Source organism: Callorhinus ursinus, unplaced genomic scaffold, assembly GCF_003265705.2.
Source record: "Callorhinus ursinus isolate GAN/ISIS: 27379988/994484 unplaced genomic scaffold, GSC_fseal_2.0 scaffold2, whole genome shotgun sequence".
In the NCBI taxonomy this organism is placed as follows: domain Eukaryota; kingdom Metazoa; phylum Chordata; class Mammalia; order Carnivora; family Otariidae; genus Callorhinus; species Callorhinus ursinus.
Genome location: NW_027397064.1, coordinates 13,898,752 through 14,042,930, shown reverse-complemented (window position 1 = coordinate 14,042,930; position 144,179 = coordinate 13,898,752). Strand labels below are relative to the sequence as shown.

At 40.6% G+C, this 144,179-nt stretch overlaps 3 protein-coding genes and 1 long non-coding RNA gene across 18 annotated transcripts in view; 2 read left to right on the top strand and 2 right to left on the bottom strand.

Annotated features, from left to right (window-relative positions):
* LOC141370194 (uncharacterized) overlaps positions 1-11,294 on the bottom strand; it is a 12,031-nt gene extending 737 nt beyond the window's left edge. Inside the window, exons 1-2 of the long non-coding RNA XR_012374039.1 lie at positions 10,991-11,294; positions 10,545-10,582 (exon numbers count right to left, since the gene is read on the bottom strand). This is a non-coding gene — a long non-coding RNA (uncharacterized lncRNA). The remainder of the gene's footprint in view (positions 1-10,544; positions 10,583-10,990) is intronic.
* The window catches only part of SGPP2 (sphingosine-1-phosphate phosphatase 2), a 176,371-nt gene extending 162,432 nt beyond the window's left edge, over positions 1-13,939 (top strand). For all 9 annotated transcript variants that reach the window (XM_073878081.1, XM_073878078.1, XM_073878089.1 and 6 more), the window contains one exon: positions 13,074-13,939. In XM_073878081.1, coding sequence (XP_073734182.1) covers positions 13,074-13,625 — 552 coding nt within the window. In that variant the 3' untranslated portion in view covers positions 13,626-13,939. The remainder of the gene's footprint in view (positions 1-13,073) is intronic.
* Positions 13,940-24,196: 10,257 nt separating this feature from the next.
* On the bottom strand, positions 24,197-92,001 carry FARSB (phenylalanyl-tRNA synthetase subunit beta). 2 transcript variants are annotated; one of them, XM_025890948.2, is made up of 17 exons: positions 91,866-92,001; positions 88,162-88,217; positions 80,944-81,098; positions 79,088-79,157; positions 78,391-78,506; positions 74,002-74,152; positions 73,118-73,226; positions 72,130-72,200; positions 70,633-70,694; positions 69,254-69,305; positions 65,415-65,476; positions 64,725-64,932; positions 64,156-64,236; positions 60,404-60,496; positions 56,054-56,171; positions 44,616-44,768; positions 24,197-24,477 (listed from the first exon to the last, which is right to left on the bottom strand). In XM_025890948.2, the coding sequence occupies exons 1-17, from the start codon at positions 91,921-91,923 to the stop codon at positions 24,326-24,328; spliced, it is 1,767 nt and encodes a 588-aa protein (XP_025746733.1). In that variant the 5' UTR covers positions 91,924-92,001; the 3' UTR covers positions 24,197-24,325. The 2 variants fall into 2 exon arrangements, with proteins under 2 accessions (XP_025746733.1, XP_073734159.1); XM_073878058.1 differs by lacking the exon at positions 88,162-88,217 and having other exon boundaries at positions 91,866-91,935.
* A 14,379-nt stretch (positions 92,002-106,380) lies between these two features.
* Positions 106,381-140,343, top strand: MOGAT1 (monoacylglycerol O-acyltransferase 1). 6 transcript variants are annotated; one of them, XM_025890870.2, is made up of 7 exons: positions 106,390-106,611; positions 116,790-117,019; positions 120,929-121,107; positions 121,649-121,853; positions 125,866-126,040; positions 127,389-127,588; positions 138,564-140,343. In XM_025890870.2, exons 3-7 carry the CDS (start codon positions 120,997-120,999, stop codon positions 138,716-138,718), a joined length of 846 nt encoding a protein of 281 aa, XP_025746655.2. In that variant the 5' UTR covers positions 106,390-106,611; positions 116,790-117,019; positions 120,929-120,996; the 3' UTR covers positions 138,719-140,343. The 6 variants fall into 6 exon arrangements, with proteins under 6 accessions (XP_025746681.1, XP_025746655.2, XP_073734147.1 ...); XM_025890896.2 differs by lacking the exon at positions 116,790-117,019 and having other exon boundaries at positions 106,381-106,611; XM_073878046.1 differs by lacking the exon at positions 116,790-117,019 and having other exon boundaries at positions 120,934-121,107.
* The last annotated feature ends 3,836 nt before the right edge of the window (positions 140,344-144,179 follow it).

Here is a 144,179-nt window from a genome sequence, read left to right as displayed (position 1 = left end):
ATTTCCACTCCTATCGGTGGTATATGAGATTTCCAGTTCCCTGCATCTCTGCCCACCGTCCTAACGTCAGCCATTTTCATTGTAGTAGTGTGAGGGGGTGTGTAATAGTAGTTCATTGTGCCTTTATTTTGATTTCTCTGATGAATAATGACAGCCCCTTTTCATATGTTTATTGGCCATTTATATATCCTCCTTTGTGGGGTGCCTATTTGTCTTTTGACTTTTTTTTTTTTTTTTTTTTTGCTGTGTTGCTCGTCTCTATTGGTGAGTCACTAGTTGGATATATGTACAGTATTGCAAATTTCTTTTCCCATCCTGTGGCTTGCCTTTTTGCTCTATTAGTGGTAATTTTAGGTAAAGAGAAGTTCTTAATTTTAACATAGCCCAATGATCAAACTATGTTTACAACTTTTTGTGTCCTGTTTAAGATACTTTTGCCCATCACATGGTCTTAAAGATATTCTCTTGAGAAGATTTTTATTTTGCTTTTCTTATTTAGATCCAGTCTACTTGGAATTGATTTTTGATCCATCTGTGTTCTGTAGGAATACCCAATATGCTCAGTGCTATTTGTAAGGATTGTCCTTTCTCCATTTACTAAAGCATCAGTTTTGTCATAAATCAAATGACTGTTGACACTCCCCATATATATACACCCTACTCTCTTGTGTCAGTTTGTCTTCATGCCAATACCACCTCCTTCTTTACTGTGGCTTTGTAATAAGTCTTGATGTCAGGTGGTAAAAGTCCTCCAACTTTGGTCAAGTATTGTAACTCTCCTGGTTTTGATCCTCTGTGGGCTTGTTAGAAAATCTTTACAGTTCTTTTAGTGGTTACCCAAGAGATTACAACATGCATCCTTGATTTATGAGAGTCAAATGCAAACTAGCACCTTTACCACTCCCTGGGAGGAGTGAGTCATTAAATGAAATTCAATTCTACATATATTTAAAGCCCACAAGAACTTATTTTTATGGTTTTATAGTGAACGTATATTTAGGTTCGTCCATGTATTTATTCTTTCTTTTGTTCTTCATTCCTTCCTACAGTTCTGTTCGTCCATGTGGCATCTCATTCTTTCTGCTTAAATTGTCTATTTAGTGTTTCTTTTAGCATGTTTATGCGGGTGATGAATTCTCTCAGTTTTTGTTTCTTTTGGAAATGGCTTTGTTTCACTTTGTTTTTTGCAGGATACTTTTGCTAGGTATAGAATTCTTTGTGTCCTTTCCTTCAGTGTCCCTGAACTGGACTCTTGCCATTTCCACTTGCCCACAGTGTGCACTAAGTCAGTGTAACCAGCTTGGTCAGATAACTCCAGATCTCATATCTACCAAGCAAGGATGACTATTTTTAGAGATATGGATAATCCATCAGATTAGGCTTTTTGGAGGACATTTTGCAGAATATATGGATGTCTGAAGTGTACATTCTTAGTCTTCTGGGCTTCTAGCCCAATTCTAGGAGTTTGCTCTAAAGCATATAATTTCACAAGTGTAAAAGTGAAAATAACAGCAAACGTTTTTTTTTTATTTTTTTTAAAGATTTTATTTATTTATTTGACACAGAGAGACACAGCGAGAGAGGGAACACAAGCAGGGGCAGTGGGAGAGGGAGAAGCAGGCTCCCCGCAGAGCAGGGAGCCTGATGCGGGGCTCAGTCCCAAGACCCTGGGATCATGACCTGAGCCGAAGGCAGACGCTTAACAACTGATCCACCTAGGTGCCCCAGCAAACATTTATAAAGTACTTGTGATCTGCTGGGCACCATTCTAAGTGCTTTGCATGCATTAACTACCACATAGGGCAGTTGACTACCTCATAGCAACTCTACAAGAGAGGTGCTATTGTTATTCCAGGCTTACAGAGGAAGCATAGAGAGGTCAAGTAACCTGACCAGGGTTCTATAGCTGGTAAGAGATTGGACTGAGATTGAAAATCAAGCAGTCTGATGTGAGAATTCATGCTTTTAATTACCATTCTGTACTACCCCTCCAGGATGTTATTAATGCATTTAAGAGCAAACAATGTGAATATACTAAATGTCCATCAATCAGATCTAGTTAAGTAAAGTGTAGTATTTCCATAGAGTGGAATGTTCTATAGCCATTAAAGTAATACAGTTCTGTAATCATGAAAAGATGTGGATGACATATTGTCAATGAAAAAAAGCTTTGGAACTCTATGGAACAGCTTATAGAGTATGGTGCCATTAGTTGTGAAATTGTGTGTGTCGGGGTGGTTACAGACAGAGGCCTCGGCAATGCACTTGTAATAGTGAGCCTGACTTGTTTTTGACAAAAAACTATAAAACTATTTTTGTTTAGTGGACAAAGACTGCATCTTCCTCCTCCTCTATCCTCCTATATTTCTTGTTATGTAATAGCCAGTTGAAAATAAATGAACATGATGGCTATTGAATGGATGAATCAATAAATATTTGAGCTCTATTATTATTTACATGAGGATTTCCTACAAGGAAGATTTGAGACTTGACTGTCATGAACAATAACTCCTCTTTGACTGGGTACTTGCATTTCTTAGTATTCCCCTGCACTGTCCTTTTTTTTTTTTTTTTTTTCAGAAACAACACAATATGGATTTTGGCAATTACACAAATATGTGAGTTTCAAAGGGCTTTGAGAATCAATCAAATTGGCAAACCATTGATTAGCAAAATTCCTCTTAGTTGCTGTAATCCTACCTCCCAAACCTGATTGAAAAAGGGAAGCAAGTTCTCAATAGAATTACTATCCATCCATCCTTTCTCTGTGGTGCTGTTTCAAAATGAGAAGTCCACCTCGAAGAGTTGAGTTGGGCTGGAGCATGATGCTTGCAGGAAGCAACAGCAGTGTTTCTCCAGCCACAAAGGGCAAAGGAACTGTTTATCCATTGCAGCCATAAAACTGCCTGAGAATTGGTCTTATTACCCAAGTCTGTCCTGCTGCTGTTCTGACGGACCCAACTGGGGCACAGCGGACAGATAAAGGGGGGTCAAGGAGCTGCCTTGCATCCTGTCCTCTGAAAATCACCATAAGCCCCAGAATTTAATTTTGATCTCGAAACACCACTGAGGTCTGTGTTTATATATGTCTGTGGGAATGTTCCTTAAAACATGCTCACTTGGGAGAGGAAGTAAGTACTTCATGTATCATATTTTTAATGCACACAAGTCTTCCTGTAAGTGCGGCAATTGACTTGATTCTTAAAAAAACAAACAAACAAAAAACCTGGAAACCTCCATAAAATTATTTCATGTGCATAGATTGATGGCACAGGTTGCTTTCCACACCATACCCCAAGCTCTACCCGCGCTTGTGAAAACAAAGGGTCGCCCATGTACCACAATCTTGTGCCTCATTGTATCCTGGCTCTCGCTTGTAATAAAATTGCATGGCTTTGCCGCCTTCTCACTTGGCACACACTTAGTGACAAGGAAGTGAAAATCCTGTAGTTGGGATCGTCCAGCCTCATCATGGACACCGCAGGGCCATATCCGACATCACTAGGACAGTTCTCAAAGCAGGACGGGTATTTTCCCAGTCTCCTAATCTCTAGTTCCTACTGTGATGCAAGGGCTGCCCACTATGCCCTCCAGAAGTTCTGTGTTTGCACAGGGAGCCAGGACTCGAGGGTTCAAGCTAACATTTCCTAAGGTCAGTGACGAAGGGCTGGGACAGATTTTCTTTTCCTCTAAATGGGAGCACCCCTGTTACTAGGCCAACAAAGAATTCTCAGATCTTTCTCTTGTACCTCTTTGTACACAAGAGTTTCTACATCAGAGTATGACCTTGGACTTTCAAAAGCTGTACTACCACTTTCAAGTATGGTACTCCTATAATCCAGAAGTTTTAGTCTTTTGTGTATGTTTCAAAGAAGCCCTCCAGCAGCCATGACCTGCCATATTCACTATGAAAAGCCCGCGTCGGCCTCAGGGGTTTAGCAAGGTGAGATTGTCCCCTGACCAGCAGCCTCAGCATCCCCTGGGAGCTGGTTAGAAATGCAGACTCTCGGGCCCCACCCAGACCCACTGAATCAGAACGTGCCTTTTAAGAAGCCTCCCAGCAGATTCGAAGCAAGATACAATTTGAAAAGGCACCAAAACGGCCTACCTAAAATATCCCAGCAAATATGGGGACAGTGCCAATTAAATTTCAACCTGCATGGACCTGTTCAATTACATTACATTGAACATGACTTTCTTCTGTTCTCTTGTTGCTCAGAGGCCCCTCTGCCCACCCAGATTGGAGAAACATCCCTTAAATGTTTGACAGTGTCTTTTGTGTTTTCTAGCAGATTGCCCTCCCCTATACTTGTCATTCTAACAGGCTGCTTAGCAGTTGTCAAAAATGATGTTCTAACCTGTCTCAAAGCTTGTTTGATCTCCTATCATAATCCCGTTGACCTGCCAAGCCTTGTGATTCATTATGGTTAGAGCTGTGCATATTAATGCAAATTATGGGTGGGGGAATTTTGTCTGCTTTGTGAAGATCTACTGTTCGGACTTGTTAGATTCTGTGAAGCCAAGACAAGCAAGTGATTGTTTCCTAAATCATGCCGCATATGGACTAAAGTTTAGAAATATATACCTAAGTATCTATTTAGCTAATACTGATATTGTAAAAAGCATGCAGTAGTATCTTATACCATCACAGTAAGAAACATAACACCTGCCTTTTTTACTTGTTTAGCAAAGCAGTGCCATTTAAAGAGATATACACAGTAAAACAAGGTAACAGTGGTGGTCCTTATATGGAATATACATATTCAATCATCCAAGATAATTAGTCAAATGAACAAACCTTGAAATAATTATTTACTTGCTAGGGTATCATTTTAAATGGTAAAATCCTAACTCTTGGCCAAACAAAAAATGTGTCAGAGATTTTATTCAACCGATTAATTAATGAAGGAAATAGCCTTCATTAATAGAATAGCCTAGTTAATAGAACTAAATATTTATAGATAATTTAATAAAGAAATATTACCTTGAGACTGCGGGGTTATACAAAATTGGTTACTGTCCTATAGGGCAACAAACTGTAATCAGTTTGGGGTTATCATTTCCACTGGACAGAAATTGTTTGCATCTCTACCAAAGAAAAATCCATCAACTAGCCTGTCACGTTATGAAGTCTGAGACCTCTGTCTAATCAGTAGTAAACAATGAAGAGAGTACTATCCCTTCTATCATCCTTGGGTGGCCTTTTCCCCCATATGACATTGAAATGAGGTATTTTTTGCCTCATGTCCAAGTTTTATGTCATATTTCTTAACACACTTACAGAAAACCATTTTCTGTTACAAAAGTTCAATGTAATTCTTTTTTTTTTTTTTAAGATTTTATTTTATTTATTTGACAGAGAGAGACAGCGAGAGCAGGAACACAAGCAGGGGGAGTGGGAGAGGGAGAAGCAGGCTTCCTGCTGAGCAGGGAGCCCGGTGTGGGACTCGATCCCAGGACCCTGGGATCATGACCCGAGCCGAAGGCAGACGCTTAACCGACTGAGCCACCCAGGCGCCCTCAATGTAATTCTAATGAAGGTTTAAATGTGCTCACTTAGAAAGTGAGCATTTATTTTAAAATTGCAGAAGGTGAAAGGTGGCATACTTTCTTCTACCTCATGTAGTTACTCCTGAGCTTGATGAGTTTTCAAAAAGTCCTTTTCAAAGCTTTCTCTTTATGGCCATAAATTTCCATGCCTAGTGATCCCTAGTCCTAGATTTGTGCTTGGAAATCAGGTGGCTTTAGATGACAGTCGTGGCAAGGAGGGGCATCAGCGACAGAGTGCCCACTCAGAGAGCCACAAATATCAGGAGGTTCGACCGCTTACGTTCACACCATGTGGCAAGGTAAATCTTCCTGCTTTTGCTTGATTCCTGTGAGCGTTGGTGTGTTTCAATAGGAAATTAATATTTTTTGAATTTATGCAGTCGCTCTTTCTCCTCTATACATATGCTAATCAAATAACATGTAGGTTTCTCTCCGTAATCATTCATATTCATATTCATGAACAGCACTGCCTCCCTCTTGCCATTTGGCTTCTTCTGAATCTCATCTGCATTATTCTCAGAAATTGAACTAATTGTGAGCCAGCATGGAAGTGAGTAAGTATTCAGAGTGTGTTAACTAGGAAACATTGATCGATAACTACAAGTTATTTTCTAGAATAATTGTAGGAGTTTAGATTTTTTTTTTTTCCAGTTTGTTTTCACGTCAGGGTCTGCTCGCATTGAGAGCATTCAGGGTGCGTACAAAGAGGTGGGTCTTGGCTTTTCCTCTGCTCCTGGCTGCAGCCTGCTCTGTGAAGGCAGCCAAGGGCAGAGAGGGCCCTTCACATTCTCAGCGGGAGACCTGGCTGAGGGGAAGATGCCAGAATCATAGAGTTCTCGGCATAAATAGTTCCAAGATCTGAATGCATTCTTTCCTAACAATTGAATGAATGGGTTTCTTCTCCCCCCTTCTTTCTAGTTAGCTAACCTTGTGTTGTGTTGGTCTGCTCAATAGCATTCTTCAGTGAAGATGTTTGGAAAGGGAATGTGAATTTGTGGCAGTAAGCTGCGCATGGGATCGGGATGTAGGGTCAGAATTCACAAACACTGGCCCTTCTCAGGGTGGGGGCCTGTGGCTGACATATTGACCAGGAGGAGTGTTTCTGTTTGGCTAAGAATAAAAACACTATTTTATGTGTTTCTACAAGCACTCGCTGAAGTTTGTCCTGATGCTTGGGCTAGCTTGGTTAGCATTCTTTCCTGAACGCTCCAGATTGCCTGTCTTTATTTTTGTTTTCTGTAATGAGACATAATAAAGCTCAAGCTTTTATCTAAGTACTAAGTGTTATAACTGAAAATGGGAATAGGTTCAAAAATCATCGTTCTGCATTTTAACTTTGGAAAATGTTAAGTCTCGTGCAATGATTTTTTTCCAAATAATTTCAAAAGTTTTGTTTAAACCCGGGATGGTAAATGGAATTAGAGGTTCATTATATTTTGAACAATGTGCTCGGTCAGGTAGCCCTGACTATGGATCTTATGTGCCTTTCTTTTAAATCGTAGTTACATCCTGGAGGAATGGTATGTTGACTATCATATAGATGCTTGGGGGTGTTTCCCTTTTTGGCATTTTTATAAGCATCGGTTAATTATTTCTGTTTTCATCTACTTTGAAACATTCTGATTTTAACATCCTGATTTCTTCACCTGGATTACATTTTTATTATAATAAAATAACAGGTGTTGACTAGAAAATTTACAAAATGCTGCAAAGCATGGAGAAGATAATCATCATCTGTAATATGCAAACAGAAAAAAACTGCTTTTTAACATTTTAGTTGATTTCTTTGCGATATTTTACCCATGCATGCAAGTATGTGCTTCTATAAAACTAGGAGCAACCTTTATGCAAAGTTTGTATTCTGCCTGATATTATCTCACTTTTGGTTACTTTGAAACCATAAAAAATCAGGCTCCAGAAAAGTATCTTCTCAAATGTAAAATGTTCATGCTATATTATTACATATTTTTATCTTATTATAGTATGCCTAATTTATATCTTTCCAGATTCTTTCTTATTATGATGCCTGCCCCATTCCTTGTGCTATTTTTGCTTGTTTGTGTTTCTGGATTGTTGTTGTGGAGCACCTGTTTCTTTTTGAACTTAATTGGTATGAATTGAACTAACCCAACGAGAGTCATCCCTCTACACAAGTCTTTGTGAACAGCTTATTTATTTATTTATTTATTTATTTATTTATTTATTTATTAGAATAAGCTCTCAGGAGTGGAATCATTGGGTCAAGGTGGTGAATATTTTGTACACTTCACAGTCTAATTATGTACCATGGAAAGGAGTTTTAAGCCTTTTTTTTTCCCCCCGCAGTAAGGAATATCTCTTCTGCCATTTTTGTCCTCAGGTCTTTCCTTACCATGCTTTTGGCACCATTCCCTTTTCCTGATCTCCTGTGCCGTTTACATCTCCCTGTAAACCACACAGGCCCTTCCCTCTCTCCTCTCTGCCCCGCCTGTCACGTCTACCTGCTCAGGACAGCATTGTCCCGGGGCTGGCTGTTGGCTCCCACCTCTGCCCTGTGCCCCCTGCCCTGACCTCTGCCCACGGCCCATCTTCGCCGCGCCAGAGACCTGAGAACTGTTTTCTCTCTGGCCCCGTGTCCTGTGCCGAATGGTAGAGGTTCCAAAGAAATCACCTCCTCATTTAGAATGCGCCCAAATCAAAACAGCAGATGCAATTTTGAGATGGAGATTTTTGTCAGTTCCTGTAGTTTCAGTAGCTTGAGAAAAGTAATATAAAAAGTTGTTCTTGAATTTTCAAGCATTAGAGACCTTATTTTTAGAAGCTGCTTAGGATCATTTTATTACTATAAATTTAGAACGCTCATTTGAGGTGGTTCAAGTATTTTCCTTAAAAAAATACCTAAATGTCTTTATTACAATATCACCTTTTGTGGCAGAAAATCAAACCATGTGGCTAGAAGGAACAAACTCTATGCCAGCAGCCATGTTTGGCTAAGATTATTTTTGCCTCAAATGCTAGGGCTGTGGACTAAGTGTAGTCTCCTGATGCATTGGAGAGGAACAGAATTAGCTTATGAAGAACATTCCAACCAGATGTCTGGGAATTGCTAACTGCAGTTACAAAAAAGACGGAAGGAAGGAAGGCAAGCAAAGTTTCTTTCATGTATTGAAACAATGGGTATTAACTATTATGGATATTCAGGTTAAGAGAAAGGCATTGAATTCTCCTAATCGCTAAGAACTGAGTATCTGCTGAGAATCTCTATTGTAGAAGCCTTGAGGATAATGCCAAGATGCAAGAGAATGTGCCCTTGCTGATCAGAGTCTTGTAATCAACTCAGGGGAAAAGCATGCGGATACATGACCACAGCAAAAGCCAGAGAAGGGAAGGGCTTTCCGAGGGATATTAAGCAAGGGCCTTCACATTCAGTTCAGGGAGAGGTTATTTCCAACTGCGGTGATACACGAGGTATTTGGGAAAGGAAACAGCTTTTGAGCCAAGCCTTCGATGCACCGATATGATCTTGATAGAGATGGTTAAAGTGTACGGTACATAAAAGGAATGCAAACCTAGGGGATTGAATTGTACTGGGCATGTTTGGGGAAAGCAAGCAGCCCTGTCGGACTGCAGTGGAAAAGTTCAAATGGGAACGCAGTGAGCGAAAACCCTAGAATGATGGACTAATCAAACCCATATCACGCTGGACTCTCTCAATCTGTAGGCTAGTATTTCTCAGGGTTTTTATCCGGGCCTTGCTACCTCAGGTTTGGTCGGGTGTTAAATGCAGACTCCTGGGCCCACTTCCAGTCCCCTGAAATCTGCAACGCACGGGAAAATCGGAAAACATTTGCTATTGAAACAGCCATCGGGACACTGGTCAGTGAAGGTTTGGGGGCAGGAGAGTGGCCGGCAAGAGGCGAAATGAAGGTTCAAACTCTGGGTGGTGACAGCAGGAGCAGGGCTTTGTGCCAAGCAGGAGTCTCTGGAATATAGTGACGGGGGTTTTGGGCGGCGAGCGGAGGGAGCCGTCAGGTACGGCCAGCAGGCCTCTGAGCTTCCGCCGCCAAGGAGACAGGGGTGCCCCCAGCAGCGATATGGATCACACGTGAATTTCCCTGACACCTGCATGATCACTCCAAACCTTCACCCCGCGCCCCCTCAAAACTGCATTTTGTCCCCACCCCTAACCGAAATGCCCCCCACCAAGTATTTCCGGAGTTTCAAAGAGCCTGGCAGGTGCTCATCAACAGGTCTGAGCTCCCTAGCGCCTCCTTGCTGTCGGGGTGGTGTCAGGATGGCTTGGCTACATTCCTTGCTTTCTGGCCAGGCCGTGAGCCCGGGCGCCTTGGTCTTGCCCACTGCTTCGGGGCTCAGCAGCTCCCTGATCCTGGCAGTAAGTGCCCCATGGTGGGTCTAGGAGAGGCGGGCGTTGCTCAGAGTACCGTGGCCCCACCCTGTCAGCCCCCCCCCTCCCTGCTGTCTGCCGGTCACCGGCATCTCCTCTGCGGCTCCCCCACGCCCAGCAGGTCTGTGCCTGAGACAGATTCAAGGGACATCGTGAACCATGTCCTTCCTGCCAGGTGGTATCATCCAGTGCCCACCTGGGGTACTGGGGACTGGAGGTACAAGGACGGATGGATTCTGCCCTTTGGAGAGCCCTCTGCCAGAGGGATCCCAAAACAGCCTTCTTCAGCTCTGAGTCTTATAAATTGAGGCAAAATGACTCTTTCGTCCTCTCTGACTTCTTCAGAACTCAGATAGGATGTGGGGCTGCCAGGAGACCATCTGAGTGGTAGAATCTTCTCTCCCCACTGAGAGTAAAGGCTTGTTTGGGGTGTTGAGTTCAATGAGTTCATGTGCCTGGGTCTCCTCCTTCCCTCAAAACATGTGTTCCTTTAAAACACGCAAAGTACTCTCGGTCCTCAGCAGGTGACACTTTGGCGGGCCATTCCCCCCCCCCGCCCAGTGTTCACCAGATATGCCCAGTACCCCATGGAGGACACAGCTGGGCTCACCTGGGATCCCCACTTCATATGGAAATTGAAGGCAGATCCTGTTGGGAAGAGGAGAGACTGAATTATTTCACTTAAAATTTTTTTTTAAGATTTTATGTATTTGTTTGTCAGAGAAAGATACAAAGAGAGAGAGAGCCTGAGCATTGGGAGAAGCAGGCTTCCCACTGAGTTGGGAGCCCGACGCAGGGCTCGATCCCAGGACCCTGGGATCATGACCTGAGCTGAAGGCAGACGCCCAACCGGCTGAGCCACCCAGGTGCCCGGCTTTTAATTTTTTTGCTTGGAATGTAATTTTTAATAGCAAACAGTAAAATTGACTTCGTTTGGGGTGTGTGGTTCTACAGATTTTAACACCTGTATAGACTGGAGTAAGCATGCACATAACATGGAACAAATTCACCCCCCAAAGTACCCTCCCCCACCCCTCGACCCTGGCAATCATTGACCTGTTCTCTGTCACTACAGTTCCATCTTTTAGAGAATGTCATATAAATAGAGCCAGACAGTGTGTAACCCTCGGAGAGCGGCTGTTCCTGTTCAGCATGATTTCCTGGAGATTTCCTCCACGCTCCTCTATGCTTCAGTAGTTTGTTGCTTTTTTACAGCTGGGAAATATTCCTTCCTATGAATGCAGTACACCTTGTTTACCCCTTCACCCACTGAATGACTTTGGGGTTGTTTCCAGTTTGGGGGGGATTATAAGTAGAACTGCTGTCCACATTCATGTACGGACTTTTAGGTGAACGTAACTTCTCATTTCTCCTCAGCCTAGTTTAATTTCCACTTATGAGTAAGTTTCCATATATTTGTGTATGTCTAAGAGGCATTCCTATTTCCTTGTCTATAAACTTCTCATTCTCCTTTACTCATGTCTCTTTTTGGTTGTTGGTCATTATTCTCTTAGACAAGTTGGTTTGGGGGGCCGTCCGTATGTCTGGGTGACAGTGTCCAGTGTCGAGTTAAACGTGGGGCTAACGTGAGAGAGACACAGGAAGACCCAAACTTGAGAGCCCCACTGAGAGGACAGACAGGAAGCCATGTTGCCGCACCAACCCTCCGAGGGAGAAAATGCACACGGCCGGAAGACAGGGTCTGTGGAAATGCCTGTGTTTAGGAAAGAGGAGGAAGCCTGAAAGGAGAAAACCAAGAAAGAGACTTCTTAGAGAAGAGTCAGGACAGTGCAGGGTGACGTCAGAAAAAGCTGAATACCGGAGGCCTGCTAAGTAAACACAGGGTACTATGTTCAGAAGAAGAAAGAACATCTCTTTCCAAGAATTCTCAGCCAAAATGAATTCTAGAAAAAGTGGAAGGCAACATGCCAAAATACAGACAGGGGTGACTCTAGGTGGTGAAAATAAGGATCTATTTTTATTTCTTATACTTTCCCCTGGTTTTCCGATTTTCTGTCATGCCTATGTAGTGCTTTTTTGGTGCTTTTCAGATTTTCCAATGCACTGGGGGAAATATTTTAATTTTTCAATGGTAAACTTTCAAAATAACCCATGTGAAACTTTGTAGCAAAACCTCAGCAAGCCCCTCATTCTCTGACTTGATATACTCCTCTATTCATTACAGTGAGACTTCACCTTCTGATGAATTTTGCAGTGAGAACACTAAGGGAAGAAGAAAATGGATGACATTAAGGAGTTAAGGATATATATCTTTATTTTATTTTTTTAGAGAGGGAGGAAGGGGGCAGAGGGAGAGAGAGAATCTCAAGCAAGGCTCCACGTCCAGCACAAGGCTTGATCTCATGACCTGGAGATCGTGATCTGAGCCAAAATCAAAAGTCAGATGCTTACCTGACTGAGCCACCCAGGCGCCCCAGGATATTAAAGATATTTTAAATAGGCATTTAAGGGAGGATTGGAGGGATGGGGGGGGGTGTGGAAGAGAAAGGGAGGAACAAAAGAAAGAAGACCACAATCTAAAATGTCTTAAAGAAGGACTAGTGAAGACAAGCATGGTACACCCACTCACTGAAATGGTCTGCGTGCGGTTTGAAACTCCGTCTCTGGAGACGGAGCCAAGACAGGTGGAGCTCTGGCACCAGCCCATCCAGAATGTCTTCTCAAACCACCCCAAATAGATGTACCCTAGAAGGGACAGCAGCAGCTGGGGTGTGCATGGGGCACCCCCAGCAGCTAGCCCCCACCCCCCGCCAGCCTGCAGCCCCGGCCTGCCAAGAAAGGACGACGTCACCCCTGCAAAATGATGACACTTGCTACCTAATGTTAAATCAAAATGATAGAAGATGGGGGAAAATGGGATTAGAGCTGCCCATTAAGAAAACACGGAATATTTAATCCACAGGACAGACAGGAAAACTAGAAAATACACATGAATAGCACGACTGTTTTTCCTGCTCTCAAATGTCTTTGCAGCTTTACACCTTTTAAAGCAATGCCAAATAAAGCCATGCCAAAATCGTACTTTCAATGTCAAAGCGGCCGTACTTGACTCACAGTTCTGCCCACACCCGGGGAGGCATGCACCGGCTTACGTCCTTCTTTTCTCTCCTTCCTGCAGGACGTGCTGGGTGGCGTCCTGGTCACTGCGGTCTTCATCGTCCTCACCTACCCCGCCTGGACCCTTATCGACCGCCTGGACTCGGCCAGCCCCCTGCTCCCCGTGTGCGCCATCGTGGTGTCCTTCTTCCTGTGTTACAACTACCCCGCGTCTGACTGCTACAGCCCAACCAGGGCGGACACCACCACCATTCTGGCCGCAGGGGCGGGGGTGACCCTCGGGTTCTGGGTCAATCACTTCTTCCAGCTCGCGTCTGCGCCCACCGAGTCTCTCCCTGTCGTTCGGGACATCCCGCCGCTCACCACCGACATGTTGGTCTTGGGCCTGACCAAATTTACCGTGGGCATCGTGTTGATCCTTCTAGTGCGCCAGCTAGTGCAAAACCTCTCCCTGCAAGTGCTGTACTCGTGGTTCAAGGTGGTCACCAGGAACAAGGAGGCCAGGCGGAGACTAGAGATCGAAGTGCCTTACAAGTTCGTCACCTACACGTCCGTGGGCCTCTGTGCTACAACCTTTGTGCCAATGCTGCACAGGTTTTTGGGGTTGCCCTGAACCTCAAAGGAGTTGGAATCTAGCCCCCTGGACAAGGGAGCCCGAACAGGAATGGGGCGGGGTGGGCAAGCTTTGACAATACATTTTTCTTAAAAAAAAAAAAAAAATCCTTAAGCCACATGTCTGTGTTGCTGATAGCGGAGGTCAGTGTTGCTGCTGTGTGGAAGGAAATACTGTCTCATAGGGACATCAGTCCGTAAGCGTCAGGTTGCAGGGGAAGCCAGGCTAAACCCACAGTCCGTTCTTTGGGGGTCCCCACCCTATTCGGACTTTGGACCTAGTCGTGGACTGGCAGGAACTGTGGCCTGGCTTGGGAGATCCGGAAGAGACGGGCATGATCTGAGAGGCTGGAGGTCAGGCGTCTCTCTTCTGTTGTGACCTCGCCCACCACGGGGCCTCATGTCCAGACTTGGAACCTGGGTCCGGAGAAAGGGTGGCATCGTGTAGAACTGCCTTCCTTGGACAGGGTGACATTTTTGTTATGATCACACTAGACTGTGCCCACTTGGGTGGCAAGAGCACCGTGGACCCCACCATGGGGCAGTAAGGGACGAGGGTGACCCAGGAGATCATGGACGGGAGCCTGTTTCCCTCCTCAGTCCCGCTCTCTGGGGGGGTCCATTCGTCCACGTCTGTGCATTCTACAGAACTCCAGGTCACGTTTCCACACTCTTCTGATCCGTGAAACCCACTAGCTTCTCCCACCTCTCTTCATCGGGGCTTCCCGGTGTGTCCTGCTCTCTCCTGCTTCGCCGTGACTTGGGACCAGCCCTCGGCCCAGATTTAGGTGTTTTTTGCTTCCGTACAAACTGGGGAGGTGCTGTCAACTGCCTGCAAGAGTGGCCCAACAGAACAGATGAACTGAGTCCTCCCTGGGGCCTGACAGGGAAGGAACAGACCTCCGGGGCCTTGCTCCTCCATTTCTGTTACTTTCTGTAAACCGATTTTCTCACCCACCAAATAGAATCAGGGACTCCCTTTCCACCCCCACCCCCTTATCTCTTGGCAATTTTAAGGGTAATTAATGCAAGAACAGGATCAGCCTCTCTTGGGAAGACAAGCTGACCAAACACAACACAGCCTTTAAGCCCGCGCGTGTCCTTGTGAGGCATAGGAAGGCCACGACAGGGGGACACGTCCTCTGAGGGCACATCTTCAGTTCTTAAGAATAAGGAACACGCATCAACAATCTTCTGAAAAGTTAGCATAAATGCGTAGTTACGAAGTGTCTTGTGCTGTGCGGTGCCCGAACCACCAAACCCAATGACTTGAATCCCAACACGTCATTTCCACGCACACACTTCAGGGTTAGGCTCTTCCCTCTGCCTCCAGTGTGAAAACTGAACACCCCATTTGTCCCGATTTCAGATATGTCCCCTGATATTTCTGTCGGGATGACCTTTGCTATTTGGCTTAGTGCTCCAGTCTATTGGGAACGATGTTGAGGAAACCATTCTGCCTTTCCTTCAAACTCTTCTGACATTGTTCATAGTTAGAAGGCAGGAATCAGAAGGACTTGCCATTTATTTGACTGTTCTTACAGCAAACTCTGACTAGTATTTGTGGCAGCAGGATGGAGGCGGGGGGAGCCCCAACTTACAGGCACCCCTGCCCTGGGCCAGCCCCACCCATGTGGCAGATGAGGCACGTCCCCGCAGCACTGGATAATAGTTAACGCAAAATAATTTTAGTTGATTTTTCTGAAGCTAATTAGCAAAGGACCGGGTTTTTCCATTTGTATCTTTTGAGAGGAGGGGCCGTAACTGTCATGGCAGTGGGTGTTGGCAATTCATTCAAGTGTGTGTGTGTGTGTGTGATTTTTAATGCTGTCCTTTTAAGTCCCAACAACAGGACAGCAATCAACTGTATTAATGTTTTTAAGGCTGTATTTACACGATTGGATGGAGGACGATTAGCCATAGCACCTTAAAGAATGACCCAAGGGCTTGTCACAGTTGGTCACTTTTTTTTGAAGTGTCTCGTTTTGCAACTGGAAAATAAAAAGTGTATATTGAAGACCATTTTAGTTTTTGAGCTCTACTGCTCTGCAGAAACGGATTGGAAAAGTAACTACCAGCTTCCTACTCTCGCTCACCAGCCCTCCTCAGGCACTTCTCACATCCTCCCAGGCCTGCTGTCTTGCACACCCCACCCCTGTCCCTTCAAGGAGCAGGCCTCCTGGCTCCTTGGAGACATTTGGATTTTCTCTCTGGGGAGAGACTGCCCCCTGCTGGTGTAGCCTCAGCTGTGGTCCAGAGCCCCTCTCCATCAGGAGACGTGGAGATTAAGAATTTAAAAAGTCAAGCTCACCATGATGTATCCAAGATAAGCTTAGGACCTGGGGTCTGCATTTGGAAGCCATGACCCCAAAGCCCTCAGGACGACTAGGGCCTCTGGGAGCCCAGCAGAACACGCCCTCTTCCTCATGTGCCTGCCCCCAGCCCCCTCCCACTCTGGGCCAGGCCCTCCTGCAGCACCCTTCCAACCAGCTGTCGCTGCAGGCTGGTTTTGCTCAGACCCGCACCACTACAGAATATGCAGAAGGAAACACAGAAGGGACCCTGAACTAAAAACCCTTAAATGGCGGTGGCCGAAATCACGCTACAACATGCCTGAAGGTTGCACTGTAGCATGGGATTTTTCTCCCCCCAAGTAGGCAACTCATGCTTCCCGGGTGTAATCAAAGCATGTGGTGTTTCAGGGCCATATGCTCCGGGTTTCTATTTTGGAAGCTTCCAGCTGTCTTGCTTATGTACTGTATGTAAATTTATTCTTTTTAAAATAAAATCATTTTGTGTTTGATTATGACTCCTTATTAAATGTTTCAAAGGCCAGTGTTGTGCTCCCTTGGATAACCACCCCCCACCCCGCGCTGAGACCTTTCAGGGTTCATTGGACCTGAGTTGAAAAGAGGTGGCAAAAAGAAAGGACAGGCTATCGAATTCTCTGTTGCTGTCCCTAATTCAGTTGCGTACGGGTGCTGGTGAGCGTCGCGGCCGCCAAAGATGGGCTGAACAGGAAGTGGTACGTGCACCTCCTCTAACTCCTTGATACTAAAAAGAATCGTCTTACCGTATGTCAACTAAATGTTACTGGTGTTGCTGGTTAAGGTAACTAAAAGGTTTTCGTGAATGAGTCCACTGCTGAGCCAAATGAACAGGACCCTATTTCATATTCACAGGGTTACAATGCTATGCTCTGTATTTAAGCATTCCAAATTTGCTATTTGAAATGGTACAGAGAGCTGACACTCATTGGCAAGGTCACGGCTAGGACCCTATTTGTATTTTTAATACCTGCGATGCTGGGTACCATGAACATGTGACGTTGGATGGGACCTAATCTGCCCTGTGGAGTTCTCCCGGGAGAGAGGAGACTCTGGCTCAGGGAAATGGAGGAGAGGAAAGGAAGCGGAGATTAATTCCTGCTTGAGGCCCGCAGCAACTCAAGGAAGGCTCCGGGGAGAAGCAGTCCATGAGCGAGGCTTACGGAACAGATGGGGTTTGCACAGGGATGTGATGGGAAGTAGGTAGGAGATGATCCTCCAAGGGGAGGCACAGCTTGCCAGAGATACTTCCCCTCAAACACCTGCAGCTCTTAGGAGAATCCAAACCAAACCCAGGTTGGTGACTGTGTGTAGGAAAACAGTGCTGGGACAGAGGATGAGCAAGGGGCTTTGACCCTGCAGAACCCAATCACAAGAACAGGAAGGAAGGGTGAGAAAGCCCCTTAGTCCATTTTGTTACGTCCACCTGGGACCATTCCAGAGGAGGTGACACCCAGAGGGGATTTCCTAGTCTCCTCCATCATCTATCATTCCCTATTCAAATGTTAAACAGTCCGCAGTGGGCACCTTCCCCTTCCACCACATGGAACCTGGCCCCTCATGCACAACTTCATTCCCGGGGTCTCATGTTCAGTGTTCAGCAGAGGTGACAGCTGCTAGGACCTCTCTCTGTGTTCTTGGTGCCCATTTTCCCTCTTCTCTTGGTTCAGTTCCCTGAACTTCTCCAGTGGAACTTGATTTAAAAGTATTTGACTTTGGGCGCCTGGGTGGCGCGGTCGTTAAGCGTCTGCCTTCGGCTCAGGTCATGGTCCCAGGGTCCTGGGATGGAGCCCTGCATTGGGCTCCCTGCTCGGTGGGAAGCCTGCTTCTCCCTCTCCCACTCCCCCCTGCTTGTGTTCCCTCTCTCGCTGTGTCTCTCTCTGTCAAATAAATAAATAAAATATTTGGAAAAAAAATAAAATAAAAGTATTTGACCTGGCTCTTTGAGAGACCTGTACTTGTGCTCGCTCCCCCTCCCTCCACTATTGTGGAATGAAGCCCCAGTTCTCTAATAAGAGGCTAACCAGAACCAAGTGGCGTAGATGTATCTAGTTTTAGCGGATAGATGTTTTCCTAAAAGCTGTCTGTTTTGATTTTTCTTTTTAACTTGAATTTTAAGTACACCCAGGGGTTTGCTGTTTATAAATAGCATTTTTAATCATATGCCAATTCTTCATTTCTGTAAACATAAGGCTCTTCAATGGATTACTTGGGGTACGCCATGTGTCCATTGTTTTCTTAAAGTGGGGCACACCTGTAGTACAGACTTGACTATTTACAGGATGCATATGAAGAATAAGAGTTGAATGTGGACCATGAATAGAATGTTAAATTCTTAAAACTGTAGCCACATGAGACAAGGGAGCTCTATGAAGCCAAAAATCCTTTTTCCTTTTCCACGCCTGTCTATATGGCATGCAAAAACAAACAAGAAAAGCAAGGATGCAGCTAGCAGTTCCGGCTGCGACGCTCCTTTCATGCCCACACTCAACACATCTGCTGGCCTTGCTCTTCCCTGCCATGACAGTGGGGTCCCCTTGCTGGGATCAGGAGCCAGATTCTTCCCCAGTGGAGGTGTTCAAAGACTGTCCGTGCCTCTTGACAAAGCTAGCCTCAAATGGCTGAGGCCAGCGGTGGCTGCCTTCGGGCCCTGGGTCTGCATCTGCTATCCGAAGGGGATGAGGCCTCCTGGGATCCGGGTCTGCAGTGTCTCTTGGTCACATGGGAACCTGCTGAGCGGTGCTGTGAGGGGCGCAAAGGATGCACGGGGCACGCTAAACAGGCCTCGTGAGCCATCTTCATTAGGTGCCGGTAAGAATACCTGGCTGGAAAGCTATTTTTGTGGTGGGGGGGGAAACCATAGCTTAATGTCAATTTTTCATGAAGTCAATTCTGCTGTTATTACATAGGTATTGGTATTATTTTTTCACTTTATTCCTTTATCTCCTAGGTTTTGTCTCTAGGTGAAAATCTGTATCTTCTATCAACGTGTTCGTCTTTCCTCTAGCATTTTGGACAAATGGACTACAGTTACAATAATATCCCCCCTATCAATTTTATCATCTCTGCCCTGTCAGTTTCTGATTCATTGGTTTTTTTTTTCCCTTCCACAATATTGGTTGTATTTCCCAGCTTCTTGGCTTGCCTGGTCATTTTTGATTGGATGCCAAATACTGTGAATTTTACATTGTTGGGTGGCGGATATTTAGTAATACTATATTCTTAAGCTTTGTTCTGGGATGCAGTTCATTCCTTGCAAATAGTTCCTTTGGGTCTTGTTTTTAAGCTTTATGAGGCAGAACTAGAGCGGTGTTTAGTCTAGAGTTGGTTTTCTCCACTACTGAGGCAAAATCTTTCCGGGACTTCTCCCCATTGCCTTATGATTTTGGAGGTTTTCTAGCTCTGGCTGGCCTGTGAGCTCCAGGCATGGTTCCTTCAGTTCCTTCAGTTTTCTGTGGATGGTTAGAGGCAGTCTCCTCTGTCACAGACGGTGCCCTCACGTGCACGGGCTGACCGGTACTCACCTCGAGACTCAGGGGTCTTTGCAGACAGGGGTTATGTGTCCAGTGACTTCCCGAAGGCATCTCTCCTACAGGGACCCTCTCTTCCCTACCGTGCCGTGTGTTCACAGGGTACCTTTCCATCTGGCTGATCTTATTTCCTCTGCCTTGGGGGCCCGCCCAAACTCTCCCTGTTTAGATGTTCTGCCTACCACTGCTGAGAAATGCCTACTCCCGTCCATCTCTGGTTGGTCTTCTACTCTGTATGTATCCAGCATTCATGTGGGTGTTTATCACGTTTGCACCCTTTACAACTGCTTTCCAGCCCTAAGCAGGTTTGTTTTTTTTTTTAGACATATTTTCATGCCTCATGACAAAAAGTTGTGACTTGTGGAAATGCAGGAAATTTCTTTTGGTACCAGGTTTGGTATCAAACAAGTGCCTTTCCTCAACATCTTCACTTTTCGGTCTTAAGGACAGATTTGCTCTGTATGGCTGGTAAGTCCTAGAATTTGAACACTGTAGCAGTTCTCTTGCAAGTGCCTCCTACCACAGGGGCGGCGGGGGGGTGGTTCAAAATGTTTTCTAATGTAGAATCACATCCTGTTCCTTAAATAGAGACGATCGAGGCTAAACCTTATGGATGAGTGTAAAACTTGAATGGAGAACTTGAGCATATTCTTACCATGCTGCATCAGTCACACAGGTGGGGGGGGGGAGAGTTCATACCGGGCTTTGGCATAATTCCATTGCACTCACTGCTGGAGATACTTGTTCAACCCACAGTGGAGCTACAATGTCTCCAGTCATCCCTTCTGTTTACTAGTGGTAGAAACTAAAAGGACTCTGGGTCGGCTTTGCCCTTCTTGTGGCCCCACCTATTTGTCAAGGATTGGCTGTCTGGTTCCTCCACCTTTATCCAAGGAGGCCGATTTCCTAGAGCTGACTTGGCTCGGGGGCCTTAGGGAGCTGCTCGCAGCTTGTCCCAGAGGTGCAGGGCTGCATCGAATTTCATTATGTATACCAGCCTCTACCTTTTTTTTTTTTTTTAAGTAATGTTATTCAAGCTCCTTTTAATAAGCCACAACCTGGAAAATAGCAGATGTGTCCAATGCTTCTGTTGTGTAGAGGGCATATTTCACTGAAGGCACCTGTGTCCCTTTAAGGCCACCTGTCTGCCAATTTTGGATAAAATGGACCAAAGAGCCAACTCAGGACCCAAGCATTGGGGTTTGTGATATTTACAGAAAACATCAAGCACAAATAGAAGCTAAGACTGAGACACAAAATTGTAAGCAGTGCTCTTTTACCACCTAATAAGCTCCTTAACTACTGAGGGCAAGAGGGGCAGCTGGGCTACCTGGTTCCTAGTTAGGCTACTCCTGTTTAAAAGCTAATAGTAACTGAGCATCCTCTACACCTAGGACTCTAACCTACTGGGATAAGACACTGCTTGAGTGCCGAAGTCCCATCTAAGAACTATCCAGGTAGACCCATGCCTCTCAGAATGTGTCTGTCAAACACCAAATGTGGAGGTTTACACAGCCAGTAGGCCTGGGTTTTCATGGACTCCATGCTAGTGCTATTTTAGGGGGAGGCATATGGAAGTGCATTGGTCACTGTAACTGCAGAGTTGGAAACAACAGAATGTCAACAGAGGAAAAGCTGAACAAATTATGGACAGCCATACAGTATTGCATTCATTTAAAAGGAGCTACGTCTATAGGTACTGACCTAGAAAAATAGGACATGTTAAGTGAAATATCATGAGATGTACTATGTAAAATAGAAATCAAAATGTGTTGCAAATCAGTAAGTAGAGTATGACCCAAAAACTGTGAGCATGTATGTGTGTGTGTATGTGTGGCTGACAGTCTAAACTAAGAAAAATGCCAGAGCACAGGCTAAATTATTAACAGGGGTTAGTTACTTTAGTAGGAGATTGGGGGAAGAAGGGTACATTAGCTTGGGAAGGTTTTACTTTGTACAATTTTCTAAAGTAGGTAAGATTTTTAACTTATGTTTTTCAGTATTTTTTATATAAGAAAACTCAAATTTCAACATTTTGGAAAAGTAGGTAAATGACACAAAACACTGAGTAATCTATGGAATCCTTGTCACTCATTGTCACAAACTCATTTATCACCCATGGGACTTTTGGGCACATCATTAATCTCTCTGAGGGCTGAATGTTCTTATCTCATAAATCAGTGAGAATTCCTATTTCTGACTACCTCCTATGATTGTTAAGAAAAATTTAAATGTTGAAACAAGATCACATGTGAAAATACTTTGTAAACCAGAGAGCAATGCAGGAGTATCAGGCTTCAGTAGAAGTTATCTGTAAGCTAGAACAAGAAATCAATTATATCTAATTTCCCTTTTAATACTAGGGCTCCCAGTTTTTCCTATAAACGTATGTGTCTTCTCCAACAAAGGTTTTGGCAGTGCCCATGGACTGCCCTGGCTCCTGTTCAAATGCCTCAGCCGGCATAAGGGTAACCTGATCTGCCTGTGGAGCCTCAAGTCCTAAACTGGAGGTTCATTCCTTCTCATGTACCCGATGTTTTTCTTCCTACGCTTTCCTGTTTCAGAGGGCAGAAACTTCCCCATGATGGATGGAGTTGATCTTTCCCCTTTCATGCTGGGATCTACAATCAGGTATCAGTGGGTTTTTTATTACAAGTAGTTTCTGACCAACCAAAAAACACCCAGGTGGCTGGCTGCTAACAGAGCAAATGGCTCCACTCACTTCAACAACGGCAATCACGTGGCCCACGAACCAGGACTTGAACCACAGTGAACCTGAAACTGGGCAGAGTATCTGCTTAGTAGAGGTGGACCAGTAAGCCACTTGGAGCAGACATACCAATTCTAAAATCCATGCTTTTACCCTATGCATGGATCTGTTGTGTAAAATTATTAGGGAAAAGATTCTTTCCATCATCCCCAAGAGCTTCCACTTTACCCTTTGCAGTCCCTTGCCTTCCATGAGCTCTAGCCAACCAAACTGCATCTTTTCTAGAATTTCATGTATGTGGAATCACAGGTAGTCTTGGGTCTGGTTTCTTTTGCTGAGCATGCTTTGGGATTCATTCATATTCTTCAGTAATTCATTCGTCCCCGCCTTTTTTTTCAGGGGTGGAGGGGGGAGAAGGAGAATCTTAAGCAGGCTCCACGTCCAGCACGGAACCTGACATGGGGCTCGATCTCACGACCCTAAGATCATGACCTGAGCTAAAATCAAGAGTCAGACGCTTAACTGACAGCCACTCAGGCGCCCAGTAGGTCATTCCTTTTTATTGCTGAGAAATACTGTATGAGAATTTATCCACTCAGCTGCTGAACATTTGGGTGGTAGCTACTATAAATTAACACTGTTTCTTCTGTTCCCACCAGCAGAGCACAGAGGTCCCACAGTTCTGGTCTCACCAATACTTGGTATGAGCCAGTCTCTCAAACTGTAGCCATTTCAATTTGTATTGTGGTTTCTATTTGCATGTCCCTGATGACTAATGACTTGAGCGTCTTTTCAAATGCTTATTTCATGTATCTTCTTTGGGGAAATATCTTTAAGTATGCTGAATACAAACCTTCTGATATTTTTTTGTGAGCATATCTCACTTCATTTAAATGCTCTAAGGATCTGCCTACAACAGAATTGGGAAGGAACAGGACAGTCTGAATGTTCACAGATCTTGCTAGGTTGGACCTTGCTGCCCTGATTCAAGGCAGTTAACAGGGTGGGGTTTCTTCATAGCAGGTTCAGCAAAGCTCCATAAACATAATTCTCACTTTGTTAGCTATTTCTACTGGCACTTTAAGTTTTACATTTTGTGTTTCATGTCATCTTAACAGTAACTGAGAACTTATCTCAAACATTAGACCTAGCTTTTTTCACTATCGGTATCTATTGGAGGAGTCTACATCAAAGTAGAAAAGTAAATTAGGAGGCAAGACAAGGCAGATTGACAGAAACTTAGCTTCAGAGGAGATCCAATACTTCCCTATAAAATAAGATAGAACCTAGTTGCTCAATTAAATATTTAAAACCATGATTTTATAATATTGATTACAGTAAAATGTACAGCCTAGGGCAAAAATAATTTTTTCACTGTTTCCCAGTGTTCACGCTGCACTGCTATCAACATGTTTAACTTGGCTGGCAGAACACGACTGTGTTGCACGTAGTCTCAGGATATCATGGAGTGCAAACACCTCCACACCTTCAAATATTTCAAATACTTGTGACAGATTTTTCTTCCACTTTAAAATGACTTCAGGGGCGCCTGGGTGGCTCAGTCGGGTTAAGCAGCTGCCTTTGGCTCAGGTCATGACCTCGGGGTCCTAGGATCAAGTCCCACATCCGGCTCCTTGCTCAGCGGGGAGCCTGCTTCTCCCTCTCCCTCTGCCTGCTGATCCCTCTGCTTGTGCTCTGTCAAATAAATAAAATCTTAAAAAAAAAAAAATGACTTCAAAGGCTGTAACTGCTAGACGGTTACTGCTTCCTAATGGTCTCCTAAAAATACCGTTTCCCAATGCTGAATGCACGTCAAATGTGAGCACTAACTGGAAATCTTCCAATCTCTCGTACTTGTGTGCCCGGCCTCCGAATCCACTCTCCTGTTTCATCAGCCAAGCTCTGATCCTGTGCTCCTCTGGGCTTTTCCTAACCATGCAGCTTCACGGACACCACGTTCCATAAGCTGTCCTAATGCAGGGAGCAGGCAGCATTGACCCACGGAGCCAGCCATCGCTTTCTACTTTATTAAACATTAAAGCACAAATGGATGGTCCCTGTGGAGATGGCTACAGGATGACAAGGAAGGAGAAAGGGACACTCAGGGAGAGAGTCACACAGCAGAGACCCATCTTCACAAAAAAGGCTCGATATTGATTTCCAGGGAGGAGCAGGGCATAGTCAGCTCAAATTTGGTGATGACATCAGGATGAAGGACCCCAAGCTTCCCGATGCTCTGACCCCTGGCAAAGATCTCTGCGCATCTCCCAGGGAAGAAAGCAGGGCCTGAAAAAGAGGAGAGAAATAAACGTTTCTCCTGGCAAAAGCGTCAACAGACATTTAACACCTACGACTCACTAGGATGCTGGAAAAATAATGTCTTTAAACCATTGGCTAAGAAATGAGAGTGCTGTCCTCATACTTTCTACTCTTAAAATGAAATATTCAATATTACAGCAAGGAACTCTTACAAGGAAAAGGTTAAGCACAAATATGAAAATCAGGGCCCTGCATGGGTTTTTGTTTTTGTGGGTTTTTTTCCGTTTGTTTGTTTTAATCCCAGGGCTTCAGGCAGGCAGGATCAAGAAAAGGAGGCTGGAGGAGCACAGCTGGAGAAATCCTCGGTGAGCTCCACAGGGAGGAAGGACAAAGGGGAGAAATGAAATGTAAAACTGATGACGTTGCAAGAGAAGAACCTGTTTGAAACAGGTTTTTCCATAGTCCTACCTGCTGGATGAAAAGTCCACCCTTGAATTCATTTACTATTCAAAACTCACTTTTCTACCTTATTACACAGAGAAACAGAAACTGCACGGTCACCGGCAGGCTCAGGCCTTGCTACCAGAATGCAACCCGCATTCCTGTTGGAGAAAGAACTTTCTCAGCAGTTTTAGAGCATCTTCTGTAAAAGACCAGCACAAACCAGCCTGGGATGACCCCTGAGTTACTTCAAGACAGGCAGAAAGCGCTCTCTTCATTTGCGTATCGATACCCAGAGCTAGGGCTCACCAAACCAGGAACTGTTGTGGAGGATCAAACAGCTAAAAACAAGCAAACAACCAGGCCCACTCCATATTCACTATGACGAGAGCCACAAGAGTTCATCAGTGCTCATTCCCCACTCAAGTTTAAAAAAAAAAAAAAAAAAGCTGAGTCATTTCACTTGCCACCAACTTGAAAAGGGATCAGGCCCACAGCTCCTGCCTGATTCAACCGAAACGGTTACTGGCATGAACTATAAATACCCAGCAGAGCTGGGCCACAAGCTTGCAGCCTGCCATTTCAGAGTGCATTATTTATGAAAGAATAAACTGCTGAGGCTACTAATGGCTCCAAGGTCAGCATGATGAAGAAATACAGCATGGGGGGAGGAGCAGCGTGCTGTTAACAAGTCAGTACCAACTACACCAAAAAGACACAGGACGATTCCACGTACTTCCCAGTCAGTCCGGGAGGATGTGTTTATATTTCTGAAAAACATTTTTAATTGTCATTCTTAACCCCCAAAGCATCCTGGGCTGGACTAGAAGGTGGCTTGTTCCTCACATCCCCCCAAACTAAACTGTCTTATTAAAGCAAGACTTTCACTGAACTGCATTTGAAGTATTTGGCTATGCATATTAATCCACACTTGGGGACAGGGGCAGAGAAAAGACTCAAAAAACACAGAAACCAACTGGATTGATAATGCAGAGCCTTAGTGAGATATGAATAGCACTAAATCTAGTAAAGATGGTGTATTTTAACACTATCAAAACAAAAACCCAATTTACAAAACCATCCCCCCTCCCTCCACTGCCCAAATCTTCAAATGACAAAAAGTGAAGCTTGTATAAAGTGCTGATGCTAAGCAGTGTAACCAAGAATCGGGGAACCTTCATTTCACCATGCATCACCCCTTTTTACAGAATTATTTGTAGCTGGACACCCTATGCTAACTGAAAACAAAAACAAAAACAAAAACAAAAACAACACCAGCCTATTTTTAAAGGCCATCCAGAAAGGAAGCTTATAGACCTTCACTGGTAACTCTGCCATGTTTAAGAATCCTCACTGTGTATCAAAATCCTTCCTTTTTATCTACAAATTCCAATTTGATTGGATTCATTTTAACTGAAGCATAAAACCAGACTATTTTAGAATCTAAGCCAGATGTGCTAGTTCTAACAATGTTAGCAAAATAAAGCTTAGGAGATAAGAACTTAGAATTTCTACTTTGTAAAACAACTTTTTGAATCAGCACTTTTTAGCAAAATTCAGTTACATTCTTCTTCCGTGAGCAAGCGTGATAATGCCACCCTGTCCTTTTCTCTAGAAGTCTGGACCATACTTGGCTTTAGCTCATTAACCGGTCAGGTACTTAAACAAAAACGTTCCTATCACTAAATACAATTTTCCCTCTTTCCAAAGAAAAGCAAAGAAAACAAATTCATATTATATGTTATTTAAAACATAACTATGAGAGTATTCTAACGAATGTAAGAAGTATCAAGAGCTCTCAGCCCAGCACACAGATCCATCTGAGGCACTTACCACACCCTATATCACCCCCAGGCCACAGGGCCTTCGCTGCCCGAGGAGGAGCTGCTGCCGAAGGGAGCGGGCACCAAAGGGGTCCTCTGGCCTCTCATCCACAGTGCTAACCCTCTCCTCCCCAACCCACATGTAACAATGACGTTCACGAATGGATTTCCATATAAACCTTGCTGAAAACCGCACACATTAGCCTGTGACGACCATGATCAATTTCTTGCCATTTTTCATTTCTCACAAGGTCAGATTATGACCGGAAGCACTTAAGATTTGCTTCCTCTTCTGTTCAGTCAGAGCAAGGCTACAGGTTTGTTCTTCACATACACAAGTTGAGAGGCACACAAAAGGGACTTCCATGGGTACAGAGAGAACCTAAAGAATGGACCTCTTGACTGATGGGTATGGACTAGAAATCCTGAAAGAAAATATAGACTGTGTGGTTGTAAGCAAACTTTGCAGCAGAAAGGAACCGCTCCAAAGAAGGCAGCCAAGAGAGCATTGCTTCACCACCAAAACAAAGGGCACGCACCCAGCTAAGGCAGCAATTCGGCCCGAGTTCAAAGATAAGGGCATCTCCCATCAGCAGCAGGGTGGTTGAGCTCAGTAACTCAGGCAGATGAATGGATCCTAACACTCTAGCTGGGACTGGATGCAACTTAAACCAGTCATTCCAGAAGAAGTCACAGCCAAACAGAGCCGCAATCTGGGTCTGGGCTTGTGAAAAACCAGCCCCGGATGGCAGTCAGAGGCCACTCTAACCTCCTCAACAAAAATCAAACAGGTGCCTCTGGAGAAAGAGTAGCCTGCTGGGCCGAGAGACAAAGTTGCCAATTCAAGGAAAATCCTATTGCCTTATTAATAATGGGAATTCTAAAATTCAAATTCTAAAAAATACAGCCGCCTACTCTTCAGGTATCTAAGCCCAGAGTTCCTGGTTTGCTGTAAACACTCCAATTTTCAACCTGTGCCCCAGATGCTCCCTGGCACAAAGCCCCTCAGCCCCCTTTTTCACCTGGTTCCTGACACGGATTAAGCGCCCCGCTTTGCTGGTATCCGTCACAGCGAAACGGCCTCCAACATAAAACAGACCCGGGGGGAAAGTAGTGCTCTCTTGCTGAAATCCATGTGGAAGCCCAGACAAAAGAAACATCAGTTAAGCACAAGCAAGAATTTAATTTCCAAAACCTAGTGGGGTGTAAGTAAGTCCCTTAATTAAAGCTTTTGTAGCATCTCCTCCAGGTCTGTAATTGTCTCTGTGCTCAAGCGGCAGGACCACTTTGAGGACCTTGGGGGTAATTCTCGGCCAGTAACGCAGCACAGCACCCAGTCTTTAGCACATTTTCTGGCTAATTGACCTTCAAAGAGTTTGTGAGCTCCCGCTCTTGCTCGTTGCCAAACACCTTTCACAGTTTCTTTTTGCCCCCGTCTTTCTTTTAGAGTCATATTATAGGCCCCAAATTTGGATAAGCTTTCCACATCGAGTCATTCCTATAATTTTACGAAGCATCGGAAGTAGAGGTTTAAGGCGGTAACTGAGCAGACCCCTAATCGGAACGCAGGACAGTGTCATCAAGCATGAGGCCCTTAATGCCTTAATCTTCAACCCCCTGCAACTGGATATATTCAACTAATTCATCTGGTGCTTATGTTCACCATCTCTAATAACCATCTACTCATAATTTTATTTTTCCCTCTCTTCACATCACTAAGACATGCTGTAGGGTTCAAATCTACATACTGTTTGTTAACTGCCTGCAATCTGGTACTTCATCACCCCAATTTTCTCCAATAAAAAGAACAAAATAAAAAGGGGCAAGGAACTCTGGGAAAGGCTTGAGTGTATATCTCATGTGTCATAGCAAATAACAGAACCCATCACTGTCAGCTTAAACACAGATAACCCATACACACTCTCCTAAATTCAGGGACAAAATACAAACTGCATAATCATATAGATACAGTAGACCACTGGGCCAACTGAGCGTGCTTTAAATCTGTTCTAAATGGCCGATTATGTAATATGGCTAAGAGAATAGGAATAATCATTTAACAGTCTGATCCTAGGGCTGGCACTACCAAACCCTACCCCTTCCTCTCCTAAGTCCCTAATTCCAAATACCATTAGATATATATAAAATAATCCATTCCATGTTGCAACAGTCCATCCTAAGAAAAACACAAAGGACAAAAAAGTCTCCAGCATTCCATTCTGAAGCAAAGTGGGCAAAGTGGGGCGCAGGGCAGAGTGGAAGGGCTGAAACCCTGTTTCCCTACGCAGGCCTCATCTCCTGCTTTCCCACCAGCTCTTCGATCATGGAGTAACCATGATGGTCTAACTCTGCTGCCAGCACCTCAACCTCCCTTTCCTTTTCTGAGTAGTGTCAGTTTAAAGGAAGAGGAAGGACAAAATAAAGGGCCTCTTTTCAAAAACTGGGCACACACTTAAACCGAACATGGGAGCATGGTAGTTGTTCTCCAAGTTTTCAAGGCAGGAGTTTTTGAGCGTACCAGCAGTTATACAAAGTGAAGAGAACCGAAAGGGCAGGGGGGGAGGCATGATGTAGGCAACACATTTAGAAAAAAGGAAGAAAAAGGTATAAGAATGAAGGGAAAACAATCAGTATAACTCTGAGATAGACACCCACACATTTTCTTCCAATCTCAGTCCACTACAGGCTGGGAGAAAATATCTCTACAACGATCACTTAATTTGTAAGAAGAGACTGAATAATTTCCAACTGGTAATATAAAACACCCATTTTACCCCAGATGTATACAATTCTTCACCTTACATCTGAAGTGAAATATTTATGGTACCTAAAGTCTTTAAAGAGAGGGGACCTAATCCCTTGAGTTTAATGGCTATCTTTCATCCCTTTCGGGAGATCAAAAGAAAGAAAAAGCCCTTACACAACTTTACAGTGCTAATCCCAACACACCTGCAGACATCATTAACTCTTAAAGCGAAGGCAACCGGACGTGAGGAGACCGGGTGCCTACTTAACCCCACAGCACGGGACCGGGGAGGACGCCAGTGCTCACGGCAACATCCTATCAAGACACAGCAGACAAAACCCCTATTGCAAATAAGGACTGGATCCTGGAGATTTTATCCTTAAAAAGTAATCAGCAGAGCCCAGACTATCTAGTCTTCTAATAAAAAGGAGAAATGTCTTCAATAAAGAACCTTTTAAAAATAAATCACCACAATCAACCTTATGGTAAGTTTTTAGACTCAGAACCCCAAAGTTTCCCAGTTTTACTTTGTATAGACAAATTTGTAATTTATTTCCATGGATATCACTTAACATTTTTTAAGATCTACTTTAAAGTCTAATCTTATGTGCCTCTCATACACACTCATATTTAAAAACCTGAAGAAGGTCAGCAATGTTAGAAGAATTTAAGTGCAAACCATCCAATTCCATTTTATTTTATTTTATTTTAAAGATTTATTTATTTGACAGAGACACGGAGAGAGGAAACACAAGCAGGGGGAGTGGGAGAGGGAGAAGCAGGCTTCCCGCGGAGCAGGGAGCCCGATGCGGGGCTTGATCCCAGGACCCTGGGATCATGACCTGAGCCAAAGGCAGACGCTTAACAACTCAGCCGCCCAGGCGCCCCTAATTCCAATTTTAAATCAGTCTCAACATTTACTTGTATAAAACCAAAGTATTTTTAACTCTAGTTTAAAAAGTGCCCTCACTGTCTCTACTGGCTTTGAAAATTCCTATTCTATAATAATGCCATTGTCTTGATTTGTCTGACACGTAAATCATTTCCCCTAAATTGTCACACTTCTTAAACGTTCATAGGACGGTTTTAGAATAACTTTAGAAATGGAAGGTACGGATCACCTGCCTTCCTGGGCCAATAAAATGGTTCTTTTCTAGTTTTTCACCTATAAAATCCCTTAAGGAGACAATTTCTCAAACCAAATTTGAACAACTTTATTACTTCCTCCACAATTATAGTGAAATAATAATAATAAAGAGACTATTGTAGGGCTAATTGGGGAAAGAATAGGAATATGGAGTAAATAAGATTGTATCTATAATTTCACAATTAGTTAACTGACTATTCAAATTCAGACCTTTGGCCAATGTGGAGTAAAAAGAACTTCCAATGTATACTTACGATGGATAGGCTTTAGTTGCAGAATTCGATTACCGCTGACAAGTAGGGAATGCAGGAGAAAAAGGAAAGAACACGGAGACTGTTTTTTATTTTATTTATTTATTTTTATTATGTGATGTTACATCACTAGTTTTTGATGCAGTGTTCCTGTTAAAGCCAGAGTCCTCTGCCTTCTACTCGTCTCCTTCCATCCCCCGGAAAGGCCTCAGTCCCAGCACAGCCCTGTCCGAGCCCCCGACGAAAGGCAAGTTACAGATGGGAAGAAGTGAAGCACAAAGAGATTAGGGGACTTGCCCAAGGCAAGCAACAGTATAGGCCACAGAGCACGCTGAAGGTGCCGGTGGCCACTGACTCGGGCGCCCCTTTGTGTGTGGCCCAGAGGCACAGATGGTCTACAGGATAATGTTCTCAAACTTTTGGTCAAGCTGTCCATTTCGTGTTTGCAAACTTCTTCTGGTTTAAAATAAAATAAATAAATGAAACTTGAGAGGAAAAAAAAAACAAACCTGACAACCTCTAACCTTAGGACATACCCAAGTATGCTCTGTCAAACTGTGAATACAACATAACTGACGAAACGGTACAAAACCTAGAGCCTTCCAGGGAAAACAGAACTATTTTTTTTCAATCTCACACAACATAGCTACACTTAAAAAATGAATTCCAGATTGAGACAAAGCTAGAATAACATGAGCAGATAAATCAGCACCACAGTGACACCATCTAAAAAGGCGAGGTAAAAAAGCACATATGTTAGAACTTGTGGCAGAGCCTGCTTCTGAAGCACTGAAACTTCTGCAGAATCTGACACTGGAAACGACTCTGGAGAAGATCCTGTCCGTGCCTTCGTTTTAGAAATGAGAAAATGGATACCAAAGAGGTTAAGAAAACCAGAGAGCCAGGTAACAGCAGAGCGGAGACTTCCTTATCCAGCGCCAATTTTCTGAAGGGTAGAGTTGAAAGAGACTATCTATTCCAAGATCCTTTCCCAAACTTACCTGCCTCTCAACAACTCTGTGGTACAGGCGGACAGATCCCACCATTCCCATGGGAGAGATGAAGAAGTTGGCATGAAGGGAGCAAGTCCTAAATCGCTGGAAGCAACATCCAGTATTGTTTTTCCTGCACCACGGCTGACCACACACCCCAGGGTCTAACAAAATGTACTCTTTCCTATCATTTTAAATGGTGTCTATACCACCTTGGGATCTGCACTTCAACTTCGTTTATATTCATACGTCAAAAGACATTTTTAACATTTCTATTATATATGTCATCATTTGCCAAACTGTTCTTAAAGTATTTTAGGTTGGAGTTGTTTCCAATTATCCACTGTTATACAGAGGGCTTCTATAATATATATTGCTTTTTGCTCTTTCTTGATTTCTTTCCCTTTGCCAAAAGTAATACCACGCAAATAAAAAATTATGAATCCTTGTCTAGCTCATTATGTATCAAAGTGTTAAACAAAAGACTTCTAGCAATGGTAGTAGCAACAAGCCACACACTTACACTAATAAGGATTATGCTGACCCCATCTTGTATGACACCAATTAAGAAATACTTTCCCTTGCACTGTACCAACTACTACCTTTTTTAGTTCTACTGGTGGGTGAAAAAAAAATGCTTCAAAGTAGCCGAGGAAAATAATTCCAAGAGAAAGTCTCTGTTCAGAGAATATAATTCAAATAAGCTAGGAGCCTTTAGGAATTAAGAGAATAATCAGAAACTTCTCTCTTCTGGAAGGTGAGTGCCAAAGTACAGTGGCTGAGGTAACAGCATTGATAAAATACCTACCAGCTACTGATGAATATTAGACACATCAAAACAGGTCTTACCACAGAAACAGGAAGTTCTGGAGCTGTTTAGAGCAAAGCATTTTATCTATTTTTGTTCCAATGCTTACTCTTTATGGCCTTCAGTATCAACTCAGAAGAAATAAAAATCCTGTAACTGCAGTCACACGGTTTTCGCTTACAGTAAGGCAGTAAATAACGGCCTGTATTTGCTATTATAGTGGGCAGTGTTGCTCTTCCCCACATTTCTCCTCCCACCTCTTCCTGAATATGCGTTTGTCACCTAACAGCATGGCTGTCACCATGGCATGGTTTCAGAGAGCGGGAAGATTTTTCTATTCCACTGAGTTAGCCCCCATTCTTTGTGTTAATACCTGAAATTGTTATAAAGGGACCACATTTCTCTTCCTTCATCATTAGAAAGGCAGCTAAAAATCAAAGCATCTCTTAAGTTCACACTGATATGCATCAACTGAACTGAAGCCAGATCCTTTCCTGAGAAGAAAATGTTTTTCAGGCAACAGGAGACAAGTAAGAGCAGGAGGGTGGGTGGGAAGAACACCTGAGACACAGACGGGCTGCAGGGGCTGCAGCATGGCCAGAGCCAGGGGTCCTGAACACAAGCTGCCCACCTCACCTCTGGCCTGTCGTGCCTAGAATAACCCCCAGCAGGGAGATTCCGTTCCTGACCCCCAACCCACCTGAGCCTGCAGTTCTCAGAGGTGTGTCCAGGAGGGAGGAGAGGGTGCCTACGTCACCCTCGTGACCTTTAGCATTGCTTTCTCAAACAGGTCAAGATTAGACCAGAGCTATTCAACACCAGTGTAAAGCAAAGTAACTCCTCAAGATCCAAGCTCTCAACTGGGACCTCGATGAAGTTAATCTATCCTTCTATCGTTTATATAAAAGCATTGGGAACACGTTGAATGTCGATCTGTAGGATTCCTGCCATGAGGTAATAGAAGACTAAGCTAAATGGCAGAAAGGAGTCTCTCTAAACAAAATATGGGAAGGAGAGAGAAAAGGTGCTGGCAGATGACAGCTATCTAATGAACATATGATTATGGTTCTGCTTCCCCACTGCCCCAAAGTGACAGTAAAATATGCATTTCTCATCTTTAATCAAAGCAGATTATGGATTAATATTTTTTAAAAAATCAGCAAGCATTAGTTATTAAGGATCCCAGAGGCTTGCTTGCTTAAAAAAATAAAAAAAAAAAAAAAGGAAAGAAAGAAAGAAAAGAAAGATGTTGGTCAGTGATTTTTAACAACCTTCTAATTTCCTAAACCATAGTAGATGGTAAGCTATTAGCTACCAAGCAGTGGGAGTTACTACATCAAACTATACCTTTGGTTCAACTAAGCAAGAAGGGAGCAAAACCGGGACCGCAAAAAAAGGTACTGGCATCCAGTGGAATGACTTTGTTATTCTAAAAGAACAGAAGCAAAAAACCCAAACCAAACCAAACCAAAAACCAACAACCCCACAAATAAAATAAAATCCTTGGATGGGGAACCTGGTTATTAAGTTGCAAAGTGCTCTGAAAGGATGATGGATACCAACATATGCTCCAGCTCCTGGGTAAATGGGACCATATACAGAGTCCTCAACTTTGATAAATAATGTATTCTTAAAACAGTTACAAAATAAACCCAACATATAAATACACAATCAGCTAAAGGTTTTTTTAAACTCCCCAGTTATGGCATAGATGTTTCCTTTTGGAATCTCTCTGAATCTTATCAATATTACATGATTAAGGTCTCACCTCAATTTCTAATTACCTACCTTTACATATAAATAAGACATTTATTTTAATGTTGGGAAAGACTGCTAATGGACTAAGGGGGCTGGGCTGATTAAGGAGACTATCATGCCAACTCTGATTGTGCTTGCAAATTTCTTGAAATAGTTCCCAGGAGTTGAACAATAGAAGTTTTCTTTTCTTCAAAGAGTCTGACCCATTCAAATATCCTCATGTTTTCTTCCGTACCTGTTCAATCCAACTAAAGGATTTCCAAAAATCATTCCATCTTTTAAAGATACCAAAGATAAAAGTTTAGATCTCTTCTACTCCTTTATGGATTCCAAAAAGCATTTACCCTAAATTTAGGAAGTTAAACAGTACCATTACATATGTTAAAAAAAAAAAAAAAAGGCAGTAACTGGAAAATAGCATGTTATCAGAATCTCCAAAGTATAGGGAAAAAGAAAAAACTGGATCTATTCCTCAAATGTACTCAGGATAAATTACAAACAGGTAAGAGGTGTAAATGTAAAATAATGAAACACTTAAGCTCTAGAGGAAGCATGGGGAATTTCCTCCCTCATCATGGAGTAGAAGAAACTTTAGGACTCAAAATCCAGAAGTAATAAGGAAAAAGACTAGCAAGTTTTACTATATAAAAGTCTATATGGCAAAAACCAAAAGAAAATTTAAAAACTTATAAAGAATGATGGATGTACATCACAAAGGGTTAATATCCCTAAATGCATAAAAAATTTCTAAAAAGAAGAAAACAACCAACACACCTGAAGAAAAATAAGCAAGACACATGAACAGGCAATTCACAGGAAAGGAAATAAAAATGTCCTAAAACATGAAAATATGTTTACCTGCTCATAAGAGAGCGCCAATTAAAACTACAGTAGACACCATTTTCCTCCTGAAAGACTGCCCCCACTTAGAGAAGTCTGACAAGTCTGTGAACAAGATTCAGAAAAAAAAAGGTCCTCTCATCTGGTGCTGCTGGGTTTGTACAATGTTAGAACACAAGTCCTCTGGAGGGGTGTTTGGCAGTATCGAACAAACATATGAATTTATCCTTTGTCCCAATAATCCCATTCTTCTAGGAATCTGTCCCAAAGAAACACGAGCAAAAATACCAGATCATATATGCGCAGGTCTGGTCATTGTGGCATTATTTGCAGCAGCAACGACTGGAAAGAGCCTAATTATATCCATCGCTAGGGAATTAGTTGAATCAACTGTGGCACTCCAGAGCAGTGCTCTGCAAAAAGAAAGCGGCGGATCTCCCTTTGGGGCTGCAGTGAGCTCCAATGTAGATTAAGTGAAAAAAAACAAGGTGGAGAACAGTATGCAAAGTATCAACTCCGCAGCTAAGAATGAGAATACACACACACATTTAAAAAAAACTATAGAAGAATAACTGAAAACTAATAAAAATCATAACCTATCCAGGCAGTGAGGGAACAGTGTGATCGGAATAGAAATGGAAGCTGGAATTCTTGAAATAGACTTCATTTTGTAAGCTGTATCTTACGTACAAAGAGAACTGCAAATAACACTTAAATTGTTGTAATAATCACACTGATGTCATTTTGAAAAACACGCAGAGTGAGAACACCCCCCCAAAAAAATAAGTCAAAAAATGGGCAGAAGACATGAACAGACACTTCTCCAAACAAGACATATGAGTGGCTAACAGACACATGAAAAAATGTTCAACATCATTAGCCATCAGGGAAATTTAAATAAAAACCACACTGAGATACCACCATACACCAGCTAGAATGGCAAAAATTAACAAGTCAGGAAACAAATGTTGGAGAGGTTGTGGAGAAAGAGGAACTCTCTTACACTGCTGGTGGGAATGCAAGTTGGTGCAACCACTTTGGAAAACGGTATGGAGGTTCCTCAAAAAGTTAAAAATAGAGCTACCCTATGACCCAGCAATTGCACTACTGGGTATTTACCCCAAAGATACAGATGTAGTGAAAAGGGACACATGCACCCCAATGTTCATAGCAGCAATGTCCGCAATAGCCAAACTGTGGAAGAAGCCGAGATGTCCTTCAACAGATGAATGGATAAAGAAGATATGGTCCATATATACAATGGAATATTACTCAGCCATCAGAAAGGATGAATACCCACCATTTACATCAACATGGATGGGACTGGAGGAGATTATGCTAAGTGAAATAAGTCAAGCAGAGAAAGTCAATTATCATATGGTTTCACTTATTTGTCTAACATAAGGAATAGCATGGAGGACGTTAGGAGAAGGAAGGGAAAAATGAAGGGGGGGGATCAGAGGGAGAGATGAACCATGAGAGACTATGGACTCTGGGAAACAAACTGAGGGTTTCAGAGGGGAGGGGGGAGGGGGGCGGGGGGCGGGGTTAGCCCAGTGATGGGTATTAGGGAGGGCACGAGTTATAATGAGCACTGGGTGTTACACGCAAACAATGGATCACGGAACACTAAATCAAAAACTAATGAAGTACTGTATGGTGACTAACATAAAATAATAAAAAAAAAAAGAAAAGAAAAACACGCAGAGTGAGCAAATAACATAAGCTCATTAGGAACCAAGATTTTCAATGTAAAGAAAAGAGCTATAAATATATAACCAAGCATATTAAGTAAAAATCCTCTAATCCTAAATATAAATTAGAAATATCCATATGAACTCAATGTTTTCTCATTTAGAAGAGAAAACAACAACAAAACGATTTCCCCAGCTCTACACACCAAAGTCCTACAAACAACTTCTTCAGTAGTAGTGAGCAATCTCAGCACCCAGACTGCAATCTAAATTAGATTTCTCACTAAAAGGAACCAGGGCCACTTGGAGATACACTTGCTTCCAGGTCTGCCACAGAAAATATATATGAAGTCTTTTCCCTTCTCTTCCAGAACTCTTCAGCCCTCAAGAGGCTGAGGAAGGCAGAAATCCCCACCCTAGGGACTGTGTGTCCCCCAGATCAGGAAAGAGAAAGTTCAGCAAGGAGGTCAGAGCCTAAGGGGGTGGGAAGGGCATCCACAGGTGAGCAGGGGACAACCCTTGGGAGGCAGAGTGATGAGCAGAGCAAACATGCAGAGGAAAAGACGGAGTCAGGTTACAAACAGGCACTGATCAAGTAAATAAGGAAGTTAGGAATAATGGGAGCCAGGTTTTTCTCTGTTGAAGAGACATACAAATATGGAACAAGAGAAAACTGGAATGGAGGCACTGTCATGGACTTATGGTCTTCACAATATACACATGGGGAAGAAAATGTGTGTGTGCACACACACATACACATGCAAATAAATCCTACCCCCAATAGCAATAAACACACCCTAAATCTTGGCTTTTACACACCATTCCCTAACAAACAGAACCAGGATGGAGAAATGGGGCAATGGAAAGTTCCAGATAAGCCTGAGAATATCTTCTTGTGCCCAAAGCAAGGGAAGGGTAATAAGAAATAGGAATATGTTAAAAGGACACAGAAGCCAGCTTGAAGCAACAGCCACTTGCCAAACTGGGGACAATGTGACCATCACAAGAAATGGTTATAATGGATTAAAATATTGAATAAGAAATAATAAGTCCATACTGATATAAGTAGGAAGACACATTCAGAACAAGACACTTAAATAATTTCAAAGTTCTTCCCACAAAATATGTATAATAATGGAGGAAGGAGTAACTTTGCAGGAAAGCTTAGTACACACCACCTTAATGATTCAAGTGGACAGCATCGGTTATGACAGAAATGGAGACTCGGTGCCATTTGAGAAGACAGCATTATTTCTGCAGCGTTTCTCCAAAGATGCCTAACCGGAATCTAACAGTGAGAAAACCGTGGACAACCCAAAATCAAGGAATGCACTAACATGTTCACTCTAAAAATAAAAAAATCTTAAAAAAAAAAACAAAAAACAAAAACTCTTTTCAAGGCCACTCCAATGGGTAGATGGACAGATGGATGGACAGATCTTAAGAAGGGAACAACCTATCTAAATACATGCATACATGGGGCACCTGGGTGGCTCAGACGGTTAAGTGTCTGCCTTCGGCTCAGGTCATGATCCCGGGGTCCTGGGATTGAGCCCCATATTGGGCTCCCTGCTCAGCAAGGAGTCTGCTTCTCCCTCTCCCTCTGCCCCTCCCCCTGCTTGTGCACTCTCTGTCAGATAAATAAAATCTTAAAAAGAAAAAAAAACTGTACACTGGAAAGAAATGCCAGTGGTGAGCAACAACAGCCTTCAAGGCAACGAGACACAAGTGCATCCACAAGACGAATATCCAGGAAGGTGGGGGAAATGAAACCACTCCATGTGTGGACAGGAGAGTGAGTCATCAAAATTGTGCTCAAAAGTCTAAAGTAAAGGGATACAACAACTGAAAGAAAAAATGATTTTACTAAGAGTTAATTTTAAAATGACTTAGAAGTTAGCTTGAAAATTGGTTCCATAATCTTAAAGCTGGACAGCACTCAACTCTGCCAAGGAGTTCAGGCAGGTAGAAATTAAAATATAACTTGTAAGTTAGGATTGGTTTTATCTTTGAGAAAAGAAAACTCCAAATACCAATGGCTTAAAGAATACAGAAGTTTGTATCAAAGGCAGAGTTAAGTGCTCCAGGGAAATAGGCCTTTATTCTGAATGGCCATGTGTTCAGCTAACTATTAACATTAGCCCCACCTAGGGATTTATTCATTATGTTCACCTCTTTTCTCTCCACCTACCCACCCACCTATCCATCCATCCATCCATCCACCCATCCATCCATCCTTTTAATCTTCTGGATTGGCCACTGAGAGGGTTGAAATTTAGTTTACCAGAATATATCATTCCCTAGGAATTCACCAGAAAGTGTTCTTAACCAATACGCTGCAGCACACCCATGTGCCAAAACCAGGTGCCACCCAAGTTTGACCAATGTGTAAACGTGCTACTACCCGAGGAAAGTAGAACCGTCTGATATATAAGATGAAAATGGAATAGTAAAAGTCACCCTAAAAATCCTCTAAATTTTCGGCATCTGGGCACTTATTGAAATAAGCTAAAAATGAATTTCTTTGTATTTGGGCCATGACCTTTTCTTTTCTTCCATGATAGAAGCCAGGTTCTAGTTGGGAAGCAGGAAGGAAAGGAGTACAGGGTGGCAAGTAAAATCTTTTTGCCCATTATAAATAGCTGAATTTAAGTAACTCCAAAGACTGCATGCATTTACAGCCTCCACGATCAATACTAGTTCTTGGGGACAGAAAAGGAGGTGTGAAAAAAATCTTATAAATTACAATGGTTTGTGGCCCTCCAAAGCCGAACCCAACGTGACCATCTCGCTCCTCAGTACTCAGTTCCCCTCACTGGATTGTCTTGGGCATCACAGGGGCAGCTCGGACATGGAGGAGAAAGCAAGTGTATGCAAGGCCAGTCAGTACAAAACCACGGCGAAGGACGGCTGTGACTCTGACTGAAGACTACAGCTCATGAAGCCGGGCAGATGGGTGGCCCGCACATGCGCAGAGGCTGCTGTCCGCTGCCTGGGGGATGCTGTTCATGTCTGACTCCAAGAGCTTCTGTGACGGCTCAGGCTTTAAGAAAAAGAAAGTTTCTAATTCGAAAAGTTATTCAGCACATCATTAATTACATCATGTGCCAAAAAGAAGAAACCATGACAATATCTGACTACCAGCTATTTTCTCTCAAGAAAAAGTTAAATTCACTAATTAAGAAATTAATTTCAGTTGTTTTACTTTTGCTGAAAAAAAGGTTTTAAATGACAAAATGTGATTAATGGGCATATATAATTTGACACACTATAATTTGTATAAGTAAATAAACATGAAAAGTTATTCAGTAGATACAATTTAACTTTTAGAACTTTATTTTTAACCTTCAATTTTAAGAAGGTTCATACTTACTCTTTTTATGTAGAAGCACAGCTATACATAAAGTACATAATATGTAGGGGCAATTAGAAAAACTCTAAAAAGGTTCCCTAGGGGAGACAAAATAAAAGCAAGTTGAGAAAGTTACTACAACATCTATCAGATGAGAAATGGAATGGAGTCATTCAAGTGGAGGGTCGAGCACTGCAATCTGCTGAGTACTGGAACATCAAGTAAGTACCCCCCCGCCGCCACACACACACAAAGTGAAATGAACAGGAGTCAGAAGAGGAGGCAAAAACAAACAAAACCACAGGGCTAAGTGAACTGCATGTTAACGGCCCAAGCGTCAAACACCGTGGCGCCTGGTACAGGGCTGCTCCCTGCGTGGGGATCACGGCTGCTGCAAAACTGGTTTGAGTTGTTTAATCCCTTCCAAGAAGGTAACAAAAACCGTATCTGAAGGCTTGCCCGAAACATGAAAAAGCAGAGAAGTAGAGGAATAAGTACTGTTTTTACGCAGAGTAGTAAGGTCCGGAAGCTTAAAAACATGTAAACCTTTTTCCTTTTAAACTTGATGCCTTAAAAGAGTGCCTTTGTTGGTGGTAACTAAGTGTGGACACATCATATGGATCCCCCCCTTTAATCGAGTCCAGAATATTTGTGTAAATCAAACCATAAATGAAACACCTTTACTTCAACAAGTTGTTCAACAGATCTTCTCATATATTTCCAAGCTCAAGTTACACTAAAAACCAGTGTGAAGACCAGGAAAACCCTCACAGTTTCACCCTATTTTTTTAGCATCTGAAATCCTTCACAGGTGTCCTAAAAGAGGAAAAGGTCATGACCTACAGGTCAAGTCAATGATCATTAGGTGTTGCTGTAACAGAAGGTATCTAAATAACCACTAGGGGTACATATGGTGCAGGATAAAATGTGCATATTACTTACATGGTTATTGTTCATTTCACAAGATGAATTCGGAGCAGCATGAAAACTAGAATGGTCAAAACTAAAAGCTGTAAAACCTGTCACTCAGGGATCTTGTCTCAAGTTAAACGGGTTTTCTGGAGAATTGTAAATAAAACAAAACTGAACTCGGTAAAAAAATTTAAAAAGGGGAAAAATTACAAACTAAAGTCAATACAGCCAACTGCACACAAAGCCTACCACCTCCTACAAGAAATTATTTTTGCCACTGATATGCCCAGCAACCACATAACTGTCCTAAACACAAAAACGTTGAGATTTTTTTCTTGCCCAAAAGTGGTTTCTGAAAAGGATAAATGCATTCTGACATACATAATTTAGTTTGCAACAAACCACAAAAGGGAAGAAGCTCGGGGGAGGAGGGGTAAGGCATATATATATGCTGTAATAATCTGACCAAATGCCATTAAAACACTGAGCTGGACCCTTCTGAAACCCTCAAAGGCTCTACAGTCTGCTAAAATGTTAAAGGTTTTTTTCCTCCCTCCCACTTAACTGCCCTTATTCTATCATCAATTCCATGTTCTATCTCACACTACGTTAAATGCAAAGGTGCTCAGCAAGTGAAAACTCTTAAGACTAAGCGACCGTGGCTTCTAAGTCTGACCGCAGTTGTGAGCCAGGCATGCTCCGGCACAGACTCCTCAGGCTGCAGAGAGCTGCTGCCTTCATATAAACAAGGTTACATCCAATGTCAATAGAACGCCCCGGGATCGATGCAATGATCGATCAAATGAGCTTCCAGATTTCTCTCACAATGGACAGGGCCACATTTCTCAAAGGGGAATCAAATTCTGTTCCACTCATCACTACTACCAAACAGCACAGCACAAAAGGAAGTCGGTGGTGTTCATTAGAAAAGACAGAAGAAATTAGGTATAACTGCCAATGAACTGACATTAGCAGGAATCTCTGGTGAACAGACTTAGCTCAATTATAAATGCAAAGCCACCAGGGATTTTTAATTATTAAAAAGTAAACCATATGCCAGAGTAACAGAAGACAACTCAGTAATCAAGAATGGTAGGAAATGGTAGCTCTTAATCAGCTTCTATTCTTTTTGATACTCTCAAGACCTTCTCTTTGCAGAAAAAGCTATATGCAAAATAACAGTAAATCGGTAGAAATGATATAGCTAAACACGCTCCAACTACCAAATTCCTGTGTTTACATATTTACTTAGGAGATATATACATATACCTATATGATCTATATAATATATACATGAAATTTTAGATGAATACCAGCTTTGCTACTGACTTATTTTGACAAACCACTTACTTTAAGTGTTGATTTCTTTAACCATAAAAGAAGACCATGTTTGTCATTAATCAAAATAGACTTAGAAATGCCTCTGAGAAATGAGGAACTATTATTTAGAATGACAGTAATTCTCTTTGGTTTGATGGCTCTTATAGAAAGCACTTAAAAAAAAAAAAAGATGTGGCTCATGCTGGTGATAGGGACACTAGAAGTAAATACCCTGTTTTATTTTCCCAAAATAGCCAGTTTAGATATACTGAAATATGTACTGGTCCAGGCCACCCATATACATAAAGAGGTTGTATCAAAGCTTTTCAAATTCATAAATCTAGGATATCTCATAGACGTCAAAACTTTAAAACATTCGAATATTTTACTATGAAAGCCTAAATAAATTCAAAAGGAAACAGAATATTGACTCTGTCCTCATACTAAATCAAAACCATAGTAACAACTTGGTCTAAAACACTGAACGCAAAGATTTACAACCACATGAGAAGGTTACAATTTATGAATGCATTTTCTAATTAAAAAAAAAAAAAACCCAAACCAAAACAGACACCTACATATAAAGGAAATTAAGTATGAAGCATTACATATTTTAGCACCAGGATTTAAATACTGCCATAGGTTTAGAATTATAAAAATCTGACTTTTAAAAAGATCAACACATACTAGCTGTTATTATAAAAGTTCCAAGCGGCACATACTGTGAAATATTCCAAATGCTAAGTGCTGTAGCTCCTACCTTTCAGAAGTTTCTTAAATCAGTCTTCTTGGAATAGCTACGCCCGACACTGAAGTTCAAGTTTCAAGCCCACACCTCACTACTGTAGTTTAGTGTATACTCTACCACAGTAGACACACTCCCATACCTTCCTCACCACTGTAGTTTGGTGTAGACTCTACCACAGTAGACACACTCCCATACCTTCCAACCATCCTCTTTACCTCTACTTTCTATGCTACCCAACCTCCATATTGCTGCCAGATTAATCCCTTGGACTCACAGATCTAAGTTATTTCACTTACTTGCTTTAAAAACAAAACAAAACAAAACCAAACAAACCAAAAAAAACAAAAAACAAAAAACGCTTCAGTACTTTTCTATTAGCTAAAATCCCTTATTCTAGCACTGAGGATGCTAAATATAGTCCTAAGCTTCCTCCTCACCATATAGTCAAACCAAACTGCACCAGGCCACATATGCCATCATATTTGTCTTTGCTCATGCGGCCTGCCTTGCTTCCTTCCACTATACGTAACTGCCAAATAACACTTTTTAAAAAAAACGAATGTTCTGTTAGAAATTTAAGAGGCCAAATAATGATAAAAAATTGTCAGGTAAGCAGTAGGAACGAGTGGTCAAATATTTCTTTCAAGTTCGTTCTGGATCTCTAGTCTAACAAAACAAACTCAGATTCAAACTACAGGGATACTAAAAGCACAAACTCCAGAATGCCTCCCGTCAGGAGAACCCAGGTGCATCAGTAGCACACAGACTCCGTGTGGTTGGCCTAACCGAAGCTCCCCATGCATTTTACTGCCCTTGGGCTTTCATACAGGAGGAATCTCACTCCTCCTCAGTCAGCCTTAGGACTTGATTAACATGTGAAGTCTCTCAGGATAACTTGCCAGGTTTTTCTTTTGCCTTAAAGGCTTCAGATGGGCAGCTTCTGAGTGCACATCATCAGGTTAGCTTCTCCAGCCTCCAGTTTGGACTCCTTAGTTCAGAAGTCTCACCATGGGGCTAGGGGCTTGACGGTGCCAATAACTAGGGGTTACCACACTCAGCTGAAATAGAAGTATTTTGTGCAAAACTAGAAGACCCTACAAGCATTTTCCCAAGATGCTGCAGGGAAAAGGAATGTTTTCTGGAAAATACTAACAATTAAATGAAATGAAGTTCTATTTCCCACCTCCTCACCCCAATCAAACCAAAAAAAGTATCAAAAATAGGGCCTGGACTCTTCATGGCAGGCGAGAATTCTACCACTGAACCACCAATGCCCCACCCTGGACTCTTCATGACATTATCACTAACTCTGGATTCAGCCAATCAGTCTTACCTTCTGATGCTTTGATCACATATCCGCCCTTTTCACCAGGAGGCACATTAAGCAACTGCATGATTCTGTCTAGTAGCCCATGGATTATCTCGAACCCAGGATTCTTGTTGTAATAAACAGCACAGAGATGCCTGTAGTTTCTTGCACCTACATCTGAAAAAATAAAAGAATTGGCCACCAGGCCATGGTGACCATTACTTAAGAAAGTACTATGGGCCTAAAAAGCATCTTTATGAAACTTAAGAGCTAGAGCAAATACTTATAGCAAATTGGAAAAAAAGAGAGAGACCATTAAGTTCAAAAAAAAGTCAAAATTATATCGTTTAAAGAACATACAAAGGTTGGAAAACCATGAAGTGAAGAAGGGAACAATTATCACAAAAGTTAGGACAGTGATTACTCTAAGAGAAGTGATATGATGGGGAAGAGCCTTACAAGAAGTTTAAGATACTGGCAATATTCTATTAGTTTGGAATGGCTGCAGTAGTATTTGCTTTACAATCTTCTTAAACCATATACACAGATACTCCTCACAATTACAAAATAGGAAGATAAGAATCACACCAATGTAAAAATAAGCTAAAAAAAACCCCAAAAAACAAAAAAAAACCCTCTACAAACAGGAAAAAGACTGAAGAGAAATATACCTAAATGTCAACAGAGGTTATATTTGAGCAGAGATCATTTTTTTCCAAGTCTCATCTATTTTCCAATTGTTTCTTGATTATTATGTAGTATTCTACTTTGAAAATCAGAACTTACGAAATGTACTATTTTAAGACAGACATGCAGCAATCCAAAAGAACCCTGCCGGTGACTGGATAAACAAACTGTGGTTCATCCATACAGTGGAATGAATACTACTCAGCAATAAAAAGGAACAAACTATTAACAGACTTGACATCTTGAATGAATCTCAAGGGCATTCTCCTGAATGAAAGAAGCCAGTCTCAAAAGGCTACATGTAAGTGCATTTTTTGGACATTCTGGAAAAGGCAAAACAATAGCAACTGAGAACAGACGGTGGCTGCCTGGGGTTAGATGTGGGGGAAAAATGTGACAGGTGGGTTTTGGTCATGACAGAGCTGTTTTGTATCTTGTAGTCATGGTTACAAAGATCTGAAACTTCATTAAAACCCCTTTTCAAAAAGAAGTGTATAGCGTATAAAGGTAAACTCAAACTCAACAGTGAGCATTTAATCTTAACAGATATATACACTTGTGGCCCTTTAATTCCAAAGGAGATAACTGCTCTGACACAAACACTGAATGAATATGGACTTCATTTTGCTGTTCAAATTACAGAAAGAATTACAAAATAGTATCTGGGGAGAACTGAAAATAATCTACTTTATATTAGCAGGTGCTGAGCAAAAGTTCTCCCACAGATTTATTCCCATAGCCATTTCCATAGACAAAATATAAAACGTCTTTTACCTTCCAGATATCCAGATAAAACACGGGTATCTTAAGACACCACACTACTAAAGTAATATAAAAGGGAGCACATAAATGGGGCAAAAAGTGAAACCAACAACTGATTATCTACTATGTGCTAGGTACTTAGCACCTATCATTCTATCTATAATCTTATTTAATTTTCAAGACAATCATGTAAAGTGAGTTTTATCATCCCTATAAAATAGGATAGGAAAAGTAAGATGGAGAAACAATGGCTCAGAAAGATTTTGCCCAGGGTCAAGCCAACTGGCTAGAGCTAACTGTAATTAATTACATAGCTAATAAGTTATAAAAGCAGAAATGGACCAGTATCATCTGGCTCTAGAACACATGTTCTTTTACTAAACACTGGAAATCCCTAAGTCTCTAAAGGATTTTTTTTTTAAGATTTATTCATTTGAGACACAGAGCTACAGAGAGAGAGAGAGAGCACGAGCAGGCGGGGAGGGAGAAGCAGAGGCAGAGGCTGAGGGAGAAGCAGGCTCCCCGCTGAGCCAGGAGCCTGATGCGGGGCTCGATCCCAGGACCCTGGGATCACGACCTAAGCCGAAGGCAGACGCTCAACCATCTGAGCCACCCAGGTGCCCCTGTCTAAAGGATTTAGAGGAGAAAATCCCTGAAGGACTTAGATGAAAACAAATAATATAAGAGCAAACTTATGGATAGATATACACCTACTTAATATAGTCAAAGATATAGATTCTTGAAATGGTTTTGATAGGACACATATTTTAGTATTCTCAAGTGTTTTATTTTTGAAGTGCTTAAAGTTTCTAGCATTCAACAATATTATAATTTATGGAAAGTATGTTCGGAGTGAAACTTCTGACTGAACACACGTAGAGAAATAAGCCTTGTAACATTTCTTAGTGCCTTCTACATTCAAGGCCCTCGGCTCTAGGTATTCCTGGAGGGATACGGTCAAAGCCAGCTCCGGGCCTGCACAGACTAAGCCCTCAACAATTAATTTCTGAATAAATGAACAAAGCCTGGAGAGGGAGGTAAAGACACACATAAAACTATTACACAGACCAGGCCCAATGTTCTGCGTGGAGCACTGGGTGTTATGCACAAACAATGAATCATGGAACACTACATCAAAAACTAATGATGTAATGTATGGTGATTAACATAACAATAAAAAATTAAAAAAAAAAAAAGACCAGTCCCAGCCAGTGGGCCACATTCTAAGTCAGCACAAGAGCCCACTGATGTAGGAAAGGGAGTTCTGTACCACTGTCACTCTCTCTCTCGTTTCCACTTGCAAGAACAAGGAAATCTGGTGTCTAAATGCTCTAATGGAAGGTGTAAGAATAAAGATTAATATTAAAACCAGGCAGGCATAAAACCTCACTAAACCAACCACATGCATAAACTCAAATGAGGGGCTTGATTTCTCCGTAGGAACACACACACATGCTCGCGTATACACGCACACTCCCTGAAGGGAAAAAATGAAATGAAACAGAACTAAATTATCCCTTTCATATTACTGACTTGCTCCTGGGTATCTTTGCCATATGGTACCCATTTGTTGGGGTCACATGCTTCCACTTTAACATACAAACATGTATTCAAACTACTTTGTTGTTCCATTTTTGCTGGGAGAGAAGAGCCCGACAGTAATGCCAACATTCAGAGAGCTTAGCAACGTAAACTGGAAGCTTTATTTTGGTAACCTTTGTGCCTTGGAATACTTCTTTCCTGATCTCCAAACTACATAAAACTTACCTTTCTGATAAGAGGAGCAACATCTGGTTTAAAGACTTAGAATTTAGAACAAGTTGAGTGATTCTGATAATTAGAATGATGAACTTACAATAAAAAATACAGGACTTAAATTATACTCTATTCAAGAAAGGTTTCAGGATGTTTGCATAACACACATACACAAATGAGCTATGTATTCCTGGATTCGATTCTGCAATATTTTTAAGAAAAGCCGCAGATTTTTAGGGCCTTGTACTAAACCCACTGTAAGAATTAAGCTATTTAGGCAGCCCCTCCAACTCCCACCATTCATTGGCCATTTTTTTCCACATTTCCCAAGCGTTATCACTCCCTCTAGACTTGCTTCCTCCCATCTCACTAAGATATTCCCTTTGCTGTAGCCGAACTGAATTAAAGGAGGAAATAACCACATATTCAGTTCCACCCATTCGTCCTTGGAGAAACTGCTAGGTATAGTAAAATTCTCATTTCCTCATATTTTGCACTGAGGGACCATATTACATCACAGGAAGTTCACTCACTGAATGCCACAAAGTAAGAACTATTTAAATTTCATGCCAAAAACAAGGGTTTGTTGGAAATGCCTCAGTTCTTTATAACTCAGTTAACAGACCTCTTGTGTCATGCCATCAAACAATTCTGCTTTTTAGATGGGCCTGCCAAGTATGTCAGCCTAAATTACCAATGTATTTTGCAGACTTCAAAGTACTGCCCGGAGAGGCTGATCTAAACCACCCAAGGCGGGGAGGTGGGGGGTGGCTACAATTCCATGAGCTGAAAGAAAATGCCAAATGATTTTTTTTTAAAGAGGATGGGAAAAAAAGAATGGTACGTGATGTCCCTCGGGAAAGTAAAACTACTGCCTATGACTCAAATTTTTCAAATGGGCTCTTGCTTGGTGTAGGGCCTCTTTCACCAAAGTACCAATGATAAGAAGCAAATTACGGTGTTATGTTATTATATATGGACCACCTGGAAGAGGGCAGAGTCTTCAAGAAAATGACTCCATCTCTATTCTCATATTCACCTGAAGGCCCAAATATAGATGCTAGGAGAAAGCCTACTGAAAAACCAAAAAGACTTCCAAAGTAGTCAGTGGCTGATATGGAGCACAAGATTAGTAGTCCGGCCAAGACTGAGAAAATAAAATGAATCACCCTAATTTTTAATCCATTCCATCAAATACATTTCTTTAATATTAGTACCCAAGACACTATATAGCTAATGTGGCAAATTTTAAGTATCTCCTGAAGAATTTCAATGTAATATTAAATGATTCACAAAAGCTACAAGAATCCTGTGAAGACCTATACCTTAAAAACTATCTAATGTGTGAAACAGGAACCTTTACACACTGGTGGTAGGGCTGCAAGTTGGTAAAAAAAAAAAAAAATCTTCTTTGGAAGAGAATTTAAGACAGCAAGCATTTAATATGCTTACCTATGGACTGACCAATTCTATTTCTACAAATATAAATTAGTATAAGGGTACAAGGATATTCATTACAACAGACATATTAGCAAAAACCTGGTAACAATCTAAATATTCATCATAATAGTCTGAATTATAATGTAGCCATACGATGGAATATTATACAGCCATTAAAAAGAATGAGATGGACAGAATGTGTTCACAGGGAAAAGGTAAAGCATAGGGCAGCTAAAGCATAATTCCATTTGTGTAAACACTAGAAAGTAATTTTTGTAAAGATTTTATTTATTAGAGAGAGCAAGTGCAGAAGTGGGGGGAGGGGCAGAGGGCGAGGGAGAAGCAGATTCCCCACTGAGCAGGGAGCCCGACACAGGGCTCGATCCCAGGATCTTGGGATGGAGCCCGACACAGGGCTCGATCCCAGGATCTTGGGATCATGACCTTAGCCGAAGGCAGATGCTTAACCAACTGAGCCACCCAGGCACCCCAACACTAGAAAGTATTTATCTGTATCTATGGCTATGCAGAGAAATGTAAAACATATGGTTGCACATGCATAGAAAATATCTGGCAACTAATTGTAAGAGTAGGATTAGGGAGAAATTAGATACATGATTTTTTTTAATGTGAAAAGAATAGAACTGCTCTTAATATATATCTATAAAGTTCTTAAAGGTAGTACAAATAAATTTTATGAACATAAAACTTAAGAAAAATTTTCCTTAAAATTTCTGTACTGTAACACCAAAGTACAGATTTTTTTTTCTTTTTTTAAGGTAATGCTGAAAGCCAAGAAATTAACGTGAGGGGGAAAAAAAAATCTATGCCCTTCTCAATGCCTGAAGGAAAAAGTTATAACCTTATGGGTTAGCTTTTAGTTAACATAAACCTGGAATAAATTTTTATCTATTAAAAAAATACGGTATGCAATGCATGACAGAGCATATTATACTCACGTTTGCAGATTTTAACTGTGTGAAACCAAATGTACTAAAATAACTTTCCATATTAAAAATGATGTTATTTACAGTTAAGATGCCATCATATAGGAGAATGATGCTACTTCAAATATTGTTAATGTCAATGTTCCTTACACCCATATTTTTTGAATTATTAATTGGAAATTCTACATGCCAAAAATATGAAGTAGTAAAATTAAATTAATCCAGACTGATGACATAAGCTCTCTTCAGAAAACTGCATTCCACATGTGGATGCTAGATAATCTTCCATTATTTGATGGCTACAGAATTAATGGACAATTTCTCAGAGCTTAAGTATTTCACAAGCTCATAATGAAAACACTATTATTGAGCTCTTTATCAAGCAAAGAATTATAGAAAAAACTATAAAGATCTGGCCCCCAAATTCAGTAGGTTACAAAACAAGACAGATCCATGAATGGTACAGAGAGCAAATTGGAAGAACAAACTAAATCACAGAGCAGTGACTTATTTATGTTCTACACAGCTATGGTGGCTGCCCAAGGAGGAAAAAGGAACAAGAATCTTACATATTGTGATTAACATTAAAAGAGGTTCTGAATTTCCACATTTAAATAAGTCAGGGTAAAAAGTAGATCCTTCTGATTTAGAAAAGCTACAGGAAGGGGAGCCTAGGTGACTCAATCAGTTAAGCATCTGACTCTTGATTTCTGCTCAGGTCATGATCTCAGGCTTGTCGCATCAGCCCCACGCTAGGCTCTGTGCTTAGCGGGGAGTCTGCTAGAGATTCTCTCTCTCTCCTTCTGCCCTTCCCCTTGCTCACATTCTTGGGCCCTCTCTCTCTCGCAAATAAATAAATCTTTAAAAAAAGAAAAGCTTCCGGAAGTATGTGAAATTTTAGAAACTAGGAGAACTATTTGGGGGTGGGGGGAAGAGAAAATGCAGCTTGTACCAGGACTGTAGCAATGCTTTGGAGAAAGTAGGAATGGTCTGAGCAAGAAGTGAAGGCTTGAAGTGAGCTACAGCAAGTGAGGTAGCTGGAGCCCTCCAAGTGGTCAAGGGCCTGTAACCTACGCCATCTACTACAGTATTAAAACCCAAAGTCTCTTAAGTGCCTAGTTCAAACTAAAGGGCATGATGATTTGATTTTTCAAGATTCTCTACAGATATATGTCAAACTGACAACTGGATGACTGCATCATACTAAATCTAAGTACCTTTACAAAGTCAAACTAAGTCATCTTTCTCAAGCTATGGTTCCTTTTAAACTTAGACTCAACCCGGTGATGTGTTTTCTCCTGCCACCTCAGTGAGCTTCTAGACATGCTGCAGCAGCCTCAGGGACCATCATGGAATAAACTGTGATGGCAGAATTCCATGTGCTTTTAATAAAAAGCCCGAAAGTTGGACTTTGCAAAATATAGTTGCTTTTCTGGGCACAAAGATTAGCAATTTACAAGTAGGTCCTTTGCTCCTCTACAGTAATTTACTATTTTGTTTACAGTTTAGTTATTCTTGACATTGAATGAAAGTAGGAACAACTGAAACCAATCAAGAACTCACACAGCAGCCTGATTTGATAGCTCCAGGGCCGCTTCTACTGACTTCCGCCATAAAGCTGAAAATGTACCCCACAGCAGAGTCTGCATTTAACTTCTCGTTCCAAAGACACATGCCACTCTGCCCAGAAGGGACAAATCAGCTTAGATGCTGGGAGTCATGACTAATTTTTAACAATGCGGCAGCAACTTTGGATCTTACAGCTCAATAAATGCAGTGATTGGCTCAGCCTTAAAGAACCGGAATGTGTTGGACTCTGAGTGGAAGTCTTACTATCTGAGAAGTGTGCCTGACTTAGTCACTAAACAGGCAGTGGGCCTGACGGTCTCACAACACGGACAGCCAGTCAAAAGGTCCACAAGAGCATAAGAAACTGTCCAATAAGGTCAAGCATGAAAACAGGGGCTAGTAAGCTTTCATTTACTCTTACACGAATGTAAGTCAAACAAAATTTTTGGGAGGCATACTGAAATCCAGCATAGATTCCTTTTTCTTTTCCATTGTGGAAGATACGCTTGCCTACACAAAACTGACAGGAGGCTGAGTCGGGGTTTTCCTTAATGTTAGAAAACAAGTCAGTGGCAATTGTCACTCCTTCTCTGTGCTATCAAGGGCCCCTTGCGCGCTCCCTTGGAGTATTACCTATAAAAATCTGCTCACCAGTCTCCCTCAAGACTGGAAACTGTCTCTCTCATATTCCAAGCAGACCCTAGCAAAGGAAAGGAACTCAAAAAGACTTTTTTACCAGTGCAATGAATGAGACTGTCTTGCTCACTCTTGCCACACATCTCTGCCCCTTCTGAACCAGTACTTTGGGTCTGGCCCCCACTAATGAAAATCTAGGATGTTACACATTACTGGAAAACTCCTCTACCATTTCACTTTTAATGGTCTAGATTTTTCTTTTTCAAAAACAGTTTGAATATTTAGGAGGAAATGGCTAATATAAATCCAATAGAAAAATGCTTACTGGCTTAAAAGGCAGTAAAAAAATTTGTGCTCAATTCATTGAAGAAAAGTGGGTGATGAATTACTGAAAACACAACATTCCTGAAAAACAAAATAAAACAACAACAAAAACCACATTCCTGTTTTTAAGTAAATTTCCCCATCAGTACTTTTTGGTTTTCATACCCTAAAAAAAAGAGTGCACAACAAAAGAAAAGCCAATTAAATCAAGTTAGGATAAAAATGAGTCCCAAGTGCCTCATCTTTAGTGTCAGCAAGGTGACATTAACCCTTTAATAGCCAAAAGTTTCCAAGTCATTCTCACAGAAAATTACCATAGACCAGGATGCTACACATCTGGCCTTAGGAACTACTAATACTCTAACGGTAAAGAGCAGACACCAAACAGTGATTATGTGGCTCGAATTTTTCAAAATGCAATTTCATTTAATCCTTACCAAAAATCTAGTAAGTGCTATGGTCATCCCCATTACAACAGATGAGAAAACAGGCACAGAGAGATAATTGTCCAAGGTTCAGCAGCTCATAAGTGGCAGAACCATTACTCAAAACTACTCTGGCTGTACAGTCTTGAATCCACGGTGCTACACTGCCTTTCCTACAGAATCCTCTATGTATACCGAATGCCAAGTAGGGAGTCTGCTTGAACATATGGAGAATAATCCATCAGAAAAGCTACTTGTTAGCACATAAAATCCAGGCCTAACTAAAGAGAAAACCCACTCTGAAGCAAACTTAGGTTTTCAAGATGGTAAACTTATTGAGCACACTTACCTCTTCTCATTCCTCAAATCCCACTGATGGGACAGAAAATTTTGAAGAAAATAAACCATAAGTGCAAGACAACAGGCAAAAGTAGGATCAGATAAAAATGTTCCCATAGGGAAGACAGCAAAATAATCACAACTAAACACCCAAATAAGAGAGGTCTGCTACAGAGAGGGAAAACTATTCTTTCTGATGAAACGAAGTGCAGCAGAAATCCAAATCTGAGTTAAAAAGTATAGGACTGGCTTTCTGGGGTTATCACCAGGGTGACTTATTATGGCCTACAGCCTAGTACTGCACAATAGTTTGCTCTCAACAGGCGAGGCTATCTCCAAGCATGGGCCTTGGGGCAGAGTGGAGTCTATGTCTGGGCCTTTTCAAAAGACACATGAAAGAAAAAATAGTGACGATATCCCTAAAAGGACTGCAATACAGTCAAGTGCTCCGTGCTTACAGTGAAAATTTCCTGTGGCAGTTGTGGGGAACCCCACAGCTCCTCACCCCCCAGACTCTGAGCTGCTTGCTCGCAAGCATGCCCAGCCCTACAGAGCCCTGTAGGGAGTCCTTACCATTAGGGAGAAGGCCTACTGCTGAAATAGTATTATAAAACTTTTGAGGAAACTTAGACTCATTTTATACCTAAAAAAAACACCTGCAGATTCAAAGTGAGGGGATGGAGAATGATTTAACATGCTAATGGACATCACAAAAGCAAGTCGGAGTAGCCATACTTACTTACACCAAACTAGATTTTAAACCAGAGTGTAAACAAGAGATGAAGAGTGGCGCTATATCATAATATAGGTGTCTATCCAACAAGAAGATCTAAAAGTTGTAAATACTTATGCCCCAACTTAGGAACACCCAAATATATAAAACTGTTGAGGAAACTCAGTATAATTAACCTAATCCTATATTTGTAAATATGTTTGGATCACCAAGGATCAAAACCTACAATTCAAAGAGCTAAGATGAAAGGAAAGGAGTCAAAGTTAACAGCAAAAATCTGACATTAAAATCATAACAAATTCTTAGGTATCTGTACCAATGGAGGATTTGAGGCACAGGAACCCTCAGAACTACTTATAGCTGGCACTGAAAATGTTTTCTGATTCTTACCACAGACTGACCACCCAAAGAAAATTCTAAATAGACTGATATTAAAATAAACTTTTCTTCTCTAAGGATATATGCACAGAGACCAAATTCTGGCCCTAGTTCTAAGTCCAAAATTTATGCAGCCTTGGGCAAATTATTACTTTTCTTAGTTTTCCTACATATTAAGTGGGGACAATATTTTTGGTCCCATCTGCCTCAAAGTCATAGATTAACAATCACAATAGAAAAGGTATATTTTTTAAAAATTTTCAAAAGTATAAAGTACCATACAAATGCAAGCTGATGCTGTTAATTGAACACAAGGCTGCACGGTGAGGAGCAGATGGAATCCAGCTTTGGCTGCAAAGCTTGCTACGGAAGGTCCACATACAGTCAAGTGGACATGCCTCTATAATATCTATTTCCTAAGGTTGATTTACAGTCAATAGTTCTTGACTACTCTGGATCGTCAAAATAATGCCATATTATCCTCTTCAGGAGTAACTGAGGAAAAGGCCTTTGCTATTGTCAAGTGATTCAGAAGAACACACTCTGAGTTTCGCAGTCTGGAGTAAAACTCCTAAATAAACATCGTTAGGACTGGAACTATCAAATTCAGGGAACCAGGGAAATACCACCAGTAATTCAGTCATTTGATGGCCCTGCTACCAAGAAGTGACCTCATATGCAGCTCCAAACAGACTTGTTGTCTAAGTCTGAAGACAGACATTTTAATAAGACAGACATCCTTGGCAATCAGGTTTAAGTACTACCTAAATGTGTGGTTTATTAAATAACCTCTGAGTTCCAAATGGTGGACCGGGCAACTTGCTATACTAGTAAGTCCAGCCTATTCTCGAGGCAAAAACTAGTCAAACACATTTATAATGACTAATACAAGAGTGATGAATAGCTAATGCTAAACTAGAATGACAAGACATCAAAGCACCTTAAAATGATATGCACATATATCACAAGATAAAAAAAAAATGTTCCACAGTACTTTTCAAGCTGAGGTTTTAACAGGGATCTTCATAAATGTTAAGTTCTTTAAGATTTGCTTTCTACTAAAAGAAATAAGAGAGAGCAACCAAATATCTGAATATATTGCTTGGATGGATTCATATCAATCAATCATGAAAACTAAATTTATAAAACAATTAGGAAAATGTAAACACTAGCTGGATGTTTGATGATAAAATAGTGTTGGGTTATTTTTAAAAAAAACAAAAGTGGTATCTTTTATCTTTTAGATACATATATATCTTTTAGAAATACATACTAAAGTGTTTGCTGGTGAAATGGTAGGATGTCTCGGAATTACATCAAACTAACATGGGGGAGTTCCATGTGCTGAAAACTGCTGAAGGTAGGTGCTGGATTCACGGGGTGGTCATACTGTCCACTTTTATATAGAGCTGAGATTCTCATAATAAAATACTATAAGTGTACAAATCAAAGATGACTCATTCTTACCTCTGCTAGAATCTTTTACTACGATGTCAGAGATTTCAAACAGTTTCAGAGGAAGGGGCATCTTCCGATTCGCAGCTATGGTCTTTAGGAGGCCAGGAAGAAGGGTAGTGCGTGCCACCTACAGGAGAAGACGTGAAATTGCACTGACCAAATAACCCAAACAGACTTGGTTGTAAGACAAGGCCAAAAGAACTCAACAGCTTCACAGTAGTAATACTCTTCTGGAAAATGTAATGTGTAAATGTCCAAATCATCTTTAATCATCAATTCCAAAACAAAAAACTGAAAATATTCTGGCTCCCAAACTTAGAAAGTGAAAAATCATAAAATCTGATAAAAAATTGAGAAACAAATATAAATACAATGCCTGTATCTAGGATTAGTTATTTTATTATTTTTAAAATTAAAATTAGCTTCTAAGATTGCAAATATGTAAATTTTAATATCCTGTTTTATTTTATAAAGTAAATGAAGGAGATTACAAGAAATGCAAGTATTTAAACAGATTAAATATGAACTAATCAAATTCTTAAAAACCAAGACTAGGGAAAATGTAAATGCAATTAAAATATCACAACAATGAGAAAACAGAACACAAATATGTATGCACTAAAAAAATTATGAGGCTGCTATGGGCAAGCTGTGACTATAGTTTTCAGCTTAGCGGCCAAATACAAATACACATCCTAGTTCTAAAAACAAACAACAGGGGTGCCTGGGTGGCTCAGTCATTAAGCGTCTGCTTTCGGCTCGGGGCATGATCCCAAGGTCCTGGGATCGAGCCCCGCATTGGGCTCCCTGCTCAACGGAGAGCCTGCTTCTCTCCCACTCCCCCTGTTTGTGTTCCCTCTCTCGCTGTGTGTCTGTCAAATAAATAAATAAAATCTTTAAAAAAAAAAAGAAAATAAATAAATAATAAAAATAAAAACAACAAAAAACAACTTCCCTACATCTATCTCAAATCTCTCATTCCAAGCTATATGAGCTAGGTTAGGTTTCAACACAGGATGTTTCCAGAAGAGTTTTATGAGCAGTGGTAGGGCATCATCATTAAGATCCTGAGCTCGCAGCAGATACCAGTAGCACCACCTTTGACCCAGACTACTTAAGCTGGTTTCTCTGCTTCCACTCCTGCCGCCTTATGGCCTGTTCTCCACAGAGTGATGATTTAAGGCCTACATCAGATCATGAAACTCCCCTGCTCAAAAATCTAACAGGTTTCCACCAAATTTTGAATAAACTCCATGCCTTGCATGGGGTCCTGTCTGAATCTGGCCCTGGCCTCCTCTCTACCCTCCATGCCTGCTGCTCCCTGGGCTTACTGGGTTTCAGGACACCCCCCAGCAGCATTCCGGCTCAGGCCTCCGAGCCACCTCCTTTCCTCTACTGCATACATTCTTCCTCTGGATTCACATGTGGCTGTCTTACTTTCTTCAGCTCTCTGCTCTGGCCCACAGAGGCCTGCCCTGACCATCCTGGCTAAAATGGCAGCCCCTCCAAGATCCTACAGGTATTAACAGGAATGTGTGTTGAGGGGAAGAGAAAACCTTTCCAGTCACGTTCACTCTGCCACCTGCTGCTAGTAGCCTTCAACTCCGTGCTTTTGCAAATATCGCTCGCTTTCACAACTGGAGAGAAAGTGCCCAAACCATTCATAGAAATAAAAGTACAATGTCAAAAGAAAGCTTAACTTACCAGAATATAAACAAGCTACCTTTGTAAATAGCTTTTCCCAGCGGGTTTTTTTTTTTTCCATTTTATAGATCAGCCTTATTTGCTTAAAAACTCACAGCAATACAAAAAATTAAACCTGACTCCAAATGAAGCTTCTAGATCTACCTACCAATTTACCAGAAATATAGGGGACCACTGGAATGTATTTAACAAAATCCTATGAGAACTCTATAGGACAAAGGACCCAGTTTCTTCAATAAAAAAGGTGAAGGAAGAAAGACAGAGATGGACAGAGGGACAATCTGTAGATTAAAAGAGACTTAAGAAGCACATCGACTTTGACATGAAGTTCATACAAACTATTAAAAAAATTAAGACAAATGAGAAAATTTCAACAATGACTGGACATTTAAAAATATTAAGGAATACTATTGCTAATTTGGGGAAATGTGGTAATATTCTGTTATTTTGTTTATAATTATAAAATTTACACGTTTTAACTAACATTTTTCTTCTTTTATCCATTCTCTAACACATCTACAGTTAGAAAATACCCCAAAAATAAGAATTATCCAAGAAAAAGAATGGACTTAAACAATAAACTGAGTTACAAGCCCATAAAAAACTTTACATTTAACCATAAATAAACAGAAACCTGTTAGCCACGTTAGTGTTGGTAGGACATTTCTACTGGTAAAGCAGGAGTAAAATATAGAATCTGTCCCGTCTAAAAGATGGACTCATCTAATGTATTTCATGCAGAAATATTGATTCTGAAAGTATGCTAAACCACAGCTATATATAGTGATATTTAATGTGTTTCTGATTTTCCTTCCACTTAGATAAAATAGAGAAAACAGGATGCAAAACCTACCGAAGATTACCACATCTTAAGAAATCTATCAAGCTTGATAAATGAAACTGGGAGAAAAAGGAAAATTTAGAATAAACTCAAATAAAAGTCCAGTAAGATTTACTGAAAAATCCCTCTACCCAAATGAATTTGTGTCTCTCATTGAAAAGAACACCATGGGCATCTTTTAAGAACAGTAGAAAAGCTAGTGGAACTTATCACAATCCTTCCAAATTGGCATAAGAATTCTTCAAAGTTCTGGGCACCTGGGTGGCTCAGATGGTTAAGTGTCTGCCTTCGGCTCAGGTCATGATCCCAGGGTCCTGGGATCGAGTCCCGCATCGGGCTCCCTGCTCCTTGGGAGCCTGCTTCTCCCTCTGCCCCTCTCTCTCTCTCTGTCTCTCATGAATAAATTAATAAAAAAAAGTTTAAAAAAAAATTCTTCAAAGTTCTGACACTGAATACAGAGAAACAATTTATGTACTTGATGAATATTATTACCAGTTAGTTCTTTAAATAGCAGTCTAGCCCTAATCTACCACATGACTGGTACAGATTAAATCTAACTTTAAAAAAAAATCCAAATTTTAACATTTTTAGAACTCCAAAAATTTTTAGAATTTAAGACTCCCTCCCATACTTTTAACAGATAATGAAAATCAAGATTCACAGAAACAATCTCGTCACAGAGTTCACATATTATAATAGCATTAATTTTCTTGAAAGCATTTCCTCCCAATCCTAGGATTCCAGGGTTGATTCTAAGCCAGGGTTGAAGAAAATCATAAAGAATTGCATGTGCAAGAAAAACAGAATGAGAACTGACCAGTAAGAAAGACAGGAGATGGTCTGAAGTCATTAATAAACGAAGATAACATTTACTAAGATAGTATTCTCACTGAAATATTCCTGAACTTTATGTGAAACTACCACTGAACTAGAGGATTACCATGAAAAAAATGAAGGCAGCATAGTCAAGAACTGATGTAACAACTACTTTCAGAGTGAATGACTTAATGGAGGTACTGGGAACAGCTGCTGACTCATTTATTATAAAATGGGTAGAAAAGATGAAATCTGAAAATAGTATTAAAGTCAACTGATTTGAAGTGAATGAAACGGAAAGTTCAGACAAGACTGGGAAAGCAAAGCAAGCAAAACACAACTGTAGGCCAATCAAGAAAAGACTAAAAAGTGTTAAGAATTCGTCAGGAAGGGGCGCCTGGGTGGCGCAGTCAGTTAAACATCCGACGCTTGGTTTCAGCTCAAGTCATGATCCCGGTCCTAGGATTGAGCCCTAGTCAGGCTCCCTGCTCAGCAGGGACTCTGCTTGTCCCTCTCCCTGTACCCCTGCCCCAATTCTTGCTCTTTCTCGCTTGTGCACGCATGCTCTCTAATAAAATTTCTGCCCCTCCCCCAGCACGCTCTAATGAATCTTATATCCAATAAAAAAAATTCATCAACAAAGTTATGTAAGAACCAACTATAATCTTTTTTTTAAGTTTTTTTTTTTTTGTTTTTTTGGTGTTTTTTTAAAGTTTTTTGAGAGAGTACAAGCAGGGAGAGCAGCAGGCAGAGGGAGAAGCAGGCTCCCTGCTGATCAGGGAACCTGATGCTGGATTCGGATCCCAGGACCCCTGGATCATGATCTGAGCCGAAGGCAAACGCTTAACCGACTGAGCCACCCCGGCATCCCAGAACCAACTATAATCTTATCCAAGAAGAGATTTTTTAAAAAGCACTAAGATTTTGTCATCTTCAGTTATAACTTATGTACTGCCTCTCAGTATTTATCTAAATCCTTACCTACTTAAAATTCTCACCTGAAATTCAGCTGTTTTAGGATTACTTATATGGACTGCCTCTGTTGCAGAGATGTCCAAACCAAGTTTATCAGCAATATCTTCTTGGGAGCACTAAGAAGTACATGCAAAATAAAGAAAGAAAAACAATGACTAAACTTAATATACAAAGTATTTAATGTTGTAAGTCAACTTATGGTCTCATAGCAATGTAGATTCTCTATATAAAGAAGTTAAAAATAATAAGTATATCAACTAACTCAGGGCCACAGCAGATACAATTTAACATTAACAATTCTCTTACAAGGAATTCTACCTATGATACAGAGGCAAAGTAAGTTTTTCACATGCTCATGGTGGTCTAACTATATTTGGGCCCTTCCTAAGCTAGCCTCCCATTACCTTACCAGTCTACTATCTTACAATTAGTTCATTCCCTGAACCTTACACTCTTCCTTACTTTTACGAAATGCCTTCTCGGCCCTACCTGCTCCCATCCCCCAAGGCTCTACTTAAATGCCAGTTCTACCGCTTCCATAAAAATATTCCTAGTGACTCCTGTCAAATTTGCTCTCCCCCCTTAAGTGTTCCTATGGCTTTGATTACCATTATAATCCCTGCTAAATCCATACTGACTTGTGGTAGAATGGTAAGACTAAGAGCAGAATTCAAGTGGCCTGAATTCTGCCCAATGTTCTTTCTACTTGATCATTTAACTTCTGTGCATAGGTGCTTGATAAAGCTCTGAGCAATAAACTTCTAAGCACTCACCCTCCAAAGAGAGGAAGATACCTGTCATACTCAAAAACCAGGATGACCGACAGAAGTTATAAAACTATTAGATGCACCACATCTAATAAATGAGTTAACAAGATAATGCAAATAAAGTACCTGCCACAAACTAAGTGCTCAAAAAAATATTAACAATGATGATTAATAAGTACTAAAATTTATCACATATATTAATGCTAACTGTTGCAAAGGAGTTTAAAACTTAACGTGAAAACTGATGGACCATCAGGTTACTGAGCGATTTTCCAACATTAGGTGACATTGCTTACTACACTATTTTACAAAGTGGCCTTCAAGGACTAGTCTGTATTTCTTAGAGGAACACACACACACACACACACACACACACACACACACACACACACGGGTTTAGGTTTTATGTCAATGCCAGCTCTAATGATTCTTGCCATGCTCTCCTGGGAAGCATACCGAAGCCACATTCAAGCAGAGCACAAAAGAGCTCCCTGATCTACAGAGGCAGAGAATGGTGGCAGGCACACTGGAAATAACCAGAGTTTCTCCTTAGCACAAGAAGTTTTTATAACAAGATATAATGTGATTAATTAGGAAATGCAATTTAAATAACGCAATCAACTCTCAAACAGAACTAGTACTGTGTGTGTGTGTGTGTGTATGTGTAGAAGAAAGGTTGTTCCACAAACACATGGCAGCGGAGGTATCTAAGTGGCCTTGTACTTCATCATGACAATGGAGGATAAGGGACAGAAATCAGGAGCAGTTTTAAATCAAGGCAACCTGAAGTGGCAGTAGCTAAAATTTTTTTAAATATCTTTTTCAATGTTAATGTGTTTAAAGTGTTAGAAAAATATAATAAGTAAATGAAGCCCATGATTTTTATGAATATTCTTGTAATATTTTAAATTAACTCACTTTTAAAACTATCTACTTTAACCTTAATACAACTAGTATGCAGACAGAGTAAAAATCATAATGATGAGATAACAATTACTTGTATTTGGAAAATCAAGGGCTAGGTTTTAGAAAAGGTTCTGTTTCTCTCATGCAAAACTAGATATAAGGCACAGAGATACTTAGGTTTGCTAATTATGTCACATAAATACCTCTGACGTTGAAATTCCTATTAGAAAACTGTCATTACATATTTGAAACTCTGGCACCTCACTCCTTTCCTCCCAGTGATACTGTGTTGAAGTGACTTGGGACAGCTGAACAGACTGTTTCTGGCACTCCTGGTGGACAGTTCCATCACAGGCCGTGGGTGCACACAGGCCTGGGCTGGAATCCCTGGCCCAAAGCCGACCGGCTGTATGGAATGGGACAAGTTACTGCCGCATAAGACTGGAACACCCACTTCAGAGCACTGCGCGGAGCGGGAATCACGGGCAGAAAGGCCTGGACACAGGATAAACTCTTCCTGCAGAGCAGCCCTGGTTGGGCAGAGTATGTGCTCCCCTGAGACACATGGAGCTACGCACTGTTACAAAATCAAAACTCACTACTTCTATAAAAGGGCAGGGAAATTCACAGGCCAAAGTCTGAACCTCAGTTAATTCTGGGGAGGAAAATAGGGTTGAAATCTGAAGGGAAACAGGGAAACGGTTTACTCTACATGGTTCTGTACAGGTTGAATCGTTTCAGATCAATCCTATGCCACTTAATTTTTAAAAATGGAATACGTTTCTCAATGCTACTTTTTGCATGGGCGCCTGGGTGGCTCAGTCGTTGAGCGTCTGCCTTCTGCTCGGGTCGTGATCCCAGGGTCCTGGGATCGAGCCTCACATCGGGCTCCCTGTTCCGTGGGGAAGCCTGCTTCTCCCTCTCCCACTCCCCCTGCTTGTGTTCCCTCTCTCGCTATGTCTCTGTCAAATAAATAAATAAAATCTTTTAAAAAAAATGTTCACAACTGTATAAGTGTATGCATATATGAATGACCTGTACTACAAACCGAGCATACACAGGCCGAGACAACAGAAAAAGCACTGCTCTAAAAGCCAAAAGGCTAGGACTCTGGTCCTGGTTCTCCTGTCTGTATACACTTCGTTAGGTACTTGTCCTGTTGACCTCAGGCCTCTTCATTCTTACAGTGCCTGGCATACAACAGATGTTCTGTAAATGCGGAATAAAGGACTCCTGAATCAAAAACAGTGACAATGCTGAACTAGAAAATCTGTAAGGTCCCTTCCCAGGTTAGCAACCTATGAATGACAAATGCTCAATAAAGGGAGAGGGGCTGCATCTCCTTTCCGATCACCCTCTCCCCACAAACTGGTAGTAATGTAACCCCCACTACTGTGCTCTCTGTAAATATAAGATGGAGAAGTCTGTCTGGAGTTGAGTTGGAGGGAAAAAATGAAGTCGTTTGTTTTTGTTTGGTTTTGGTTTTTGCCCTCCATCATTAAGCTGATATCTACTTGAAGACTCCAGAACTACGCACTGTAGGCATCACACAAATGCTCAGCAAGAGAAGAGGAAATTATAAACAGCATAGATGTTTTATTCTTTTCAATCTGGTGGGGGAAGGGCATTGCCTTCTATTTTGTAATAAAATTCATTTCCTGATTCAGGCCTTTTATGTCAGCTTTCCAACTCAAAGCAAATGTTGTGAACGTGTTCAAAGACAAAGAAGTTTAATGTGGAACAGTCCACAAATCCTTAACTAGGGCGGCATCTAGTGGGCACAGACCCAAATTAAGACTAAAAATTCTAACTTAATCAATTTGGTTATGAAATTCGTTGTGAATTCAACCCTCAATACTTCCATAAAAGTACAAAATACATTGTTATCTGTCATTTAAGACTTTTGTCCTTCATGATTTTGTGACAAAAAAGAAACATTGTTTTACTAGAAATTATACAATCTCAAGTAAAAAAAAGTTATTCTTCTAGAACCTGGAAATTCTAGCAGCCTAGATTTTATAAATTTATGTAAGGAATCAGAGTACAAAACTTCAGAGATTCAGTGTCAACAATCAGCTGCACAGAAAGCACAGGAGACATACCAGAACAAAGGTAAGCACTTCAGTGAATCCAGCGGCTGCCATGTCATGTCTTAGGAGTTCTGTGAGCTTATTAAGAGGAAACTGAAAAAAAGATATTTAACTTTATTCCACCTCAGTAAAATTTCCTACAACAAAAGTTTTATACAGGTCATGAAAAGGCAAACCCCCTTCCATCCTAATACTGCCAGTACCACCACTTCACTCCCTGCCCTCTCCCCACTGCCTCACTACCCCAATACTCCTACACAGATGAACAAACCCACTTCACCTCTCCCACACTGAACTTCTTCTGCCTTCAGGCCAGGTTGAAAAAAATGAATCTCCCAGTTCAAGATTCAAAAGGACTCCAAACTCAAAACCTGTATTTCTTCAAGTACTAGTCATCACAGGTTTTGAACTTACTCTAATCCACTGGGCATCTGTTTTGTATCCTCTCCATAGCGAACGCCTCTCATAGCACAGCATGTCCAAATACTACTTAATTCCTATGTGCTGTTTTTCTCGAATGCCTTCCTGGCATTCAATAATCAGTTTCTAACAACAAGGAGTATTTAAGGGTGCAATCTTACTTGATTAGCTATGGTGTAGGTTTTCGGGAGAGTCATCTGAATGTTGTTATAGCCATAGGCAATAGCTGCATCTTCTACAATATCACATGCATGGATAATGTCAGCTCTGGTCGGTGGGATTTCGATCTCAATCTGATTCCCATCACCTATTACTTCTGACTTTAAACACATCCTGGTTAGAAGCTTGGCAATATTTTCTGGAGTTTCTCTGAAACAGGAGTGTACAATCCATAAACTTCACTGGAGTACTTAAAACGTGCTTATATTTTAAGATATTCTACTATCTGAAATATCACCTTCCTTTCTGAGTTCCATGAGACACCAGACATCCTAACAGATGATTTATGATCACTTACTTACTCTGAAAAGATACCAAAACCTTCTCTAAGCATAAGCATTCCTTCAGGAAAAATTAAAGTCTTGTGGGTACTTCATTCTTTTTTTTTTTTTTAAAGATTTTATTTATTTGACAGAGAGAGATACAGTGAGAGAGAATACAAGCAGGGGGAGTGGGAGAGGGAGAAGCAGGCTTCCCACCGAGCAGGGAGCCCGATGTGGGGCTCAATCCCAGGACCCTGGGATCATGCCCTGAGCCGAAGGCAGACGCCTAATGACTGAGCCACCCAGGCGCCCCTGGGCACTTCATTCTTGAATTCTCTCCAACAGCAAAAAAATGTTTTCAAAGCATACCTGATTCCAACTTTTTTGTTAATTAGATCAGCTCTCACTATCTCCTTTCGGTAAGCCAGTTCCTTTAAAGAGAAAAAGTTTGAGAAGCTGGAGTGAGTGCCTGTCAGCTACAGCGTTAGACTCTAACTTTACCTTGTCTTGTTGGGTAGTTGTACTGCCCTCCCAAAAAAACTGTGGTTAGAGCGAGATCCTCAAAATAAACGTACTGTTTCAAAACATTATGGAGGAATAAATCTGCTACACAGGTTCATTCTACTTGCTAGACAACTGGAACTGCTCAGAAATAGAAAATGCCAAACACTTTTCTCTCGGATGACCAATCACCATTCTCTGCAGTAAAAAATCCTGGTGCATTACATCATTTCTAAGACGCTTATAAATCCTAAGGATTTTCAGTCTCCTCGCAAGCCAGCAGGTATTTATGACCAAGAAAGAATAATTCAAATATCACCATGTACTATCAAATATCACCATTATACTAAGCGCAGGTGCTTCGAAGAAATTCCTTTCTTATCATTTATCCAGGTGGGGGAATGCAACCAGGCCCCCAGGCAGTCCTAGCTATCATCATTCTGCTCCAAGAAGACAGTAGGACTGGGAGCATCTCATAAATTGGTACTCCCCTTCAAAGAGTATATAACTTTTCCATGTTAGGTAGGAACAAACATGTATAAAACCCAGGCTTTTGCTAAAAAGCCTTTGCAGACATAATCTATGAATATTTATCATTAAATGACTCTCAAAAGTATAACTACCACTAGCAAAAAGGCTATAAACCTAAAAATCTGGCTGGACTCAAGTAAGTACAATGGACCAGAGCCTTGCCATTCAAAATGCAATTCTCAGGCAGAATTATCATCATCATCCAAGTGCCTCTTAGAAATGCAGGCTCCAGGGCCTTTATAGCTGGTAGCAGTGACACGGGACCTACTGAATCCAGATCTGCAGGTTATCAAGATCCTGAGGTGATATGACTGCACATAGGGTTTAAGAAGCACAAAACTAGAAAGCTAATGATTGCAACAGAAACAAACCTTTACTGAGTAGTTAATATGAACTAAACAGTACAGACACTTTCAGGATAATCTTAACCCTCACAACAGATACTATTAGATTCCTTATCAGTGAAGTGAGAACAGTTAAGTTGTAGACAAAACTCTTTCTGGATCACAACAATGGTTAGCTGCTGGGCCCTGGTGCTGCTACATTCCCAAGCGCTTACAACAATGCTTGTCAGATCCTAAGCCCTTGGTATGTAGTTAATGAGTAAATGTGTAAAGTAACAAATGAACAAATTAATGAATTAACAAGTTCAGGCAGCCTAATTCCAAAGCTCACACCATTAACCATTGGTCTGACTACCTTCCACTTCTCTCCTCTGGTCCTCTTAATTCAAATTCCATTCTTTTATATGAAATAACAGAAAACTAGGAAAGAACTATCAAAGTACTTAGAAAAATAAGCTATTTCATGTGAGGAAGAATCAGTTCCTCAGAGGATCAATCTCCTCTGGGAGGACAACCTGAGGAGAGCTGTTCTAATCTACGTTCAGCAGGAAACAGATTAACAAATGACAACACTAATACAGTACTCCTTTTCAGAAATGCCATTTCAAATTTATGGAAGTTCGTTATAATGCAAGTGATTTCAAGGATTTATCTACATAAGAAAAGTGAACCAGATTTTAAGGTATCTTTTTCCTCCCCAAAGTACATATTTCATTTTTGTTAATATTTGACAATTCTTCGTATTAAAAAGAAAAAAGAAATTTTCTCAAATCAGACATCATTTTAAAACAGACTAAAAAGCAATCTCTGGCCAATCCCAACTACTACTGTGGTAAATCATATAGATGGCTACATTATTCCCTTCTCTGCTGCATCCATGGCCTCACAATGGGGCACTTCAGGCCCTCGCATTGGGAAATGGGAGTCTATTTCACCCTTCCTTGAATCTAGCAAAATGACTGGCCGAGGCCAACAGGACACCATGCTTAAAAATACTTAAGCACTGGACTTGCTCTCGTGCTGTTGGGAATCCTGCAACCACCACCATGTAACGAAGACCAAGCTAGCTTGCTAGATGATGACAGACACTTGACCTAGTGACTCTAAGGCTAAGCAGACTTGTGAGCGCGGCTATCCCAGGTCATCTAGATGCTAGTCTACCAACTGGCTGATTACAGAGGAGCAAGCCCAGGAGAGACCAGACTGGCCAAGCCAGACCAGACCAGAACTACCCAGCTGACCAACAGAATCATGATAAATCACTGTTGTTTTAAGTCACTAAGTTTTGTGATATCAGTTTGTTACATAACAAAAGCTAACAGGCACTAGAAATTTTTTTTAAAACTGAGACTGCCCATAATTTCAATTACGTTTTCTACAGCTGTACATTTACTTTGAATTATAATCAATATTCTAAAGTATGATGCTAAATGCTCATGTTTTCAGGAAGGGGAAGGTTTTGATCTTGGCAGGTTTTATCTACTTTAAAAACTAAATAGTAGAAACTATTCCAGGCTATGATTCACTTAAGTGACAGAGGAATAGTAAAAAATCTAAAGAAGTGCTTAAAAAATGGCCTCACTGAATCATAACCACAACTAAATGACTAATACAGTCATGTGTTGGAACAGCCATCTTTATATTAATAAAATGATCTTAGGAGAAGAAAGAAACCCAATTAAGAATAATGCTGTTGTTTTTTTTACCAAGATTTTATGTCTTGACAATACTTGTGCTTACTACTTAGTCCTATTAATACATCTGGAATTATTAGTTATAGTAATGGCTCTTCAGTGACTGTTAATTCAAGTGTGAACAGACTAATTAGGTTTGGAGGGCTGAGTAATCTTAAAATGGGTGAGACTATAAATCACCCAGTAAACTAGTTAATAAGAATAAATAAGAACCTGCACCCCAATGTTTATAGCAGCAATGTCCACAATAGCCAAACTATGGAAAGAGTCCAGATGTCCATCGACAGATGAATGGATTAAGATGCGGCGTGTGTGTGTATGTGTGTGTGTATATATATATATATATAGTAATACACACTCCATCTATATATAGCATATATAGTATACATATATAGTATATATGGAACACTACTCAGCCATCAAAAAAATGAAATCTTGCCATTTGTAACAACGTGGATGGAACTAAAGGGTATTAGGCTAAGCAAAATAAGTCAACCAGAGAAAGAGAATTATCATATGATCTCACTCATGTGGAACTGAAGAAACAAAACAGAGGATCATAGGGGAAGGGAGGGGAAAAATAAAACAAGACAAAATCAGAGAGGGAGACAAACCATAAGGGACTCTTAATCACAGGAAACTGAGGGTTGCTGGAGGGGAGGTGTATGGAGGGATGGGGTAACTAAGTGATGGACATTAAGGAGGACATGTGATAGAATGAGCACTGGGTGTTATGTAAGACTGATGAATCACTGAACTCTACTTCTGAAACTAATAATACACTATATGTTAATTGAATTTAAATAAAAAATAAAATAAAATAAAAAGAACAAATCAGAGGAATTCTGGCCATCTAATGCAGTGGTATAATGGAACATGTTGGGAGCTGAAGCCAGACTATCACCTAGCTCCACCACTTAATAGTAACAGGCAAGCTATTTAACATCACAAGGTCTCTCCATCTGGGAAAGGGCCAAACAGCACCCACCCTCATAGGGTTACTGTGAGGACTGAATCCATGTAATGCACATAGTGTAATGCCTGGCATGTGGGTGGATGATGGAGAGACATACAACGAGCACTCTATAACCATTATTATTACTAGTATTATCATCAAATCCATTTCTTAAATACTTACTGGAAAGGTATAGGATTTTCCATTAGGGAAAACTACTTCAGCTGCTTCAACCCTTAAAAAAAAAAAAAAGCCAGAAATATTAAAAACAAAAAGGGCCATAAATTCTAGAAATGTGTATGGTTAACAAGTCTCTCACTTGTTCTACGACAGTAACCTCAACACATTCAATCTTTTCACATTCCAACACTGCTGTCTGGATTAATCCTCCTCAACACAACACCACCCTACTGTTCCATCCCCTGTGGCTCCCACATCTCTTCAGGCAGCACACATCTGATGTTTACTTCTCAGTGCTGCAAAGCATGCAGCCTCTATTACTCCTTGCCAACATGGATATACACATTCCAAGCTTTACCAGGGTGCTGTGTTACACCATGAAAGCTTGACTATGCAACCACTAATCAATTTAAAAATTTTAGGCAAATCAATTTGAAAAACAGACCCTGCCATACAATTTCAGTCCTGTGTTCTGCAGTGATACGGCTATTTTGAATTATAATTAACATTCTAGAATAAACTATGATGCCAATACATGGCAAGGACCGTTTAGTTAAATCTTTTTAATTAAAAAATAAGCTATGGGGGCACCTGGGTGGCTCAGTTGGTTGGGCGACTGCCTTCGGCTCAGGTCATGATCCTGTAGTCCCAGGATCGAGTCCCGTGTTGGGCTCCCTGCTCAGCAGAGAGTCTGCTTCTCCCTCTCACCCTCCTCCCTCTCTCATACTCTGTCTCTCATTCTCTCTCTCAAATAAATGAATAAAATCTTTAAAAAAAAAAAAAAGCTTTGGAAAAAATACAGTAATCCTATTGATACATAAGGGATATATACTTCCCTACTTTTGTTTAGCTGGTCCTTGTCTGTCCTTCCATGTTTACATCCTCAACTCCAAATATCTTTAAACACAGCTTAAATTTCATTGCCTCCACAATGTCTGCACAGGTGCAATAACTAATCCAGCTAGCAATAACTTGCCCCTACAGCCCAAACATTACTGGAACTTTTTAAAAGTAATTCTCACTTTTTATTTTAATTTTTTAATTTTTATTTTTTTTAAAGATTTTATTTATTTATTTGACAGAGAGAGACACAGCGAGAGAGGGAACACAAGCAGGGGGAGTGGGAGAGGGAGAAGCAGGCTTCCCGCTGAGCAGGGAGCCCGATGTGGGACTCGGGCCCTGGGATCATGACCTGAGCCGAAGGCAGATGCTTAACGACTAAGCCACCCAGGCGCCCCTCACTTTTTATTTTAAACAGTTATGCATAGGTCTTAGCCCCCCAAAGAGAGGATATGCTCTAGTCACAGGAGCCACATTTTTCAAGGCCCTAGTGCTTTGCCTTCAGAACAATAGGCTTCAATAAAGTTGTCAAATAAACTTACATAAATTGATTCTCACAATATTCACTGAACATGGTGACAATAACATCAAGAACTATTTTTGCCTGCAAAAAAGAAAAAAGACAAATACTATAGTCTAAAAATATATTCTCTTCACTCAGATGGAAGTGAAAACTTAGTCTTCAAACATCTAAAAATGAAACTGTATATATACATTCTAAAAAAAGGGAGTGTGGAATAAAAACTTGTGGGCTAAAGTAGGCCTAGCCTTATCTTCAGGTGGTCTGCATTTATTTGGTTCTCTGAGAGTTAACAATCCATGACTGAAACAAATCATTTACTTCCCCTGGCCCTCTCCCTTGGGTTCACCAAGTTTTAAGAGAGACAAATGGCTAACTATGGGAGTAAACCTTATCAATCTCCTAGATCTCTGCAGCCAGTTGCCGGACTCCTGGCTCAACCACTTACTAGTAATCTGACTTTGGGCAAGTTACTTACCATCTTTGTACTTTAGCATCTTCATATGTTAAGTAGAGATTATAAATATTTCTATATCTCATTTGGCTATTATGAGGATAAAATGTATTAATATATGAGCAATGCCTAGCACACTGTAAGGACCATACAGATTTGTTCAAGTTTTTAATTGAAAAAATATTCTTAGGAAAAAATACAGTAACTTTATTGGGATATATACAGGCTTTGCTTTTACATGTACTTCACTGTTTAAATATAAGCTTCAGCAAAGATATCTAAGGCCTGTTAACATGAATTTTTAAAAAATTTGTAAGCTATATTACTATAGTATTTCTGAAGGCAAATATAGCCCATAAAAGTTATAAATGAAATACCTTACAATGGTGTCCAATCCTGTAAGATGTACTGAATGCCATTTATGGCCCTATTTCTACAGGCCAGCCTTCTCCTGCCATTCAAGCTTATCTTATTAATTTGCTTAATTGCCACATTACCATATGCCTTAACATGTATAAAGAAATTTATGTTGTAAAAAAAAAAAAGTTTCATAGCAATCCAACCAATATACGCAGTTACTAAAAGTGAGTGAACTAGTATTCTACATATTCTAGGTATCATCGTGTGCACAAACCCTTTATCAATTTGCTAAATAATACCTCTTCATAAGCCACTTCATTTTTAAACACTTATTACCAAGTACACACAGGTACCAAATTACTCAGTATTTAAATTAAGCCAACTAAGATAAACAATTTATACAACACTTATTCCATTCAGGTATATGGCTAATTCTCCCACTGGAATGAGTTCCTTCAAGTCAAGAAACATGAAACTCATTAAATGACAGCACTGGAAAGATAGGAGGTGCTCATTAAAGATTTGTTGATTAAATGAACACACCATAACTAAAGTACAGAATATCTGTATCTTTCTAATTTTCTAAGTTTCTGAAATATGTTCCCACCTACAAAATAAGTACTTTAAAGTTCAGCCATCTAGTCTTGGCCCAGAACTAAAATGTCCTGTCTGACCATACAAAAATGGAAACAGAGTTTTATTTACCTTAGTGAAGTCAGTTCCTGTGCATTCAATAAATACATTTTTAGTATTTACGGTTATTTTGGAATGATTTCCTACAACAAACACAAAATAATAAAACAATCAGTTTCAGAAACATAGGTGCATTAAAAAGTTCTCTAAAACAAACTACATTTCACTTAGAGTACAATATAAACAGACATCTCAGAGGTAAGGTGATAATGCAACATTTATTTTAAGCCCCCACTACAAGCAGGAGAATAGAGATAAAATACTAACAAGCCTTTACTGCATTCAGTGGGTCAGGGCTGCAGTGCCCAGCACTAAACAGAGGTTGTCTCTTCTCCTCTCCACCACAACCCTATGTCAGAGCTGCAGGCAGATCGAAGATTCAGAGCTTCAGCTCACTGACCCTGATCACAGTCTATTAAGCAGCAAGGCTACAATCTGGGTCTGGATCTGGCTACTCTGAAGCTCAGGTTCTGAACCACTGTAACAGCTAGAGTTCAACACCTCAAGGAGGAAGAGACTCTTCCCATCATGAATCAACTAAACCCCCTCTTACATCCAGAAGGGTCAACATGTATGGCTATGTATGACATCACTAAATTTTGTAAATACATCCAAGTTGCCTCTTCAAAAGAGTCTTCAGAAATGAAATTCAGTTTAAAAGCTTTAACTATAAAATAGCAGGCAAGGCAGAATTTGAGCTTAACCAAGTTGAGTCACGGGCTAAAACCAAAATATCAATGCTCTTCGGAGGAAAATAACAGAATCCAGAGACTGGCACCAGTAAATATCTATGTACTTATAAATATCTATACATTTAAAAGTTATATAAAAATCACCAGTAAAATATTAATGAAAACAACTATTACAATAAAATCTACAAAAACCAGAGATTCCTGATTAAGATTTATTTTATTTGATTGCGCCAAGTCTAGAGTCCAACTCTTACAGAAATGTTGACGGATAAGAGAAAAAAAAATCTGATGCTTAAGAAATAACTCACCGTTGACAATCGGAGGCATTGAAAGGATGACACCATTGCTATCATAGATAACTGGGTACAAGGGTTTATTTTCAATGATATGTAAATAATGTTTAAGGTGGTTGTCAGTCTGAAAAAAATTAAAATTAATTTTGTATTTCTAATGCTAATTAGTTTATACACCTATCTAGTATAAAAAAAGGGGGAAAGTTAGAAAAACAATAAAACAGACCCGTATTACAGAAAGTCCTAGATTTGTCAGATTTTCTAAATATCTTAATATCCTTATATACCTCATCTCCTACTGGGGAGAGATGAGAACACAGCCAAGTCGTTTTCCAAGAGTGAAAACAGATTTGCACTGGTAAGCCTAACTGGTCTCAAGCAAAACACAAACCATCACAAAACTGTTTACATAAATAGGAAGAAAACACTGGCAAATCAGGCCAAGGATAAAAGCTTTATTTTTTCTGAATGATACTACTTTTTTTTAAGCACCATTAAGTGACTATAGAATAATTTTAACTGCTGGAATCTAAAATGCTAAATAGTAGGAGATACGACAATTGTAATACTATTTCCCACAAAAAAAACCCCTACCTAAATCTTATTCTTTATAATGTGCATGAGTTATAATTATACCCAAATATGAATATTATAATGTGGTATGTTCTACTTCAGTGGTTCTCAATTCTAGCTGTACATTAAAAGCATCCAAAAGGTTAAAGAAGTAATAAAACTATGCCCAGGCCCCACTCTACATCAAATGCATCAGTAGCTCTTGATTGGAGCATAGACAGTTTTTAAAAAGTACTCATTTACATCTCCCTAATTCCAAGACTTGACTTTGAAGAAATTTTCTTGATTTGTGGAGAATTATTTGCATAATATTAAAAAAAATCTACCTTGTATATATTCATCAGCTCACAGGCTGTATACTCCTTGGTCTTATTTAGAGGCTTGAATTTGATATCTGAAGGTCGCTTTGCTGTATATGTAAAAGGGCCTGACAAAGTGTCCAAATCATGAGTACCAATAGCAACCAAGGCTCTTTTCCTAAATGTTGAGGGAGAGAGAAAAAAAGAGATCAAAAAAAAAAAGTTTTGAATATTCCAAAGCAGAAATTCTAGAACCAACAGACCTTATGTTTAAAAAAAAAAAGATTTTTGACAATTCCCTAAAATAGCCTGTTACTATAAGGCAACTTCAGAAGAGTATAATGAACAACTTCTCACAGTACTGAAAGTAATGAGAAATTCTAAAGCTACTCAAAACATTATTTCAGTAGCTACAGTAAATTCCTTGCCACTATGCCTTCCCAAGTACTGTGTTAACTAGGACATTTCCCAAGTGAACACTACCCCCTGCTTTTTTTTAACCCATTTCCTCTCAGGGTCCTCAAGTAAACAGATGTTTTACTAGAATAAACTACCAAATTGCTGTGGTTTTTGTATATTTTCCTAAATTTTCTGTCACAAAGCAGTATTACTTTAATCATGGAAAAAAATTAAGAACAGTGGATTACACTTAAAATTTAAAGTGTAAGGGAAGTTCAAAAGCTATTAATTTCATTTGTTCTACAGTTTATGTGCAAAGAATTTAAGGTAATTTTAGGAACTTACAGCAAATTAAGATTAGGAGAGAAAGAAAAAGTAGGGATATAATACAGAGCCAGGAACAATGTTAATACTAAATTAGAATCTAAAGGCCTACAGTCTTAGCACAGTGGGTCACAAATTTGGCTCTAAGCTTTCTAAAAGACAATTCAAAAAGAAACTTGGTCAGAATTTACAGCATTCTTAAGATTTTTTAGAATTAGTTTTAGATGTATGTACAAATATATTTGAGGATTTATGCTTAAGTGCATATATACACCAAACAGATTAAATGCATTAGTAATCAAGGATTTTACTGAAGTCCATGTTATATGAATTATGAAATAGTTTTCAAAATTTGTAAGAAATAATTCTTAGTCATCCTTCAAGACTGGTAACAAGAACTTTAAGAAATAGGATTAACTCAAAAGAACTGTTAACAAGCACAAAAGAAGTGTTACATTACTCAATGATTTATGTGCTTTACAGAAGATAGCTCCAGAAATATCAGAGGTTGAAATATACAGTTAAGTGTAGATAAATTAACAATCAACAAATCCACAAGTAAGAAGGTCCATGTTTTGTTTTGTTTTAAGATAGTAATGGTCCCTTAATCCTAAAACAGTTCTCCCACAAAAGGTCACTAAATTTCAACTTCAAACCAATCACAAAAATAAATTCCAGATGAATCAAAGAGCTATGCATTTTGAAAAACAAGACACAAATGTACATATACTCACAGAAGAAACCACAAAAATTATTCAAAGAAAATACAGGCCAACAATGTGTAAAACTGGAGGATACCCCTTGACACAAAATAAGAGTCCTAGGAAGACGGATAGATGGGACTATCCAAATCTGAAACTTCATACATCCAAGACCCCAAAAGTCAAGACAAACTGAGAAAAGGCTTGTAATTTACGTACAGAAAAGGATTAATATCCCAGACATAGGAAGATACACAAACTAAAAATTAAAAATCAAGATTTTAGCTGTCGTACTGGCAAAAATTTTACAGTTTGCTGTGAAAAAGCGGGAGAAGGCTGAAAGAACTGAGAACACTGCTGTTGCCAACTGCAGAGATCTTGCCTAGTGTTTCACGTTTGAGTCTAAGTATTCAAGAGTCTTTGCCTATAAGACAAAACCAGTCTTCAGAAAATCAAGAGCCTTATCCATAACGTAACATTCTACGTGCAATCAAAAAGCAGTGGGCATGAGGGGCACCCAGCTGGCTCAGTCAGGAGAGTATGCAACTTTTGGTCTCGGAGCCCTAAGTTCGAGCCCCATACTGGGTGTAGAAATTGCTTAAATAAGCTTAAAAAAAAAAAAAAAAAGCAGTGGACATGAGAACAGGGAAATGTGATTTCTACTCCAGACAAAACCAGTCCATAAAATCCAATGCTAAGATGACCCAGATTTTCAAATCATCACATAAATTTTAAAGTTCCTACCATAAAAAATAATCAAAACTTACGGGGAAAATATGCACATAATGAACACATGAGGAAATAACAGCAAAAAAAGAAACTTGTAAAAAGAAACCAAATGGATTCTAAGATGCAAAGTAAAATAACTGAAGTAAAAAATTAATTGGACACTTCTAGCCAAGATGGAGTAAGAGACTAAATTTACACTCTTGCCCGAAACCACCGCAAAGAGACAAAATACAAGAAACAGTTTCATGGGTGGCACTAGACATCAGGCAATGAAAGGTAGCAATCCCTGACAGGAAATAAATGAAGTGAGCCCCACATCTGCTCCAGCTTACTGCCTGGAGGGGTTTCCACATTTTAAGTTAGGAAAGAGGGACAAGGTTGGAGATCGGCAGACTCCCTGAGTTGAGAGAAATAACTGAGAGTCTAGGGAGACCAAGACAGCTGGGGTTCACTGGAAACGATACTGAAGTGGAGAGAGCTATGAGAATTCTGGAGATCTGCAGAGGGTACCCCTCAAGTGTTCGGCTGAGTACTGATCAGTGCATGCATGTGAGGAAATTACCTGTGGCCAGGGAAAGACTCAACAGAGGAACAGTGTTCACACAGACTGAAAACCTCACTACTTCATGTGGGAATGGATCAAGTAGGCAGAAGGGTCTTGACTCAATACTAGCAACTAGCCCTACAGAGAACAGGGCTCAGAACAGTGCTTAATCAATGGAGGGGAAAAAAGTCAATAAAACCAAAAGCTGGTTCTTTGAAAAGATCAATATATTGATAAAACTCCAGCCACCCTCCCTTGATCAAGGGAAAAAAAGTGAAAAAAGTGGTATCACTACTGATACTAGATATTAAAAGGATAAGAGAACATCGTGAACAACTTATACCAATACATTTGCTAATGTAAACAAAATGAATATATTCCTTGAAAGACACAAGTTTCCAAAGCTCATGCAAGAGGTTAATTAGGATTTACTGACAGGTAAGGATTCTGGCACACCACAGTGTTAGGAAAGGATTTATTTCTCCCCTTTCAAAAAGCTCATGATTTCCACAAATACCATATAAACAGATCTTAAAGCTGAATTAAGTGAGGAAATGCCTTCCAATTTAGATAAAAATAGATTCTTCAAATTAACCAAGTCCAGAACAGATAATCGGCCTCAACCACTTACTAGCTTGTCAGAAATCTATTTTGTTCATTTGAGATATTTAAATTCTTATTGTTTTGCTAATAGCAAGCTAACAAATAGACTATTTTTATAAAAGAACAGGAATAAATATTATTTAGATTCTGAGAAAGTTTCTTTTACCACATAAAGATGTTTCTGGAAATGGAGGCCTACTGGTGTTTTATTTTTAAAACATTCCACCCCAGAAGAAAACGTCCAGGGTCCCCTCCAACCCTGTCCCTAGCCCATCACTTACATAGAAGCCTCTTCAATCTCCAATATACCAAACTGCAATTACTACAATAAAAACTTTTTCTATTTTTACTCGATATCAATAAATGTTAATCATACTTCTTGATCAGCATGAGATATGCTGATGTATTTCAGGACCAACACAAAAAAAACTTGATATGTTAGCTAAAAGCTTTATGTTTATCAGTAAATCTATAATTTCCTTCAGGATTTCTTATAATGAGGTTAGTTCAAAGACTCCCACTGTTACCTTCCTTGACCTTTAGGAGTTCAGGATTTATATGTTTGAAGATCACTGCATCAAAGGAGGCCATGGGAAATGATGGATAGTAATGTTGAATAGGAGTAAGAAAATTCAGTCATTCAAAAGTCTCAAGTTTCATTTGCAAATTTATAACTACACTCAAAAAGTGACAACAAACCAAAAATTTTTCCATTTTAAAATGACAGGTCATACTTCAAACTACCATCATTTAACATTTAGTAGTATAATCCACTACTAATAATTTGAACCAAACAACAAAAGCACAAACATAAAAACCAAGAAAATCTCTAGGAATAGCTATTTCTTGTCTATGCAGTATTCCAAATAGAGCTCTTATTTCTCCATGCACGCACTGTTAGTAACAAATAGCTATCTGGTAAAATGTAAACTTATTTAAATTTAGTTAAGCAAATTAAACTCTTGCTACTCTCACATATTGATTTAGAAATGCTTTGAAAAAATCTGCAGAGAAAGAAAGGAAGGAGGGAGGGAAATAGGGAGAGAGAAAGGGGTAAAAAGGAAAAAAGAGGGGAAGGGACAGAGGAAGGCAAGGAGGAAAAATGCAACCGCAAACCTGCAAATGTTCTGATGTAATTTCTCCTGGAGTTCGATGAAGCTGTCATATCGATCTTTAGTGAACTTTATATTTCGGAGAACTGCTGCCACAGCATAAGGACGTATTTTAGCTGTCTGAAGTTCAATGTATCGTTAGAGATTGTCCATACCTGGGCTTTTCTCATAACATCTTGTGAAAGAAAGTTAGCTGCACTCTTGATACTATCGCAAATTCGCAAAAAAGCATATATATTTCATTTAATCAGATATAGTGGTGACAAGAGACAAAGTCACCCTTCTCGTGGAATGTACATTTCAGTAAAATTTCTGAAAATTTACTAACCAGAAAAAATTAACATGTAAGTAGTTTGCTCAGAGTTGATATTTTTACCAAAATAATGTTCCCCCAAAGTTTCTTTAAACTTTATTAATAGACCACAACTTAATTCTATCTCAAAGTTTTTTAAATAAACACCTAGTGTTATTTTCCAAAATTATCCAGGAAAACAAATGCCTTGCTTTCACCAATAAATGAAAGGGAACAAATTGACAGTTTTTAAGAGCTAGAGGCTAAATATATGTCCATTTTTGGCAAATGGTCAAAGAAAATTATATTTGGCAGAAGGATCAGCTTTGTACCTGTTCCCTACCCACCTTACAAATATATACACAAAGGAAACTTTCTAAAAAGGAAAATAAGAATTTAGTCTTATTACCTCTTCAGTGATGATCAATTTCTGGATTTCTCCATTAGGCATTACCCGCTTATACATTGGAGCCTTTATCCTAAAAGGAAATTAAACTTGATTTTTAACCAAAACATTTGATAAGCTCCATTCTGTGTAAAAGTACAAAAAATGAATAGAGCTAAGACAATAAATAGGCTGAAGTTACAGCAAATCAGATTTAGGCTGAATATTAAAACAAAATGCAAACTTTCTAACATTGAAGGTAGTCCAAAAACGGTATAGGATGCCTCATGGTAAGAAGTGTCCGGTCACTTGAGGATCAGCAGAGGCTAGAAAACCACTAAGCAACCATATAGGGGGTATTTAATTCAGCTGAGGGGCTAGATTTGTTAACTTTTTTTTTTAGATTCGATAACCTTTAAGGCTTTATTCTAACCATTAGATTCTGAGCTTCTAAGAAAAATAGGGTTTATTAAAAATACAGATTGCCTGGTCCCATCTGGACCTACTGAATCAGGATATTCAAATGAAAGGCCAAGGAAACAGTACATTCTGAAGGCATAGTCCGGGTAATTCTTATCAGGAGAGATTGGGAACTACTGTTTCAATTCAGTGCTTCTCAAAAACCTTAATGTGCTCACAGTCAAGTGGGAAATTTGTTAAACCACAGACTCATTCAATAGGTCGTGAGTAGAGGATGCGATTCTGCATTTCTAACTAGCTCTCAGGTGATAAAGAGGATGCTGATCCACAGACCACACTTTGAGTAGCAAAAGGGTGAAGTCACTTTCCTAATCCTGTCTGATCATAAAAAATGAGTAGAAAACTCTAATGAAGCAGGTTTTGGAACATGCACTCTAAGGGATCATCCCTGGCCCTAAAATATGAGGGTCTGATTGTAACAGAACCAACTGAGTCACCTTCCAAATTTTAACCACCTAAATCAAATGCCTAATTATCACCCTTTCACCCATACCCATCAGTCACCTGAAACCTCACAGGTTCAGAGTCTAGCCCATTGGCCAGAGGCTCTCATTCTTTTGCAACTGACCAGATGATATGTCAACAAAAGCAAAAATAATTATTTTTGATAGGTGTTATGTTTCACCTCTTTTTCACTTCATATATTCATTACTTTCTATATTCATGAATAGTTGGAAGGGGACTTAAAAATATTCATTATAAATCAGGAGACTGAGGGATGCCTGGGTACCTCAGTCGGCTAAGCATGACTCTTGATTTGGGCTCAGGTCATGATCTCAGAGTTGTGAGACTGAGCCCCGTGTTGGGTTCCACACAGAGTCATGGAGTCTCCTTAAGATTCTCTCTCTCCCTCTGCCCTCCCCTACCCCCACCCAGCACTAGCAGGTGCATGCTCTCTCTCAAAAACAAAAACAAAAAAATTAGAAGATTGAAACTAGAGGCCAATTAACTTGTCCAAGATCAGAGAGCCATCATAAGATTTTCAGTTTTCCAGGTAGGAAGCTCAGGAGTGGAGCTTCCTTAGAGTTCTTAAGCAAACAGCATACAAAGTTTTGCCACCTCTACTTTCCTCCCAACCTTTAACAAATCCAACTAGTCATCTATTTCTATTGGATTACTGAGGACATTCACATGAACGCACTGAAAAATTTTCTAAGAAGCCATAAAATCCTTAACCACTCCAGTTTTAAATAGTTCCCCAGATGGAAGGCTAGGACTCAATATGCAAATTTTTAAATGACTAAAATACGCATGAATCTTACTCTCCAACCCTCCCTCTAAGCAAAGCTAAAGCTGTGTACCTGCCCAAGTTCTTTTCTAAAGACTTAAAGAGGATTGCTGATAATAACAGGCAAAAGAAATCTAACTGAGCAAAGTATTTAATAAACATATTCTCTTACCTTTCTTTGAAGACTTGAAGTCCTCGAACCAATCCTTCCAAACACAGGAGATCATATCTATTGGCAGGGATGTCAATTTTGTAAAGAACAACATCAGAGGCTCCCTCTGCCTTTTCATTACCTTGTTCCTTACTTATGATTTCTTTCTCAGAAGTCTAAAACAAGTCCAAAAAAATAAAGCGAAATAAATCTAAATTATTTGGAAAAAGTTGTTGACAGGGCTACAGGGGCTCCTGGGTGGCTCAGTTGGTTGAGCATCAGGGTCTTGGTTTCGGTTAAGGTCAGGATTGATCTCTTTCTCTCTCAAGTAAAATAAATAGATCTTTTTTTAAAAAAAGGAGTAACTACATTATACATGTTCTTTTCTGCAATAAAACATGTTTATTATATCTGCAACAAAAACATTAAATGTTATAATCACAGCAACAAAAAATACTCAATGTTCTGCTGAGTTCAGACATCCAGCATACTCAGTCATTTCAGAACAGCACTAACTCCTCTAAAGCAAGGGTCAGCAAACTATGGCCCACTGGCCAAAATCGTACCTGCCACCTATTTTTGTTAAGTTTTAATGGAACATCACCAGGCCCATTTGTTTACATGTTATCTATTGTGGCTTACTACATGTTATCTACTGTGACTTACATACTGTAACAGTTGAGTTGTGATAGAGACTACACCACCTACAAGGCTTACGATCTGGACCTCTTTTACAAAGAGTTTACCCATCCCAGATTTAAAAGAAAATACCACCACCAAGTACGTAGAGCAACAGCGAAAAGTGTCAAAGAGGCAAAGTAAAGATGATTTACCAAATAAATATGACTTCTTATGACTCTAAAAGTTAAATCCAGTAGGCACCCAAGCCTAGAAGCAACATGAGAATGAGAGGAAACTAAAAAAAAAAGAAGAAAAAAAAAACTTAAGAGATCAGAACTGTGGTGTAAGTTAGGAGAGATTATAGGCACAATGGGAAGCGACCTAATGACAGTAAAGGTATAGAGCAGTAAGAATAAAGGCAACCAAAAAGAGAGAAGAAACACTAGAATAATTTTAATTCTGTAGCCAAAAGCTTAAAATATCTCAATTACCACATTATAGCAGAGAATAACAGATTTTTTTATTTTTATTTTGGGGGCTTTTTAATTTTATTTTATTATGTTATGCTAATCACCATACATTACATCATTAGCCTTTGATGTAGTGTTCCATGATTCATCGTTTGCGTATAACACCCAGTGCTCCATTCAATACATGCCCTCTTTAATACCCACCACCAGGCTAACCCATCCCCCACCCCCCTCCCCTCTAGAACCTTCAGTTTGTTTCTCAGAGTCCATAGTCTCTCATGGTTCGTCTCCCCCATCCGATTTCCCCCCCTTCATTTTTCCCTTCCTACTTTTTTTTTTTAACATATGATGTATTATTTGTTTCAGAGGTACAGTTCTGTGATTCAACAGTCTTACACAATTCACAGCGCTCACGATAGCATATACCCTCCCCAATGTCTATCACCCAGCCACCCCATCCCTCCCACCCCCACCACTCCAGCAACCCTGTTTGTTTCCTGAGATTAAGAATTCCTCATATCAGTGAGATTATATGATACATGTCTTCCTCTGATTGACTTATTTCGCTTAGCATAATACCCTCTAGTTCCATCTACATTGCTGCAAACGGCAAGATTTCGTTTTTTTTTTAATGGCTGCATAATATTCCATTGTGTGTGTGTGTGTGTGTGTGTGTGTGTGTGTGTGTGTGTGTGTGTATACCACATCTTTATCCAGTCACCTGTTGATGGACATCTTGGCTCTTTCCACAGTTTGGCTATTGTGGACATTGCTGCTATAAACATTGGGGTGCACAGACACCTTCAGATCACTACATTTGCATCTTTGGGGTGAATACCCAGTAGTGCAATTGCTGGGTCATAGGGTAGCTCTATTTTCAACTGTTTGAGGAACCTCCATACTGTTTTCCAGAGTGGCTGCACCAGCTTGCATTCCCACCAACAGTGTAGGAGGGTTCCCCTTTCTCTGCATCCCCACCAACATCTGTCGTTTCCTGACTTGTTAATTTTAGCCATTCTGACTGGTGTGAGGTGGTATCTCACTGAGGTTTTGATTTGGATTTCCCTGATGCCGAGCAATGTTGAGCACTTTTTCATGTGTCTGTTGGCCATCTGGATGTCTTCTTTGGAAAAATGTTCATGTCTTCTGCCCATTTCTTGACTGGATCATTTGTTCTTTGGGTGTTGAGTTTGATAAGTTCTTTACAGATTTTGGATACTAGCCCTTTATCTGATATGTCATTTGCAAATATCTTCTCCCATTCTGTCGGTTGTCTTTTGGTTTTGTGGACTGTTTCTTTTGCTGTGCAAAAGCTTTTTAACTTGATGAAGTCCCAAGAGTTAATTTTTGCCCTTGCTTCCCTTGCCTTTGGCGATGTTTCTGGGAAGAAGTTGCTGCGGCTGAGGTCGAAGAGGTTGCTGCCTGTGTTCTCCTTTAGGATTCTGATGGACTCCTGTCTCACATTTAGGTCTTTCAACCATTTTGAGTCTATTTTTGTGTGCAGTGTAAGGAAATGGTCCAGTTTCATTCTTCTGCATGTGGCTGTCCAATTTTCCCAACACCATTTGTTGAAGAGAATGTCTTTTTTCCACTGGACATTCTTTCCTGCTTTGTCAAAGATTAGTTGGTCATAGAGTTGAGGGTCCATTTCTGGGCTCTCTATTCTGTGACATTGATCTGTGTGTCTGTTTTTGTGCCACCTACACCACCTACCAGGCTTACGATCTTACCGTACTGTCTTGATGATGACAGCTTTGTAATAGAGCTTGAAGTCCGGAATTGTGATGCCACCAGCTTTGCTTTTCTTTTTCAGCATTCCTCTGGCTATTCGGGGTCTTTTCTGGTTCCATACAAATTTTAGGATTATTTGTTCCATTTCTTTCAAAAAAGTCGATGGTATTTTGATAGGGATGGCATTAAATGTGTAGATTGCTCTAGGTAGCATTGACATCTTCACAATATTTGTTCTTCCAATCCGTGAGCATGGAACGTTTATCCATTTCTTTGGAAATGGAAGTACTCCTTCATGAGTACTTTATAGTTTTCTGAGTACAGATTCTTTGCCTCTTTGGTTAGATTTACTCCTAGGTATGTTATGGTTTTGGGTGCAATTGTAAGCGGAGCAACTCCTTAATTTCTCTTTCTCCTGTCTTGTTGTTGGTGTATAGAAATGCCACTGATTTCTGTGCATTGATTTTATATCCTGCCACTTTGCTGAATTCCTGTATGAGTTCTAGCAGTTTTGGGGTGGAGTCTTTTGGGTTTTCCACATAAAGTATCATATCATCTGCAAAGAGTGAGAGTTTGACTTCTTTGCCGATTCGGATGCCTTTGATTTCTTTTTCTTGTCTGATTGCTGTGGCTAGGACTTCTAATACTATGTTGAATAGCAGTGGTGAGAGTGGACATCCCTGCCACGTTCATGACCTTAGGGGGAAAGGTCTCAGTTTTTCCCCATTGAGAATGATATTCACTGTGAGTTTTTCATAGATGGCTTTTATGATACTGAGATATGTACCCTCTATCCCTATACTCGGAAGAGTTTTGATCAAGAAAGGATGCTGTACTTTGTCAAATGCTTTTTCTGCATCTACTGAGAGGATCATATGGTTCTTGTTCTTTCTTTTATTAACATATTGTATCACATTGATTTTCAAATGTTGAACCAACCTTGCAGCCCAGGAATAAATCCCACTTGGTCGTGGTGAATAATCCTTTTAATGTACTGTTGGATCCTACTGGCTAGTATTTTGGTGAGAATTTTTGCATCCATGTTCATCAGGGATATTGGTCTGTAATTCTCCTTTTTGATGGGGTCTTTGTCTGGTTTTGGGATCAAGGTAATGCTGGCCTCATAAAATGAGTCTGGGAAGTTTTCCTTTCATTTCTATTTTTTGGAACAGTTTCAGAAGAATAGGAATTAATTCTTCTTTAAATGTTTGGTAGAATTCCCCTGGGAAGCATCTGGCCCTGGGCTCTTGTTTGTTGGGAGATTTTTGATTACTGCTTCAATTTCCTTAGTGGTTATAGGTCTGTTCAGGTTTTCTATTTCTTCCTGATTCAGTTTTGGTAGTTGATACATTTCTAGGAATGCATCCATTTCTTCCAGATTATCTAATTTGCTGGCATATACTTGCTCATAATATGTTCTTATAACTGTATTTCTTTGGTGTTGGTTGTGATCTCTCCTCTTTCATTCATGATTTTATTTATTTGGGTCATTTCTCTTTTCTTTTGGTTAAGTCTGGCCAGGGGTTTATCAATCTTATTAATTCTTTCAAAGAACCAGCTCCTAGTTTCGTTGATCTGTTCTACTGTTCTTTGGGTTTCTATTTCATTCATTTCTGCTCTGATCTTTATTATTTCTCTTCTCCTGCTGGGGTTAGGCTTTATTTGCTGTTCTTTCTCCAGCTCCTTTAGGTGTAGGGTTAGGCTGTGTATTTGAGACCTTTCTTGTTTCTTGAGAAAGATTTGTATTGCTATATACTTTCCTCTTAGGACTGCCTTTGCTGCATCCCAAAGATTTTGAACAGTTGTGTTTTCATTTTCATCGGTTTCCATGAGTTTTTTTAACTCTTCTTTAACTTCCTGGTTGACCCATTCATTCTTTAGTAGGATGCTCTTTAGCCTCCATGTGTTTGAGTTCTTTCCGACTTTCCTCTTGTGATTGAGTTCTAGTTTCAAAGCATTGTGGTCTGAAAATATGCAGGGAATGATCCCAATCTTTTGGTACCAGTTGAAACCTGATTTGTGACCCAGGATGTGATCTATTCCGGAGAATGTTCCATGGGCACCAGAGAAGAATGTGTATTCTGTTGCTTTGGGATGGAATATTCTGAATATATCTGTGAAGTCCATTTGGTCCAGTGTATCATTTAAAGTCTTTATTTCCTTGTTGATCTTTTGCTTAGATGATCTGTCCATTTCGGGGGGTGGGGGGGAGGGTTGTTAAAGTCCCCGCCTATTATTGTATTGTCGTTGATATGTTTTTTTGACTTTGTTAAACTGGCTTATATAATTGGCTGCTCCCATGTTAGGGGCACAGATATTTACAATTGTTAGATCTTCTTGTTGGATAGCCCCTTTGAGTATGATATAGTGTCCTTCCTCATCTCTTATTATAGTCTTTGGTTTAAAATCTAATTTGTCTGATATAAGGATTGCCACCCCAGCTTTCTTTTGGTTCCATTAGCATGGTAAATGCACCCCCTCACTTTCAATCAGATTTTCTTAAAGATAATCATTTGGCAAGAAAGAATCACTATGATATACACCTGAGATAAGATACTGTAGGTCACTTATACCTCAACTTAAAAAAGCAGCAATTCTATTAACCTCTTTGAGCTCTATTTAAATTCTAATTTTTCCTCCTCCTTCTGCCTCCTTTCATGTCATGCTTTAATCTCCCCCATTATAGGGGATGCGGCGTTTCAGGAGGGACCCATATGAAGAAGGGGAGAAAATGTGGTAAGTAGAGAAATTAAGACATCTGAATTAAAAAAAGAAAAAAAATGCCTACTCCCTTTGCAAAAAGACACACCAGCTTAAATCTCTCAGTATCTCAATTCATAAAAAGACTGTATCTGAAGGCTGGGTTTGTAAGGGCTAACAAAATCCTTACAGAAATAAAAGACCACAGAAATTTCAGAGCTGGAAGGGATCTACAGGGATCATTTAATCCACAGCCCCCATTTCATAGATGAGAAGGAGGCCCAGAGAAGCGATGTAGTTGTCCATGGTTACACAGCTAGTGAATGTGGGAGCTTGAACTATTACTCAGATTTTCTGATACCCAGCCCAGCCAAGGCTCTTAGATATCATACAGCCTCAAACATTACTGAAGTCTAATTATTAATAGCAACTTGGAGAAATCTTAGCCAATTTCAAGCATAAAGACGCTCATTAACAACAACAAAAAAAACTACCTGTAACATCAGTAAAACGGCAGAAAAAACAAGGCGAGTCAATGTACATTTTTGTCAGCCTAAACCTCCTAGTGTTGTAATACTGAATAGATCAAGGAAGAAGACTTAAAAAAAAAATAACACTAATTACAAGAAAAATATGAAATCATCATTTTAGTTATAAATACAAGGTCTTAAGTGATCATTAGTAATATATTTTGCAGATGAACTTTTTAAAAGTATTTTAATTATACAATTAAAAGACTAGGAAGATGCTCCGTAACAATTTTTATAAGCAACTCTTCAAAACCTAGAAGATCATCGGGGCGCCTGGGTGGCTCATGTGGTTAACCGACTGCCTTCGGCTCAGGTCATGGTCCCAGGGTTCTGGGATCAGCCCCGCATGGGGCTCCCTGCTTGGTGGGGGGCCTGCTTCTCCCTCTCCCTCTGCTGCTCCCACTGCTTGTGCTCTCCTGCTGTCAAATGGATAAATAAAATCTTAAAAAAAAAAAACAAAACTAGAAGATCATCACTTCTCGGCCTTTTGGCTAAGACCAAATGCAAAAACTAAAAGATCATTTTACAAGGTCAATGTAAACAGTAATGATTAGGAATGAATTAACACTGGTAAAATAGGAATAGTGGAAACAGGAAGTGAAGGAGGAGAAGCCACAGGCCACATGAACCCTGGCTAAAGTTAACATTTCCATTGCTCCCCAGACCCCTTTCCATAATTGATTTGTAAAAAGGCACCTCACTGCCAGAGAGCACACACTCATTCTGGGTTACTCAAGATGGTCTATCCATCTCCACAGCATTAGCCTGGTAACTTGAGGTGACTGCATACAACTTAACACATGAACCCTTTGAGATTTTTCTTTTTTTAAAGATTTTATTTATTTATTTGACAGAGAGAGACACAATGAGAGGGAACACAAGCAGGGGGAGAGGGAGAGGGAGAAGCAGGTTTCCTGCGGAGCAGGGAGCCCGATGCACGGCTCGTGGGATCATGGGATCATGACCTGAGCCACTTAGCAACTGAGCCACCCAGGCGCCCTGCCCTTTGAAATTTTAAAGAAAGCAAAAGATACTCTTAGAACTGGAGCTTAGCCCCTTAACACCAAGAACACAGAAATCACCAGAGCCCACAAATGTTCCATCTTAGTCTAACTATAAGGTAACAAAATACAGTAAACCTCTGAAAAATGCGCTTATACATGATTTAAAAAATATTCAATACATACAGTTTCATCAAGTTCCAGACCAAATTCAAAACATAGTTCATCAAATTCTTCATCAGCTGAAAAAAAAAAAAAAGGAGATTGCTAATTTTAATCTGCTCAGCTTAAATGACAGAATGTAAACTGCATTTTCTTACTAACTGCCCTATACCAAGCTAATAACAGGCATCAGATAGCACCATTTTAAAACCAACAAAAGGGACCCCCCCCCAAAAAAAAACCCTCAAAAGAAACAACTATTTAAGGGCTGATTCATTTAATATCAACTACAGAATTAGGTTACCTGCAGTGGGAAGCTCACATTTACTCAGAAAAACAACCTATTAGGTAGGAATCAAATGTAAAGTAGGCTCCAAAACACAGATCCAGCACAATGGGATAATGTCATGTAAGTCCTATCATTTAAAATTCTGAGGCCTGATAGCGGGCTCTGGAGGCAGGCCAAACAGAGTTTGAACTCTGACTATTCCATTTACTAGTTCTGAGAGCTTGGCTCCTTATGTAAATTTCCTTATACCTAGGCCTCATCCATAAAGTAGCATTTTATAGCTATTCATTTTTAGCATGGAACTCTGGGAAAGATTCCAACGATATTATGCAGGTAATGGACTTGGCATAGCACCCCAAAACACAGTAGGTCTCCAATAATTAACAATTCTCTTCAAGTTATATTCTACTTTGCTACCTCATACAGCATTTGGGGGGATTGTCATTATCAAAAAAATTGAACACAAACCATCACTACCAGTATATTCTCATGAAAAGCTGGTCTTAAGATTCAGACCCTGACAATGAACTTCAACTCAACACTTAAGAATTATCTACTATATGCCAGGTGCTATACTCGGTGCCAAGGCTACAAAAATAATTCCTACTCTAATAAAGAAATCAGATGTGTAAATATAGTTATGTTAAGTGCAAGGTACAGAGGTGGCACAAAGAAAGTAATTAGCTTCATTTAGAGTCAGCTAAGGCTTCACACAAAGGCCAAGTTCTTTAGGCAGAGACTGGGGAATGGGACAACAGCATGGGAAATTTGGAAAGGTCAATACGGATGAAGCATAAGGATAAAGTCAGGAAGAGATACAATGCAGCAAGCAGAAAGAACCCACATGCCAAGGGACTTGCTCTGTCCTGCCTGCAGACAGTGGGGGTTACACTGAGGGATTTTCTGCTGGGCAAAAGCAGGATTAGATCTGCACTTTAAAGAATGGTGGCAGAGTGGTAGATGGAGTGGAGCAGGGAGGCTTCTGCAACAGTACAGGTGAGGCATAGTGAGGACCTGACTGAAGGAGCAGCACTGGGTACAAGGAAGAATGTGAGGAAAGTCAAAGAGGCAAAATCTGTAAGGCTCAATGACGGGCTGGGAGGTGAGAACGGTGGCAGCAGGAAGAGTCTAGGTCTCCCAGGTCTCCAGCGTAGGTACCGTTAACTAGCGCCAAGAACAAAAGATGTCCCCAGTAATCCCTGCTCTTGGTATTCACATCCTTGTGTAAATGGAGGTCTGAAGCAACCACAGGAGTGATCCTGGAAGCATATTCTTCAGCCAGCCAAGGTGGACGGAGATAAAACAGCCCCAGAGAAGCAAAATGACTAAAACAATAGAAGCACCCTGAGAAATATCCCTGGTAAGCAAAGAGATGAAGGGGAAGGCAGTAAGTGGTAGAAACAATGGAATTTAGGACAAAAAGCAAACCTTGGAGGGACTGAAGAGGGAATAGAGATCCAAAAGAGTGAATGAGATATTATCTGAAAATAGAAAGGGAGACTGGGGCGCCTGGGTGGCTCAGCCGGTTAAAGGACCGGCTCTGGATTTCAGTTCAAGTCATGATCTCAGGGTGGTGGGATCCAGTCCTACGATGGGGCTCCACACTCGGGAGTCTGCTTGAGTTTCTCTTCTTTTCCCTCTCCCTCTGCGCCGCCCCCCAACACTTGTGCACATGCTCTCTCAAATAAATCTTTAAAAAAAATAAAAATGAGGGTGCCTGGGTGGCTCAGTTGGTTAAGCGACTGCCTTCGGCTCAGGTCATGATCCTGGAGTCCTGGGATCGAGTCCCGCATCGGGCTCCCTGCTCAGCAGGGAGTCTGCTTCTCCCTCTCCCCTCTCGTGCTCTCTGTCTCTCATTCTCTCTTTCTCAAATAAATAAATAAAATCTTTAAAAAAAAATAAAAATAAAAAAATAAAAAAAATAAAAATGTTTAAAAAGTTAATACAAACCTAGAGAATTTCTTACTTTCCCAGAAATGTATGCCTGGGTGGTAACTAATCACAGATGTCTCAAACAAATATTTGCCACATACCGTCTTTTGCAATTCAGGCATATCATATACCATTAGTGAGAATATGGTTTGGAAGAATGGGTTAAGAAATATAAATACGCCAAAAAAAAGAAAGAAAGAAAATAAGCATGTTATAAAAAGTATAAAGAAAAAAAAGTATAAAGAAAAAAGTGTAGAGAATTAGAGCTGAATTCAGAGGTCAAGAGTATTACCTCTATTTTCAGGGTCTTAAAGGCAGAACCCTACAAAGAATACTTAAAGAATATGTAGTACCTAAAATGTTTCTGAAGGTGTAAATTTTTTTTTTTTTTTTAATTTTTTATTTGACAGAGAGAGAGAGAAAGCGAGCACAAGCAGGGGGAACAGCAGAGGGAGAGGGAGAAGCAGACTCTCCGCTGAGCAGGGAGCAGGATGCAGGCCTCAATTCCAGGACCCTGGAATCATGACCTGAGCCCAAGGCAGACGCTTAACCAAATGAGCCACCTAGGTGCCCCTCAGGAACATTTTAAAAGCTATTTTCAGGTAATATCTTATTCTAGGAAGCAGTACCTTTTAAACAGACTAGGACTCTGTTATCATCCTGAGCCCTAAAAACCAAAAACGGCTCTCACAAACCGGCTGCCACAGCTTTTATATAAGCTGCTAACTATGAGAGGCAGATACCATTTCAACTGTTACATCCATATGGTCCCAGATGATTGTACTTCATATTTCCTCTTTTCTAAATGGGGATGTTTTTAGAACAGAAGAGATGAAGTGAAGACTGAGCCCACCCAGTAAAGACGACTTGTTGTCATTCGGGTCTGAGCTCAGATGTTACTACTGCATCTAATGTTGTTCTTAGAACAGTATTTTCGTTTCCCGGATAGCCTTTAACTTAATCCAGAATCATTTTATTAATGTGCTGGTTACTTATTGTCTGCCTCCCTCATTAGAATGTGAACGTGGACCTTATGTGTCATGTGCACCGCTGTATTCCCAAAGTGCTTAGAACAGTGCCTGGCACGTAACAGGTAATATCATAATACCAGCCCTTCCCGCTCAAACTTCTCCCTCCACTCCCTCATAAGTGGAGTTTCTATAGAGCTCTTCTTGCTGCACTCCACTAGCTGCACTCGGGATGCCACCTAGGGCTTCATTCCTACTCTATCCCCTGGCACCAGGCACGCAGAAGACGTTCCATGGGAGATTGCTGAATGAATGACACAGCGAGCTGGACAGGCGCGGATGCAAAGACAGCCCTGGCACGACTGGTGGCGAGAGGCTACTTCAGCCCCGCCGCTTAGACAGCCAGCCATCCCGGTCTATACCCGGAGCACCCGAGGCCAAAACCTGCCGGGCAGCATGAACATTACCACAGAGCCCTTTTGAAGGGGTCCCGGCCTCTGAGGAGAGGCACAAAGCCAGGCTATGGGGCCGGCACTTACTGTAGGTCCGACCCAGGGCTTTGAAGAGCAGATCCCGCTTCACGCTGACAGTCGGCATGGCGAGTCAGACCCCACTGCGCCTGCGCCGTGAGCCGGCCGGCGCTCAGCTCACAAGGCGTGTAGGACCCGGCCCGCTCTTGCATGGGCTCTCTTAAATATTGCCAGTCTTCTTCCAATAGTTTCTGCCTCGTTTTTCATCTAAAGGCAAGTAAATTGTCACAATTAAACTCTGCAAATCCATCTGCGTTGTAAGAATGACATGCAGGCTTAGAAAGGAGCCAAAATTGGATAGAATGTGCTACGATTTGATAGGCAGTAGAAAGGACAGTCTGCAGAGGCCCTCACGCTTCTAACCCACTAAGGGCGGAGGTCGCCCAAGTAGTGGGCGGGGACAAGGGACGGCACGTAGTGGGGTGGGGCCTGGAGGTGGAGCATCCTCTCCAGGAGGTGGGGAGAAGGTGAGCGAGCAGGCGGGGTCTGAGGCATCGCACCGGAGAAAAACGTGCAAGTCTGAGCTGTGCGAGCAGCTCAGGGAAACCAAGGGACCGCAGTTTGGGCTTCATTCTTCGTGCTTACATAGTCTCCCTTGTACCCTTGTAAGTCTTATACCTGGGTTGGAGCCTTGCAGCCGCCGCTTTTGAAAGGAGGCTTCCTTAGAGACTTTAGAAGAAAGAAACTGATATTTAGACAGTGCTACCTGCTGGCAGAGGCTGGGCTCAGTCCTCTGCCAGCATTAGCAAATTTTCTCTTTCTGACAACCCTGAATGTAATGGGCTGAATGGGGCCCCCGAAGATATCAGGTCCTAAGCCCTGGCCCCTGTAAATATTATCTCATGTGGAAACAGTCTGCAGGTTAATTTAAGGATCTGGAGATGGGGGGGTGGTTGTCCTGGATTATCAGATGGACCCTAAATGCAATCACACAGGCATCCTTCGAAGAGGGAGGCAGAGGGACATTTGACAAACAGAAGAGGGGCAGGCAGTATAGCCAAAAGGGCAGAGACTGTAATGATGTAGCCACAAGTCAAGGAATGCCAACAGCCACGTGAAAATGAAGAGGCAATGAAGGGTTCTCCCCCTGGCCTCTGGAGCAGACCTACAGTGTCTAGAGACACTGATTTTGGCCAAGTGAAATGGATTTTGGACTTCTGGCCTCCCCAACTGTGAGAGAATAAACTTGTTTTAACCCACCAAGTTTGTGATTATTTGTTACAGGAAATACACCAACACAGGTGATCATTATTCCCATTTTACAGATGGTGAGACTGAGGCACAAGCTGAGTCACTCAACTCTCAAGGCTGAGCTGAGGCAGTTTCATGGGGGAGACTTGCCCTTATCCTTTTGTAGTATACAGTGAGTGAGGGCCTCCAAAGCCATTCAGGTGGGGGGCAGTATTTGGGTGGAACTTAGGCCTTTCGACTACCATTCAAGTAGGTTTGCACTATATTAACTTCCCTCCATGACTGCAGGCAATCCCTTCCCAGTGCCCAATATAACAGATTGGCAGAGGCCCCATCAATGGCAAACCTCTCCAAAGCGCAATAAAATCTTTTGCCAAATTGGTACTCACATCTAAGTTACCGAATAAAGGACTTCTTAAATTTCTGCATGCTGACCTGCTCTCCTCTGGGTACTCCAAAGTGTTCTGTCACCTCTGAACCTCACTTTCCTTATCTATAAAACAGGTAATATACACCTTAGAGAATTATCCTAAGGATCACAAATCCTCATAAATCATTAATATAGTTATGTCCTAGGTCCTCAAAATCAGGCAGCTGTCACCCGTCTATCCTAGTCGGTTTCCTGCTGGTCTCAAACTAGCAGGGTCATTCTGTTCTCCTCTCCCCATATCCCCCAATGCATCCATCCCGTTTTTCATCTTTGTACCTGCTCTAGTACTGAACATTTAGAGGATTCGAATGGAAAAGAGAAAACTAGACCACAAGTACTCATCACAAGTGCTCACCTGACTGATAGGAATGATAGTCAGAAAACGTTGAGATAGTATATCACAAAATGTAAGTAGGTACTGCTTTTGTTTAATATTAGGGCCAGCTGGAGAGCAAGAAGGAAATGGCAGCGTTTCCTAGAAATTAAAGATGGGCTGAAGTTCTCCTTGCATTAGAAGTTAGGGAAAGGCAAGTTAAAATCATAATGAAATACCTTTTCATACCTACCAGATTGATAAAAATGTGAAAGTCTGACCCAACCAAATGTTGGCAAGAATCAGGAGTATAAATGGATACAACCAGTTTGGAAAATAGGGTCTTACTTAGAAAGGCAGAACACGTGCATACCAGACTACTGTTACACTCCCGGCAGTATTCCCCAGAGAAACTTACCCATGTGCCCTAGAAGAGCAAATAAAAATGTTCATTAAAAAAAAAAAGAAAAAAAAGAACACCACACAACCCAATCTGGAAACAACCCAGTGTCCATCAATACTTGAATGCATAATTAGGATAAAACCATACAACGAAACACCATGCAGCTAATGAACTACAGCTGATGCATAAACTTGGCTAAGTCATAAAAATAGAATATTGAGAGAAAAAGTGAATCACAGAAGCATCTACACAGTATGGTATCATGTATATAAAAACGAAAAACAGGTAACCTAGAGAGTGTATTGTTTAGGCATATATAAATAGACAGTAAAACTAAAGAAAATGGATGATAAAATATGGGAGTAGTTAGTTCAGAGTGGAATAGAACAGATGTAGCCTGGGAGCATTTCAAAAATATTGGTAATGTTCTGGGGGCGCGTAAGTGGCTCAGACGGTTAGGCAGCTGCCTTTGGCTCAGGTCATGATGCCAGGATCCTGGGATTGAGCCCCTCCTGCTCATCAGGGAGGCTGTTTCTCCCTCTGCCCTTCCCCCCTCCCTGCTCATGCTCACTCTCTCTTGAATGCGTTCTCTCTCTAATAAATAAGAGCTTTAAAAAGTATATTGGTAATGTTCTGTTTTACCTAGCATACCTTCATGGGCATATTTTAAGAAATTAAAGATGAAGGTAAGAAACAAGAGATGACTATGGCACTTTTTTGGGGGTGAGGGGGACAAATGCTTGGTGGCCTTTAAGTAAACAATAGAAATAGTTGATATTTGTTTTTTTTCATAAAGCACTTTTAAAAAAGTTTTAGTCTCATTTATAATTCTCTTGCCTTATAGATTCTGGGCTTTAGGTTACATTTTATACAGTCTTTCACCACCTCAAGACTGTTTTATAAAATTCATGTATGCTTCTTAAAGGGCTTGGAATTTTTTTTTAAATCTTGTATCTTTTTGAAATTTATTTAGGTTTTAGAGCAAGTAAACCAGCTTTATTTTGTTTTCAAACAGCAATCTAGTTAGCCCAACAGAATTTGTTAAATAAGATTGTTTTTCCCCCCACAGATTTGAAATAACTTCTTTAACATATTACATTTATTTTTTTAATTTTAATTCAATCAGCCAACATATAGTACATCATTAGTTTCAGATGTAGAGTTCAGTTATTCATCATATTCATTCAGCAAATAACACCCCCTGCTCATCAGCATATATTACATTTCCATACATATTTAGGTCTACGGCTGAATTTTCTAGTTCATTATCAGTACCAAAGTTTTAGTTATTATAGCTTTATAATGCATTTTAATATTTGGAAGAGTTAATGCATCATCAGTATTAGAAGTTGAAGGAGGGTCAGTATTCTCCAGACTGAGAAGGCACTTTGAGATGGAAAAACAAAGTTATCCATACCATTCGCGCAGGATTTTAATCAGGTTACCTTGCTGGGAATCAGGGAATGGAGCAAGCAGTCCCAGCGCCCAGCGCCCAGCGCCCAGCGGTCCTCCTCCCTCCTCCTTCCTCCCTCCCCCCTCCCTCCCTCCTCCTCCCTCCCTCCTCCTCCCTCCTCCCTCCTCTCCCACTCTTCCCCCACCTTGCGCCTTCAGCCACAGCTTTTATAGAGCAAGGGGCATGATGGCAGGGTCAGAGGGTAGTTATCCAAAATGGTACCATCTGTGTGCCAGGGACTCTCTACTGGTTACCTCAAGTGGGACCGCCTCTGTCATCTCAGCCAGTTATTTCCAGTGGCGCCTTCCGAAGGTCGGAACAAGCCCACCCGCATTCGGGTCAGGGCATACATTAACTTCCAAGGGAGGTCATTGTGCGGACATGAACAAAACAAAGGGCCAAAGATGGAGTTAGTGTTATCGACACTCCTATATCCATTGCTTTCTTTCACAACAATTTTCTATCTCTCATGTTCATTTTTCTAGAGAAACTTTAGAATTCTGTCAAGTTCTGAAAAACTTTTTTTTCTGCTCTTTTATTAGGAATCAACTGTAATTTACGGGTTAATTTAAGGAACTTTCTATCCAAGAACAGACTCCATGTGTGTTTGAACTTGCCAGTCAGTGACCCACCTCAGAGCCTCTGAACCAGCAGTTCCCTCTGCCAGAAGGTTCTTGACCCCAGGCTCCCACAGGGGTAGCTTCCTCTGCTCTTTCAAGTCTTCTCAGAAAGATCTACCCCTGACTATACTATGTATTATGCTTATTAGATATAAACATCTCTCCTTGCTAAAACATAACTTATATAGGACAGAGATGTTTGTGTTTTGTTCACTGATATATGCCAGGAGCCTCAAACAGTGACTGGCACAGAGCAGACACTCAATAAATATTTGAAGTTTTTTTCTTAAAGATTTTATTTTTAAGTAATCTCCACACCCAACATGGGGCTCAACTCACAACCCTGAGATCAAGAGTCGCATGCTCCACCAGCTGAACCAGCCAGGTGCCCCTGAAGTTTTCTTTTAGTGATAGAAATGCATGGTGTATTTTCTTTTTTTCTGTTTGTATTTCAATTCCAGGTAGTTAACAGTGTAATATTAGTTTCAGGTGTACAATATAGTGATTCAACACTTCCCCACAAGGGCTCTCCGTAATCCCCATCACCTATTTAACCCATCCCCCCACCTACCTCCCCTCCAGTAACCATCTGTTTTTTTCTCTATACTTAAGCGTCTGTTTCCTGGTTTGCCTCTTTTTTCCCCCTTCCCTCATTTGTTTCTTAAATTCCACCTTTGAGTGACATCATATGGTATTTGTCTTTCTCTGACTGACTTATTTCACTTAGCATGATACTCTCTAGCTCCATCCATGTCATTACAAATGGCAAGGTTTCATTCTTTATGGCTGAGTAATATTCCATCGTGTATATGTATATGTATGTATATGGAATATCTATATGGAATGTGTATATATGTTATATACATTCCACATGTATATACACTGTGTATGTGTATATATATGATTTCCCGATTGTCAATATATACACATACATACACAATGGAATATTATTCGTGTGTGTATATATAATATATACATTATATATTATATATAATATATACACACATATACATATAGTTATATATATACACAATATATATAGAGTGTATATATATATTATATATATACACACACATACATATACCACATCTTCTCTATCCATTCATCTGCCAACAGACGGGCTGTTTCCTTAAGGTATATTTAAAAAAAAAATAGATACTTCAGTAGGAAAAAATGGGCAAAGGAAATGAACAACCAATTCATTAATACAAACAAACAAACAAAAAAACAAAAAGTGGGGAGGGGGACAGAAACCAAATTAAAACAATTAATGAAAGCAAAGATATTTTCTCCAAAGACTCTGGCAGAGGTTAAAGAAATAAATGACACCACCTTGTGTTGGCAACAATGTAGGAAGCGGCCAGTCTTAGGCAAACTTGTCAGGAATATAAATAGTAGTTTGGCAGTATGAATCAAAATTTTAAATATGCATTCTCTTTGATCCTGAAATTCCACTCTTGGAATTATTTTAAGGAAGTGAGTATTCTTCTGTTCCTAATATAAAAAGTCTTGAAACAACCTAAATGTCCAACAATATGGGCTTGATTAAATAAAGTCTGATACCACCATACAATAGAATAGTGTGCAAGCATTAAAAATGATCTTGGAGGGGCTCCTGAGTGGCTCAGTCGTTAAGCGTCTGCCTTAGGCTCAGGTCATGATCTCAGGGTCCTGGGATCGAATCCCGCATCAGGCTCCCCGCTCGGCGGGAAGCCTGCTTCTCCCTCTCCCACTCCCCCTGTTTGTGTTCCCTCTCTTGCTGTGTGTCTCTCTCTCAAATAAATAAATAAAATTTTCCAAAAAAAATGATATTGGAGGGATGGAGGACTACCCTGCCCCTGTGAGTGTCTTTATGATAATCACCTGTGACCAACAAAGACTAACCAGCCCCTAAAACGGAAGTAAGCCATTGAAGGTGTTATCAATGGAGATGTTAAAAGGATTTAAGTTCCCGGTTAGCCTTCTATAAAAGACCAACCCTAAAGACCCTCCTTGGCAACCCTGTTGGGACCCCTCTCACTCTTGAGAGCTTTTTCTGTAACTTCACTTAATAAATTTCTATCACTTTACTCAAAAAAAAAAATGATACTGGAGAACTATATTTTTTAACATGGGAAAAAGTCTACATTAGATGAAAGCAAGTTACTAAACAATAGACTAAACAATAGACTTAAGGTGATCAGTTTGGTTTTTTTAAATGCATGTGAGTATGAATAAAAACAAAACAGCTGGTCTGATATACACCAAAGTGTTGGTATTTTATTCATTTATTTGAGAGAGAGGGTGAGAGAGTCAGAGGGAGAGGGAGAAGCAGGCTCCCAGCTGAGCAGGGAGCCTGATGCGGGGCCCGATCCCAAGACTCTGGGATCATGACCGGAGCCGAAGGCAGACGCTCAACCCTCAACGACCGGCCACCCGGGCACCCCTACACCAAAGTGTTAACAAGTGATATCTTTGTCCTTCGCAGTTTTCTTCTTTTTCTTTAAAAGTTTTCTTCTTAATTCCTTAATATTTTTCTTAACAGTGGTTATCTTTAGATGACGAGATTATTTCCTTCATTGTACTGTTTGTATTTAACAGAACTGTAATTAGCAAGAATACTGTGTTAGGGGAAAAAAATAAGGTTGTTATAAAACACAATCATGTGCCATTCCCTACCTAATCAGACAGGTGTAGACAATCCAGCTATTTCGTGACTACGTGAGATGAGATCCTGTGTAGACCTGTGGGAGCTCAATTGTTTTTGCCTCTAAAATGTGTAGCGCATAGTGAAAGTTTCTGAAATGACTGTACCACCTTCCTGTAATGCTTTTGGGTTGGGCAGCAATTGGATAAGAGATGTTATGACGTCGGAAATCCTTCCAACACAGATCCTAAAGATGCAGTATTGTGTCTAATGAACTTTCACACTCCAACAGCAGGTAGTTGAAAGTGGTACGCCAGAAACAAACATTGTCCATCCGCATCCTCAGGTTCTTCATCCATAGAATGGAAACAGAACCTCAGCGGTTTGGCTGAGTGAGGATAAAGTATTTGGAAACAATTTGAAACCAGCAAAGCACCCCTTGAATATTAGATATCGATACTCAAGGTAACAACCCAGTGATCTGAGACTATAAATTTGCTCTGGTATTAAGCTTAGTAAAATGTGGGCTAATGCCTCCAGGAGGATGAGTCAGGGCTGTAAGCTCAGGTTATAGATGATACAATTTACCATAACTGACCTAGTTTTAATTGTAGTATATCCAAAACTGGTTCTGTTCTGGCTAAAACCTTGTGTGTCTTTCCTATAAATTTCCAGCACACTCTAACCCCTTTGTAGATTACCCTGAAACTTTTAGGACATGGCCAAATTCCCTATTTCTTCTTGGGTTTCTACTGATGGATCTACCTGGAACCAAGAAGGTCTGCTAGACCTGCCAAGAGTCAGGTTGATTGGTATTGACTTCCCAATTGTCAAACCAATGGCTGTTTTAAATTGTATTTTAAAAATAACCTCGATAGACACTTTATATTATAGCCATCCCCTCATTCTTGAAATTCTTTTTTCTTAGTTTTCCTGACTCCGGACTCCTCCATATAGCTCCCTGGATTTCTTCTACTATTGCTGTGTGAGAGACAATACACTATAGTGGAAAGAGTTCTGTAAATTAGTAACAGATTAAAACCTTGTATTTAGGGGCGCCTGGGTGGCTCAGTTGTTAAGCGTCTGCCTTCAGCTCAGGTCATGATCCCAGGGTCCTGGGATCAAGCCCCACATCGGGCTCCCTGCTCAGCAGGAAGCCTGCTTCTCCCTTTCCCACTTCCCCTGCTTGTGTTCCTTCTCTTGCTGTGTCTCTCTATCAAATAAATAAATAAAATCTTAAAAAAAAAAAACTTGTATTTACTGCTCACTGAGACTTTGGACCAATCACTGATTACTGATAAACCTCACTTCCTTGTAAAATGAAGGTAATAATAATACGCACACCATAGGTATGCCATACGATGGTTATTTAAATTTTAAGAGTAGTTCATGTTAGATTTTGGCACAGCCTCCTCTGCCCCCTACACTACCCTTGCCCTACCTTCAGTGTAGGATACCCTCTGGAATTATGTCTGGTGATCTTCTGCCCCAACAGTCTCAGCTTCTACCGCTCCCTAAATGCAGATGGTGCTCATTCTAAACTCCAGCCCATCTCTCTCTTCTGTGCACCTTTCTTACCAACTTCTGAATATCTGCACATGGATGTCCAACAGGCTGCCATGTTGAACTCAAAAACTGAACTTTCCTCTTACCCCTAAACTTACTCTTCCTTGTGTGCTTCCTATCCTTTTCAAAGTCACCACCATCTGCCAAGTCACCCAGGCCAGAAATACTTCACTTGACCTAACTCCTCCTTCATCTCTCTCTTCTAACTGGTTATGATTAAGTTAACTTGAGACAACCTGCCCAGCATGCCTTATTTCTCTCTGCATGAGGTAAACCTTTGAGTCACCATGCTAAAGCAATGGAACCCTCTATCCCATGCCAGTGTATCAGGGGTAAACACCTGATCCAAGCTGGATCTTGGACCTGGGACCACAGGGAACTTGAGTTCCATTTTATTCAATGGTGGAAGCAGTAAGGTACAAGTCTGGAGGCATTGGTGGCCATGTTTCCACCACTTAGAGAAACTAATCTGCAAAGAGATAAAATGATACTAACACCAAGAGAAAAGCTAGTGGAGAGAAACCTGGAAGCATTTAAATGGCTATTCTTAAGCCCCAGATGTCTCCCTCTTCTTCCTGAAATTTGGTTGCTCAACTGAATGAAGTTCAGATGGCTTAATGCTTAAAGTGTAAGAGATGGAGAGTTACACCTGAGACTCAAGAGGTAAGCAGATGCTCTGTAATGCGGGGCCCAAAACTGCATTAAAGAGTTTGGACTTGGGCGCCTGGGTGGCTCAGTTTGTTAAGCAACTGCCTTCGGCTCAGGTCATGATCCTGGAGTCCTGGGATCGAGTCCGGCATCGGACTCCTGCTCAGCAGGGAGTCTGCTTCTCCCTCTGACCCTCTTCCCTCTCGTGCTCTCTATCTCTCATTCTCTCTCTCAAATAAATAAATAAAATCTTTAAAAGAAAAAAAAGAGTTTGGACTTTAAGAACAACGAGAAGAAATTCAAAGACTTTAAGCAAAGAAATAACATTATCATGAAGTAATTTGGAAAGATCACTTTGGGTACATTATGGAGAGGAATTAGGGGTGTTAGTTCAGAGGGCAAAATTCAAGGCAGGGAGACCAGTTAGGAGGCTGCAACAATCCAGGGGAGCAATGATAGCAGCCAGGACTGGGGAAATGGCATGTGTTTAAAGAAAAAAAAGTAATAATAATAGACCAGAAGAATCAACAGGTCATATACCAAGGAGCCATAAACAACCAGAAAGTTACAAACATGAGTGCAAGCAACCCCATTGGATTGGGCCTTCTTGGAAACTGGAAGTGGTGGAGCCTTGTGCCATACCTCCAAGGACACTGCTGTTGGATACCGTTGACTGCCTCTTTCAAGAGCGGGCCCAGGCCCCAGGTCGGTAGCTGTAGAACTTTCCAGTCTCTTTCTCCTCATTCCTCCCTTGCTTGGGTTGCTGGAACCTCAAGTAGGTTTCCAGACCAAGTACAAATGAAAGTGTGGGTGAGGGTCATGAGAAGAGGACTCATGGCGGCTACAAAGCCTCATGAGACGAGGACTCATGGCGGCTACAAAGCCTCATGAGACGAGGACTCATGGCGGCTACAAAGCCTCATGAGACGAGAAATCATGGCGGCTATCTCGGGCAAGACTCCTGCAACTCTGCCCAGAGCAAGCATACTCGAGCCCTGTCGGATTGATAAAATAAGTTAATTGAAAGGACAATAAGAAAACAGAAGGGCCAGAGCAAATTTCTTGGACTTAGTTCAAAAGAGTGTTGAAAACAGAACTTCTTGAAGGACATTCCATTGAAACTACCATTATGATGGCCTTCTATCGACTTTAACCAGATCTGGTCACTCTCAGTGAATTATGGTGACCATGACATTTGAGTTTCATGAATGTGTGGGTGTGTGTGTCCAAGAGAGAAGGAGAATATTTGCCTTTATGATGAATGCACCTTATGAAAACTGGCACGGTGACCTTTGTCCTAAACTATCCCCTCTGAGAACTCTCAATCCGGGAAGAATACTATTTCCTTTTCAACTTAAAGACGGGAACATTAAAAAAAAAAAAAAAAAAAAAAAAAAAAGACGGGAACATATTAGCTTAGGCTGCAGTAAAATGTCATGTTATGGCAAAACATTCTCTTCCTGTTAGTTGAAATTACCTGACGTGAAATGCACAGGAAAAAAACTAAAACAAAGAAGCGATTTTATTTATTTATTGACAGAGAGAGACACAGCGAGAGAGGGAACACAAGCAAGAGAGAGGGGGAGAGGGAGAAGCAGGCTTCCTGCTGAGCAGGGAGCCTGATGCAGGGCTTGGTCCCAGGCCCCTGAGATCATGACCTGAGCCGAAGGCAGATGCTTAATGACTGAGCCACCCAGGCGCCCCAAGGAAGCGATTTTAAAGTAGTCATTTCCACAGGTAGGGTTTGTAACCTATGAGGCAATCTGAACTGTCATCTTCCTATTCCTTAACTAGAGCTGAGACCTAGAAAGAGGAACCACCCTAGGTTGGTGGAACCTCAGATCTCCAAGCAGGACAGCCATGATTTCCTATCCTTATGATTGCATCAGGACTTGCCACAGCACAGGTGTTTAATATATTGTGGTTGAATTTTTGAAAATTTATTTGTTTTACTCACTCACATATACCCAATGCCCAAGCACACAGTATGTGGTTGGTAAATACTTGTGGATTGAATGAATAACTAATCCCAGCCCAAACTATGACACATTTGGTCCTCTGCATTCTTCTGCTCACTGTTCTGTGACTTCCCCATTTTGATGACATTCCCTTCCTTCCTTGTGCTATCATTTAAGAAACAGCAGTTATGTGCTCAGGCTCTGGAAACAGACAAACCTATTTTCAAAACACAGACACTTAGTTCTACTACTTAAGAGGTGAACAGTTCGTTTCACCTGTAGTCTCGATTTCTTCGCTGGTCAAAAATAACAGTACCTAAACTGGAGAGCAGTTGAGGGGGGTTGGTTTACATCAGACACAGCACCATAAAGCATGAGTACAGTACTTGCTAGGTGGTAAAGCACTCAGTAATATTGACATATATGGTGGGGTTTTTTTTAACTGCAACCCCATTCAGACCTTGTACTTCTCCAAACATTAGGATGCCCACACACACAAAAAAGCCAAATAAGCTTCCAAACTGGGTTTTGCCAAACCCTCCCAGCTTCTGAAACTGTTTAATGTCAATTTCATTTTGCTACAAATATAGTCGCTATGGGAAGGGGGGAAATGCTGAGTAAGTGTGTTCCCCACCTTTTTTTCCCAATAAGAGCAGGTTCACTTGGATTTCTTTTTATCAGAGATCTTTTGAAGATTGAAAAAAATTCCCCTGCTAGAGTCAAAGTTTGAAACCATGATCCCATACCATGTTGCTTCTCCTCATCCATTTTAGTAGGCTATGAAGAGAGCTAGGTCTATTCCTCGCCAGTAACTGGCTGGGTTATCTTGGGCAAATCACTTAACTTCTCCGCTCTCAGGTCCCCATTCCATTAAATGTGTAGTTTGGAAAGATAATGTTTACGGTTCATGTTTTCATGTTAGTTTTAGTTCTGGAAATATGAGAAGAGTTGGTTTTGAATAGCTTGATAAATTAAAGCTTTCTCACCATTTAATTTCAGTAATCATTTAGCTACAATAACCTGGGGCACGATATATACACAGAGACGTGCTGAATATTAAATGAGTGAGTGATTTAATTGTTGCTTAAGATGGTGATTGGCTGCACCCTGGAGGGGCCATGCTTTGCTTCCTTGTGCTGTGCTAGGGTCTAACAGTTGTTTTCTACTAGCTGAGGGCCTGGAAAAGTGACAAGAGCATGATTCAGTACAGTAAATGTCACATGATTAGGAGAAGTCTGGATGTCTTGCTTATTTACCAAAAAACTGTGAATCCAATTAGCCAATCCTACCATTTATATTTCCCTTGCATATCCCAAATCCATCTCTATCCTCCTTTACTACCACAGTAGACCATACCACCATCTCCTACTCTCACCCTAGGATGGCTTCCTTAGGGTCTGCCTACTCCCACTCTTATTTCCAATCTGTTCTAAATAGATGCTCATTATTCCCTACCACTGGAATGAGCGTGTTTCTTTCAGGCACTATCATTCATTTGGTTCTACACCCATGTGGTTATTTTGTTTCTTCCAGGAGGCTGTGAGCCCCATTCACTATTACCCATACCCGCTCCCCAGCTTGTGCCTAGCACAAGAAGCCTTTTCATAAATAATCAATGAATGAATGCTCAAAGGCTCAGAGACCATGTCTTAATTTACTTTTGTGTTATCAACACCATGGCCAATGCTGATGCAAAGCGAGCACTCAATTGTTTGTTCCATGTGAGATTCATTTAATGAAGGGATGACTCTCCTCTCTGGGTTTTAGACAAAACTGTTTGAATCTTTCCCACTTTGCCAGCTGTGTGACTTTGAGCCTGGATTTAACTGCAAAATGAGCTAGTGCTTATTTCACAGGGTTGCTCTAGGATGAGCAAAGGGCTCTGCACGACATCTGAAATAGTGTGTATTCATAGTATCCCCACAAGCACCGGGGGAAGGCTCAGGGAAGAAGTCTAAAAGAAGAAAGTGAAGCCTCAACTAGGAAAAACAAACAAAAAACAACACAAACCAGCAAGTTTTGCATACAAAAAGTCACAACTTCCCTAAACTACCTTGCCTTAAGTATTCATTTGTATCCAACTTTCTATTAGAATTGTTGGAGAAAGGGGCATGGTGGTGGGGGTGGCTAGTCAACTTTGTTGTTTTGCCCTGTTGCAGATCCCTTCTAGCAATGACTTAACAGCTACCTGCCACTTGGGAGTTGTTCAACTATACAGTAGGTAGTATTAAAAAACGTAGCGGTGCTCACAAGTACTAGGCAACTATTCAGAATCTATCCATTTAATGCATCATAACTGAAACCCTTCAGTGGCAGGTGTTAGGGTAAATTGTTGAACCCCCAAACACAGCCTGCAAGGATCTGGCCTTTGGCCACCACTTTTGCCTCATTCCACCCCAATCTCCTCCTTGTTCCCTGAGCTCCCAATATATTTTCTTTGAATTTCAGCCACAGGACCTTTGCACATGTGCTCCTCTTTGGATGACTCCCTCAGTTAACTAGATTCACCTTTATAGCTGTTATAAGCTGTTATATACTGCTATATATATATATATATAGCTGTTATATATTTCGTCAGAGACTTCCCTGACCTCCAGCCTAAGTCCTAGAACCTTCCTTCACTCTTTCACAGTAGGATTTCACTTTGCAATTATACACCCAATTGCGTGGTTATTTTGCTTAATGTTTGTCTCCGCCCATAATTTGTACTGCATGACTAGGTTACCAGGTATATGCTCGGGGCCCAGAATGGTTCCTGGCCTGTGGTAGGTATATCAGTCAGTATCTGTTGAATGAATGAATAAATGAAAAGTATCCAGGACTAGTGTAGGGATCTGAGTATCCAAGAGAGGAGGCCAGATCCCTGCCTCCCCTCTCCCCCTGCAGTTAAAGAGTGGTGTTGGGGACACCGACCAATAAACACAAGAGTACCCTGCGTGCAAAGCTACGTCCCGTGCCTCCTTCTAGCTGGTGGGCGATTCCTTGAACTAACCCTTCCCCAGCCAGAGTGTTCGGAGGAAAGGGTGGGCTTAAGGGCGGATACTGAAGGTGATCGATCCCCTGAACAACGGTCAGATCCCGGTGGAGCAAGGCTGCAGAAGCCCACGCTGCCGACCTCGGGCAGGCCAGCAGCTGACCTCTCTCGCAGTCCCTAGTACCTACAGTGACGCGCCCTCGCCAGCGCCCCGGCGCTCCGGCCAATGCGCCCGGGCGCGCCAGCTGCACCGGGGCCCGGGCGCGCGCGATTGGCAGCCCCTAGCTTCAGCCCTCCCGCCCCACCCCCGCCGACGAAGTCCGGCCCCCGCCCGCTCGGCGGCGGCCGCCGCTTCCCCCTCGCTGCCCCGGGGTTGTCCCGCGCGGGGCCCGGGTCCGGCAGCGCGTTCCTCCCAGGCGTCCCCAAGCAACCGGGTTCGAGACGCCCGCAGTCGGCGCAGTCCCCTCCCGGGCCGGAGCATGAAGGTCGAGTTTGCGCCGCTCAACATCCCGCTGGCGCGGCGGCTGCAGACGGCCGCGGTGCTGCAGTGGGTCCTGTCCTTCCTTCTGCTCGGTAAGGGCCCCGCGCGCTTCCGGGCGCTCAAGAGCCAGGCCAGGCTCCGCGGTGCAGGGGGCCTCCGTCTCTCCCTCGCGGACAGTCCTTGTCCAAGGACGTGCTTAGATCCTCCAGCCCTTCTTCCCGTGTAAGCCGGAACACGCAGGTCAAAGAGGGAGTTCGAACTCGACCTAACTTGGGACTCTTGGTTTCTCTCCGCACTTGCACCTCGTAGCAAGCGACTCTTTGGCAACTGTTTCCCCTGTGCCTTTTTTTTTTTTTTTAATTCATGCGTACCTTACCTACCGTAAAAGGCACAGATGATAATTATACAACTTGATGACTTTTGGCCAATGAATACACCCAAAATGTAACCACAATCCAATCAAGCCATGGAACATTGCACTATATGGCCGCGCAAATGTTAGTAAACTCGTTTCCTGAATTGTCGATTCACAGAAAACCAATGCCCGAGTATTTACAGCCTGATTCCTTCCTCATCCCACCCTTGTGACAAATAGCCGTGTTAGCTTTTCCGTGTTTAAGATCATCCAGGTGCAGAAAGGTACCTTTGTACGAGGAAGGCTGCAGCAAACATCAGTTTGGGTTGGGTGGCTTCTTATGTAAATAACTCGACCCACAGGTGTGTTCTAGCGGGTTCCCAAGTTAATCCCATCGAGAAAGGCACCTTGAGGCAGTCACTAGATGGAGCAGGGTGGCTTAATCTGAGCGCTTTTTTTCCTGGATGTTTGTTCAGCTCTTGGAATAAATGGGGGATGATGGTATGAAAAGAGGGAGGAATTACCGAGAACTTGCACTCTTCTGAAGGCTAACATCATTTGTATGCTATACTAAGATCATGGGTTGTACACTGTGGAAGCCGCAGTAACAGTAAAAATAAACTCATTGCACTGTAGAGGTCTACACTTTTTTGAAATGATTTCACATTTTGAATGCTTAGGTCAGTGGTTCTGAACCCTGGTTGGTTGCACATTAGAATCACTAGGGGAACTTCTAAAAAAATACAGATGCCCAGGCTCTATCCCTAGAATCTCTAATTCATTCGTTACAGAATGGAGCCTGTGCATCATATTTTGTATCTATGTAACCATATAAATGTGTGTGTGTGTATATACACAAACTCTCCAAGTGACTCTAGTGTACAGCTAGAGTTTACTGAAAAAGGAACTTCAAACCGTGAACCCATTAAGTCCTCACAGGCCAAACCGTGAGACAAGTGTGGTAGCATTACACTCCAAGGAGCAAAGGACCATTGACATCGTAACAAACACAATTATTGAGGGCTTAGTGTGTGCCAAGTCCTATTCTAAGCAACATACACTATTAACCCTGCGATCTTCACAACAACCCTATGAGACAAGTAGTGTTCATCCCTGCACTCACTGGACAGATGAGGAAACTAAGAGGTGAAGTAAATTGTTCAAGGTCACAGTCGGAGGAGCTGGACACAAACCCAAGTATTCTGCCCAGGCTCCCTGCTTTCACTGCTGGGCCACCCACTCCAATGGCTTGACTTGGAGACTGTCTTCCTTGCCTATCAGTTGCACATCTCTGGTGGCCCACGGTCCTTTTCTTTCATGGCACTCATCGTTGCTTGTATTTACACATGTCCGCGGTTACTTAAGAGAGGTCTGTATTACCAGCCTTGTCCACCAGCTCAGTGAAGGAGCACTCAGCCCATGCCTGGCCCCTGGAAGGCAAAAATAAATACTTGGTTGAATGACTATCTGCACTCTGTCACCCGGAAGGGGGGCTCTCCACCCCATGTGTCTCTAGTTGTATTAACCTGCATCATCCTCACAGCAATGCTGTGACATAGGCACTACCCCGGTACGCATTTTACAAATGAGGGAGCTCAGAGGAGAAGTCTATTGCTCAAGGTCACATGGCTCTAAGTAGGTGGGAGAGTCACAGGTGTCAAATGTGAGTGAACTAGTGACTTAGGTCTGACTAATGATTCTTAATTTGAGTCAGACTAGAGTGGCTTGCAGGCTTTTTTAAATGCTTTTATTGCATGCATTTGACATTTGTGTTGCTGGGAGCATATTATTTTGTACTATATATAGCAGTAATTTTATTTTGAAAACTTTCCAACGTGCAAAAAGTAGAAGCGTATGAACTCACATATACCCGTTACCTGTGTTTATAATTATTTTAACAATTTGCCATATTAGTTTTATCTATTATTTTTGCAAACATTTTAAAAACAAGTCACAGTAGAGCGCCTGGGTGGCTCAGTCGTTAAGCATCTGTCTTCGGCTCAGGTCATGATCTCAGGGTCCTGGGATCCGTCCCACATCAGGCTCCCTGCTCAGCGTGAAGCGGGCTTCTCCCTCTCCCAATCCCCCTGCTTGTGTTCCTTCTCTCGCTGTGTCTCTCTCTGTCAAATAGAAAAAAAAAAAACTCAAAAAAATAAATAAAAAGCAAGTCACAGTATATTTTAATCCTAAATACTTTGGTATGCATAAATTAAGTATTTTTTACATACTCATAGTACGCATGTTGCATAATTAACAACCATTGCTTAAAATCATTTCAACTAAGTTGATATTTCCTAAACTGTGTCAAAAATACACTTTTCTTGGTGATTTATTTGAACCAGGTTCCAAACAAGACCCTTGTGTTGCATTTGGTCTTTACATGTCCTTTAATTTAGAACAGTGTTCCCTGTTTGTTTTCTTGTCAGTGAAGCACTAAAGAAATCAGGTTATCTGTCCTGCAAAGATTCTCCCCCTTCAGGGTTTTCCTGATTGCTTCTTTGTAATGTTAACCTGTTCCTCAATCCCCTGTATTTCTTCTACAGTGGAAGTTAGATCTAAGTCTTGATTAGATTTATTTATTTATATTTAACATTTTATTTATTTGAGAGAGAGAGAGCACAAGTAGGGGGAGTAGCAGAGGGAGAGAGAGAAGCAGGCTGAGCAGGGAGCCCGATGCGGGGCTCAATCCCAGTCCTGGGATCGTGACCTGAGCCGAAGGCAGACACTTAACTGATTAAGCCACGCGGGTGCACCAAGGCTTGGTTAGATTCGGTTGAAAACCTTTGTGGCAAGGCCTCTTCCCAGGCACTGCTGTGTGCTTCACATTGCATTGTTAGGAAGAACAAAGTGTGGAGTTGTCCCATTAGTAGTGTCTAAGCGTGATCGGTGGGTGCAGGTAGGAAGTAATCTGAGGGCTGGTAATTGGCATGTGCAAACAAAAGTTCTCCGTTGACCATTGCCCTTTCACCTAGTGGTCTCCATTAACGACCCCTGCAAACTGGTAGTTTTCTGTCATTTGTTCTTCGCATACTAGCTAGAATTTCTTCAAAGAATAATCTTCCATCATCTAGGGCTGTTTGATTACCCTACAATTCAATTCTTCCTGGAAAGGTAGGATAAGTACTTACTTATTTCTTTCCATTCAATTATCAATCTTGAAGGAAGGAATTGATGTAATAGCTACGTTCAATGGTGTCAAGAGAGTTTTTATTACTGTGTATTTTAAGATCTCTAAATCAAAATCTTGATATGCATTTTTCTTTCCAGGAAATGAGTTTAAACTATCAGCCCTTGAATTTTAAAAATCGCAAAATGTTTATTTAGTCATGAAATCAAACACTCTTTCCTTGAGATAAATGTTAAATACCTGTCATCCAGTCTTATTGTATTAGTTTTAGGTGGATGACATAATGATTTGATACCTGTGTTTATGACAAAATGGTTGCTACAATAAGTTTAGTTAACGTCTATCACCACATATAGTTACAAATATTTTTCTTTGTGATGAGAACTTTTAAGACTCACCCTCTTAGCAACTTTCAAATACAGCATAGTATTGTTGGGAAGCCTAGGTGGTGGCTCAGTCAGTTAAGCAGCTGCTTTCGGCTCAGGTCATGATCCCAGGGTCCTGGGATGGAGTCCTGCATTGGGCTCCTTGCTCAGCGGGGAGCCTGCTTCTCCCTCTCCCTCTGCCTGCTGCTCCCTCTGCTTTTGCACTCTCTCTCTCTCTCTCAAATAAATAAATAAAATCTTAAAAAAAAACAAACCAACATAGTGTTGTTGACTATAGTCACCATGCTGTGCATTCCATCCCCAGGACTTACTTATCTTATAACTGGAAGTTTGTACCTTTTGACCCGCTTCATTCATTTTGCCCACCCCTCTACCCCCTGCTCTGGCAACCGCTAATCTGTTCTTTGTATCTATGAATTAGTTTTTTGTTTTTGTTTTGTGTTTGTGTTTGTGTTTTTGGGGGGGGGGGGCAGAAGGAGAGAGAGAATCTTAAGCAGGCTCCACGCTGGGCATGGAGCCTGATGTAGGGCTCAACCTCCCAACCCTGAGATCATGACCTGAGCTGAAACCAAGAATCTGATGCTCAACCGACTGAGCCACCCAGGCACACCTATGAATTAGTTTTGTTTTCTTTTTAAGATTTCACACACAAGTGAGATCATAAGTGTTTATCTTTCTCTGTCTCACTTATTCCACTTAGCATAATGTCCTCAAGGTCTATCCAGTGGTATCACAAATGGCAGGATTTCTGTCTTTTTTTTAATGGCTGAATAATATATATGTATATTATTATAGAAAGTCAGATTTTCTTTATCCATGGACACTTGCGTTGTTTCCATGTCTTGACAACTGTACGCAATGCTTAAGTGAACATGGAGGGGGGCAGATTTCTTTTTGAGATGTTGATTTCATTTCCTTTGGATAAATTCCCAGAAGTGGGATTGCTGGATCACCTGCCATCTGATCTTAATATTCAACAAACTGAAACATTACATCCTAGCCTGTGGGCCTCCAGACTGCTAACTGGAAAGTAGGAAGCTGACAAAGAGAGCACCAACATTTGTTGACTGTCTTCTACGTATAACTGCTTGTGACAGAGATGACTACATTTCCTTTTTTAGATGAGCAAACTGGAGCTCAAGAGGCTGTATTTTGCCTAGGATGGCATTGGATTGGACCATGATCTTTTACTGTATGGGTTTATTTATTTACTTGAGCAGTGTTCTTGAAGCATGGTTGACATACAGTAAACTACACATACTCAAGGTATATGGTTTGATAAGTTGACATATATATATCTCCAAGAAATCATCACAATTAAGATAGTGAACATAGCCATCATCCCAAAATTTTGTCATATTCCTTTTGTAATTCCTTCTTCCCCACTGCCCTTCATCTCTAACACTGTGCTGTCCTGCAGATTAGGTTGCATTTTGTAGTGTTTTAAATAAATGGAGGCATACCATAGGTACTCTTTTTTGTCTGGTTTCTTTCACCCAACATCATTATTTTCAGATTGGATCCTGTGTATATAAATAGTTCACTGTCTTTTTTGTTTTGAAGGGGTATTCTAGTGAATGGATACATTGCAATTTGTTCATCTGTTGGCGAATGTTTGGGTTGTAGCTATTATGAATGATGCTGCTGTGAATTTCTGCCTACAAGTCTTTGTATGAACATGTCCTTTCTTTATTCTTTATTTCCAAACCTGGGAATAGAAGGCTGATCATGGTGTGGCAGTTGCAGGTTTAACTTTCTTTCTTTCTTTCTTTCTTTTTTTTTTTAAGATTTCATTTATTTGAGATAGAGACAGAGAGCATGAGTTGGGGGGAGGAGGCAGAGGGGCAGGAGGAGCGGGAGAAGCAGGGAGCCTGAGACAGGGCTCGATCCCAGGACCCTGAGATCATGACCTGAGCCGAAGGCAGACGCTTAACCGACTGAGCCACCCCAGGTTTAACTTTTTAAGAAGCTGACAAACTTTCTTCCCAGGTGGTTGTACCATTTTCTGTTCCCACCAGCAGTGCCCCAGATCCTTGCCATCACTTGATATAGCCATTTAAAAAAAAAGAAATTGCATTTGAATAAGTGCGTAGTAGTGTTTCATTGTGGTTTTAGCTTGCATTTCCATGATGACTAATGATGTTGAGCATCTTTTCATATGCTTATTTGCTATCTGTATATCTTACCTTTTGAAGTACCTGCTTAAATATTTTGCCCATTTTTAATTGGGTTGCTTGTTTTCTTTCTATTGGGTTTAGAAAGTTGGTTGTGTTCTTCTGGATACAAGTCTTTCATCAGCTATGTACTTTGTATAGATTTTTCTTCCACTCTAGGGTTTATCTTTTCATTCTCTGAACAGTGGCATTTAAAGAGCAGAAGTTTTTAATTTTGATGGAGTCCATTTTACCCATATTTTCTTTGTGGATTGTGTTTTTGGTGTTTTATGTAGGAATTTTTTGCTTAATCCAAGGCAAGAAAGATTTTTTATATTTTCTTCTACATGTTTTATAGTTTTATGTTTTATATATAGGTTTGTGATCCATTTGTGGTTAATTTTTGTATATGCTACAAGGTCTAAGTTCATTTTTTCCGCATGTGTATAATCCAGTTGTTCCAGCCCCATGTCTTAAAAAACAGAACAAAAACAAAATCTGTCCCTTTTCTACTTCTACTGTAGTGTCTTTGTCAAAAGTTAGGTATTTGTATGGGGGGGGGTTTACTTCTAGACTCTGTTCTGTTCCATTCATCTGTTCGTCTATCTTGATGCCAGTACAATGTTGTTGTGATTGGAATCAGATCTCATTAGCCCTCAGACCTTGGTGCTTTTTTTTCAAAGTTGTTTTGATTATCATATAGATTCTTTGTGTTTCCTTTTGCACTTTAGGTTCAGCTTGTCAATTTCCACATACACAAAAAAAGCCTGCTAGGATTTTCATTGGAATTGATTTTTTATTGAGTTTAGTCTATAGATGAATTTGGAGAAAATTGATATCTCAAAAATACTGAGTCTTCCACTGTGTGTGGGTTTTTTTTGTATTTTTTATATCAGAAGTTTTTAAACTTTAGAGCCTATTTAAGAATCACTTGGGGATTTTTGTTAATACAAATTCTCCAGAGACTTTGATTTTGTAGGTCTCAGGGAGGGCCATTACATAATTTCAGAAATACTCATTGTAGAAAATAAAAATTCTGGGCACCTGGGTACCTGGTAGCTCTGTTGGTTAAGTGTCTGCCTTTAGCTCAGGTCATGATCCCAGAGCCTGCTTCTCCCTCTGCCCCCCTGCCCCCACCCTGCTCGTGCTCCCTCACTCTCACAAAAATAAATAAATAAAAATCTTAAAAAAAAAAAAAGTCTAGAAAATTACAAAAATTCCAATATTCCTTCATCAGATTCCCCAAATGTTAACATTTTACCATGTTTTCTTTCTTTCTTTCTCTGTCCCTGTCTCTCTCTCTCCACACACATGCACACGCACACACATGCACACAGTTACTATTTTTTTTAAGTTTTTAAGGATAAGTTACAGACATGGTTTCTCTTTATCCTTAAGTACTTTAGTGCATATTTCCTAAAACCAAGGATACTCTCTTACATAACCGCAGTACAATTATCCAAATGAGAAAAGTAACTGATACAGTTCAACAATATAATGCATACATAGAATCCATACATAGACCCTATTCACATTTTGGTAACTGCCCCACAAATGTCCTTTATAGCAAAGGAACCCACATGTTGTATTTAGTTATGTCTCTCTTTAATTATGGTTTTCAGTTTGTAGCTATACCAAATAGTTGTGATTATTTTGTCCTTCAGATTGTAAACATTTAGAAATATTAAGAACATGGGACTCGTTTCAACTGGATCCTGGTAATTTATGTTCATTCATTAGGCGGAAGTAGGTCCAATAATGACTTTGCTCTTAGACAAGAAAAATGCAGTTCCCTCTCCCTAAAACTTTTTAAAAGCGGTGTGGAACAGTCCCACATATGAGGAATACTGAGCTGCAAAATTCTGCAGAGGGGTCTGAGATTTGTCTTTTAGCACCATCCTAAGAAACTCTGGGAGGTAAGTTCCCTTAAAACAGGAATTTTAAAAATCAGAAGAATGTTACGCTTACATTCTTATAATCAACAGATGGCTCTGATTGTGTTTGAAATACAATGCCTCAGGAACAGGAAAGAAAAAAATGTGATGTGCTAAACTCCTGAATTCCATTTTCTTCCTCCATACTCTGTTGCATGGTTAAAATAAGTATAGAAACAATTTTCATAGGGGAGAAATGAAAACTTCTTTGATACAAGTGGGAAGGATACACATACAAATTAAATATTTTCAATTATTTCTTAATATTGGTTGCTATTTAATCCAAATGAATAAAACTTAAGTAGTTTTTGCAAAATTCTTCTGATGCTGTTTGCTCACGGAAATTTAATAGAATCATGTTCAAGATGAGAATATTCTTATATAAGTAGATTTGTTCTACAGTTTTGTTATTTCTTTCTGGTGGAGCCATTTTATTTCTTTTTTAAAAATAATCTTTTGATTATAAGATAATTCAGACTAGTTATTAGAAAAACTGAGCAGGGTGGAAGGACTTTTAAAGACCCTAGAGAAATTCCATATTCTTATCCAGAGGTAATTATTATTAGTATTTTGGCATATTTTTCCTCCTGTTTACCTGTTTTTAAACAGGTGTTTTTTACTAAAGTAATATTTGCACTGGACAACAAATCAAATAACATTTTGGACTGAACCGTGTGCCATTGGTTCTTTAAAGGTCTCAAGCAGTCAGTAGGGCCTAATAACATTTACGGAGAATTTCCCGTATACCGTCGCTATTCCAAAGGCTTTCTGTGTGTTATCTAAGTTTCATTAACCAATTATTTTTCCATGTTATAAATATTACTGTCTTAAATTTTGAAAAACTGATAAACCTCGAACTTAAAGGAATTTATCAGTTTATGTACATCAGGTCTTTGAAGTGAGCATCGGTAAAACATGTTATTAGGATTCATGGACTTTTCCAATTCTGCTAACACTGATGGGGCATTTGTCCTGGATTAGACACTGTACTATGCCTTTGCATTTGTACTTGCTTGTTCAGTGCCCTTGAACTGATATTCAGCATCCAGGTGAGAGCACTGGAGTCAGAAAGAGTGAGAGCAGCAGAGGAAGATCATTACTTAATGCTGTGGGAATGGCATGTGTCCTTGAAAGCACTGAAGGACCCTTCCCCACCCCTAATCGTAGACCTTGCCACCACTCCTTGCCAAAAGTCTTCAATTCATGGAAAAAATGTAATCTTCATCCCCGATTTTGCTAGAACACTTCTTTTCTATAAAGCTAGGGAAACCTACAGGCAGCTTTGAAGCTGGAAGTGGGTCATTGAATCAGTCATTCCCTTTATATGTGAGAGATTGGGAGTCAAGATTTTTTTGCAAATGCAGGACTGGCTCTATGAAGTTCCAGCTCATTCCCAGCCAGGCAGCAGTGCGTAACCTGCTATGATCAATTATATGTGTGGTTCATACATTTCCTCCCATTTTTTAATTTTGGAAAATTTCAAACCTACAGAAGTACTGAAAGAATAGTTCAGTAAGCATTTTTTTTAACCTGGATTCACCAGTTCTTAGTGTTTTTCCACATTTGCATGTGTGCGCACATCCTCCCTCTCTTCCTCCACACACACTTTGTTATTATTGTTGCTGTTGAACCATTTGAAAGTAAGAAATTAAGTTGTAGACATCATGGCACTTCATGCTAAATACTATAGAATGTGTCTCTTGAAAACAAAGATTTTCTGCATAATCACAATCCCATTATCATCCCCAAGAAATTTCTTAGTGATACAATAATCTTATTTAATATATGGTTCATATTCAAATTTCCTTAATCGTCTTCATATTTTCCTTTAAAGCTAGACCAGCTTCTACACCTTTTTTTTTAAGATTTTATTTACTTAGAGAGAGAGAGAGAGTGAGTACGAGCAAGGGCAGAGGCAGAGGGAGAAGCAGGCACCCCGCTGAGCAGGGAGCCCGACCTGGGACTTGATCCCAGGACCCTGGGATCATGACCTGAGCCAAAGGCAGACGCTTAATCAACTGAGCCACCCAGGTGTCCCACCTTTTATTTGTTTTTTAATCTCTTATAACTCTGATATTTTCTGAACAGCCCCAGTTACTTATCTTATAGAATGTCCCAGAGTCTGGACTTGCCTAATTATGTTGTCATGATTAGAGTTGAGCATTTTTGGCAAAAAGACCACAAAAGTGATGGGGTTTATTTCCCATTAGATCATATCAAGAGGCATCATGTCATTTTGTCACTTTATTGGTGATGCTAAATTTAATGACAACGCTGTACATTTTGGCTGAGCTTTATTTGTTTCTGACTTTTAGTACTGGTGAAGTGCGTGGGGCCTCGCAGCCAAAATGTGGAAACAACCCAAATGTTGAATGGTGAATGTTGAACAGACATGATACAGCCAGAGGGGAATATTATTCAGCCCTGAACAGGAATGAAGTACTGATACATGCTTCAAGATGGATGAACCTCAAACACCTGATGTTAAGTGAAAGTCTACAGAAGCTTACATATTGGATTATTCCATTTATATGAACTATCTAGAGTAGGTAAATCCATAGATATCATGCAGAGTGGTGGTTGCCAGGGGCAGGGAAGAAGGGAATAGGGAGTAACTGCCTTATGGGTACAGGGTTTCATTTTTGAGTGATCTAAGTATTTTGCAACTAGCTAGATGTGGTAGTTGTACAACACTGTGAATGTATTAAGCACCACTGGATTGATTTCTTTAAAATGGTTCATTTGTGTTATGTAAGTTTCACTTCAATAAAAAAAAAAGTGAGGGGGAGGCAGCTTCCTAATGATGTAGAGGAAGTAGAATCTGTGGGCATGAAGTTATAATAGAATATGAATGATAAAGGCTGGCTTGTGGTTTTCTTTTTCTTTTTTTAATTTTAATTTTAATTTGTTTTTTTGGCTTGTGATTTTTCATTCAACATATACCTCAGTCAAAGCAACTAAAATTCAGGCCTTCTGTGCAACTTGGTTTGTGGATCAAGACAATTTTAAAAAAGTATCAGCATCAGTTTTGAGAACTGTGCAGTATGTTGGAGTAGACTTTCGTATCTTTTCTCTTTGACCTCCAATTCAGAAGAATCATGTTACCTTGGATTGCTTAATGAGATAAAAATAGAAAAGAGAGGTGATCTGGTCACCTAGTTTTTTTTAGTGTTTTCTTCTTTCAATCCAATTTAGGATCACGGGATTTAAAAAGCTATTTTGGTGCTGTTTATGATATGAAATATTAAAGAATGTATGCAATGTGTGGAGTGGGAGTTTAAATTAGACCAACTCCTTTGGATCGTAAGGAATCAAAGTGTATCAAGTGACAAAGGTGTTTCTGCTTGGTGATCCAGGGTTTTACTGACTGTCCTCTAGAAGTAAATTAAAATGTAGGGAAAATGTTATGCAGGATTATGTTTATAGAGTAAATTTGTTAGAAGCCCACATTTTCAAAAAGAAAAGGATGGTTGAATTAGTATTGCCATTCAATGGAATGTGAATCAGTCATCAAAATACCATTTTTGAAGAGGTTTTAATACAAAATTTATAATATAAAACAGCTAGTGTGAGATCATCATAAGAGATACAATACAGAAATTTTTTTAAAAATGTGATCAACCATGTTAAGGAAACATAACCTGTTCATAGGAAAAAAAAAAAAAAAGACCACAAAGAAAATTTTAACAGTACTTTTTGTTGAGTGACAAGAATGTTGGTGCTATTTTATCTGCTTTTACTTTCTGCATTTTCTAAACATTTAATAGTAAATACAATTGCTGTAACAATGGCTTCCATTTGTCAAGTGCTTTCTGTGTGCCGGGCACAATGGCATGTCTACATTTATTTCCCCACGGTCCTTGGAGGCGGCTGCTGTCATTAGCTCATCTCACAGGTAAAGAAAGGCATTAAGGTTCAAGAAGTAAAAGAACTCGCCCCAGGTTAGGCAGCTAGTTGGTGGCAGATTCCAACATAAGCAGTCCAATTCCAGATCCATGTTTTAACCATTATCGATGCAGAACACTTAGTGGCTGTTAAACATAGATGCAGTATGTATTCAATTAGTGTGTGTGTGGTTGGGTTAGAGTGGAACACTGAATTAGTAGCCCGGGGACTTTATTTCTGGATCTGCTCTTGACTCCTTCTGTGGTTCAAATTAAGTTACTATGCTTTTTTTCTCAGTTTCTCCATCATTATAGTAAGGAAAATAGAACCTCCCATTTGCCTGATTTCTTATGCTTATGAGCCTGCCTACATGCTTGTAATAAATATTTGTAAGTTTATGGTGCTGTTGCCATGAGCTAAGACTAGTTTGGTTTTGTAAGAAAAAAAAAGTGTGTGGGTTTAAGAGTTAGGCAGATCCAGGTTAAAGTCCTTTGGACCCTCAGAATCCTTGCACCTCAGTTTCCACATCTGCAAAATGGGGACAGTACTGTGTACCTTGAGGAGAGAAAATGACATTGCCTGGGAGGTGGTCGCCACTCAGCAACTGTCCACTCCTGTCTCTGTTCCATCTCAGCTCACCTGATTTAGAGTAGAGTACAGAGTAATGAGACCTACCAAAGTTTCTTGTACATTTTGGACACATTTTAGTAAAATAAAGAGAAAATTAACCAACAGTGGTAAATTGTCAGCCCTCAGAGCTGGGTAGAGGGAAGCAGGTGAAGCAAAATGAAATGATCCTGGTAGGAATGAGGGCAGAGGACACTCTTTTTGGCCGGGCTTCTGGAATCATGCTGGCTTTTCCAGAAAGCAACAAAACACCCCACGGAGGGGTAGAGGGCACATACTTCCTTCACCTTTCATGCACTTTTCTTTAACAAACTTCTTTAACCTACCCTGGAGAGAGCAGGTCATTCCTCTTATGGGGGTCAATTCTGTATTTAGGTTAAATCTATACTGGGATATTTACTGACTTATATGTCTCCAGAAATATAAACATACGTTCTGTTTTTGGCAAAAAAAAAAAAAATTTGTATCTACAAAACTGATAGGTCAAGGTGCTGTTAATCAGATACCATAATGGATGGTTTGGGAATAAAACTCTTTGTAACGAACTTGATAGGGAGTAGACAGGAGTTTGGGCGACCAAAGTCAGCTCTAAAACCAAGACTGCAGCACCTAACAGAAGAGGAAGAGCCAGTGGCACTCCTTAAAGTCATGGGTGGCATTTATTGAGCGCTTACTGTGTGCCAAGCTTTATGACTTTATGCTTCCCTCCTCCTTTCTCATTAATATTTCTCTCCCTCTCTTTTTATTTTTTATTTCTTTTTAAGATTTTATTTATTTATTTGACAGAGAGAGAGATAGTGAGAGCAGGAACCAAGCCGGGGGAGTGGGAGAGGAAGAAGCAGGCTCCTCGCCGAGCAGGGAGCCCAATGCAGGACTCAATCCCGGGACCCTGAGATCATGACCTGAGCCGAAAGCAGACGCTTAACGACTGAGCCACACAGGCGCCCCTCCCTCTCTTTTTAAAAGATTTATTTATTTATTTGAGAGAGAGCATGCGATTAGGGGTGGGAGGGGCAGAGGGAGAGGGAGAGAATCTTAAGCAGGCTCCCCACAAAGCGTGGAGTCGCTCAGTCTCAGGAACCTGAGATCAGAACCTGAGCCGAAATCAAGAGTCGGACGCTTAACCGACTAAGCCACCCAGGCGCCCCATATTTCTCTTCTTCTAAATAGTTTTTAGTATCATAGCACAGACATAAAAAGAAAATGTCTAGCTTAGCTTTGTGTATTACTTTAAGGCGAGCATTCTCGTCACTACTACTCAGGTCAAGTTTTCTCCGTTCTTGCTTCATGTATTTTGAAGCTTTGTCATTCGGTGCATAAACAATTTGGATTTTGCTTTGTCACAATGAAATTTTGCAAGTAGTGAAAGATGAACTAAGATTCCTACGCTATTTCTGTTTCTGGCAACAGAGTTCCTGAAAACGGAGTTTGTTGCTAGAATGTTCCCTCTTTGTGGGCACATAAATGATGACTGCTCACCAAGGTAAATATCTGTAGTAGGAACTCCTCTGCACCCCTTCTTTCAGTAGTGATTCCTCCATGTATCACGTCAGGGAGGCGCTGTGGGCCAGGGACTTTGAGAGTGGACTGTGGATTTAGATCAACCGCTTCCTTTCTGTGGGGCTTGGTCAGTTCATTTAATCTCTCTATGCCATTTTCTCTTCTACGAAAAGGACCATGGCTGCTTCATTAATACTGTAGCTATATAAGGATTACATGAAGATATTTTGGCAGAGTACATAATACAATACTTGGCATATAGTCAATATTCAGTAAATGTTAAATAATACTGTATCATTGCTGTCTTGTTATATTGGACTGAGGCTCAGTTTAATGCACTTTTTGTATTAATTAAATCCCCCTGCCATGGACCACTGATTATGTAATACAGTGAGCAGATGCTAACTAACCCTGATTCCTGAGGTCTTTCCCTTTCTTACAGCACAGGTGTGCATTGGAATCATCGTGATACTGATCATATACAACTTTTGGTTCCTCTATGTCCCTTATATGACATGGCTTTACTTTGACTGGAGTACCCCAGAGCAAGGAGGCAGGAGATCCAACTGGGTCAGAAGCTGGACCGTTTGGAAGTATTTTAAGGACTATTTTCCAATTCACGTGAGTAGAATTGTTTATGTTGTAGTATCTTGAGCTGGGAGAAGAATCGAAATTTGTTTTCATCACAGATAGTTCAAGCTTTTTTCTTTTCAGAGAGAGAAAGCCTGCAAATCAGCCCAAATTACTAAATGGGATCTAAGCTAAATTGACACCATTTCGAAGGCTATGTGTGGGGTGTTCTGGGCTCAGGAAATAGTTTAAAAATTTGGAAAAAGCTCCAATCCAGAGAACTAAACAAGTCATGTTTTCCATTTCCTTTTTTTTAAAAAAATATTTGAGAAAGAGAGATAGGCGAGAGAGAGCGTGGGCAGAGGGGAGAGGGAGAAACAGGCTCCCTGCCAAGCAGGGAACCCAATGTGGGGCTCGATTCCAGGACCCTGAGATCATGACCTGAGCCAAAGGCAGATGCTTTACCAGCTGAGCCCACCCAGGTGCCCCTCCATTTCCTTGTGACATAAAAACTAATCATGAGTTTCTTGGTTTCTTATTGGAATCTAATCTGGACCATTTTATTATTTTTTTAACCCACTGTACACTGTAGCTCATCAAAACTTGGGATTTGGATCCAAGTCACAACTATGTATTTGGGTTTCACCCCCATGGAGTGCTTGTTGCTGGAGCCTTTGGAAATTTTTGTACAAATTATTCGGACTTCGAGGAGCTGTTTCCTGGCTTCACTGCATATCTTCATGTGCTCCCATTTTGGTTCTGCTGTCCTCTCTTTCGAGAATATCTGATGAGCAGTGGTAAGTGAAGGCAAATCGTTATTTCTCCAGTGTTCTAGGGTGGCAGGACCACACCTCCCAAACACTGGTTTACAGTTTCTTAGCAAAACCCTGTTTCTGTATCCCTGTCTGATACTTCCCATGCTGCTTGGATGATTCTTGCCTCCCGCCCTGGACTGGAAGTTCCAGGAAGACACAGACCGTGTCTTTTTCTTTGTTTTCCCCACCCCTTTCTAGCGTAGGGCCTGGGATATAGGAATATTCAATAGATGTTAATTCAATGAGAGAATAAATTGATGAATGCGTTTTGTGTATCCAGATGTGGAAGAAAGAATCTTGGGTCAAACAAGTGATAGATTGCACCTTTGGAAAAGCACTTGGCCTGCGTTTATGAGCATTAGAGATGGAAAATGTCCTCCAATATGTCTTGAAGTAATGGCCGTATATAAATGAAGCATACTTAATCTGTCTTTTTCTTCCTAGATTAAATAGAACTTGGCTTAGAAATGAGTTCATTCTATTGAATGAACTGAGCTGGTGGAAGACTCTTTGATTAATGAAACCATAATTCTACCAATTCCAAGAATAAAATTTAGCTGAAACGCTCACTATAAAGACACTATATGAGTGTGCACAGAGGCTAAGCTTGTGTTAACAGTTCTCACGTCCATTTGAGGGATTCAGTTTATTTGGTTTTCTAACTTGACCAACTTAATGACTCAGCATGAACTACAGTACCTTACAGAGTGCTTTATGTTTATCGTCTACATTAACTATTGTTGTCTTGCATTTCTTGGATATAAGGAAAAGTAGATAGTCTCTTTTTGAAAACTTATAATTTCAAAAAAATTTTACAATTTCAGGATGAATAAGTAGATATTCAGAGATAGAATTTTCCAGGGTCTTCCAGGTTTTCATTACTTCCTATTAATTTCTCAAGTCTCTGTTGTCATTATATACCTGATAGGAAATCACTAAGCACTAGAGGACCAGGATCCCTGGCTGGGTTTTCAGGTTCTGTGTATGGACCTTCACCCATATGGCTCTGGGCTCTTGGTCCAGTCTGGCTGTCACTGCATCTGGCCTCTAGAGGGCGCACCAAACCTCGAAACTACTATATAGGCAAAAACAACAACAACAAAAACAAACCCTTCCTTGTTTTGCCGACATCGATTGGGTTAGTTTTATAAAAGGAAAAAAATTAAAGGGAAATTTTTTAAATTTCAGAAAAGCACAGAAATACATTTACAGTATACTGTTTGCTGATTCCAGCCACAAGTGAGGTTGGGTAGTGGTAACTGAGAGTAGGTGTGGCAAATTTATGGTACAGGAGATGTAGGTACACCCCTCTCCGTGGCCACGTCAGATACATATAATCAACCTTAAGAGTCTTTCTCCATATAGTGCCCTCAGAGTCATTGCCATTTGCTTGAGCTGGCATTTGAGATGAAACTTGTCTTTTCTCTCTGGCTTATGATATCATGAGATCTTTTCCTTTTTGCTATAAGCTGAGATATCCCAAAAGCTAAATAAAAATATCCAGATTTGTAGCTGGTAGAGTTTCAGGGCGTCCTTATCTCAAAATTTGGAGAGTTCTCAATTTTTTTCTAGAACCAGCTTCCAGGACAGGCTCTGGTCCAAGGCTGCCCTTTTACTCTCTGCCTTTCTTGGTGGTTGCCTCTCTGGGTGTGAAAGACAGACAGACATGTGTACCAAACCCATGTAGTAAAGAAGCAGTAGAATTTCAGAGGTCCTTTGCTGACCAGTGCCTGTTTTCCTCTTTTGCTCTTACCCATGGGATTTCCGTCACTATAAGTCCCTGTAAGTCCCCCCTCCAAACTTTCCCTCTTGGTCCATTTTGGTGACTCTCTATTTATCAGGTGTCAGCCAGGGCACATTCTGTGTTTCGAGGCTCACGTTCCTTCCCATGTGCCCAGTAAGGCTCTACAGGTAGCAGAGATCAGATCACAACAGCCACGTATAGAGCCCAGAGGAGGTCGATATGGAAAACAGCTGATGGATTCAACAAGACGTAGTGATTGATGCGGCCTTAGGAGGGTAGCAACTGTGTATGTCGTATGATCAGCATCTAGCCCAGTGTCTCACCTGGAGCAGGTGCTCAATAAGTGTTTTGAAGGAAGGAATGAATGGAGTCAACATGGTTGCTAAGAAGAGGGGAATATGTTTGGGAGGAGCCTACATCTCTGACTTGTGCGACAAGATAGATGATGGTCCCATTCACCTTGAGGGGTAGTGTTGCAAGAAGAATACAGTGCATTGGGTCTGGAAACATGGAGTTTGAGGTGTCTTTGAGTTGGCAAGGTAGACATGTTCATGGGCCATTGGGAAGTGTGGGTATAGAGCCTCAGGAAGAAGAGGTCCCAGGAGATAGATTTGGGAGAACTCAGCCCACCTAAGTGGTATTTGAATCCGTGTATGTAGATAACATTAGAAGATATTAGAGACTATGAAGGAGCCTGTCTTAGCTTGCTATAACAGAATGCTATTGACTGGGTGACTTAAATAATAGATAGTTATTTCTCACTGTTCTGGAGGCTGGATGTCCAAGATCAAGGTGCTGGTAGATCCGGTGTCTGGTTAGAGCTCCTTTCCTGACTTGCGGGCAGCCATCTTGTTATGTCCTCACATGACGGAGAGATAGCACCCTGCCTCTCTTCCTCTTTTTATAAGGACACTGATCCCATCTTGGGGGCTAAAACATTCTCATGACCTAATTACTTTCCAAAGGCCCTACCTCTTAATACCATCCTACTGGGGATTAGGGTTTCAACATAGAAATTTTAGAGGAATACAAATATGTAGTTCTTAGAGCCCTAAGACATAGCAGCAGTTAAGGATGGCCTATAAAGGTAGCCCAGAGAGGGAATTGAGAAGTGGGCCAGAGGAGAGCTGGTGTCTGGAAACTCAGAAGGCCCTCTTTCCAATGGAAGTTATGCCTCCAGCTCCCACTCAGGGCATGCAGAGTGGAATGGCCATGCCTTGAACCCAGTAGAAATTCAAACCCATTGAGACTCAGGTACTCTACCCTCTAACCCACCACCCTCTGCCTCTTTAGTAGGTGGTTGGTCACTCAGAATCCTGCATTATTTTATATTCCCCCAGTAATAGGCACTTACAGTAAAATGAGCATATAATCGTCCTTTGAGAAATGAGGTGTGTTGTGTCTTAATAAAGCCTGTCTGACACATTCTCTTATGACTAAAAAAATGGATAAAGCCATGAATGGAAGGAAACAATAAGACTTTAAAAAGCAATTATCTCTTTAATACAGTAGGTCATGAGTGGCTTGTATTTTCATTTTTTTTCCCTTTAAGAGTTCATGGCCTTTTCCTCCAAGAGTACATAGTACATTCAAAATCTGAAAACGAATCTTTAAAGTTATTTTTATGTGGGAAAGCCTGGTACAAAGACCAAACAATTATATAACTATCTTAAATAAACAACTTATCAAAGTCAGACTAGACATTTTGGAACCATGTAAAGATCTGGTTATTTGTCAAATGTCTGAATTTTTGAAATCATTTACATTATAAATCTAGGTTTGGGAAACAAGAATCCACATAAAATATCTGAAAACAGGCCCTTGTGTGTTCAGAAGACCCAGTGCAACCTCTTCTAAAGGATATGCTTTTTGGTTCTGAGCCAGGATTCACCAGAGTAGTGATCAAGGTCACCACATACAGCGATGCAGGTTGTGCACTGAACAACTGCAGAGGGCACCTTTCACTTATAGTGCAATATGAATAGAGTCCCTAGAGTTGAGCAGCCTACAGCCTACCCAAATAAGTGGTAGATCTAATAACAAATGACATTTTAAAGACCTAACCCAATCACCTGACAAAATGTTATATTTTATGAATGGAATATATTACCAAAGATCTGGCTGTGACAAAATTTTAAGCAAGATGTTCTAGGGAATTTTGTTAAATGTTCACTGATGCCATTGAATATTATGACAAAAATATTTTAATTTTTAAGATAAATACTTAGCCCTTTTGTTTTATTCACTAAGGGTCAGTCTCAGTTTCTAAGAAAAGTGTGTCCCATGTGCTGAGCAAGGAGGAAGGTGGAAACATTTCAATCATTGTTCTTGGGGGTGCAGAGGAATCACTGGATGCCCATCCTGGAAAATTTACTCTGTTCATCCGCCAACGGAAAGGATTTGTTAAAATTGCTTTGACCCATGGGTAAGTAGCTTCTCATTTCAGGTACTTGGGTCAGAGAAGTTAAGGTGTTATTAAATGAACACAAAGAAATAAAGTAATTTTTTCCAGTCCTTAAAGACAGACTTCCTCTTAGCTGACCTTCCAATAAAAGCAGATTTGGATGTTCATGGGAAATGGCATACAACCTTCCCCCTAAGGTAGTTCAATGCCATGGCATCCAGAAGTTAAACTCACCTTTAAAAACAAAGCAAACGGGCACCTGCGTGGCTCAGTCTGTTGGGCATCTGCCTTCAGCTCAGGTCATGATCCTAGGATTCTGGGATTGAGCCCTGCATTGGGCTCCCTGCTCAGCAGGGAGTCTGCTTTTCCCTTTCTCTCTGACTCTTCCCCCCTACTCATTTTCTCTCTCTCTCAAGTAAACAAATAAAATCTTTTTTTAAAAAAGCAAACAGGGCACCTGGGTGACTCAGTCATTAAGCGTCTGCCTTTGGCTCAGGTCATGATGGGATCAAGCCCCGCATCGGGCTCCCTGCTCGGCGGGAAGCCTGCTTCTCCCTCTCCCACTCCCCCTGCTTGTGTTCCCTCTCTCGCTGTCTCTCTCTCTGTCAAATAAATAAATAAAATCTTAAAAATAAATAAATAAATAATTTAAAAAGCAAACAAATAAAAAGTACAAAATGTTATATACGGAGTATAAATTTCCAGCCAAATGAACAAACGAATCATGGTCTGGACTCTAGGTGGAAAGGAAGCTTCCCAGAGCCTTGATTTTTCTACGGAATAAAATACCACGAATCGCTAAGCTGCTGAAGTACTGCCCCAAAGGATTTCTTTTTTTTTTTTTTTAAGATTTTATTTATTTTTTGACAGAGAGAGACACAGCAAGAGAGGGAACACAAGCAGGGGGAATGGGAGAGGGAGAAGCAGGCTTCCCACGGAATAAGGAGCCCGATGCAGGGCTCGATCCCAGGACCCTGGGATCATGACCTGAGCCAAAGGCAGATGCTTAACGACTGAGACACCCAGGCACCCTGCCCCAAAGGATTTCAAGTATAAGTCAGTTTCATTGTGTGGAACATGAAATTAGCAGTATAGGGAGACATGGGAACATTGAAAAATTCTTGGTTCAGTGATTCATCAGCGTACAACACCCAGTGCCCATCACAACGCGTGCCCAATCATTGAACACTACATCAAAAACTAATGATGTACTATATGCTGGCTATTTGAACATAATAATTAAAATAAATAAATGAATAAAGAGGTTGAAAGAAAAAATTGTTGGGATATGTTGCAAAAGTCATCTGAACAGAATAAAATACTTAAATCATTTTCCTTAAAAATTTGTATTGTTCCGCTTTATTTGTAGCGCCTCCTTGGTCCCGGTGTTTTCTTTTGGAGAAAATGAGCTATTTAAACAAGTTAACAACCCTGAAGGCTCATGGCTTCGAATTGTGCAAGAGAAGCTACAGAAGATCATGGGCTTTGCTTTGCCGCTGTTCCACGCCAGAGGAATTTTTCAATACAATTTTGGCCTGATGCCCTATAGGAAACCTATCCACACTGTTGGTATGTCTATCGAAGACTAAAGGCTTGTTAGAATAAGTAAAAGTATTACCTTACTTTGAGCAACGTTATTGTTATTGATTGCAGGGCTAATGCAAGAGAAGTGGCTTTGATTAAGAACTTCCTAAAATAAGAATCCTATAGATGTGATTTGAGCTTCATTTATGGTATGCCTTTTAGCTAAGAAATGACTGTATTTTCCACTTGGAAATTGATTACTTTCAAGAATACTACTATTGAACTACAACAGGGAGAATCCAATTTAGACATAAAGTTCCTAGTACTTTATATGAATTTATTTCTCTGTACCAGCAGATTGTAACGTAGCAATTCTTTGATGAACACATTATATCAGTCTATTAATCAATGCAGATTTCTGTGTAATAGAAATCTTCATCATGTGCAATTCACCTGGGTACTAGTATCTGTAGCAAAAACATTTTGGGGGGCCTCTTGCTATTTTTATATGTATTCTAATATGAACTGATTTTATTTTAAAAAGTGGTACATTGTGGGGGAATTGAGATGGGGGAGGAAGGTGACAGATTGTTGATGGAAAGACTGAGGAGCAGAGTAATTAGCTCTTCACACTGAAAAGGACCTGGATTGCTGAGCAGGAGAAAGTGCAGAGCCAGATGCCAGTAGCATAGTTAACAAAACTGTATACTTCATCTAAACCTGGAAGTAATAGTTTCACCATGGTAGCCCATTAAAATACATTCAGAATGTTTTTAGATCTGTTTCATTAGAATAGGATTTTACTATTTACTGTCAGTTTCTGAGAGCTTTGCATGTCACGTGCAGTCACATGACACTATTTTTAAATGAAGTATTTAATTCAAATGGAATGTTAGCAGACTGTTGATTAGTTAGTGTAATGGGAACACGGAGATAAGTTTGCAATTGTGTTTTTCCAAGATAAACTGGTTATATTTCTTTGGCATAATATATATTTTTTAACCAGATAATCAACATGGGTTAGACCGTGATTTTTCTTTGCTGTGATATTAAGTAGTAATTTTTGGTCCCTTATGTGCAAAGTACTGTAGTTGGCATTTTTGGGGATATGAGGAAAATTGAAAGACATGATTTTTAGGAGCTAAAAGTTTAATTAAATATAACTGATACACACATGAAGTAAGTTGTTGATGTTGAAAGCCAAGTGTATTTTGTTGATTTAAATGGTTATAGTTATCGCCTCTATGGGGGTAAACTGTAGTTTTAAGTAAAGTGGTCATCCTATGATACAGCCTAATTATAAACCTACTGACAAATAATTAATTGGTCAGGGGTCAAATGGAAATGACCGAATCGGAATTCATTGTTGCGACTAGAAAACCTAGAACTCTGGTCTTCACTCATGCCTGTCTAATGCGTTTTTCTTCAAGACTTAGAATAAGAGAAAATTGCTTCAGTCCACTCTTCAGCCTACCTCCCAAATGATCACATCAGAAATAGCATATCTAGTCTCTAGCATCCTCAGTATCCTGCTGTTATTTGAAGCCTTTTAAAAACCAAGCTGAGAATCACAGACCTGTACCTCTGAAACAAATAATACGTTATATGTCAAAAAAAAAAAAAAGAAGAAGAAGAAGATAGTAGGAAGGGAAAAATGAAGGGGGGGAAATCGGAGGGGGAGATAATCCATGAGAGACTATGGACTCTGAGAAACAAACTGAGGGTTTTAGAGGGGAGAGGGGTGGGGGGATGGGTTAGCCCGGTGATGGGTATTAAGGAGGGCATGTATTGCATGGAGCACTGGGTATTATACGCAAACAATGAATCATGGAACACTACATCAAAAACTAGTGATATAATGTATGGTGACTCACATAACATAATAAAATAAAATTAATAACCTCCCCCACAAATTCTCAATATAATAATGTTTGTAATAGTGAAAAATTATAGCCTACATCTCTATTAAGGAAATTGATAAATAAATGGTGGTTTATCAATAAAAAAAAAAAAAAACCAAGCTGAGAATATGAACGTTTACATAAAGTCTCAGCTACCATGAGTTTGATTTTATGGTGGCAGAGTGGGAGTCAGACAGATTAAGAGCAACCTGATTTGGGTGAACCAGACCTTCACAGACTATGTGCATCTAAAGACTTTTATTTGGGGGATGCCTGGCTGGTTAGTTGGTAGAGCACATGACTCTCGATCTGCGGGTCAGGAATTCAAGCCACACATTGGGCGTGGAGCCTCCTTTAAAAATAAATAAATAAATAAATAAAATGAAGACTTGTATTTGAAATAACACATGTGAGGATAGAATATTGACAATTCCATAAACAGAAGCAAAGCTACATATCAATCCAGTGCAATGCGATATGGTAACAGTGATCTAAGTTACTATGTTGAGTTCTATTTTTTTTTTTAAAGATTTTATTTATTTATTTGACAGAGAGAGACATAGCAAGAGAGGGAACACAAGCAGGGGGAGTGGGAGAGGGAGAAGCAGGCTTCCCCGTGGAGCAGGGAGCCCGATGTGAGGCTCGATCCCAGGACCCTGGGATCAAGACCTGAGCCGAAGGCAGATGCTTAACGACTGAGCCACCCAGGCGCCCCTGTTCAGTTCTATTTTAAATCAATGCACTTCAAACTCAGAGTTCTTTGCTGACTTGCTGACACAGCCCAGGCAGATCAGGTAGAGTTGAGACCAGCAAGTTGTTTTGTGGTCCTTCTGCTCCCCTTTCATTTAAATAAGAGTTTGTGAACTTAACTCTACCTCATAAGAACTCAGTAAATATTAGTTCAGTTAGTTAAATCATCATTTCATCTATAATCCTCGCACCCACAGCTGTCTGGAGATGCTCAGGTTCTCCATCCTACAGCCTCCCCACACACCTGTGAGACCTTACTTCCTCAGTGACCTCAGAGCATTCATTTCAGTGTTAGTGATTCTCAAATACAGTGAGCATTACTAACACTGTAAGGGTTTTGTCTGTTAATATCCTACTAATTGAATCCTCTTAAAAATGTGATCTCACTAAATCCAAAATGCCATCATCAGGTCACACTTAACCCTCTCTGCATATTTCTTATACTACACCTTGCTAAACCATCAGATTTCGTTTCTCTGCATCCTCCATCAGAACCATCTTTCCTATTTTTTTTAAAGATTTTATTTATTTATTTGAGAGAGAGCGTGCATACACAAGTGGGGGGAAGGGCAGAGGGAAAGGGACAGGCAGACTCCTCACTAGCATGGAGCCTGGGGCTTGATCCCAGGACCCTGAGATCATGACCCGAGCTGAAGTCAGATGCTTAACTGACTGAGCCACCCATCTTTCCCCTTAGCTGAGGGTCACTGACTGGAAATAATTTGTAAAGAAGATACCATATATTAGCATCTGCATAGCAAAGGAAACAATCAACAAAACTAAAAGCCTACTGAATGGAAGAAGATATTTCCAAATGACATCTCTGATAAAGGGTTAGTATCCAAAATATATAAAGAAGTTATATAACTTAACTCCCAAAAAACAATCCAATGAAAAAATGGGCAGAAGACATGAAAAAAATGTTTCTCCAAAGAGGAAATACAACTGGCCAACAGACACATGAAATGGTGCTCGACATCACTCATCATCAGGGAAATGCAAATCAAAACTACAAAGAGATATCACCTCACACCCTTCAGAATGGCTAAAATAAAAAACACAAGAAACAACAAGTGTTGGTGAGGATGTAGAGAAAGGGGAATCCTTTGTGCTGCTGGTAGGAATGCAAACTGATGCAACCACTGGGGAAAACAGTATGGAGGTTCTTCAAAAAGTTGAAAATGGAACTACCTTATGGCTCAGTAATTGCACTACTGGGTATTTACCCCAAAAAATACAAAAACACTAATTAAAAGGGATACAAGCACCCCTGTGTTTATTGCAGCATTATTTACAATAGCCAAGTTATGGAAGCAGCCCACATATCCATCTATAGATGAATGGATAAAGAAGATGTGGTGTATATATACTGTGGAATGTTATTCAGCTGTAAAAAAGAATGAAATCTTGCCATTTTCAACAACATGGATGGAGCTAGAGTATAATGCTAAGCAAAATAAGCCAAAGGAAGACAAATACCATATGATCTCACCATATGTGGAGTTTAAGAAGCAAAACAAACAAGCAAAGAAAAAGAAGAAACCAAGAAACAGTCTCTTAGCTATAGAGAATGGACAGAGGACAGGTCGGGGGTGGGGGGCAATGGAGGAAATAGGTGATAGGGATTAAGAGTACGCTTGTATTGAGCACTGAGTAATGTATAGAAGTGTTGAATATTGTGCACCGGAAACTAATATAACACTGTACGTTAACTATACTGGAATTAAAGTAAAAAATTTAATAAAAAAGTAAAAAAAGAAGATACCATATATTTTCTTTACACATTTCACAAATAGTATGTAATTTATATATTTTGTTATTGTCAGTTTATCAGAATATAATAAAATGTTCACATATATTGTGTTTCGTTACATAAATAATGGAGAGAAACTGATTTAAATATCACATCCATCATGATACCCAGGATGGGTAATTGAAAGAAGTTTAGACTCTAAGAACAATGTGTAAAGAATTGCAGTTCCTTGGAATTGCTTTGTTTGTTTCTACGATACAGAGCTCGGTGAGAACAGGGATTTTTGTCTTACTGTTTTCTGCTCTATTTCCAGTGCCGGCAGGATAGGGACTCAAGACACATTTGTAAACAATTCATTCTTTAGTTATGCCTTTCTGATTATAATTTGTAAGTTTTCAAATATCTAACAAGTACCCATTAAAAATTTTAAGGGAAGCTAATGTTAAATTCAGGTTGTTGAGTCAGTACGGTACGATGGGAAGTTGAATGTTTGGGGAAGAAAGTGAGAGACAAGGGAACTTGCCATTGAAAGGGGGAGGTTTCGTGTATCATGGTACGTGTGGATTTTAATTTTTAAAAGTTTATGTTGAGGGCGCCTGGGTGGCTCAGTCGTTAAGCGTCTGCCTTCGGCTCAGGTCATGATCCCAGGGTCTTGGGATCGAGTCCCACATCGGGCTCCCTGCTCGGCGGGAAGCCTGCTTCTCCCTCTCCCACTCCCCCTGCTTGTGTTCCTGCTCTCGCTGTCTCTCTCTGTCAAATAAATAAATAAAATCTTAAAAAAAAAAAAAAAAAGTTTATGTTGAAAAATTTCAAAGGTTCAGAAAAGTTTCATGAGTAGTAAAATGAACTCCTGTGTGCCTTTCTCCCACACTCACCAGTTGGTAATATTTTGCTACGGTTTTTATCGCTCTTTAATGGTGTAATAAATACACTCTTTACTATTGTTATAAGTAAACTGTTTGAGTGTGTGCAGACATCATGACTTTTGCTCCTATGTATCTTGCTTAAGAGCAAGATGATTCTCCTCGATAATGTCAGTGCAATTTAGGAAATTGAACATTGATAAAGTACTGTTAGCCAGTGTACAGTGTAAACTTCACGAATTGCCACAATAATTTCCTTGTTAGTTGTGCTTTTGGAGGGTATTGGGGGTAGGGGTCGAGTGTTTTTTCCCTCAACAGGATCATACATTGCATTTATTTTTCACATCTCTTCAACCTGCTCCAAACTGGATTTGTTTTTCAACGTCCTTTTGTCTTTATGACATGGGCAGTTTGGAGGAGTATAGGTCAGTGGTTTGTAGGCAGTGGTTTGTAGGTCAACTTGGGTTGGTCTGTCTTATCATGATTATATTACAGTTACACATTTGTGGCAAGAATTCCACAGAAATGATGTGTCTTCCTCAGTACATCATATCAAGAGGCTCTTGATGTCAGTTTGCCCCATTGTTGGCTGTACTCATTTTGATCACTTGAGTGGGGGTGTTTACCAGATTTCTCTACTATGAAGTTAAATCACAAAGATTAATCTACAGAAATCTTTTATGTTTATATACATAAGTATATATTGTATGTATTATATTTATAAAGACTGTCTCCTTTTCATTAACAAGTAACCTGGGGATAGTGTTACTTAGACACTGTGTAATTATTCTGTTCATCAGACTTGACTTGATGGCTTTAATATCCATTGATAATTCTTGCCTGAATTGATTAAGGCAGTCATGGCTGCAAACTGGTGGTTTTCTAGCTCTAGTATTCCTTCTGTATTAATTAGTTGTCCCTCCCTCCTCCCAGTGTTAGATTATTTGAATTCTGGATAATCCAGAGAGGCTTATCAGCTGTGTTTGCATGTGGCCTGAGGAAGGACTCCCTTCCCATTCTGTCCAGCCTCACAACTTCGGCTGACTTCGTAACTCCTTGGCCTGCCTTTTGATTATGGATGTGATAGAAGTGTTTGTTTCATTTTTACATTTATGGTAAAACTGAAAAATATAATCACTGCCATTAAGAAATTGGTTCTTTCCATTGTAGGCCCAACATGATGGTAGCGTCTAACGCTCAGGCACCGGCCACACAAACCAATATTGACATCTAGAAGCTGTTTATATCATGCATCAACTAAATTTACAGAAGGAAGTAATGTGGACTTGGAGTCTGATTCTTAGTGACTTAGGTGGTTTCATTTCTCATCCCTGAGCCTCAGATTTTACGACTCTGAAGAAGAGACTATTATAATTGTCCTGTCTTGTCTTAGGGTTATGCTGGGGATCAAATGATATGGTACGTGGGAAAGTGCTCCGTAGGCCCCAGGTGCTAGGAGAGTACGGGTTGGTGCAGGAGACTTCCTGGCCAGATTGTTGAGAGCTATTAAATGTGTTTCCATCTCCCTGTATAAGTATTCTTGCCAAAGTGTTCATCTGAATCAAATCATGAGGAAACAAATTCAGATTGTGAGACTTTGTATTAAACAACTGGCCTGGATTCTTTAAAAATATTAATGTCATAAAAGACCAAAAGGACGAGAGAACTCAAAGACACAACAGCTGTCATGGGGGCGGGGGGTGGCAGGGAAGCAACTGTAAGGATATCATTGAGACAACTCATCAAGTTTGAATGTGGATTCAGTACAAAATTAATATCATACAGAGTTAAGTTCCTTGGGTATGATAATGGTGTTGTTAAAAAGGACAGGGGTTTTGTTCTTAGGTACTTCATGCCGAAATATTTAGGGATGGTAACGCAATTGAACCATTGATGTCTACAACTTATTTTTAAACAGGTCTACAAAAATAAAAATAACACGTATGTAAATACGCACGGGGGTATGCACAAAATGTTCAAAACTGGTGAGTCTAGAGGAAGAGTATGCAAGTGCTTATTCTTTCTATAATTTTGAATTTTTTTTTAAAAGACTTGGTAGTTTTATTTATTTATTTTTAAAGATTTTATTTATTTATTCATGAGAGACAGAGAGAGAGAGAGAGAGGCGCAGAGGGAGAAGCAGGCTCCCAAGGAGCAGGGAGCCCGATGCGGGACTCGATCCCAGGACCCTGGGATCATGACCTGAGCCTAAGGCAGACGCTTAACCATCTGAGCCACCCAGGCGCCCTATAATTTTGAATTTTTTAACATAAAGATAGGGAAAGGAATGTATTTTAATAAAATAAAACTGGTTTGAAACCACTTGAGGACAAAGTGGTCCATTGTATTTCAAGTCATTATTATATCCTGATGGGGGTGGGAAGCAGGCTAAGAGATTCTCTGAAATACAAAGAAAGGAAGGGAACCTAATTTAAATTTAAATGTAAAGTAGCAATATAAGGAGATAAAAATGTTAATGGGATTAACATGGTGCCCAATACAACCTGTTAAATGTTCAGTAAATATATGGAAGTGCTCTCTCTCTCTCTCTCTCTCTCTCTCTCTCTCTCTCTCTCTCTCCCCCCCCCCCCCTCCCCCTCTCCCCCCCTCTCCCCTCACATCCGGCATATTTGAGCCTCCACCATAAGTCACAGGTTCAGTAAACTCAGGTTTCATTGGCACCCACATTTGACTCTTCCCAACCCCCTCTGCCAACAGGCTGGCCTTTGTCTCGTGTAGCATCCAGAGAAAGACTAATTCCTGTGTGAGACTGTTAGAGCGATAAACTCTGTGGAATTTTTATAATTAAAGAAAAATAGAGGAAATACCTCTTATTGCCAGAGATTTACTCTTTGCCTCAACGAGAAGAAAATCATGCCCATTTCCAAATTCCTCTCCAGCCGTGTATGCAGTGCCCTGTGAAGCTGCTCATTCTTCATCTTGGTTAACTACAACACAGCACCGTAGAAATAGGGCGAGACTGCCGTGTGAGCCTGTAAGTGCATAACTAATCTTGAATTGCTGGATGGAATTGGAAAATGGAACAAACATGCACGCCAGCTATAAAAAGCACCGAAACAAACAGGAGCACTATGATTCCTGACTTTGCCACAAGGAGATGATGATTGATTTTTCCAGGGCAAGGAGTTCTATTTGCAAGAGCAGCCTGATGCAGCTGGTTTTTTCCTTTGTGTTGTAAAAAGAGAGTTACAGGGCAATTTGCAACTAACTAGTCTTAGCTTTGTTTTCTTCTCCTTAGTAGTAAAGAATCTCCTTTTTGGAGAGAGAGAGAATGAATTTTGGTTTTCTAGGGCTCTGGGGACCCTTCTCAGATTTGCAAGTTTTTGTTTTGTGACCTCTGTCTTTATCCCTAACAAGTAATTGAGAACGATTTCTTACTCTCTAATCCAATTTTGGGTTAGTAGGAGGGGCAGGAGAACTGGCTTTACATCCTAAATTCCCGTTCTTTTTGTATAGTTTGGGAATTTCCAGCATCTCTGTTTCTCTACAGGTAAACAAGAGAAAGGCAAGGATGAAGCTGCCCATCTCCCACTTTAAAGGGAGAAGTCATGGGCATGTTTGAGCTCTCTGGAAGAACCATCTGAAATAGAGTGAGCCCATGAATAAGAACAGGATTGAAATTAGCTGTAGTATAGCTGATAGGAAGTAAGACTTAATTAATAATTCAAAATTCACGAGTCTTAATTAAGCTGGGAACAACACACTTCAGCTTCTCAGACCACTAAGTCTCTTTCTAAGTCCCCCACCCACCCACCTTGAATAGTTGCACTTGACCTTTCTTTTTGGTCAATTTCACTTACCAGGAGCTAGTTCTGTAAAACTGTGAATTTGTTAGTCTATTGACATTGCCTAATAGATTCTCAATTCACATGTAGATTTCTCAGTTTTTTTTCTTGAAACAAAAAGGTCAGAGTTAGGAGGAGGCTTCAGGATCATTGAGTTCTACATTTTTATCCTATGGATGTAAGAAGTAAGGCCAGCGAGGAGAAAACTTACTAGCTCAGTGTACTGGTCTAGTCTAGCGCCCTTTGTCGAGCACCAGCTCCTATTCTATACCGTCACCCCATTAGCCTCTCCTCATCTGTATTTCCAACTACAAATGACAGCAAGACAGTTCCTGTTCTTTCTCTTGAGTTACAAAGGACTGATGTCCACTCTGTAAATTTGACATCCAGGCTATCAAAAGAGAACTGTATGTGAGATTCTTGAGGCTGTATCTGATTAAAAACTTAGCAGTTGGAGAATATTAATACTGCAGTAAGGCGGTATGTATCTACTAGGTATGTCTCTATTTGTCTCCTTACTGCAACATTAAATAGATAGATAATCTTAGTAATACATTTTGTTATATATGTATGTGTGGTGTATCACTCTCTTCTCCGTGCCCCCTTACCTCCCATACTGATGTCATTTATCACTTCCTTCTTTCTTTCTGCGTTAACATTTCTTGGTTTTCCCTTAACTCACCACTTTCTGTTACTGACGTGGATTTGAACCTTGGATGTAGCCCGGAACAACCTAGAGTATGCCAGAGGAAACCTCATCTCTCCACTCTTGAGTTCCATTCCATTACCTACGGCCCCACTTGACCTCATACCCAAGTTAATAGAGGGTAATAAGAAGCTGTTTGCTGCCCAGCACGTCACCGAACATCCTGTAGGTTTTCAACTCTTGGCATCAGTGAGCAGCAGGGGGCGCAGTGAGCGGGGAGGACCCAGGAAAGCAGGTGCCAAAGCCACGTGTATCTTGTAGTTGCAAACAGTCTGAGACATACTCTAAACATCTTTTTAAATATGTATAAACGTTGCCAGGTTACATAATAATTAGCTCATTTTTAATTACAGGTAAAACACAAATGCATTCTCATTGTAGAAAACTCCTACCATACAGATAAAGTGAAAAGTCCCCCATCTCTACCTTCCTTCCTTCCTGGAGGTAATGGTTATTAGTCTCTCTCTCTCTAGACTTTTTAAATGCACTAAAGCTTATTATGCACCTAGGAATATAAATATCTTTTCACAAATGGGATCATACTGTATTATTTTGCAACTCCCCCCCCACTTCATACATTTTAGACCTCGATGTGTGTGTATGTATGTGTATACATATAATTTCATTTTTTAAAAAAATTGCTGCCTAGGATTCTGTTGCATGAGTGTTCTGTGGTTTATTTAATAAATTTTCTACTGAGACTTCTGCTTGGTTTTGTTTTCCACTCTTAATAGTGGGATTCTTGTGATTGTGTGTGTTTTCTAATACAGATTCTTAGCTGGAAGATATACATTCCTTAAATTTTTAGAAGGACATTAAAAAGAGTCAGAGGAGAGGGCTGATGCCTCACGACTCGAGACTTTGGAGTCAGTCTCAATAGGGTACTGTGGCTGGGCTGTCAGCTGTACGAGAGGGACAGAGCTGGTGACGCTGGTGACGTGTGCACACAGCTCTGTCCTCTTAACCTCACAGCTGTGGTCAGCCCAGTAGTTCACTTGACTCAAGTCAAAACCACCAGGGGCCTTCCACTCCAGCGACTGCGGAGAAGGAAAGTTCTTTATTGGTTCTCAAATGGGATGGCGTGACTGTTGGAGGCAGCCAGTAAAATGAGCAAGGGATTGGAGCAGGCAGGACTGACAGATTCTGATTGGTAGATCTTTCCAGAGCCGTCCATGAGAGGTAGCCGTTTGTGGTGGAGTGGTTTCATTTTCTTATGTCAGCTGTGTTCTCTGTTTTTGCAGTTGGTCGCCCAATCCCTGTTCATCAGACTCTGCACCCAAGCCCGGAGCAGATTGAGGAGTTGCATCAGACCTATATGGAAGAGCTAAGGAAACTATTTGAGGCACACAAAAGGAAGTACGGTATTCCTGAGCACGAGACTCTCATTTTTAAGTAACTATACTCTGAGAAGGCATTTGAGAGGATGAGAGAACATCCCATTGGAGGATACATATTTTAAATAAGGACTTTTTTCTTTGACTCTGGAATCAAAGTGGCAACTGAAAAGTATTACTTGTGACAGATGTTGATGTGTATCCGTGGGAAATAAAAATACAGTGGGTGACTGTAGAAGAAAGTTGGAGATGACTATAACCCTTCTAATAATCCTCCTCATTTGGGAAGGTGCAAGCATTTCTTGGGGTAAGAAAAGGTTCAGGATTATTTGTGTGCTCAAAAAATGACAGTTTCCAAAAATAATTAGACCCTTTTACCAAAATCACAAGAATTTAAGGCGGTGTCTTCACTAAATATGACAGTTCTTATTTAGCACAGCTGGAACAGTTAGGAGACGGTGTGTAAACTAATTTTCCATACCGAGCTAGAGGAGATCATTTCTTTCTTTCTTTCTTTCTTTTTTTCTGCTTGAACAGACCATTTTTTGGTAAATAATGTTACTTTTCAGAGTTAGATAATTTGATCCTTTAGGTCACATCAACCAATGCATTTTTATACAATAGTGCAGAATTTTTATGCAGGTTTTGAAATAGGATGAATCTACCATCTGGAAGCCCATGTGGAGGAGAGCATGTCTCCTCATTTCTATTCATGCTTAGAAATATTCATGCTTGTCATTTGCTCAGAAGTATGTTCATTTGCTATATAGACAAGGAGGTCTTTTGGGAGACATGCTTTAGAACATTAAAATTCCTAAAGGTTTTCATGGTAATAGAAATGGTTTTAATTTTCTTCCCAAATGGCCTCTTTGAGTAAGACCAGCTATGAGAGGAAGTGCACTCTCTGGTTGTGAGGTGCCCAGTTACAGCTGTCTGGTCCACGAGAGTGGGAACCCTGTTCCTCCTGTGCATTGACCTCTCCCCAGTGCCTGGGTCGGGCACAAGATAAGTACTTGTTTAGTGAATGTATTTATAGATGAACCCACAAACCACCTTTGCCTTAAGGTGAAGAATTTTTATGAACCTATTCTAAGAAAAGACCCTCTTTCAGAAGGAGAGAATGTGCTGGGTCTGTTTGTCTCAGGACGGTAATCGACAAGACTTACTTGTCAATTACCATAAGGAAGAAGAATGTGTAGTCTCCAGATGATCTCCATTGCTGCTTGTTGCTTCTCTCCCTCCTCCACTCTAGGTATTTGGGGGCACCTTCCCTGAGTTGTCCTAACTTACTAGTAATATATCTTCAGGCCTCTGATTTTTAAAAGACCAAGCCCTGAGCTAGAGCCTGGACTGAGTTCAGCATCAGCCAGACAAAACCATGCTGGGGAATGCCTTGAGTAGGAGAGCATTTCACACAGGAAAAAGTGAACCTCCATGCTTCCATTTGAGGTTGTTTTGGCCAGCATCACTCTGGCTTCACGCTGGTTGAGCAATCCAGGAGTCCACTGACCCATGGCCTTGAAATTAGATCAATTTTGTAATCGAAGCAGGGAATAGGGCACAACCTATTTTTCATAGATGCAGAAAATTTGACTATAAATCCTTTTTTGGTATTACTCAACCCCAGCCAGGCATCAAGGAGCACCATTTACGGAAAATGACGCACCCCCCACTGGTCAGGGGTCAGTCTTCAAGATTTTATTTATTTATTTCAGAGAGAGAGAATGAGAGATAGAAAGCACGAGAGGGAAGAGGGTCAGAGGGAGAAGCAGACTCCCTGCCGAGCAGGAAGCCCGATGTGGGACTCGATCCCGGGACTCCAGGATCATGACCTGAGCCGAAGGCAGTCGCTTAACCAACTGAGCCACCCAGGCGCCCAGGGGTCAGTCTTCAGAATAGAGCTGTGAAGGCCACGTAACCACAACAATAAAGACCTTTAAGTTATTATAAAACCCATGAATTTCATTCCTTTAGAGAAGCTTATTAAGCACTCACAGCACACAGTCTCTTGTGATTTCATGAAGGTATGATTTTTAATCTTGTACTTGGTAGTGGGGGCCAAGCTGACCCCCCCAACATCAGCTGGTTCATCTAGGAAGCAGTTAAAGTCCACATGTAGTAAAACAGAGGTGCTGAAAAATGAGAAAAATTTTGCTCTGATGAATTTATCTCAAAATTTTGCCGTTTCAGAAATCCAGACATCAGCAACTTTAATTTTGGCATCTGTAAAAATCTTATTTTTAGGTACAAATTAGGGATTTTATCTCTTTTTCTTTTTCTGGGTCTCCAGGGATCTTAATCCAGCCAGAAGTCCCTTAATAAAAGTCCTACAGATTGCAGATGAGGATGTGGACATGAATTTTTGCTACAGCACAAATGGGAGCCATGTAATTTATTCACTAATATAGTGTGACAGAAATCGCCTCTGTTTTAAAGATTCTCATCTACTCTGCAATTGCACATAAAATTTAAACAGCAAAGCAAAACAATAACAGCAAGAAAAATAACCCCAGGACACAGTAAGAGAAACTGAGCTAATTGCCTTGAGAAAATGTGCACTTATGATTTAATTTGGACATTTCTGTCTCCTGTTTCTCTTGAATACTGGGCACAGGCTGAGTCATTTCCTTTGTCTCACAGCTAGAAGGATTGAAATTATTATCCATATCCAGCTAAGTCGATTATGCTCACATTGAAGGTTGCAGCTTTGGTCCTTAGGAAGGCCAGACAGTTTTGCTGTGTCCCAAGGGGAACCAGGGCAAGAGATGCTGCATGATTTATGAAAACCCTTCACTGGGACTAGGGAGACAATGAAAGTACATATACTTCAGGGACGATGAGTAAGCCTTTATTGTGTGCATAGCATTAAAAGTACAATCCCTACCTTCAGGAGAAGGTACGCTTCTGTCCTGGGAAGCACAGAAGGTAGAATCGAGATGCAATGTCCACACTTCTGTAACTTGGCAATTCTTCCAAACCACCGCACCCACAATGCAAATTACCAAGGTTTGTGACAAATATGAAAATGCATTTTGGGTGCATTTACTCTGTCTTCTTTTCCCTGGACAAGAGACAATGTGGATGGGATTTGTTGATTGGTGGTGGTTGGTTTTTTTCCCCCCAATAGCCAAGATGGCCAGTTCTCATACTGTATTTGTCTTTTTTAAACTAAGTGATAGAATGCCTATTTCTGGGGCTGGGAGAGTTGCTTTCAAATAGAATTTGTATATCTTTTCAAAGGAAAAAAGAAACAAGGCGACTTCCATATAACCACCTAGTTGTGCCAGTTTCTCTAGGATGGCAAGTACAGAAGCAGCTTTCTATATTTAAAACCAAGGAATTTGTCAAATACCTTATATATCAGTTATTTGACTTAATCCTTCCCAAACACAGCCTAGTGCCTTAATATCTTATGTGGGAAGGCGAAGGTCTAACTCCATCCATTGTTTGCTCATGGGATGATGGGTTCTGAGGTAGTAGAATCTGCATCTTGTGTGCCTTTTGTGTGCCTTTGATCCTGCCTCCCCTCCCCCATGGAGCGTGGGCCTTCAGCGCTCTCTGGGGGGTGGGAGGGTGAACGCTTATGGCGCTAACCTGGAAGTTTGATAGACTGTGTCAATAGAAGCCAAGTTCTAGAGCTAGAACGGGCTTTGTGTCTGGCATTAGTCCTTCTGCAGATGAAGCAGTTGAACCCCAGCAGCTTAATGTGGATTGGCACCCACTCCACGTTCGTATTCCTCTGCCCTGATGGAACAGGAGGAGCTACGGCTCTTCCATAATTGTTGATTAATCAACCTGTGAACCCTCCTATAAAACTCAAGTGTCCAAACACAGAGCATGATTAAAAATACTCCTGAAATGCAAGAGATTTAACAACTCTGAAGAGAGCTCTGTCTTCTTGGGACCTAGAACATTTTTCTTTTTTGAGACCGGTACACCGCATTGTTGATTTTTTCCTTCTGCAAGAGCTATTTCGGTGATGTGCACTGGGGGACGTCCAAGTTTTTCAACAACAAGCTAATCCACTAGAGCCTTACTTATTGAGCAGCAGGATAAGGCAAAGTGCTTTATGCCCAGGATGAGTGAAGGATCTCCCCTCTCAGTCACGTTGTGACCATTAATACAGGTCCAGGCAGTCCCGTTACTCAGAAGTGGAAGCAAATCTGTCACCATACTGACAGCCCTAAGCCCATTCTGGCTCTTGCTTCATCCAGCTGGGTTGTTACAGCTGCTTTTTTTTTTTTTTTTTTTTTTTTAACAGCTCTTAGATTCTGGTTAAGAATTATCTTAGGCTCTCTTGAGAATAAAGATAAATCTGACCTTCTTGTATTCCCAAGGGCTGTGTAATTCTCCCCTGCTCCGTTTCCAGACCCACTTGGAGCCCTCGGTCTTTCTGGTTGGTTTCCAACTGTCCCATGTGGGGTACAGTCATGCAGAGACAACCAGAAAACACAGCTGTGCTATTCTTTTCTACCTTCCAGGGGCTTCTGTTTCAAATAATCCTTTAGCCTCTGGTCCTCCACTAACTGGCTGGGTGCCCTGGGCTCTTTCCTTCCTCTTAGGAGTGAATGATCTCTATAAGGTCCCCTCTGGCTCTCTCTCTGTGGTCTCTGCCTGGCCCTTGTTCTCTCATGGTAATGACATTTAGTGGGAGATGGAGCTTTATCTGCAGACTTCTTTTTCCTCTGCCATCCTCCCTTGTCTTCCTCTGGATATGCGGAGTGTTCAAATGACTGTCTCCCTTTCTTAGTATATGGAAAACATAAATTGCTACAGAGGTTTCTCCAGGAGCACAGTGACCTTCAGGCATGGTGTTCCTAAGAAACAGTTTCATTCTCTAAACAAAAACTGGCGACATTTATCGAAGAGGTTTCCTTCTTTTTTTTTTTTATTATGTTATGTTAATCACCATACATTACATCATTAGTTTTTGATGTAGGGTTCCATGACTCATTATTTGCATATAACACCCAGTGCTCCATGCATAATGTGCCCTCTTTAATACCCATCACCAGGGGTTTCCTTCTTTATATGGCTCAAAACTGTGAAATAACAATTTATTTCTTGTTAAAATCTTTATAGGAGATGGCAAGTTTTTGTATTTTCTGTATTGGACGTGTTGCTGTGTGCTTTTTAAAAGCTCTTGGTTTATAAAGTTTTGACCAATAAATGTGTTTTATGCCCAAGTTGTAACCATGTGAGCGTGGTGTTGTAGCTGAGTGGGATGGTTTTCCTGCCCACGCCTTGCCAAGGCTGGAGCTGCTTGGACCTGGGGATGGACTCAGGCAAAGGAATTGCGGTGGTATTGTGAGCACTGAAGCTGCTCTACCGAAGAGCCAGGCCTGGAGAGTGCTCTTGACGGAAGAAAAGACGAAACAGAAAGGCGCAGGGCTAACCGAAAAGTGCAGATGTGCCAGATGAAACGAGCAGAGGGCAGGAAGAGGAAACAAGCCAGGGAGGGGTCGCAGTTCAAATAGGAGTGAAACTTGTCAGATATGGAAATGTTCAAAAACTGGTAGAAAA

Coding starts and splice junctions, on each gene's coding strand:
- MOGAT1 (XM_025890896.2), top strand. CDS start 106,518: ATGAAGGTCGAGTTTGCGCCGCTCAACATCCCGCTGGCGCGGCGGCTG. Junction 121,854..125,865: donor AGAATATCTGATGAGCAGTG/GTAAGTGAAGGC, acceptor TTATTCACTAAG/GGTCAGTCTCAGTTTCTAAG. Junction 126,041..127,388: donor AAAATTGCTTTGACCCATGG/GTAAGTAGCTTC, acceptor CTTTATTTGTAG/CGCCTCCTTGGTCCCGGTGT.
- FARSB (XM_025890948.2), bottom strand. CDS start 91,923: ATGCCGACTGTCAGCGTGAAGCGGGATCTGCTCTTCAAAGCCCTGGGT. Junction 69,306..70,632: donor TATTGTGAGAATCAATTTAT/GTAAGTTTATTT, acceptor TTTTTTTTTAAG/GGTTGAAGCAGCTGAAGTAG. Junction 44,769..56,053: donor AGTAAAAGATTCTAGCAGAG/GTAAGAATGAGT, acceptor TTATTTTTTCAG/ATGTAGGTGCAAGAAACTAC.